This window comes from Lytechinus variegatus, chromosome 2 (genome assembly GCF_018143015.1).
Source record: "Lytechinus variegatus isolate NC3 chromosome 2, Lvar_3.0, whole genome shotgun sequence".
NCBI lineage: Eukaryota > Metazoa > Echinodermata > Echinoidea > Temnopleuroida > Toxopneustidae > Lytechinus > Lytechinus variegatus.
Genome location: NC_054741.1, coordinates 51,141,700 through 51,264,705, shown reverse-complemented (window position 1 = coordinate 51,264,705; position 123,006 = coordinate 51,141,700). Strand labels below are relative to the sequence as shown.

At 35.6% G+C, this 123,006-nt stretch overlaps 1 protein-coding gene and 1 long non-coding RNA gene across 3 annotated transcripts; one reads left to right on the top strand and one right to left on the bottom strand.

Moving 5' to 3' along the window:
• Positions 1-27,926: 27,926 nt before the first annotated feature.
• On the bottom strand, positions 27,927-47,711 carry LOC121408303 (thiamine-triphosphatase-like). Of its 2 annotated transcripts, XM_041599719.1 has the most exons (3): positions 46,879-47,710; positions 36,929-37,028; positions 28,494-28,578 (listed from the first exon to the last, which is right to left on the bottom strand). In XM_041599719.1, the coding sequence occupies exons 1-2, from the start codon at positions 47,459-47,461 to the stop codon at positions 36,949-36,951; spliced, it is 663 nt and encodes a 220-aa protein (XP_041455653.1). In that variant the 5' UTR covers positions 47,462-47,710; the 3' UTR covers positions 28,494-28,578; positions 36,929-36,948. The 2 variants fall into 2 exon arrangements, with proteins under 2 accessions (XP_041455652.1, XP_041455653.1); XM_041599718.1 differs by lacking the exon at positions 36,929-37,028 and having other exon boundaries at positions 27,927-28,578; positions 46,879-47,711.
• Positions 47,712-49,866: 2,155 nt separating this feature from the next.
• On the top strand, positions 49,867-119,125 carry LOC121408302. Its single transcript, XR_005969028.1, has 4 exons — positions 49,867-50,306; positions 71,073-71,289; positions 95,208-95,260; positions 118,900-119,125. It is a non-coding gene; the product is annotated as an uncharacterized LOC121408302 (long non-coding RNA).
• Positions 119,126-123,006: the final 3,881 nt, after the last annotated feature.

Sequence of the window (123,006 nt, the reverse complement as noted above, 5' to 3'; positions counted from 1 at the left end):
CAAGCATAAACTCTGAGAAAACGCCCTGAGCATTAGCTCAATTTAGGGGATGCTTAGGAGTAGAATATGCACATTTGTCATACTTAGTGATTCCAGCATACCATCGTCTTATGACCAAACAAGGCAAAAATAAGTCTGTAATGATGAAAGGAAAATAATAAGGAGGAAGCAAGAGTCAGAATTATTATTTAGTGGAGAGAAGAGTACACGGTTAAAAAAAATGATTTTACAGGGGAAACTGAGATTTTGCAGAAAGCAATAACAGAATCATTCTGTAAATTCTTAAAAGAGGAATTTGTCTACAATTCAACAGAACAGGGGGCTGTTTCAAAAAGCTGTATGTTAAGAGCGACTTTAAGAACGACTGGTGATCCTTTCTTATGTGCTAAACCATCGCTAATTAATATACCATTTACCACAACAAAGGATCACCAGTCGTTCTTAAAGTCGCTCTTAACTTATGAACAGCTTTATGAAACATCCACCAGGTCTGTTTTAAAAGGTGAAAAGGGTGTTTTACTCAAGTACATTTGTAAGCGTCCATACACCAAATACCAATTTCCTGTAAGATTACGCAATCTGGAAGGATGTCAGGTGTTCTCGAGACTCTGCTCCCGACTCTGCTGCAGGAACTTTTATTTTAAGGATAATTTAACAGTGTATGATTATAAGTGCTGGTGTGAAGGAAATGCATAGCAGGGTTGAAAAGATTAGAGAATTGTTTGAGATGAAGAAGATTAAAAGGAGGAAACAGAAAAGGAGGATTCGATGTGATGGGGAGAAGCAGAAAAGAGTTTTGTCCGGTACCAAGAGCACCGCAGACAAACCCCCTCCACACCCCACACGAAACTACATGAAGTCAAGAAATCATAAAAGTATTTTAATGATGATTTCATAATAAAATCGTGGCCTGTGCGAATTATTAAACTGTTACTGTAATATGTGACGAGATATTGTGTAAAGATATTGAGATTTTCAAAATCATGTTTTCCTTCCTTTTTATCGTAATTGTTACACTCCAAATAAAACAAAGTTTGTAAACTCGACAATATCTTTATCCCATCAACCTAGTTTTGGGTTATATTAATTGTCTTTGGGTTTCCTGTAGTCAACTTCCCCATCCTACCATTAAAAATCTTGTTCAAGTCTACCCATCTTTCTCTAGGAATCTTGGAAGAGTAATTGAACTTAAATCCGTAAATTGCCCCCAAACTGCGTCCACGTTCCCATTTCTTTATCCTATTAGTCGTCGTGACTAAAACTTAAGAAAAGAGACCACTTAGTCCAAGTCTCTCTGTTTCCATTAAGGCAGCAAGCCCCTGTCATGCAGCATCATACCAGCTACAACTATTATGGATTACCTCCTTAATCAAAGAGCATTTCCGAACGTATTACGATCTAGTCCTCAAGAACTTGAAGCAAAATCAGTTAAATAAATATTCTTATACATTCAGAATAATGTCCTCTGGAATCAGGTGGATGTTGCGATGCGCTGGCAATTACATCACGCACGTCAAAAAGATGAAATATCGGAGTCGGGTATACTGAGAAATATGCTATTTGAAATGGATTTAAACTGAACTCCAGTACGACGCAAGGGAGATTCATTTTGAGTATTAAGAAAAGTTATAGGGATTTTAATCAATGAAGGTAAACTAAATTCCTGGCTGGGCTCGACTTCTTCACGTTTATTTTCATTAAGTGAAATCGAAGCTAGGTATTCTTGCCTAATCACTCACAAATGAAATCAATTGAGCGAGAACTGCGCGGGGATGATATTGAATAAAACAATATGTGGTGCAGGGAAGATTTCAATTGGAGTTGATGTTTTATTTGCTCTGTTTTAATGAAGTGAGGGTTTGTTGAAAGGGTGGTGGGGAGGTAACTGACCGGGTCAGTTTTCCGATGAAGGAGACCTGTATTCAGGTAATGAAATTATAAATATAGAGATGGACTGAGAAATACCAATCAATTACAGAAAGAATCTATGAAGCAATTTGATGTTTCATTAAGGCCCTCACTAAAGAAAATATAATGCAAATTCTGAAATAAATTATCCAAGAAATTGAGTGTAGGCATATATTAATGTGTTAATGTGGCATAACATTAAAAAAAAACATGTGACACGACAATGGCTGTAAATCCAATCTGTTTATGATGACGATCCTTCTCCTGCAAATTGCAAATGCTGAAATTATTTGGAATTATATCATTTTGGTTAGAATTATCTTTAACTTAGTTCGTTGTTTTCTCTATGATTCATGCCCCCCCCCCAAAAAAAAAGTGACCAATGTATTATGTTTGTTATGTATTGAAAAATGTATTATGTGAATGATATAAATTCAGAAGAATACTTTATCCAAATCAAATCAAAATAACGTATTTTAAAAAAAAATCGAAAATCGAATATCTTTATCCATTATCCTTACAGCAGCATACTGTGAAATATTCGTTTGTTGAAGTTTATTTGGAATGCATCTTCTCAATAACGATACGTTTTTATACCCGACTATGAAGAACTTTGGGTGTACTGATTACATCGTGATCAATACTTTCATTCGCCTAACTTAACCTCTTAGAAGACGAATCAAAATACCAAGTATAACTCCATAGAATTAGAATACAGATGCGTTCAGCAATGTAATATCAACTCGTATAAACACTTCAATTCCATCTTCAAGGAATCTTTTTTCTCTCGTTCTATACCAAAGAATTTTTCTCTCGCTTTTAGAAATTGCTTTGTAATCACACATCCTTATAAATTTAGCATTCAAGTCTGCGTGTTACCACGGAATTCACTGACTTAATTAGCGACGCGCCAATGCCGACTCCTCTGCTTTCAAACTCGAACTGAAGAGATGGTAAAGATGGGTTATAGGGAGAGGTGGATGAAAAATGGTGCCCAACTATTTAGTGATTCCATCTACATCATTTTACAAGTGGATAATTTGCAAAAGAAGCGAATGACGAGATGACTGTTGAAGCGTAGACGGTGGAATTCTTTATCTCGTCTTCATGGTCAACAAACGAGATGAATTAAGAATCTAAAAGGTGTAAAAAGTGGCTCCTCTCATCTCGCTCTGCCCCCCCCCCCCCCCCCCCCCTCTACAAGATTAACCAATACCTCTATACAGACCCGTATATTTCCGTTACACGAGGTGGATAAAAAATATTTCAACTGTCAATTTTTATGATAAAATCAGTGACAGTCAAATTTATATCCATTAAAAGTACAACTTGACTACTTCGTTAGAACGATATCAATTGAGGTTTGAACCTTGTTTTAAAAATAAAAATCAATCAATCATTCTTTAGGTTTTTTTGATCATGTATCATCACTGATTTAAGTAGGTGCAAAATAATAATAATAAGCAGATTTTAAGTCTAAAGTGGAAATTCCTCAATTTGTGTTTCTTTATTCAATCAGCAGGTATATTTTAAAGGCAATCGGCTTTGGAAACCGGAAGTATAAGCCCTACTATATTTCATGTCATAATTTCTTTCATTTTTAACATTCATTCGCGTGCTACTACATTTTTTTTTATATTTCCATCACAATGTTCAGCCATATTATATTGTCCTAGAGACCTCAAGATATAGTATCAAAATACTTCCAAGTTATACTTTCAAGTGATCAATCGTTTTTCTCTCAGAAAGAATTATAAGGGTTCATTTTTGTCCAGCCTGAATATAAGAGACACACATTACCTGAAAACAAGAACATGGGTCGGAATGATGTGATGGGTACGATCCCTTTTCATTCAGATTTGCTTTGTTAATCTTCATTTTTATTATCGATTTTGCTTCAACAAATATTTTAACCGAATCTAAAGTGTATTTCCGACCAAATGCCTATTTTGTTGGGGTATTTTGTTCCTTTTCTCAGTGTTAAGATTGCGCAGAGTGTGTTTGATGTGAATATCGAAGACCCCGTGCGATTGGCTTTCGCGGTCGCTTTCTCAGTTTATCGATTATCGTATTTTTTTTTATCCGAGAAAGGGAGTTATCAACAAGTAGCTCCACCATATTTACTTCTAATTCTTAAGAAATTCATCCTTTGTCCAGCTTAATATAGTTAGATAATGGCATATGATGTTGACGTTCTCTTGGCGTTTGTAATTTAAATAGCCTATGTACAATTATCCAATTATTATTACAATTACTTTGTTTCAACTTGATAGACATCAGCCTCCGACTGTAATCGGCTTGCATTGGCAAGATTTATGTTTGATAATAGTAATCAAAGAATGCATATTTGTTCCATTTTTCTATCTCATTATATAAAAAATGACAGCTGTGGACTGGTAAGGTCGAAGTATGAAAAAAAGGAGAGAGTAGACATGGTAGAAATGAAATCTTCTTGGGGAAAGACCATTATCCATGTTGTCAGCTTCTTTTTCTTATTACAAAATGAATGACATTGATTTATTCTCAGTCATGCACGCTATAGTGTGGGTTTCTTCCTCGTCGCACTCATTACTCCAGTTTTCGCGCATAGTTAACAAGGTGATGACGTCATTGTAATATTGATATTTTCCCGCTTTTTTTGTCCCTTCGTGCCCATGTCGTGGTATACAGGCATCAAGGTATAATGAGTGTCTTTAGAATTCTAACAAGACACCATCTTAACCCGCGACGATGTGATAGTGGTCTTAACACTTCCCTTTTAGAGTGAGTGGTGATTAAGAATAGAAATGAGTAATTTTTTAACAGTCATTTCATTTCAGTGTATTATATGAGTATGCAATCATAGAGGTGGATTCATTACAGCGTCATATCATATCCACCCCCCCCCCCGGATTCTGGGAAAGACAATAAAAGACAAAAATTGCAAACAAATATATTCATTTTTCAACACATTCTACACTGTGATGAGTAGAGTCAATGTATTTTATTGAGAATTGACTGTGTTTCTAATATTGACAATATCATATATACGTTTTCGGCTTTTAGTACTTGAAAGGTTTATTTTGCAAACCTATTTTTCATTAATGTATATTTACAATACACATTTCTACCCCCCCCCCCCTCTTTGATGTGCAGTCGTGTTTGTTGAAAACATTTTACCTTTCGTTATTTCCATTAGTACAAAGATCTATATTTCACTGTATAGGCCTACACTAGAAAAAAAAATGGGCATTTCGTTATGAAATATTTATTGGGCAAAGTCAAGTTAAGTTAAATAGTTTAAATTTTGATCAATAATTTGTCGTAATTTTGACCATTTGTTGGTGTTTTGATCAACAATTTTGAAAATTTCAACAAACAAATCTATTGGTTACAATTTTTCCCCCAGCCATTCACGGTTAAAATTTCTGAACAAATTACTCTTTCATATTTAAGAAAACCGCAAATTACGTTTCATTTTTGGAAAGTTGCACGGTGTTCCTCATAACTTGTACGGTAGATATAGACCCTACATATATATACTTAGTACCAGTAATTACTATTTTGATATAGTTTCCACGTAAACGATTTCAATCATTTGGAACAGCAAATGACAAATGTTCACAAACTCCATTTACAATGGGCACTATTTGTTTGAAAGTTTGGGTTTTTACCATCAAGTTTATGACAAACTTATAGCCTCTACGGTATATGTTCTCTGGCGTAATAGTATGATTCCAACATTTAACATTGACTGCCAACCGTGCATGCATGTATATACAGCCATGTGAAAAAATATAAAATATTCACAATTTTATAGAAGGAAAAATAAGCTCTTTATTTATCTTTAATAATATTGATTTTACATTACTTGTAATACTGTGTCACAGGTGATCTGTGTCTAACATGCTGTGCTTTTAGTAGCTCACCTTGATTCTGCATTGTACTATTACATGGATATGATGTTTTGTGGAATTGAAAAAAAAATGAAACTGGAACTTGAATGCATGGGGAATATTTTTTTTAATAATTGGAGGGCAGATTTGAATTCTAAATATTTCAGGTTAAAAAAAATACTAAAGACATCGTAACGTGTGTGACATGAACGACTCTATCACTTGCATATCTATCAAGTAAATATAATAGTTTATTGAAAATAAGCAAAACTTTAAAATGCAGAAACTTTCTTGTACGTCTGATCTGATGTGTAGCATTCAAACTTCAACTACAGTTTGCGCCGAATATTGTTTTGCATTATCTCTTTTGCGCGTAAACATGGTAAAAAGCACATTACCATGTATTTCATTTTTTCATACATAAAATATATCAAAGCTTTGTGATTTCGATCATGTCTTTCATTACCTTGATCCTATTGAGTATTCCAAAGCTTGGTCGATGAATATACTACCCCGGGGGCTGTGGCTAAAGCAAGCATACTTGGGATCATACCGAATAATTAGTGTTTGCACGCATAATTTAGAGATGGGGCGCGGGATGGGAAGAGATAGTCGATAAAAATAAAGAAGAAAAGAGAAATATGAACGGGTAGGTCAAAGAACGGGAGAGGATGACTGAGAAAGAGAGAGAGGGTTAGAGAGAGAGAGCCGAGGGGGGGGGGGGGGAGGCAGACGAAAGAGGTGGTGGTGAGAGAAAAGGGTATATAGAGGGGAGTACATACGGATGGAATGAGGGGTTGCTGGGGAAGTTTAAGCAAGAAATATAAAACAAATCGACATGGTGAATGTAATTTGTTGAAATAATTTCTAAAACTCACATTTTCGATCTATAAAATGTTGATTATGATTTCACGAGTAAAACAAATATAAGGGGAATAGGAAGTTTGACTCAGAGACCTATAAATAAAATTGTGTGTATATATTTTGATTCACTTTTCCATGTGCATATTTAACGTATCAGATTGGAAGTTGGTCGCCCCCTTTCTCTCTCATATTTTCATCCACCAATTTTTCCTATGTAGGACATTATTTTATTTATATATATATATATTATTATTTATCATTTATTTTTTATCATCATAATCTTTTTTTTGGGGGGTATGTAGCACATCTCACATCCATACTGTACATACCTTATGCTATTTACAGAAGACCTTTTTCACTTCCAAACAAACCCAATAATACAAGTTATTTCTACGTTCTCTGTGTATCCCCCCCCCCCAATATGTTGTGGAGGGGCCGTGGCCGAGTGGTCTAAGACGCTTAGCTATATAAATGGAAAGTCCGGGTTCGGTACCCGGCCTTGCTCTTTTATCATGCTTTCAAATAAATGAAAATGTTATATGCATTATTGGTAACTAGGTGTGGACTTTAACATTAACAAGTTTTACAAACATTTAGGGGAAAATCGATGTGTTTGCCCGGCGACCATATTTTAATTTAATGGGGGGGGGGAGCGCTCGTCCCCTGCCCCCCCCCCGATCAACACCCCTGCTAACTAAATTAGTATTCATTTGGAGAGGATGTGCTTGCATTCGGTCTCAGTGTGAAATTGTCATTTATTAATTTGTCAACGTTGTTTATAAGGTCGTAGACACACTGAAAAAAAGAGAAAATACTGAATATGAAACTATTTTTTCGAAATTATTTGTATCATGGTGATTAACAGCGTGTGTGATTGTATTCACAAACTTAAAAAAAAAATCTTGACCAAAGTACCAGGGAGCGACCCGATCTTTAACATATTGGCAACATGTTTTTGTTCGTTTACAATATACATAATCAGAAAATTGTAATTGTATATCATGACTAATGATAGTGTAGGCCTCTCTACGTTTCCTCTCCAAAAAAAGGCAGCCATGTTTCTTACTGAAGTCCGGTGAAAAACAGGAAGGTTGGAGCTCGTGTTTGACGGCTCACCCTCGGGTGTTAAAATGTTGTATTAATTACCCATTTCTATGTCCGTTTTTTTCTTCTTTCAGGTTTATATCACGGAGACATATGGGATGAAGGTTAATGAATAACGAGTGGGCACACTTGACAAGAGACATCTCCTACGGATGCGGAGATGGTAAAGATAAAAATCAGAGACATTTTGTAAGGGGTCTAACGATGTATAGATCGAGATTAATATGGGGCTTTTAGTAATCACTAATATTCAGACATGGCGAATGTACATAAGTATTACTGGTAGTGGTACGTTATATTGTGTGTTTTATATGAGGTAATGAATATTGGACGCGTAGCACATTTTCAACGGGGGGCGGGCTCGATCCACGCGATGTCGGAATTGTCATAACGTTGCTTTTAGTAGAGAAAATATAGAGATGTATATTATTGACATAATATACATCTCTATGAGGGAATACAACTTTTTTAAAATGAATTCTACTAATTAATGATAATTATATTAATGATAATAGCTATATTATATAGTGCTTCATACTTTGGTTTCTAAGCGCTTTAATTCTAATTATTATTAACCTGGCCATAGGATCCAGCACTGTTCCACACATAAAGTGCACCATCTCCACTCCCGGGGAAGTATCTTGGTCAGGCAACCGTTTATCGCTGCACGCAAGCCAATCAATTACATTTACTTTTACAACCTATACCGGGTACCCAGGTTGAGAGTGACAAACGCGGATGCCTTTTCCTTGCCAAAGGACATATAGCAGCGGAAGAGATTCGAACCCTCGACCCTTAGTTTAAGAGTCAAGTAACTTAACCACTAGACCACGACACCCTCGCGATAACTATACTAAATTAAAGTTCTGATACAAATTGATTCCACCTGAAGTATAAAATGTTTTGAGAGTAATTTAATTAAAAGAAAAATGCAGACAATATACATGCGTGTGTGTGGGTTGGGGTCCTGAGATTTGTTTGTGTGTATATATATTTCCATATTGATATTCACTAATTGGCTTTGATGCGCCTTGGAAGAAAGTACATATATATCAAAATCATTCAGCTCTGAAACATTTGCCAACCATTTAACGGTTAATAATCTTGTGCAGATTACAAGATTAACCAACTTGCCAATCTCGTCATCGTCATCCCTCACTAATCGTTTCTGTCAAGTCTCTCGGTCGACAATCACAAAATATAGGAAAAAAGAGTGGATCTTGAATTGATTTGAGTTGAAGGTATCAAGCTACAGCCAACCACACAAACTGATGTGTCTAATTGCACCAGTGGATGAGTAATACAGAGTACAGACGAATTTAAAGCATGGTGTAGGCGGGAATACTCCCTTTAGAGAAGGCATCCCAGACAGGCCGATTTCAAAATAGTTATTGGATTCATGTTGGAGTTTCAATGTTTGTCACTCATCTAGTGGGTGTCAAAGAAAGACAGTTTGAAAGATGGTAGGGGAAAGTGGCATGTGCCAGACGGTTAAAAGGATTTGATGATATAATCAAAAAAGAAATTAATCGTGAGGACCTGGATTAGACAATTTGACCTTGAACCGTTTTGAGATGTAGTTTTCTTGATGAACATTGGACAAAAATGGTCGTAGAGGTCGTAATATATTGCTCTCCAGTGCACCACCAGCAGTTTGTTGCGTTCAAGTACAAACGAGACGTGGCCATGGATGAGGTATGACTTTGCCTTTGGTGGACTTCATTATAATAATTGAGCAGATATTGAACGAAATTTCATGTAGATGCTTTGTTTTAGTATAAAATACTGAGTCATAAATCCTATTTCGCTGTGTCTCTTCGTCTTGTGGGGAAGTTAGAATTCTGGCCAGCATGACTTTTTTTTAAAGAAAATATTAGTGTAAGTTACTGCTAATCAATATTAATTTATCTTTAATTTCATGTAACACACGCATTGTATATCATCATTTGTTTACTAACTAATGAAAGCTAAACCAAGATAAGAATATATACTTCGAACAGAATTGTAATCTTTTGAAGCTATTTTTTTTGTGTTAATGAGAATTTTTTTTTAGATAGAATAAACTAAATTTGTTATATAGGCCTATCAGATGTGACTTGAATAAAAAAACCAAACATGATATTTACAAAATTAATGAGTCATTTACACATCAATTATATTATCATTATTATTTTAATGTTGTAAGATTCGGCACTTTGTTCATTATTCCGTTTTTTTTTGTTGAGATCCCATGATGCAAGTATGAAGATACGCAGTTGTACAATATTGTCAGTGAGCGAGAATTCATAGACGAATGCTGCTGAGAGATAGAGAGGTTCCTTGCACTTTATCCTCATACCGTCTAAAATTAAGAGCGTGACCTTCAAAAATAGAGAGATAGATTATCTTAAAATGTGAAAAACTAATAAGCAGTTCGTTTCTGGGCCGAATTTCTTCCCCGGATTTGTGATTTCTTCGCGTATTTGGTTTATTGGAAATGGCTAGGCACGTTGTCGTGTTAGGAAGCTAGCCTGGAGAGAAATGGCAGGAAATTCGATGAAATTTTGAGTTGAAATCATGGGTAAGCTTTGACGGATGGTTAAGAACTATTTTCTTGATTTCTGGTGACGTTGTGAAAGGAGAAGAAGACTCTGTTTTGGGGTGAAACGAGCTAAGACTGTAATGAAATACGAGGGTTTGGTGACAACCCACGATCAACCTGCTCCATTAGTCTCTACAAGGACCCTATCCAGCGCGCGCGATTTTTATCAAGGGACGAATTATGATTGACAAGGCTTTCCTTCCCGTTTCCGATCTCTCATTGGTTAAATGTTTTTCTGTGGGCGGAGTTAAGGCATTATAAGGAGGGACCTCTCGCCAGTCGCAAGGGAATTGACGTTTATACTGCGATCAGAAGCTGAAATAATAAGCTCGTAAATGATGATTGCAAATGTTGATTGTCATAATTGTGGGCAACATCATTGGCATACTTTGCATGGATGATATTGAACGAGGCATGTTGATTTCTGTAGGGGTTCACTAAAGAAAGCGAGAGAAACATTTCACATATCGATAATCTAATTTCCACTTGTCAATAATTATGTCCCGATTGCATTTTGTATTATCTCTCTCTTCTCTCTACGCAGACTCTATAATCCGGAAAGTTGTTATTTATCGCAAAACTTGCAGTGGTCAAACAAGTTTGGCTGCAAACGTTGTTTATTTCAGAGTTAGCAATGGATGTCCCCATTTATCAACTAATATGAATGCTAATTTTAAACAACAAATCTCATTTGTTGATCGTGGGTGCGCGGGTATGTAAAAACATATTTACATGTTAATGCAACTGCTAATCGGATTCCCCTGTGGCAAGTTTATTGGAGTTTGCCATAATTAAATTTAAATACATTATCACGGTCTTTGTTTACAAAATAATTCTTGGTCTTTTCTTCCCCCACTCTCTTTCACATTTCGTCCTTTCTTAACCATAACCTCTTCTCTCAATCCCTCCTTCAAGATTATTCTACCTTTTCTCGTTTCTTCCTTCCACTTCTTTCCTCATCTCCCCCATAGCATTTCCCACTCCTTTAGCATGCTATGCTAGCCAGTGGAGTAAAGAGTAAAACAAATTAGAAAACAAATTGAGGGGCCCGGATAGGGCGTATCAGCAAGCCAAAAAATTGATCTTTAACAAACAAAAATGTAATTTTGTGATATATATTGACAGAAAATTAAATATGTCCCCCTATTTTTTTTCTCTTGGTCATAAAATTGTTGGCCCCAGCTCACATCTGAATGCAAGTGGCTAAATTTTGCATCTTGATATATGGGAGCAATAGGGGTGTTATTTTGTACCCTCAATGTAAAAACCGTGGTGTTAGAACTGACACCAGTTGGTGTTAATGGAGGACCACACCCGAGGCGTTAAAATTACACCCTAGAGATTGAACATAACACCAAAGAGCGTAAATGTCGCAACCAAAGGTGCTGTAATAACACCCATAGGTGTTGAACTAACACTGTCAATTAAACACCGGTGTAAAAAAACTGGTGTGGTCCTCTATGTATACACTGGTTAACACCACAGTTATTGCTGTGCTCATCCCCCAAATATCTTTCACAAGCAATTTCACAATTATTCCGACTCACAAAAAAGGACACAAGATAAATACTGTCTGCACTGCTACACAGTCAATGGTTTTAATGACAAATTAACCAAACAGATTTATTAACTGCCATTTAATCTTAACTATATAGACAAATTTTGTTTAACAATTTAGCTCTTTTCAGTTCAAGACTGAGTAAGGAGCTCCCTAGATTTGATTTATATGAAAATGTATATTCATTTTTCTTTTACTTCGAAACCATCACAGACTAATAAAAAACAACTAAGATTAGGTTCATATTTCTATTAATTTGTTAATGTCAAGATGTAATCAACATTTTGTAACTTTAAGCTAATTCTATTTTATTGAAATACAATATGCCAAATGTTGATTTAAAAAAATCATGAAGTCACATCAGCTGCAAAGAATATGAAGCAGAATTAAAGCTAAATCATATTGCTGAGTATATAAAATATGTAAATATATTTGATAATACACACTACAATCTACCGCATCTTATAAAACAACACATCTATTAAATCTGACAAAATTTGAGAATATATAAGATGTTAAAAAGTTCAAAGTTTGCATATAAGCTTATCAATGCTTGACTAATTAAGAGTGTCCCCGAAGGTAAAATGCAAATCACACACAGTAATCAGCGGCATATCTATTATAAATTACCAGAGCCCACTTTGAAAAAATTATCTGACAACCATCCCCTTGAATGGGGGGGGGGGGGGGCTTGATCACCACATATTTAACTCCAAAATAATAATTTGTAAACTTAAGTTAGTAAAAATTGAGTTTCTATTAAAGAATAAAGGCTACTAAGTTGATTAATGAGTTATACAAAAAGAGTATAAATATATACATAATTATACATAAATAATAGAAAATACAATTGCAGCTAGAACTGGAATGCTAGACCTAGATAACACACAGAACACATGGAGGGACACAAACATATGGATGGATGAATCTACCGTAATACAAGTACAAAATACGTATCAAAAAGACTAATCAAATGGTCTCTACTTTATAAATGGGAATACAAATTTAAAAGAAACCTAAATAATGTTATCAGAGTTGTATAATAGGCCTAGACGACAAGAAGATCTTCTGATTAGATGATGATATACATGATGTAGTGAAATGCATTTCAAATTTTGAATGTAAAAAATCAGTTGTATGATACCAGGGGCAGATCCAAGATTTTCCAAAAGAGACGCACATTTTCCCGCTGAAAATTTGAAAAGGAAAAAAAAAAAAAAGGTTTTCACCTAAAAATCGAAGGTCGTTTTGTCCCCAGAAAATTTGACAGGTGGGTAAAAAAAGCATATTTACACTGTATAATACTTCATGTTGGTAAGGTTCCATGACATTTGCTCCTACAATTGCTCCGCTCTTAAAGGGGAAGTTCACCCTGACAAAAAGTTTATCGTAAAAATAGCAGAAAAAATAATAAAAAATATTGCCGAAGGTTTGAGAAAAATTCATCAAATAATTATAAAGTTATTAGAATTTCAATGATTTGATTTGTGACGTCATATGCGAGCAGCATTCCTACATACATAGTGAATGGTTAAAAATCAATGATCTGTCATTTTCTCAGAAAACTGAAAATGGTTTTCACTGTATCTTTCGTATATCAATAGACAAATCATTTCACACCCGATCATGCATAGAAAACAAAATTAAGTCATCAGGAACCATACAAAATTTGAAATTCATGCATTTTATATTACATAACAAATGGGGCAGCTGCTCGTTTATGACGTCACAAATCCAAAACTTTGAACTCTAATAACTTTCTTACTCTTTAACAGATTTTCCTCAAACTTTCACCAACATTTTTTACTATTTTTTCTGCTATTTTTACAACAATTTTTTTTTCAAGGTGAACTTCCCCTTTAATCCCACATGTTAATCGAATGACCACATTCAACCCTGCGTATAACACTATACCCTACCCTACGCATAACCCCAACCTTGCATAAAACCCTACTGCAACTCTCAGCCAAATCCTACATCTTAGATGAAATGAAACCTGGAGCAAATGTCGCGTCACCATTTGAAATGCTGTGTAGAAAGAACTAAATCTATTAAAATTGGGCATGTTTCATATTGATAGATGCAAAATCTATTTATAACTTGTTTTTGTTTATTGATAAAGGGTAGCACTGTCTCTATGTTGAGTTCATAAGCATTTTCTACAATCGAGAAAGTAATAGTATTTACATTCTTGACCACTTCTTTATTTGAAACTTTAAATGTATGTAAAAATCTGTGATGTCACACATACAACCATTAAAAACAAACTATTTGTAACAAAAGGCATCTAAAAGGTGATGACACCCTCTATATGATCTTGGGTTACAGCCATGGTAATTGTTCATTGCTCCAATAATTTGTAAAATAATATAAAAACATACAAAATCAACTCCTTAAAATCTTATAACTATGCACATTGTTAAGGTGTAATGAAAACGATACATTGAAACATAGCACCCTTATAATCAGCCATGCATCAAAAAGTAAAAAGGCACATTTTTCAAAATAATCATCACCAACAAAAAATGGGGTGTCCCCCCAAAAAAAGATATGAATGGATGACCATCCTTTTTATCATTTTGACACAAGAGCAATAAGGGAATTATCATTAAAGTGATTGGGCATTGGTTTGACTTTTAAAAAATCTGAGCTAGAAGGTCACACTTGTCACCTGTGTCTGTGATGTTACAAAAATGAAGCCCTGAAAAAATTGTGTTCGAAAATAATTTTTTAGTGCTTCAAAAATTGAAATATAAAGTGACTGGAAACACCATCTTAATTTCATCCCATACACTTATGTGTACTATTTAGGTGTCTATAAGACGCCTATTTACAAAATCGGGGTTTGCCTTGTAGTTTTAGCTTTTCATTCTCAATAATGGTTGTTTTCAGGGTTTATTAGTTCTGATACATGCACTTGTACATATGTTTCATCTTGGTTTGAGAATTTTTTAAATCGGCTGCTCACAAAGTTAAACAATAACTTTAAGATACTGTTTGCTTTTATGCAAAGTGATCCTGATACAGATCACTCCTTATAACTCTTATAATCTTCAGTTATGCATACACTCTAAAATACAAAGAGTGAAATGGTGGGAAAAAGCAAGGGTGACAGCATTTTTAAATCCATTTAAACAATGCTGTCACTCCTCGATCAATTAAGGGATGATTTACCCCTTTCCATCCTTCCCTTATACACAAAGTTTAGTAGGACTAATCTCATTCTTTCAAGTAAAACATTCAAATAAACTGACATTCCCAGCACCAGAACAGAATGGAGAAACTACCAATTCAAAGCAATATTAATATAAGATCTTTGCGTAGGATATTGCAATATTTATCCGCCAGATGTAAAGACACATCTTATTCGTCTTGGGTTACACGTACCCTTAGCACGCTACACACTCGCCGTGTGGCACGCACTGCAAACTCAGACCATTTCAGGAGAGAAGATGAATAGAAGAAGCGATGAAGAAATGTCTAATTATTGATTGCAACCATGGCTGCCAATCAGATCGAACCATCTTCTGAAACTGGAAGATTCTCGGAAGTAATGGTTCGTATTGTGTAATCCGAGAGGAACTAGCTGTACCTGTTCCAATCTCAATTTCACATTCTCTTTCTATTTCATCATACAATCTACAATTGCCTGGGGCCTACCTGATTAAGAACTTCTTTCAATCTATTTTTTTCTCTTCATCTAATCATCAAATTTACAATCCACTTTCAGTTACACAAGAGACTCGATTTATATGATAAATTCCATCATTTGGATGATTATCCAAGACGCTGCATGTAGCTTTCAAGAAAACTATCAGTGATGAAATCCTCTAATAAAACTGGGAAATTGTAAAACACATTTGGCTCTCATGTTTTATAATTGGTTAAATAATCATTACCAAATTCATATTCATGACTTTTTACAACTGACTCCTTCTGATAATGATTGTTGTTTGCATAACTACCACTACAATCGTAGAAAAAAAATCAATGTAATATTTTATACATGCTATAATACCTTACTAATTGTATATTAATTATGTCTGATCTTATAGCAGGTATGTTAAAAGGTAGCCAAATATAAAAACTATAAAATCCATTCTTGGTGTACCATTTCATAAAAATGCTAATACTGTTAACAATTGAACAAGGTGAGTCTATAACTTAAGAATGTTAAACATCCTTCTATGTATAGTGATTTTCAAGAAGAAAATAAGAATCTTCATTTATCTACACTGTCAAAAAAGAACCAATGAAAAAGGCGAGAAATTACACAAGAATTACAATTAAAAAAAAGAACATTTTCCAGTGGAAATTTTCATTTATAAAAAAAAAGGTCTATGAGCATATCATTGATACATGGATACACCTGTAAAATCATGTGAGATTTATATTTCACGGAAAAATAACTACCGAGTTGGATCGACAATATAAGATTTTAAATCAAGGTCAAATCTTTGAATAGAAATAATAGCAACCCTGAGCTGCGCAATAAATCAAGGCATGAAAGCTAGTCACTCCAGTAAGCCTTAATTGCCTTTACAACATTGATTAGCAAGTACATAAAGCAACTTATATATCATGCATCAATATTGATCAAAATGTCACACTAAGGGGAATAGACAGGAACGCGCTTGCAAAATGGAATTTCAAGAAATGTAATGACCCTGAAGTTATACCCCTTTCATAAACCCAATTACTATGAATTAGGCGGCTAATAGCATAATTTGGTCGTAAAATTGGAGGAGGACAAGAGTTATCCGCATTACTCTGATGCTGCTATTATCCGCATAATAGCGGCATCGGGATAAGATTTTGAGTTTATGAACGCATTTCCAAATAATGCGGATAATTGCCATGGTGCGGTCACAAGGTCACCCTTTTCCAACACAACGGCATCGGAGGGGGCGTGTCCAGTTGTCATGGCGATTATCCGCCTTTTTCAGGACGGGCACTCGTAAAAATAATGCGGCTTATTTTTGGAGTTTATGAACGCAATTTTTATTGCATTATCCGCATTACTCTTAGGCGGCTAATTGGAGGATAGGTTTATGAAAAGGGTATTAGTTAGCCACTCTGAAGGGCATTTTCACACTGGCAAGATCAGGAAATTATATACCTGTAGGTTTAAAAGACTTGTTCAGGCCCTGAAATATCTGATTTAATCATTATTCATACCTGCACGAAACAAAAAAATGACAAGAGAGGTTCTATTTTATGAGCATGCTACATGATTTTGCACAACATGTAGCATATGAGTGAAAACACAAATCCATAAAATGAATTCAGTCCTGCAAGAGTTAATATCAATAGTTCACCCATTTTGTTATTGAGAGAGAAAATGCATGCTGATACCCCAAACATTTTACATTGCAGCATACTGGAAAACTGAGCTGGAAATGAATAAAGATTTCAATCGATTTATTTTTTTCAGAAACTATCTTCAAGAGTAAAACAATAATGAAATGATTTGTCATAATTATGACCATTTGCTTTACTGATTTTTTTCACAAGAATACATTAGAAAAGGGACAAATGGATGATTACTAATCATAATTTCTAATCTAAGATTGAAATTCAAAATGGGTTTTGTGATATAAAATACAACAGAAAAAATCTTAATCAGGTATCATGGGTATTAATAATTTTATAAAATATATCAATTTCTAAAAACATGCAAACACATCAGTATTCTTCTAAATCATAAAAAAGATAGGGAAGATAAATTATGAAGTTTGAAAGGAAGTGGCTGGGACTCAAATTATATAACAAAAAGTTGTTAAAAAAATTATATGGTTGCACATTTTAATCAAATAAATACTTCCAAGTTTCTTCTCTTCTCCAAATGATAGTGGTCCCACACATTCTTGTTAACAAGAACATTATAAACAACTAATCATTAACAAAATATTTAGTAACCACACCAATTCAAGCTTTTGAATAACCTATTTCAATGAAAATTATGATTTTGGAAGCAATTCATGAGGAGCTTTCACCCCCGTCATGGCTGCTCCTGGAAAAGTGATTTGAGGGTTCTCCGAGAATGACACTTAATCAACCGAGTTGCGCGGCTAACAAGGTAAAAAAGGGCAAATCTTCCAATTACATTGTTAACGAATTAATTATCGTGATGACAGTATCAGACACCCGCTTAGGTTTGTGGGATTGGGGGGCATTCATGGCATAATTAACTGTCGGTGCACTCGTAGCGATCAAAGCCGTCTCCCTTCGCATTAGGGAGTAACCCATGATTAATAATAATGTATTTTTATGTGCCGATGTGCACCTCTTTGAAGTTTATTCAAAAATTGACTAATTACTCCATAGTTAGTTTTTAATGAGAGATAGGACGAGAGTAAAGGAAAGCTCACTTAGATCCTTAGAAGAGAAGAGAAAATTAATCTTAATGAGATACTGCTTCCTACTAAGTGGGGTAAATTAGTTTGTGCTCTGCTAATGGTGGAATAGCAATCTTTCTTTATTATAAACAAAAAAATAAAAACTGCCTTGTCTTCAAGAAACCTTCTAAAAATACATGTACATTTAAAAGAGGAGGAAGGCATATTTGATGGATTCTTTTCAGAGTTTAATCAATAAAATCGACAAAATGCACTACAAATAAGGCAAGATAAAATAAAAAATGGACTGTATAGTTTTATACCACAATAAAGCATAAATATGAATTAATTTCAGACTTCCTATTCAAATCTAAACATTGAAGGCTATCACAGGAAGGATATATGTGCACTGCAAATCACCATCTATTCACATCATCACATCACGTGAGTGGGAAGTTCAAATTAACACACTACGACAAGTGATGCGCTCAAAATGCCAACACTTCGACCGTCCATGTTAATTAGCCCTGCCATTTTCTCTTTAAGATAGGATGCAAAAAGTGTGTCAACATATGAATATTCATGAGTCGAGTATTAATCTGATTACTGGTTTAGAAGAGCAGCACCATAAGGTCCCCCCTGGGGGAAACGCCGGAATTAGCATGGTAGAGCCAGGAAGGCCGCGCAACATATCGGGTTTCAAGTGGTTTTTCGGCTCTAAATGAGCTGGCAGAAAAAGTGCAAATATGCAGATGCGGGATGGTTACGTGTGTGTGATGCACACCATGGCTCCCCCCTCTCTTTCGACACATCTTCCGCTAATGAGTGCGATGTACTTTTGTGACCTCATTTACTCGTATGTCGGCTTTACGCGGCAGAAAAAAATGGGAGGGGGCTGACGAGGGCGCTAATGATTCTGCTCCACCCAATCATAACAGACTTTTTTTTTAAAGTGCTAAGGAGGCTGTAAATTAGTTCTAATTCATTGCTCAAGTGGAATGCACTATAAGAGGCATCTCAAGCGCAACGTAATGACGAAATGAAAATATTAAAAATATGCAATGAACATCTTATTCCATTAAAGACAACAGATTAGGTGAGGGGGTTAATTAGTATCGGACATGACAATAAATCAGAGCCGTTAAACGAGGGCATGATGATGTTAATCTGATCACTGTGGTAGGAAGGAGCTCTTTCGATGAGGGACTCTGATTAATTAGATCTATCATAGTGCAGTCACCTTAACCGCCGGCATTCATCATTTTCTTGTCATTTTTCATCTTGCAAGGAAGATACTTCAACAATGGACCTACTGGAAACCGTGTCCTTACTAATTTACAAAATCTCATACTGCTATGCGGAGCAGTCTTAATGTGGACTGGTAGTGCATAATCCATTTTTATAAATTTAAAAAACAAAAGAAACATCAAAATCTTATAATCTTGCAACAACAAAAACTTTGTGCAACATATTCTGCCTGTGTGATGAAACATGTTCAGTCCAGCGTTGATAATTCTATCATCTCTTTATGGAAAATGCCTATTTAGGCAGAAATGAATTGGCTTCACAATTTTCAATCCTTATATCTTACATTAAAAGTTTCCTTTGTAAATCAAAATGTCTTCAAATGCTCTGACATTTATACCATTGACCGCATAGGCGCATACATTAATTTTAAGAGAAATAATAACAATCACAGGCCATAGTTATATATAGCATTCAATAAAATATATTACCTTTTCTCAATTTGTTCTGAGCTTCCTAAAAGGTTATATTTGAAATCTGTGCCTATTAAAGACTGAGGCTATGATACTCAGGATAAAGAGTACCAATTCTGATATAGGACTTTTCATCAATGTATGCAGCATCTGCTATTATTATAAGTATTTATCCAACTCCCCATCCCCCCCAAAAGAGTAGAAAATCAAGTTTTTAAACATATATTCAAATGCAGATTATTATTTTTTGTTGTGATCTGATCACATAATCACATTAATGATATGGGGGAGTCCTGGTCTAGTGGTTCAGACTCTTGTCCTTTAATCTGAAGGAATTGGTTCGATTCCAAGCCATGGCAAGTTTTCCTTCAGCAAGAAGTTTATTCACACTGTGCTGCCCTCATCCCAGGTGAGGTAAATGGGTACCTGCAGGAAGTAATTCCTCAAAAAGCTGTGTGCACCAGAATCGGTAGACTAGCTTAACCGGGGTAATATAGGAGCACCTTGAGCATCTAGCAAGATGGATATGTGTGCTATACAAATCCTATATCATTATTTACTTATGATAAAATTAAGTGTATTTTGGAGGGTAAATACAGATACTCAAAGTGCATCCACAAAGTTAGTGTGAATACTTAGGGGTTCAGTGGTAAAGAATGAGAACTTCATTTAACAGGACCAGGATTCAAGCCTCATTTCTTTGTTGGACCTGACTAACATTGCTTGATCCAATTTGGAATCTGGAAACTATGGGATAATTTAAGGAATTTACAGAAAATTTTCAATGCTGTCAAGGCTTTTCCATGTTTAACCATAGAAGACTGAGCCAATATACACACACTGAAAGGGGAAGTTCATCCTGACAAAAAGTTTATTGTAAAAATAGCAGAAGAAAATATAACAAAATATATTGCCAAAGGTTTGAGAAAAATCCAAAGAATAAAAAGTTATTAGATTGTAATTATTTGATTTGTGACATCTAATGCAAGCAGCTTTCTTGCAGATCATTTGGTGAAAAATCAATGAAATGTCATTTTCTCAAAAAATCGAAAATGGTTTTTATTGTACCTTCAGTATATAAATACACAAATCATTTCACAATAAGTCATCACAAACCATTAAAAAAAGAAATTTATGCATTTTATATTGCATAACATATGGGGCAACTGCTCGTTTATGACATCACAAATCCACTACTTAAGATTCTAATAACTTTCATAATCTTTAAGGGATATTCCTCAAACCTTCACTAATATCTTTTATTATTTTTTTCTCCTATTTTTACAACAAAATTTTCTTCAGGGTGAACTTTCCCTTGAAGTCTATGGAAAATGTATGTTATAGCATAATCAATTGGTCAACAATAGGATAATCATTTAACAATCAATCTGATGTAAGCATGCAAGAAATGACATTGAATCAAAGACCACATCGGATCTAAAGAGGGTGGAAATAACCGATTAATCAACTTGAAATAAAGGAGGAGTAAGACTGCTGGAGGAACTCTGACAAACAATTTCCACTTAGTATCTTTCCCTTTAATTCCATTTGATTAGAAGTCTAACAAATGTTGAATAGTTTTCAATCTCTCTCTAACGCAAAAACACAAAGAGAGAAAGAGAAAAGCTCGGGCACGGCCCTTCACTAAGATAAACACTTCTCCCTTAAAGGGAAGTTCACCCTGACAAAAAGTTTATTGTAAAAATAGCAGAAAAAATAATAAAAAATATTGCCGAAGGTTTGAGAAAAATTCATCAAATAATTAAAAAGTTATTAGAATTTCAATTATTTGATTTGTGACGTCATATGCGAGCAGCATTCCTACATAGCGAATGGTAAAAAATCAATGAAATGTCATTTTCTCAGAAAATTGAAAATGGTTTTCACTGTAACTATTGTATATCAATAGACAAATCATTTCACACCCGATCATGAAAAGAAAACAAAATTAAGTCATCAGGAACCATACAAAATTTGAAATTCATACATTTTATATTACATAACACACGGGGCAGCTGCTCGTTTGTGACGTCACAAATCCAAAATTTTGAACTCTAATAACTTTCTTACTCTTTAACGAATTTTCCTCAAACCTTCACCAATATTTTTTACTATTTTTTCTGCTATTTTTACAACAAAGTTTTCTTCAGGGTGAACTTCCCCTTTAAGTAAAGTCACTATTTTCCTGACCCTCATACTCCCCAAAGTATACATTGCCCTGAACAATACAATGTAAGCTGTTATTGTTCTGTGAAGTGTCTAAATTCTCCCCTCTCTCTCTCCTTTCCTCCTTCCATTAAGACTGGGAAGTAGAATAGCTTTCATGGTAATTTGAGTCACAAAATTACTCCCTTTCTCTTTGGAATTTCTATTCAGAGCCAGGTACAAAGGGCAGGGTTTGGTGATTAAGTTATTCATTCTCAAAGAAATATATACAGTGCCGGCCGCGGGAAACGTCACGCCCGAGCACGCAAACAGCCTAGGGGGCTTTCGCGTCTAACCGAGGGTATTCAAGGGGAGCAGTCTAGGGCGTTTAGACGGGCCCGCGGTTTCCTGCGTGCTATATGATATTGGCCGTGCCCGCACTTACCCTCGGAAATCCTAGGTTACATACATTGCACTATGTTTACATGTACATGTACTTCGATTATCTTGTGGTAGACCATTATGTTTTTAAACTAGCGTGATCGGGATCTATTGTAGGTTGCATTTTTTATTTTAGATGTTATTTGTTTTCTCTTCTTTTATTCTTTAATTTCTGTGTCCCTTTTGATTCTTTTCCCTTATTATTTCTTTCCCTTCTTTCCTTCCCTGTTTCCTTTCCGTTTTTCTTCTGTCTTTGTTTCTTTCAAATAATGAAGGAATTATTTTTCTTTCGTTCTTCCCTTCTTTCTTTCTCTTTTTTCTTACTTTTCTCTTTTCTCTCAATATATTTTTTCTTTCACACATTCATTCATCTTCCCTTCCTTTATTTTAATTATTTCTTTCTTTATTCATTTCAAGTAATGACAGAAACCGTTATCTGTCCTTTATTCTTTCTTTCAACGTTTTAATCATACTTTTTCCTTTGAATTTTCTTTAATTTTTTCTTTCTTTCCTCTCAATTCATTTCTTGCTTCCTTCTTTCTTCCACTAGCCCTCCCTTCCCTTTCTTGATATATTTTGTTAACAAGTCTAACATTGTGTGGCCTTTTTTTTTGTTGATTTTTTGGCCTGGCTCGGTCGATCCTATGTAGTGCTTTGCCGATTGTCCCGTATTTAATTTTGTGAAATCTGGTCACCCCGGCTGGAACGTCGAAGCTATTATCGCAATGAATCTAAACTTTTCGACATATAGATACATGCATATACTCTCGGACGAAGGCCTTCCCCGAGTCTTGACATTTTTTCAGTGCTCATTTATCATTTCCTTTCGCTGGAATAGTCACAATGATCGTTGATTACGATACAACGTTACGACGTGTTTATGACATCGGTCATGCGCGAGGTCGACTCATGATATTTCACCGCCTCCTTTTCGTGCCACGATCTTTCTTTGATTTCTTTAAAGGGGGTTGTCGATTACGATCCGACGTTGGTGTGTTCTTTCGACATCACATCATGCACGGAAGGCAAGAGCCCCACTTATTGTCATTTTATCTCATTTCGGTATTGATATTTTATAAACCTTTATCATAATAAGCGGGGTATATAGGGGCCGGGGGGAGAGCAAAAAAACCCTCTCATATCGGGGAAAATTGTTCTTTCTCACATCATAAAAAGTAGACGCGCAAAAAGCGAACCCCAGCAAAACTGGTTGTGCTCATCGATTTTTTTTTATTTGGTTCTTTTGTTATTGTGCAGTCTGGGAGAGTCTTGCTCCCCGTCCACGCCGACCCCTCTCCTTTGATCACATCCGCTTCCCAATTTATGACAGGATGTTCTTAGAAATGGGGGGGGGGGTAGTATCTGATGCGTCAACAACAATGAATAAGGATATTCTTTTCAATTCGGTTCAAATCGGGTCTTTAAAACCCCCACCCTGTAAAAAGTATAAATTTACCCCAATGTTGCAGATTTAACAAGTTTGTCTTTTTGCTAAAACATCTGATTACATTATCTGCTCTCGATTGCGGTGTTAGTTACATCGGTAGATATTCGGATTGGGAAGATAATAATAATTAACATAATCAAAGTAAAGATTACTTGTCCAACGCATTTATTACGCGCAATTTTATAAAAAGTTATAGATGGGTTTAAAACGAATATTAATATCCTTGATACACTTATATGATGATCGTCGAAGTAAAGATTAACCTATCATTTTTACGAACTGCGGTTTTATATTGATAGATTAGTTGGATATCATTTAGGGTCTAGACATTGTTTCAATTATTTCATTTCAGTAAAACAATATTTTCCTTCGAATATAATTTATATATGAATTGGAAATGATAAAACGAAATCACAAAACCAAACCACAGCTTGGTACAATACATAATTCAGTGTTATATGGAAGATAAAAATAATAATACATGAGATTTGTAAATCGCACTTTCCATCTTGATTAGATGCTCAATGTGCTCCAGAGCAGAACAACAAAACTATTTGCATATATGTAACTATTAAAAACTTTCCTAACGCATTTAGCTTAAATGCTTAAACCCAAGCAAAAGTATGTTTTTGAAAGCTACTATGACGTGTTGTATGGAATGGGTACTTAACGAGTTAATTATCACTTGCCAACAAAGCAAGAATGGAGCTATACAAACCCTTCTTTTCTTTTATTAAGAATTTTAGCGGGTGCTCACGCAAACGCTAACTATCAAACCTAACTTCTTTTCGGGGAACAAAGGAGTTAGTCGAGCCAAGTTGAAGAATAAAAGCCCGTCCGGGTTCACCTCTATACAATATAGTCGAAAATCCCTTTAATCATCACGCTCGATATCCCCCGCTATATTTTCTCTTTCTCTCCCTTTCCCCTCCTTTTTACCCCCCCCCCATTTATTCACTCTTTTCCTTCTTGCTCCCCTTCATATTTTTCTCTTTTTCCCTCCTTCTGCTGTCCCTCTATATATTTTTTCCCTTTCCTTTATCCCTTCTGTTCCCTTTCCCCCCTTCCTTTTCTGTGCCCCCTTTCACTCCTTGATTTGTTTCTCCCCTTTATTTTCTATTGCTTTCCCTTCCCCTTCTTTTGTAATACCCCCTCCGTTATATTGCGAAACAACAGTTTCTTGTATTCTATAGAAATGTATAAGTAGCTTAATTTAACATAGCATTATATGTTGGGAAGAGAGAAAGAGTAGTTTTAGAGAGGGATTGAGAAAGAACTAAACGATAAATGAAAATAAATTTGATGATGAGAGGTGCATATGAAAATGATGTCCACAGATAAACATCGGGAAAAGATGAGAGCTAGTGGTTGAGATAGATAAAGGTAAATCAGGAAGGGGATAAAAAATGATGAAAATTAGAGAGGGGTTCCAGTATTTTGATAAGAATAGTCGTATCCTTTTCTTTCCTTTTCCTTGTTTCTTTTCTTAGTCCCTTTCCCTCTCTCTTTCTCGCCTTATTCCTTCTCTTTATCCTTCTTTCTTTTATTTGCCTTCCACCTTCCCTCTTTTCTTTCTATCTCACCTTCGCTTTTTTTCATCACCTCTGTTTTCTTTCTCTCTAGGTTCTTCTTCTTGTTTTAATTTCCCCCTTCCTTATCCCTTCTCCATTTTACCTTTTCCCTCTTTCTCTTCTTCACCCCCCCCCCCTCTATTCTCTTTCTCCCCTTTCCCCTTCTCTCAGTCCGGGCTCCCAGTTTTCTATTTCTTTTATCAGCCTCTTATTACCTTTTGCTTCCGATTTGAATGATAGTTTTCGAAAAGTTTTAGTGTTACAGTGCCGGCCGCGGGAAACGTCACAGTGCCCCGGGGATAGACGCAGGCGGTTCCCTAGGGCACTAATTTTCTAGGGGAGCGGACGCGGGCGTCTTCCCGCGTCCGCTCCCCTCAAATGCCCGCTACGGGCTACCGCGTCCGCCCTAGGGGGCACTGTGACGTTTCCCGCGGCCGGCACTGTAATTTGATTGGTATCTTTTAACATTGGGAATAAAAGGGTTAATACTAATGGAGTATAGCCTCCAAGGACAGGCTCTTGAATGGGATAGAGGATTACTAAACTGGGTTAGAGTGAGAAAGAGGTAATCTCTGGACGATCCTCCTTCAGATCTAGTTGCTAGGCATACACCCAGCACTCCAATACATCTAAAGCTTTCAAAGTATTAATATTCAATTAATTCAAATGTTTTCATAATAAACATCTTGTGATGGATAAAAATAAAGAAACACTGAGAAAGAAAGTTTTTGGATGAATCAAGTAATTACTAACACAGGGGAAGAACAATATCCCTATATATGATTTGGTAGTGATTTTTTTATCTGATTGCCAAGAAAGCATGAATGCTTGGAAGCAAGCAACCAGAGGACCGACAGCTTAAGGTCATTTCCTAGTTTACATGACACTAGCTGAATATGGAAGCCAATACAAAATGTTCTTGAAAAGTGTTAGACTGAACTACAAATGATGACTGTACCAATATTTATGTATAATAACTGATGCGTAAATTGAATTTAAGCTACCGGTATGTAATTCATATTTAGAGGAATGACTTGCAGTTCTTTCGACGTAATTCATTAATTTCATTTCTAAATTTGACTAACCACTTGTAAAAAGAATTAGCAATTAATTCCCCAAATTATTGTGTGAACCTCTTTTTTTCTAGATCCTAAAAGGGTATCCATTACTCACCATGCTAGACCAATCAAGAACTTTTCCTAAAATTCAAAAATATGACAGAAAGGTTATTTCAGGTTTCTTGTTTTCATACCAGGAAAGGTGACAAAATATCTAAATAATGTAGAAAAACAGGAAGTACTTTTCAAAATGAGAGGTAGACATTATACTGCCATTAGAATTATTACGATTTTGACATATCCCAGATATACAAAGCGACACAATAGTTGATACCAGTTGATCCTAGGCCGGCTAAAAGAGTTACAAGTGATTGGATCAATCGTAACTCTATGGAAATCCATCAGTGTCATAATTTCTTCTACAGGGAATTTCAGGAATGTCCTTTGTAAACTAAGGAGAACACACCAAATTGTCAAGAAGTCAATGAATTTACATCATATCTAGAAAAAGAGTTTGAACAAACATACATTTTATATGTTGACTTTGAGCTGGCTTTTCCATAGTTGCAATAGATCGGATCGATTGCAAGTCTATGAAAGACAGGCCAGAGGGTGCCATCTATTATTTGACTCCTAACAATCAGACTTTGGTGGTAGGATGAAAATCTTTACTGCTCCTCATCATGGAATCACTGAGGGATGACACTCTAGTACTCTAGCCTTGATACTTCAACCCAGTATAGGTATTAGGGTTTGGTTAGGAGTGTCTCAACTTCCTGGTTTGGTGGTGGGATGATGACCTAAGACCACTCCTTATAATCTAACCTTTATTATCATACCGGTACATCTAAGGGTGTGGTAACAGGGATGATCACTTTATACCACTACTAGGGTGTGGCGGTGGGATGAGTTTTTACTGCACCTTGATAATTCATACTGGTGGTATATTATAAGTAATGACATGGTAGGATGACAATGTTAAAGGAAAGTTCACCCTGAAGAAAAGTTTGATGTAAAAAATAGCCTAAAAACATAAATAGAAAATATTGGTGAAGGTTTGAGGAAAATCTGTTAAAGATTAAAAAAGTTATTAGAATCTTAAGTGTTGGATTTGTGATGTCATAAGCGAGCATCAGCCCCATATGTTATGTAATATAAAATGCATGAATTTCCTTTTTTTTAATGGTTCCTGATGGTTTATTTTTGTTTTCTATTCACGATCTGATGTGAAATGATTTGTCTATTGATATAACAAAGGTACAGTAAAAACCATTTTTTAATTTTCTGAGAAAAAGACATTTTGTTGATTTTTCACCATTCGCCATGTAGGAATGCTGCTCAACTATGACATTACAAATCAACTAATCAAAAATTCTAATAACTTTTAAATTCTTTGATGGAATTTCCGCAAACCTTCAGAAATATAATTATTTTTTTTCGGCCATTTTTACAACAAAGTTTTGTCAGGGTGAACTTCCCCTTTAATATGTTATAGTGGAACATGTATCAATTCAACCTTGTTCTGTTTTGTATTTCCTAATTCCTAGTATTAAATTATATTGACCTTGGAACATGTGTCGTACAGCAAAGTGGTGCGATACTATGCCCCTTAACCCTGACGAATATGAAATATGAAAGTGTTGGATAATCTGAATAAAAACAAGTTTACTTCTCTATAATCTTAAAAACGTGTAAAAAATGAACACCATCTCATTCCTCCATAGGAATTATCCAAATTCTACACAATCATTTAAATCATATATACACGTGGACACAGTAGGCTATGGTTTATTCCATGTTCCTCAATAGAGCAACTGGTGCTGATATGGGTATAGTCTTCATGCCAGTCTGTGTAGATCATCTGTAATCCTTCAAGATGCCAGCATCTATCAGTGTCTGGTAGTGTGTAGGATTGTTGGCTGACAGGTAAGCTTCCAATTTTCCTTGAACAGAGACTAGGTTGGAAAAACCTGCAGTAACATAAAGAATAGGAAATGGGGGAATAAATAAAAAAAACTTTGTGAGTTATCTTTTATCAAATAATTTTGTACCTTTTTTATTGCAAAATACTTAAACGGCAACATCATGAATATTTATTTAACAAATACATATCATTGGATGGAGTTTAGTTGGATTCTTAAAACATTGCACAGAATAAAATTGACCTGCATTATCCTTCAAAAGCTACTCTTGCGGTCACAGTTCACAAAATCAACCATTCTAATGAGAAACTAAAAATGCTTAAATTGTGTCAGATGTTTTACATAAAGCATGAGTCACAAGAATAGCGATTGGGGAGAAAGTCAACTTGTGATGGACATTCTAATTGCAATTTGAGGTTGAAATTTGACAAGGCCTCTCCTAAAGATGGTTGCATTAAACATAAGAATTCTCTCTGACTCATCAACTTCTATCTAATCAAGCACACAGCTACCTAAAAAGGTGAGAACACACAAATATGGAGACAAGATAGAAAAGATTAACATATATATGCTCTTCATCTGACATCACCTGTGCGATTTAAACCTCAAAGGTATTGGTGTAGGGGCTATATGGGGTAAGGTTTGTCATCGGCAAGGTTCGTCATTGTATGAAATAAAACAAGATGAAATTCCTTTTGATCGAGGCCGCTGAAAACCATTTTAGTTGAACCTTGGACAATCTTGGTGTTATTACTTGTACATTTATCAATGTGTCCCTGTTATCATATTTATTTTTATTGCTTACATTACAACCATTAAGTTATTGTTTTGTTATATCATTATTTCCTTGTATTATTGTATATACTCATATCTGATGTGAATGCAGAAATAGAATAACATAAAATTGTATCATGGTACTACATTATCAAATTCCCTACCATGAGTACAATCTTGATAACCCTTGCCTCCCTCAATCCTTGTATAGTGATAATTTCATATAAAAATATAAAAAATTCTTGGCCATTATACTCTAATACCCTTTTCATAAACCTATCCTCCAATTAGCCGCCTAAGAGTAATACAGATAATTCAATAAAAATTGTGTTCATAAAATCCGAAAATAAGCCGCATTATTTTTACGAGCGCCCGTCCTGAAAAAGGCGGATAATCGCCATGACAACTGGACATGCCCCCTCCAATGCGGTTGTGTTGGAAAAGGGTGACCTTGTGACCGCACCATGGCAATTATCCGCATTATTTGGAAATGCGTTCATAAACTCAAAATCTTATCCCAATGCTGCTATTATGCGGATAATAGCAGCATCAGAGTAATGCGGATAACTCTTGTCCTCCTCCAATTTTAAGACCAAATTATGCTGCTATTAGCCGCCTAATTCATAGTAATTGGGTTTATGAAAGGGGTATAAAATGCTTTTTACACCAGTTGGCAGAGATTTCCTGAACTCTGAATACAGGTTGGGCTAAATTGTAATCTAGCCCCACCTATGGTAGACCAACAATATTTTTTACATGGTTTTACTTTCCATAATCATACTATCTCTTCAATGGATGCTGTAAAATAAAGCACCTCAATTTCTCGATTATACACAGAAGCCTCTTCTATCAAATCTAGAAACGAAACTGAGTTTGTTATTTCAGTTGCATTCCCTACTAACCCCATCTCAAACTTAATTACACCCATAACACTTGATAATGGAGATAATTACAGGAGCAAACTGTACATTATCAGAAAACAACAAGAATTAGTTTTGATTTTAATGAGTACCGTATCCACAATTAAGAAAATGACTGCATGTTGTCTTAAAAATAGATCATAATGATCTTTATCTTTATTACCATATTTTTATCCCGAGTGCTACAACGAGATATGGAAACAATTGTTATGTTCTACAGATTAAACAAGACACACAATACTTGTAGAAAATTCACTCTAATGATGGCTACATATCAAGAGTACATGAAAACAATGATAATGTTGATAAAAATTTGATTATGAAAATGACATTGGCTCTGTCATTGAAATCTTTGTTTTGCATATCTTTTTTTTACATGAAATTAATGCTGCTTATCTATTCAAATATAAGTTTTTCTGCTGCTTGACTAGGCCTTTTAACTTTTGATCAATCTGTGCCATTCCATAGAAATATGATGCAGTAAATGATAATAACGAACATAAAGAAAAAACTAGCAAAATAATCAATCTGAAATGATTTATAGGCCTAATTGTTCAGTAACATGGTTTTTCTTAAATTCCTTTTTCCATGATGACAAGTAAATCATTCAAAACACTTTAATACAAATAAGTAACACAATGTACGCAATTATGAATAACTTATAATTACTACTCTTAATCAAAACTTCAACTAAAGAATTTAATCTATAGACAGATGTTTGCATAAGTTGTAAGAAATATGAACACAAAGAAAGAATTCAAACACGAAGAAGATAAACAAACACATTGAGGTAGAAAAGAATGTATAGGCCTACAGCAATGACAGTATTAAGAAGCAATGCTGAGACGTTTCAGCTGTAGTCTCTATGCACATGATAAGATGAAGAATCTTTCACAATCTTATTTTATATTTCCGCTGCATATTTTAAGCAATTTATGAGGTCCCACCTGAATATCATTCCAGTGATCATACCCCCTAGTCCTGTTGTCCATTTCCTTCACATTTCATCGGTCAGGATATTGACAAATATGGCATTTCATACTTCAAAGATCCAATTAAACAGGAGAAAATAGAAGGGATAATTATTAGTAATGCAGGAAAAAGGAAGCGTTTATATGAAATAAGCACTCCCACATCTGACTAACTAATCAATGACACCTAACCCTCCCTAGTTCTACTTTTGACTATCGGAGATCAAAAGGTCGCCCTCAAACAATAGCGCTATCTTAGTATTTCACTTCCGAGAAGAGCTATGTAAACAACATGGAAGGTGATTAAATCTTGCAGTTGATGAAGAAAAGGAAGGTGGCTTTAGGAATCGGAAATCTTCTAGTTTTTGCCGACTGATCATTTTACATCGTTAATTGAGCAATAACTAAACTAATGAACCTGTGCAGTAGTTGCACGCAGCACGTTAACTTTAATTTGTCTTACAAGGATTGATAAAAAAAATCATTTTAAAATCATTAATTCATTAATAACTACACTATAAATGAACTTTTAGTTGCACTTACCAATTAAAATTTAATTCATTTTATTGGGAAGATTTTTTAATAAAAAAAATAATGTACTAACAAAATATCACTTGTATAAACGAGATATAAAAAGGGAGAAAATTTAGTTGTCCAGTATATCAACAAGTGGAAAGTCTCTGGCAGCCCTGTCTGCATTACGTGATTCAGCAGCAGTGCCGACTTTGAAAACAAGTCAAACAACTATATGTATGAAATAATTATTCACAAAAAACACCATTCATATCATAACATAATACTTGAATTTGAATAATACTACAGTACATTCATTGACCCTGAAAGACATTTGACTTTGATCATGTGACCTAAGACTTGTGCAAGATGATCTGTGATACTTGATTACCCTTAGGTCCACATTTCATGAACTATATCCATAACTTTCAAAGTTATGATGGCAATTCAACAATTACCCTCAACCCGAGGGGGGGGGCACATGGCCAAATTTCATTGACCTTAAATGACCTTTGACCTTGGTCATGTGACAAGAAACTCGCAAGGGATGTTCAGTGATACCTGATTACTCTTAGGTCCAATACCCCTTTCATAAACCCAATTATGCGGCTAATAGCAGCATAATTTGGTCGTAAAATCGGAGGAGGACCAGAGTTATCCACATTATTTTGATGCTGCTATTATCCGCATAATAGCAGCATCGGGACCAGATTTTGACTTTATGAACGCATTTCCAAATAATGCGGATAATTGCCATGGTGCGGTCACAAGGTCACTCTTTTCCAACACCACCGCATCGGAGGGGGCGTGTCCAGTTGTCATGACGATTATCCGCCTTTTTCAGGACGGACGCTCGTAAAAATAGTGCAGATTATTTTCGGAGTTTGTCAACGCAATTTTTATTGAATTATCCGCATTACTCTTAGGCGGCTAATTGGAGGATGCGTTTATGAAAAGGGTACGAGTTTTATAAAGTAGATCCATGACCTTTCATAGAGGCCTTTCTCATTACGCTTTCTAAAACTAGTTTACTGGAAACTGATTCAGGAAACCAGTTTGGAAGATCGCTTTGCTAGTGTTCCCACTTGATCACACGAAAGTGGTTATCAAAATCACTTCACATAAAGCGATCTTGTTGCTATGGAAACGCTCTCAGTGGGGTGACACATTTCACGTGAAATTCAAAACTGCAGCGTAGGCATTCTACACCTGTCGTGTGGAGTAGTGCGCTCAAAATGTGCGAAAATCGCTTCCCAAAGGACTGTTGTGTCCTCACTTACGCTAGAACCAATTTAATGAAGCAAAGCGGTCTTGAAAACTACATCGCATGGTGGTTTTCTGAACCGGTTTGGAAAATCACTTCAAAAATCACTTTGACCGTTCTCGCTTCACGTTAAACTAATTTCCACTAAACTAGTTTCCAGTAAACTAGTGTTAGGAAGGTAGTGAGAATGGTGTAGTAGTTCAACAAGTATCCCCAACATGACCAAAGTTCATTGACCCTAAATGACCTTTGATCTTGGTCATGTCACCTGAAACTCATGCAGGATGTTCAGTAATACTTGATTACCCTTATGTCCAAGTTTCATGAACTAGGTTTATATACTCAAAAACTCAACCTTAGGTTAAGATTTCAATGCTGACGCTGCCACCGCCGTCTGAAAAGTGGCACCTTTAGTCTCGCTCTGCTATGCACACAAAATAGGTTTGGTATGATAAAACATGTAAAAGCTTTTGTTTCCTACTTTTTTACATAAATTGGGATGAAGAACTTGAGAGGATTTCACCATGAAAGCTAGAAAATTTCTTTGCATTTTGCAGGATATATTCCTCTGAATTAGAAATTAGTCATGGTGGAATAAAATGTCAGATAGCACCTTAACCAGACCCTCCTAATCAACACAAAATCAATATTTTCCATAAATCGGAAAAAAATTCTTGCCATGCACCAGAGATGATAATTACAGAGATTCTGATGCAAAGATTCATAATCATTAGAGCACAATCTCCATATCGAAATGCAAATTCATGTTACAGATTATTATTATTAATAATCGTAGGAATGACCATAACCAGCAACAACCCAGCTAGACTTGCATGTTGACACCAGATTTTTTTGTGTAAAAGACATCTTGGAATCCAATGGACAGTTTAGATATCATTTGATTAGATATGATTTTGGGATGAGGTCTCTGATTTTTTTATTGGGAAAGAACCAATTTACACACTTATCTCAACTGTTACTGAAAATGTTATATTCAAAAGCCCCCTCACATCTGAACGAATGTAGGCGGATGAAGGGTGACGAATGGGAAAATGAATGAAATGCATGCAAATTCAACGAAAATTTCTGTCAAATCATGCGATCAGTAACTACATGTATTGTCAAATTTTATCAACGAACGGTAAGCGAAGGATAAATATGACATGTAAAGGATATCGATTTTTCGGTTCACCTCTTTGAAAAAATTGCTGCCGAAGGCGAGCGAACGGTTGATATAACCCAATATAAGGAACAGTGAGCAATTGTTTGATATGGCATGCGATTAGAAACGAAGACGAGGGAATAGATCAGGCAATCTTGTTCGTTGTGTCATCGCGTTGCTTCCTTACGGGTTCTTTCGAGATGCGAATTCAAACAGATGAGCAACGATTTTTCAATTCGTTGGGAAATTTTAAACATGTTCAAAATTTCCACGAGAATTTGAATAATCGCAGCTGTTCGTTCAGAAGATGTACGAACCCAAACACGAAAGGTAAATATGTTTTACTATCGGTTACCATTGATAACGATTTATTTTAAAATGCCTTTTGCCAGCCATCGCAAGGCATATTTCACACAATTTGGTTAGGTGTGAGGGGGCCTTAAATTATATGGTAATCGCCATATCTTCCACATAAGCCTATAGTGTTTCTTACTGTGACTTCAACATTTCATTATATTAGAACATGGCAATATTTCACACTACATTGTATGTCTGTGCTTTAATGGATATGCCTTTCAAGGGCACATTCAAGTATTTAAGATTATGATTTTCTTCCATGTTAAATTATGAAAGAAATTCCTACACGGTTTTGTAAGTTCACTGAGAGAAATCGCCAGCATGACAAATACGAGTCCTTTGACTGCGAATCAAACTTGACAAGGACTAATATTGATTTTAGTCGATCATGTTGGTAGAATTCCTGTAATTTCTAGTATCACGAAAAGCATATAGGCTTATACATGTATGCCTGACAAAATGTAAAAATTGTGATTTTTTTTGTCAAAATGACAAAATAATTGTTTATATTTTGACGACTATCAGACAGATCATGTAAGCAAATAGGCCTCACCAGTAACCATTATTTTATTTTCTATTTCATTTATTTATTCAACATATTTATACAGGATAGAAGAGGAACAATCAAATCAGTAAAGCTGATTTCATTGATGTCCTGTTTACATATACTTACAAAAATACAGGCAATATCATTCTGAAGTGAAAATTAATGAATGTTTTGCCAAATGAGCTTTCGCGCTTCATGAGCTACTCCCATTGGATTACTATCTGTGTACAACTAACATAATGAAACTAATATTTTTGTTTGACATTGAGCACTGATGTATTTTTAATAGTCTTCATCTAAAAAAAACAGTGATTCCAAACTATTAGTTATTATTATATACATGTAAAGATATCACTATCATTATCAAAAATATCTACAGGAAGTATAAAAACTAAAATATCCCTTCTTTTATTCAACTAGTCTTTTCGGCTGAGCAAAGAGGTGGGTCAGGGGTGTGTTTCATGAAAGTTGTCAGCACTGACTAAAATGTCGGTGCTGAAAATTTCAGTGAAATCCTTGGGTTTGATTGGCTGTGAGGCACTTGCCTCTGACTGTTACTATGGTAACTGTCAGAGAAAGCCACCTGGTCTGAGTAAGGCTAACATAATTCAAGATGGGAAAAGGGACACAAAGCTTTAAGGATGATTCCTAGCAACTTCGAAAATGATTATGGACAGAGAGAGAGAGAGAGAGAGGTGGTTTCAGACAGCCTCGAAGTTCGTCAGTTCCAGGTATTTTCTGATCGAGAAATTTACCCCGATCAGAAAATACCAGGTAATATTGGCAATATGAAAGCAAATTATGCGTAATATCCCCAAAAGAAAATACCCACTAAATAGAAGGTACGTTAACTTTTAGCCCAGCGTGTAGTTGGGCGCGGGCGCCGTGGGTGGCTGCTGAGCTAGTGGTTTCGAATCTCGCAGCTTGCCTACTTATCAGACCATACTGCACATGCTCCTAGGAATTTATCCCGAAGGGTATGTTTCGGGGCGGTGTGAATACAGGAATAATTAATGGGTATTTTTTAGCCTAAAAAAAGTTCTTGTAATATAACGGGGATTCTTATGATCGAGGCGGTTTGAAACCACCTAGAGAGAGAGAATAAAACAAATTTGACTATACACTGCAAAAATGCCAGTGTTAATTCAACACCTGCCTGGTATCTATATCGGTCCACACCAGAAAGGTGTTGAAACAACACCGGTTTGGCGTTAGGCTAACACCAATTTGGCATTTAAAGAAAACCAAAACCCAAGAGAAGAAGCAATCTTATTGGAAAGAGTAGAATGAGAGGAATAATTTAAAACAAGTTTCATCACAATCGTTTTTGAAATAAGCAAGTTATGGATGTTTCAAAAGTATTGTTGTACTTTCTACGGGGATCCTAAAATTGGCAAACATGCTTCAAATGACTGATTTTGTGGACAACTCTCCATTTGTGTTGTACAAAATTTTTCAGATTTCCCCCCATTATCTTTCAAATTGCATCTTGCCTCCTTCTGGGCATGGGAAAATATAATTCACACCACATAAGGTCAGGAGGAAATGTGAAATATGTAAAATAAAGGGGAAAATCTGAAAATTTGTGTACAAAACAAATGGAGGGTTGTCAACAAACTCAGCCATTTTGAAGCATATTTGCCAATTTGAGGATACCAATAGAAATAATTAAAGTACAAGACTTTTTAAACGTCCATAACTTGCCTATTTCATAACCGATTTTGATGAAACTTTTTTTGGAACTTGTTTTCCTTTAAGCAACACCAATTAGTGTTTAACCAATATCGGTTTGTTAACTGGGGTTGTTTCAACGCTTCTATGGTGTGGACCGATATCGATAACGGGCTGGTGTTAAATCAACACCGGTCTTTTTGCAGTGTAGAAACTTACATGCGTAGTTTAGTAGAATGTTAGATGCAGTTTGAGATGTGTGCAAGGATAGATTCATCCAGATAATCAGCTACGGACAATGTACCAAAGTCTTCCATACCTGGACATTGAACAAAAAAAAGGGAAGAATAATCATGCATTCGTCGAGGTCTCGTGCAAGAGGTCCAGAATGAATTAATGAATGAACTTTCCATGCAGGGAAATATTGCACGGGGGCTCCTGGCAAATTTGCCCCTACAATACCCTACACAGCCAGAAAATAACTAATAATGAGCCCCTAGAAGTCAAATAGGGTCTAATGTAAACTGTAATACGATAGAGTAAAATTTGGCTGGCAAGCTTAAAAAATAGTTCAGGAATTTTGTTTTTCCCTCGTTCCTTGCCTACATGTATCATCTAGACAGAAGCTGCAGATGTATCTCAGCTACTATGTGGAGCATTGTGGCACAGTGGATTAGTCTCCGGACTTTGAAACAGAGGGTCATGGGTTCAAATCCCAGCAATGGCGTAGTTTCCTTCAGCAAGGCGTAGTTTCCTTCAGCAAGAGTAATCCACATTGTGCTGCACTCAACGCAGGTGAGGTGAATGGGTACCTAGCTGGCAGGAATTTATTTTTTGATCTAGGCCCGTTTCGGGTACACGTGTACACGCACGGTCAAGTCAGTACACGTGTACTAAATTCCATCACCGTGTACACGGTAGCATCTGCAAAAAGCTTGCATGGGACTACAAAGTCATTGAACAAGCTCACAGCCTCACATTAAATCTTAGTTCTCAGACACTGCACATGTTTTAATTACCAATATGTCAATATATTTCAATTAATCCAGAGTGAGTTCACTTCCAAAATCGCCAATTTAATCCACATTCATTCTGGAGACTCAAGTTTTTGTACCACGAAATGGGTCTGCTTCGGTCTCGAAAGCGTTGCTCAATCACACTCAGAGTCAATTTGAGAATCACCAATTGCGATAGCGATCATCGCTACAACTTACGTGTTATACGCTCGCACACATGTGCTACAAGCCTACAAACAAGCGCTCTTCAAATTGGCAACAAAATAATGAAAATCAATCGATAACTTCAGTTACACTTATTCTGCAGCGATCTGTGCATGCATGTACGGTACAGTATACAAAATGCGCATCCAACGAGCGTCGGCGCTAGTTAGGGCCCTGCACTGATTTTTCTTTTGCATTCTTTATTAATTTAATGCGCTGCTATGCCGAGTAAACTTTTAATTTGCACCAATTTTTGTGTGGATTGATACTTCAAACTTCTCAGGTAAGCTTTAAAACCGTGATCGACTTAGGCTATATAGACCCCTTTTTATGACATGTTGATGCGGGTCCGTGTCGACATGAAAACAGATCAACTCGCTCTCACAGTGTTTACAACGTGTACACGACCGAAAAACACGCCGTGTACACGTGCATCAAAAATGGACTTTCAAAACGGGCCTACTTCATACTGTGTGAAATGCCGAGCTCGTAAAAGCTGCTTGAGCTACATCCAGGGTAATAATATCCAAGTCTTTTGGAAACGCATAGACGATATTCATGTGTTATGCGCTATACAAGAACTGACTATTATTATCATTAATATTATGTTTAACATAAGCTATACATCTGCAGCAAGAGTACAACAAACAGAGACTGTAAATTAGTTACCGTCTTGTCCCTTCTGTCTTGATTTAGTCAATTTTCTTTTTAGACTTTGATTTAATGCAGATTTTTCATAAAAAACTACCACAGAATTAGGGTAGAGACTAGAGAGCTTAGTAAGACTAGAAATTTGACGTGTCTAAAGGACTCAATATTGTGCAGAAACCAATATGCATATATTATAATGAACAAATTTAGACCTTTGAACCAACTCGCATATATAAAGAGCCTTTGACTTGCCAATTCAAAATTCAAACTAAGCCTGTATTTTGGTGTCATCTACCTACAAACCAAATTTTTTTTAATTTTTAAATCCATTAAAATATTTTTCGAGTTATTGCGCGGAAACCATATGGAGGGACGGACGGAAGGACGGGCAAACGCTTAATGCCCCCTCCGGACTTCGTCTGCAGGGGCATAAAAACAAAGGCTTTATCATGACAGGAGGGAAACTTGGCAGTGGCTGATCCATCTAGACATTTAAAATCTTTTATAACAAAAGTAAGTGGAGCCAAACAATAGCTTGCAGATAAGAGCGAACCAGCCCCTCATCGATGCTATACAGTGCGTATTGAAAAAAACGGGACAGTTTTGAAAAGTCTAAAAAATTGTTTCAAATTATATCTATATTTTGTTGTAAATAGATGCTCTGAAATCTAATCTTTAAAATGTCATTTAAAAAAATGAATTTTGTTCATGCTTGAGTGAACAAGGGACGTTTTTGTCGGGGGTTTAAAAGAGGCTTGCGCCAAAATAGCAGAAATGAGAAATGTAATGATCTGACTTCTTGCTTATCATCAGACTTCCTCTTAACCTTTTCATTATCTTTGCCATGATTTTCGAATTATACTGTCAAACTTCATTTACACATTTCCCGGGGGGTAGGGCCACATTGACGAGTGGATACCATGCGCGACCAAAAGAACACGTAAAAAGGATGTCTTTTTCAAGATAAGGCATGTTATGTACGTAACACGATAAGGGTGTCAAAAACACAAAAATAATGAAAAAAGTGTTTCTATTTCGCTGGGAAAGTTACGTGTTTAGGGTCAAATTTGCGGGGATGATAAAACAAAATTAAAATGTTTTATAAAGGATGTCCTTTTTGCCCCAACACTACGTGTTTAGAGTCCGATTTGCGCGAGGTGTTGAAGGTGGGGTCGTACTAAACCAAATGAAAACCGGCGACCGAGGGACCCGTGACATAACAATAAAATATTCCCGTACTTGTTTAGGGGTTCATTTCAGGGAATATTTGCCAAGAGTATCATTTTGTTCCCAATACTTGTTAAGGGTAAGGTTTCACACGCCGATACTTGTTAAGGGGGGCATTTTCAGAATATGGGAAATTACGTTTAGGGTGCTTTTCGAGACCCCATGGTCGCGCATGGTATCCACTCGTCAATGGAAGTGGCCCTCCCGGGACACATTTATTAATTCATTTCCTTGAAATATTTTGTTTTTTCATTGAAACTTCTTTAACCTTTGAATTTTCCTTCATAAGTAAGAAAAGAATACTTTTTGTCAACCCAATTAAGCATGAAGATTTGCATTATTAGTTGGGAGAACTTGTAATTATTCAAATCGTATTCTATTATGTGAAACAAATTATTTCATGGTACCTTTAAAAATATGAATCCTTTTTTCAAGGGGTTATTGATTTCTTTATCAAGTTTAATTATGTGCTTGACAGGACAAACGAGAAAGTATTTTTGTCTTTCAATGGCAATGTTGTATTGGGTCAATTTGAAAGAAGCTAGATATGGCAGATCGGATAAAAAATATTTAAAAAGGAGTGAGCGAGCGAGCAAGCAAAAATTTCAATTATTTTATTAATATATCAAATTTTGTGATAGATTTTGAAATAATATTCAGAAAATAAATATTTCACTTTCTATCTTTCCTTTTATTTCCTTTCCAGTTTTTTTATTGGGGGGAACACCCCGAGCCCCCGCCCATGAGGCACCATAACCTTTGTAGCACACAATGAAAGGATTTGAAAAAAAATGCACACTCTCCCATACTTTGGTCGTTTTTTTTTTGTTTTTGCTTAAAAAAGAATATCTAAATCTAAAAAAAGAACATATTAAAAAGAAACAACAACAGACAAATTAAAGCAAATCAACAGATTTGAAAATGAATGTTGACCGCATAAATCGAAATTATGGCAAAGATAATGAAAAGGTTAAGAGGAAGTCTGCTGATTAGCAAAAAGTCAGATTATCATAGTTATCATTTTATGCCATTTTGGCGTAAGCCTCCTTTTTATCCCAGACAAAAACATTGGGTGATTTGATTTCAAGTACGGTGTTCGTGTTGAGAGCGTGAAAAGGCCGCTGAACCGAGCCCCAACACCGAGCTGAGTTCAGAGGAGCGATACCGATCGCGTTATCGATATCCTATGTCACGCCTCTGCGCTGCGCAGCTTATCATCTCAACTTTACGCGAGCAATTCTCAACGACGAAAGTGAAATCGGGAAGAAATTGCAGTAAAATCTTATCTTAAAGAATGCACAGGTTAAAATCACTGCAATAATCAGAAAGCATAAATATTATTTTTCATTAAAATGTGTAAAACTCTAATGATTTGCGCTCATCTTAACTGTAATAGATAATTTTACGGGGTGTTTCATCGTGTTCGCCTCCTGTTCGTGAACTACAGTTCATCAACACCAACACCGAACTTGAAATCACGATTTCCCCAATCCCTGGGGGTTGGTGTTGGTGAATAGGGAAATTGCACGTAGATCGTCAACACCAGCTGTAATGCTCGGTTCAGCAGATGACATTCAACACCAGAGCTCAACACAAACTGCAGGAAATACGTCATATTTTCCGAGGTCAATCCCAACACCAGCGTGATTTCAAGTACGAACTAAACTAATTTTTTTAATGGCATTTGAAAGATAGACTTCAGAGCCCCTATGAACATCAAAATATTGACATCATAATTTGAAACAAAATTTTTTATAGACTTCAAATCTGTCCCTTTTTTTAATACGCACTGTATAACATGCGCACATCAGCGTCCATGCTCACTGCCTGACGATGTCCTGCAGTAGGAGACGAAATGTTGCATTCCAACGTTCGATCCATTTTGAGACAAGCAATTGATTTCTTCAATTTCAAAGTAAATACTAGTATTCTTTCCATATCAGGGCCCCGTCTTACAAAGAGTTACGATATGACACTGATGGAAATCTATCAGTGTCATAATTTTTTTCTACAGAAAATTTGCACAACGTTCTTTGTAAACAAAGAGAAGCATTGTGAATTTTCAAGAAAACAATGACTGCATGAATATACATCATAGTTAAAAAAATATTTTGAAAGAAAATTCATAATAGACGTTGCTGGCCGTCCATAGTTATGATTGATCGGATCAATCGCAACTCTTTGTAAGACGGGGCCCAGACCTGTAACAGCAGAGACAATTCAGTTGATTTGATATATCAACTGATCAAGAAGAAAAAAATATGGGAGGATACTTGCGCCCCAAAGGGCTCCCTGGATCCGCATTATTCAGCTATATCTATTTTGAATCCCGGGGAGGCCACTTCCATTCACGAGTGGATACCATGCGCGACCAAGGGGTCTCGAAAAGCACCCTAAACACGTAATTTCCATATTCTGAAAATGAACCCCTTAACAAGTATTGGCGTGTGAAACCCCACCCTTAACAAGTATTGGAAACAAAAACGATACTCTTGGCAAATATTCCTTGAAATGAACCCCTAAACAAGTACAGGAATGTTTTATTGTTACGGTTCCGTTGGTCGTCGGCTTTACATTATTTGGTTTAGTACGACCCCACTTCTACACATCGCGCAAATCGGACTCTAAACACGTAGTGTTGGGGCAAAAAGGACATCCCTTATAAAAAATTTTAATTTTGTTTTATCATCCCCGCCAATCAGACCCTAAACACGTAATTTTCCTAGAGAAATAGATACCCTTTTTTTCATTATTTTTGTGTTTTTGGCATCCTTATCACGTTACGTACGTAACGTGCCCTATCTTGAAAAAGACATCCTTTTTAAGTGTTTTTTTGGTCGCGCATGGTATCCACTCGTCAATGTAAGTGGCCCCTAAGGGTTTTGAATTCAAAGATCTACAGAACAATTAGAATAAAAAGAAATTAGATAAAAAAACCCATCTTTTCAACCCTTTAAAGGTGCCATATTTTCAGAAAATTTTAATTGATAATTTCCCCAACATGAAAAAAAGCCCTCAACTTGTAGTGATCATAAGGCGGTGCTGCACCAGCCTAAATTTGCTCAATCTCAAGATTTTAGCCCGATTGGCCCTCTTTAAGATTAATCTTGAGATTCAAGAAACTGTCTCCACCATCGCGAGTAGAGTGATTCCTGCTCGAGCAAGGCATTATGGTCTGACGCCATGAATAAATAATCCTGAGTGCGTTTGCCCCTGCGAATTAGCGGGATAATTTGTAAATAGCGCGCTATCTTGCAAAAAAATCCCAAGTTGACTTGGGATAGCAATCGCGAGATTAATTCAGCGAACTAGCGCGATAGTTGCATCTCCTTTACAAATAAACTCGAGATTGTTCAGATCGGAGTAAATTTGCCGAATAAGGAATAGCGCACTATTTTGAAAACTCGGCTGGTGCAGACAGCCCAATAGAGATGTCATGTTCCAGTCTGCATGTGTTCATGCCAGATACGCCCTGGAATTTGTTTCTCCAAAAAAAAAAATATATCTGGTCAGCATGAAAAGGCTGTGTAAAAGAGTGAAGTTGTAGGGCAGAATACCTGGATTTAGACTTGAATTGGGTCAAACAGATTTAAAAAACGCATGGGTTACTCCCACTTTTGGTATATAAGACAAATTAGTTCCATGCCGTTTGAGGGAATTTGCATCATTATTAGTATAGAACTTGATAAAAATTTATTTCTATCTTAATGAAATATACATGTACGAGAAGGGAATTTCCCTTTGATGGAGATTTTCATTTACAATGAGTAAATAATCCCTGGGGAAAATCCCCTGGCAACAATTAGGTATCAAATACCACATTATGTTTTTTCTCCTAACTGTATTAGTAATTTACATGATATTCTTCTCCCTAAATCCAATAATAATGAGGAAATGTACAGCACATATTTTTCTCATTCTCTTCGTTTCAGAAATGAATAAAACCACAAACTTAAAAGCTGCTCCAGCAAATCAATTAACCTCAAACTTTGAAAGGTTACAATCCTTTCTTTTTTTCATAAAGACAATTCTTGCTATATCAATATGACTCGTCAAAAGTAAAGTTTGGCCCATGAATGATGAGCAGGTACCTTAAAAGAAAGCTTAGCAATTACCGTAACTGCATTTGCAAGATATATGATTGATGCAATACATTGTAAAATTTAGCCTTGTGCTTTAAAGGGCAGTCAGTAACTTTGTTCAGGATTCAACATAAAAATCATTGTTACTTTTGTAATCATATATTACGCAGCATCCCCTCAGCTTTCAAGCAGTTGCTTATATAAAGTATATACCCAGACATCAAGTTATATTGCTTCCAATGAAACACACAATAAAAATAGTTATATCCTTTCTATGAATATTCATGAGTAATTGATTGGTCAGTAAGTTGGCGCTCACATGATAATATAGGCCTTTTTTCTTCCAACGTATTTTCCTGCAAACTATTCCGAGCTCAAAACATGCAAATTCATGTAGGGAGAATGATTGATTTATCCTAGGACAACTTCTCTGATCCCCCATAGACACGTATGTAAATATTGGATAAAATAAATGTGTTGGCATATATGCAAATATAATTTTGAGTGAAAACACCCTACCTCAAAATGCAAATATATCAAAACTGTTTACATGCAAATGAACATAGATACCACAATGACATGGACTGGCAGTTTTGAGGTATGGCTCTACTTCCATTTTATTAATCCTGTTAATTGTGTTTCTCCATTGCTTGAGTGGTAAACTGTAATACACTGTACATGCAAACAAACAAATAAGTATTTGCACTATCAATGTTATGGAGGCCTACAAATAACCACTGCTATTGTTTATCAATCTGGATAACAAACACTCTTTATTATTAAGTTCTTTCCTTTAAAAAGCAATGCATCTAAACATAATATAATGCCATTTTATACCGATTTTATTTTTGTATATTTGTAAACCCCGACGAGTAAAGACAGCTTCATAACAGAAACCAGTTTTTCTTTTAGTCATCCTCAGGCACTAGTCGGTGGTAATTTATTCCTCTTGTACATATTCTTGTTGTCTTTTGCCTGGAAATAAAATAAATAAAAATAAAATATTTTCATCCAAATAGACAACGAAATTTCACTTCTTCAAAATTGTAGGCCTATTAACTTATGGGGGACATTCTGTTTTGTGAACAGAACAAAATTGAGATTGAAATAATTGTAATTTTATACAAATACAAATAGCGAGCAGGCATGAGTGTGATCGTGCGAGATATGTGAGAAAGATGCTCTATTCAACAAGGCATAGCAGAGTTGACTGTCTCTTTCTCTCACCGAATGCGAAATGTCACATCATTGCACGAATAAGAATATTCGCTATTTGTGTTGTACAGCATCTCGGAAGTTAACGAAATTACGAAAGGAAGATTAAGGAAAATGAGAACGATAATTGAGAGCAAAAAAAAATCCATCAAACACGCATCTGATCAGCAGCAGCAATCTGCAGTTCGCCCGTAAGCCCTATGCGCATTGCACTTGCATTTATTTACTTAGCGCAATGAATTGAATTGCATCGTGACATCAGACCACGCAACGGTACATTATGGACAGTACGTGTGCAACCAACGGTACGAATGTTGGACATTCAGCCTGCCATTTGCTTGGCGTACAACAAGCCAAGTATGGTAGGCATTATACAACACATATAGACATTCAGGAGAAATCGTAGGGAGATGATCATGAAACCAAAAGCTAGTTAATTATATATTCATGAATGCTACAAAATAATCCAATACTGATTATGAGGAAAATCAGCAGTTATCTCTTCAAAATGAGCAGGTGGGTGTGTCGTCAAGCTGTATTTATTAAGTTAGGTATGACTTAATCTGTTTCATAAGGAGTTATATACAGCTAGAGTAACTTTGCCATTATGGCATTATGCTACCATGGTAACAATGCTCAGTAGCCAATCAGAGTCAAGGTTTCCATAGAAGATACAATAATAACAGAATTAAAGTAGTTGTAATTTGTAAGTCCCTGGTGGCATGTTCATGGGCATTTAATCAAATTCTCTATCATTTTCATTTTTATCATCAAGCTGAAGGTAAACTCTGGTCTTTGGAGATTAAAATTAATTCAAGGTAACTTGTCAACAATACATCAATAATATTCAATAAAATAACACCTGGGAAATCTAAAAAATACCAGTACCAGTTGTGTGGTGTAAAGTTGTGCATAACTAATGAAAAGCCTTATGAGACACTAAACTGGACCAACAGAATTAACAGAAACAATAGACAGATCTCTCCAATAAAACACTCATTGGACTAATTTTTGACACTGAAAATGACCGTATTGGTCCCTTCAATGCTCAGGCTTCGAGCTAAGATATCAGATTTTGAGGATGAGACCGAGACATCAGGCTTTGCGGCAGAAGATGCGATTTCCGGCCTCAAGGCCAACAACACTGATAAATTAACCAAAATAGTAATTCAGGAAAATTCAAGATGGAATATATTAACTGAAATGTGTACAGATTATTAATATATTAATGAGAGTGATATATTATTTTGTTCAGTCTTCACTCCAGCCCAGGCCCCATGAAGAAGTGACCTAGTACAAGGCACTCATTCAATGAACAAGGTTATGGTACAAGGCTTGAATCATTCTAATATCAACAATGATGGATCCAAGCAGATCCTAGTAAGCTACTGTAAACAAACCTATATTTTGGTAATACCCTAATTTAGGCCAATGAAGCATATTTTTATATGCATATTAAGGAGACCCTAGTTATTCATGTAATCCTACAATGTTCCCAGAGACCAAGACCTTGTAATTTTGTTGTATGATAAAAGATACAAATGCTTGATTACACTTTACTAAAGTCTCCATGTGTGGAAAATGATGTAGATTTAAAGCATTACAATCAATTGTAAATATCGATTGTATTGTAAATTTAATATCTTTGTTCGTTACAGGAGCTCAAGGCTGAAGTCAGTCAAACTAGAGATATTTGTGCATTCACCCCAAAATGTATCGCAGCTTTATATAGATCTAAAAACAAAATAAATGACCGAAAAGCAGAGTTGCATACCTAAACTTTGTGCCACTCCTTCAATTTTAGCAACTGCATCACTTATGACATCAGCATCACTACTTTGAACCATCATCTCGATCTCTCCGACCTGAAAACCGAAGTCCGTCTCGTCAATGGTGATTGAAATCTCATCGTTCATGCGATAGTTTTTACGACTGGTTTTGAGATCTGCAAACGGTTCAAGACCAAACTTCGTGACCATTGTCTGAACATCTTTCGCTTCATACATTTGATCATTACCATTCGCAGCATCATCATCATTTGGAGAGTTATTGAACAAGATGGCGGCCAACTCTGTTACAATGTCATGTTCATTTGTCACTTCCTTGTATTGCGTGCATGATGCAGATTCATCCTGACGGTTTTTGGGAGGCATCTTTAGTTCCCACTGGTCATTTCTTCGTCGCAACCAGAAATCTTCCTTGGTTAGACTGTAATTTTCATTGTCAAAATAACTGTCAGTCAGTGTTACTACGCCACTGAATGTTCCACCGGCATTCACAATCTTCTCACCCGTGTCTCCACTCACTAGAAATTTTCTCTCGATCTCGATCATTTTAGGCTCTATTTTATCCCCCATTTCTTCTTTAGATATGTAGGATGTAGCTTCGTTATTTGTACTTAACTTTAGAGATGTCTTTTCACCACAATCGTACTAGAAGCTAGGGTTGTAACACACTCGAAATACGAAGGCATCGCATGCATTGCATGCTACCCTGGATAGTAATGTCGCAATGCACCATTGCACGTGCACAACGCCAATGCTGTTTACATTTTACAACTGTGTACTACGCGGGTTTACAGTACTACAAGGTGACATCAACATCCACATGCACGTCACTTCCTTTGACCCCGACGGCGACGCAGGTAGGTCGATTTCCGAGAAATCCGTCGGGCAGCCGACTCTAAATATTTTTAGGTAAGGGGGTAAGCCCCAAAGTTGGGGTGGGTTGGGACTACGATTTTTATTTTTCGTAGCTCTTATAATTCATATTTTGAATCAGTCTGTTTAATATGTAGGTTAAGGTAAATTAGGATTAGGCAAAAGGAATCGAGCTTTATTATGAAGAACATCAACCTCGTTTCATTCCATTTACCTCTATCAACTTTATATCACGGAAATCTGGTGGGACCAACCACACATGCGCATAATCACACACCATCCGAAGATCCACCCACGTGGGAACATAACGGTATGATTGCGTAATCACTTAGCTGCGAGACAGTTATTCGCGCTTGCGTCATGCGTGTGTCTGATCTGAGCCGTGGAAATAGATCCTCGAATATTCTGTTTTCTATTCAAAGCTCTCAATTCTCCAAGAGCTATGTCCAGGGAGTGACATTTCCTCTATCGAATTAGATCAGCAACCTTTGATAGCTACTTTCACATCTGTAGATCTCACGGGGGAGGGACGTACCTTGATTTCTCGTAGGATGTTGTACAAAAATTCAAATTCGAGGGGGGGGGGGGGTCCCCATCTTCGTCCATTATATTTTATTTTACCCGTGACTTATATAAATCTAATCAAATTGTAGGCCTACACACCAGGGGCCAAATTAGTAAACGTGTGTGTAAGTGTGTGTGTATGTGGGAGGGGGGGGGGGGGAGGCAGGCAGAACATACAAAAAATCACAACGGTAATTTTCTTGAGTTAATACACATGCATGTACTGAAAGAAAGTGTAGTGTGGGGATGAACCCCTTTAGCTCCAACCCGTTTTTCCAATCCCGTGTTTTTCCGCGTCCCCTGCATTTTAATTGAAATGGAACAGGAGCAAGTTGTTAGCGTTTTTCAGTTTTGTATATGATAATGGGTTAGCTTCACAGGCCTGGAAATATGACAGGGGCAAATACCGATCATATGCCAGTCGCGGAAAATTAAAATATATACCTTAATAAAGAAAAATCAGACAAACAAAAACATTGAAAATTTCATCAAAATCGGACAAGGAATAACTTGGCTACGGCATTTTGAATATTTGCATTTATGCCGGTGAAACATTCATGGGTATGTCTTCATGATTTATTCTATGAGCAAAACTGATGATGTCATATATCCCTACTTGTTCGTTTGTATCTTATTATATGAAATTAGGTTTAATCAAATGTTTCCAACCAAGAATAAAAACAAAATGGATTTGACAACTAATTTAGTGCATTAGCGCTCAATAAGATTATCAGATATTAATTTCTCCAATTTCTTTCATTATAAGGGAGACATTATCCTTCACATGTGTATGAAAAAATGAAACAATTACAATTTCAATTAATAACATAAAAAAGGGAAAGTGCGGCAGCCCACCTGATGAAAAGGCCCTATTCATAAAGACGTGCATTTAACTGTTTTCACAAAATATTGCTAAAATTTCAAATTCAATAACTTTTTAAATTTGTAATACGATTTTGATGATTTTTTTTTATTTTGCTATGTGAACTTTGCTCTATTTATTTAGATATAAATATTTTCAGCTCAGACTACCACTTTAAGCCTATTCGTTTCAAGTTGAAGCAAGAACATAATAGTAGACCTATTATAAACTATAAAAACAGGAACGAATGAGATCACAAGACAATTAGGCCCTACAAGACAAATTCGGATAAACGTGGATTATACATAAATATAAAATTACTTTATCCTTGTCCTTTAGAGAAATTATAGTTTCTTTTAATATTCCAACAAAAATGCCGGTGTAACAAACATTTATGTTCACCTTTGTGTTCAACTTTGACCAACTGCTGTTCGATTACAAAATTTGGAATGATTCTCCTACAAGAAATGTACATCTCAGATTGATAGAAGATGTCTTAAGATAAAAAAAAATGATGAAAAACAAATAAATGGGGTCTTCAAACATTTGGATATTACGCATGCTCATAATAGTCACCGATTAGACCCCTGCCATTTCATTTGAGAAAAAAATAATAATTAACAAAACAATGCTTCAACCGTACGTCTCTCTATTCCTCTCTCCCTCCTCTCCGATCCCTCGACTGATATTGAGTTTTTAATTCTCTTGCTCCTCCATCCAGATTCCGGAGTTTCACGTCAGAAGTTTTGTGAATGAGACATCTTCAGCACTGAAAACAACAATTCAAGCATTTAATTACTATGCTCCTGAGCTACCATTTCACGCAGAACTAACCGTTTAGTGGTGATATTGCTTTGTTGTCTGTTACAGAATTTACAACCCTTTTTTAACCCAAGAAAAAGCAAGAACCAACGGCGACCGCACGGCTTGACTGGGCGGGCAGGCATGGCCGCTCGAGCGACGCTCGCTTGAACAAAACCTTGCGTTGTGCAAAGTGTTGCTAATTATTTATCTCAAGCGATCCTGCCGTAATTATCACGATCTGCAAGTTCGGATTCGCCTTTCTTGAATTCCCTTATCGACCCATTTAGACTGATGGTCGTTGTGAGATCTACGGTAAGTATTGATGTAAAGTTATTACTGCACATGACTTATGATTTATCTTTAAATGCATGGCGTGTCAAGTGTTAGTGAACATAATTGTTGTTCGTGTAAATATTGGTTCCATACTTGGGTTGTTTTGAATCGAGTCGCTGTGGTTGTCACAGACGAGGGATGACCCGACATGACTTGTAAACGGCGGCGGGGTGTTCCCTGGCGCATGCATTGGGCTCCGCAAACCCCCGACTTCTGCTTCATGTCCCTGTTCATGTTATGTGCTTCAAGTCAACCCACAAACTGTTAATCCCAGATTTTTTCATCTTTATACACTATTATTGCTAGCGGTGATTTTCCACGGTGTTTAACAAATTTATATAGATTACCTAAGTTAAATATTTTATAATAAGAAGTGAGGAAGATGCAATACAAAATAATCATGATACTCAGTTCCTGTTTTAGATTTAATCATTTATCCATGGGATTCATCATGAAGAATATATTCCATTCTGCAGGGATTAAAAAAATATTGTTTTTTTTTATGCAATTTACATTTCTGCATCTCAAACTATGCAGTTTTTAATTAAATAGCAGACAAACAGTTAAGCTGTCATATCTGTAGGCACCTACATATCTTACTCTGCTGAAAAACTATCAAGTAGATCTATGGGGGTAATTTTCACATTTTTATTTCGCTTAATTGATATAATAATCGTAATGACAATATAGAGGTATTATTTTACTTATCAGTTCCAAGTGTTTTTTTTTATCTTAATAAAAAAAAAGCCAACTATATGTATGAAAAAGTACATGGGATGGTGTAGTCATGGTAATAATGATATGATGAATCTAGCAATATTCCATTGTAAGAATCTATATTCATAAGGAATGCAAGAAATTGCTTTCAAAGTGTTGAAATTATTAAAATTAATTATGGAATTAAGTATTGCAACTTGTTGCCTCATGAGAAATCCCATTTTGTTCAGGTCAGTCATATCAAATAGGCCTACAGAATTGCTCTTTGCTTACATTCCAGTACAGCTTTTGCTATATGCTTAGTTAATTTGTAAATCTGTAGTGTAAAAGGAGATATACCTCCTTCAATATTGACCATCCCATTTTTGTTGGTCTACTGAGCAGTACTAGTTTGCAAACAAAAGTAGAATTTTTGAAGTGTCTCTCTCAAAGTGACAATAAATGAAAGATGGTTTAAAGTTTTTGTCAGAGGATTTGGCATTTTACATGGGTGCCGCAACTCTTTGCTAACCCTGGGAAAACAGTAAAGTTCTTGTTGTTGCAATTAAAATTTATTTGAGTGCTTCATCATGTATTCCATGTCATGAACAGAATATATCTCAGAAAGAAATCATACCTTTATTTTAGCTTGATTAGGTTCATAAATCTCTCGACGTGATTATAGAAACATTAACTCGCAGATCTTATATCCACAGATTGCTTTTCTAACAGTTCTTGCATGTTAATTTTTTTCTGATTGCAGCCAATGTGAAGTTCTTTGTGTAGTTCTAATGTTGGACTTAAAGAGTGTCTGTTGGGTATATGGTGTAATTAATTTTATTTAATGTCAACGGAAATGGTATGTTTGAGAGCAATTGAGTTATTCTCTTGCTAAATGAACTAGAGTTTTTGATTGATATCACACCCCAAGTCTCAAATGGAAGAAGTGAAATGCACTGAACAGAATACTAATATTATATAGAATTATATCAGAGAGAGGGAGGTAGAAGGAAAATTGGAGGAAGAGCATGATAGAAAAATGGGAAGAGAGAGAGAGAGGGAAAGGTAAAAAAAAAAATTGGGGGGGGGGGTGGCTTGTAGATGTGCAAGAGCTAGTCTGCAGGCACAGACCCTGATTGAAACTTTGATCAACAAGTGGGTCTCAAGTCTCAAGTAAGGGTTTGCACAGCAGGCTATGCAAGAGTAGGGCTCAAATTAAGGCCATCGGAAGGTCATGGCAGTGGATCCCCTATTTACTGGCCTCAAGAGTCAATTCTCTTAGATTTTTTGTGCCCTTTTATTCTTCTGATGGAATATATAGAAATGTGCCCTTCTTGAAAAATAGGTCTTACCCATAGAATATCAAAATTTAGAGCCTATGTGTGAGCAAGAGTAATGGACATAAAGTGCAACATAGAAATCTTGAGAGAAAGGTTTGAAATATGAAAATGGCATTTATATCTGTGGCAATTGGCAAGATATCTACTTTTGCCGCTCTCCACCCAAGGTGTATGCCTAAAAGAGCGAAAGATACCATTAAGGAGAGGCGTTGTGGCTGACGAGATGCAAGAAATAGGGATTCACATGGCGATGGCACCTATGTTCTGTAGCAAAGCGTTCAATCGAACGTGCTATTTTGTCATACATTGCAAAAAATGCAAATGCTCTATAGGCATTATTGATACCAAATTGTTTGCACTAAAGAAGACAGGGTTGACCAGAGTGGAAGGAATAGGAAAAGAGGATGGCAGAGTTTGTGGGTGGAGAGCTAGAGATAGAGAGAAAGAAAAAATAAGAACTTTAGACTGACACAGAGAAGGGAAAAAAGAAGATTGGTCATCTAAGGGAAGTTTGAGAAGGAATAATTAATTTCAAGAACCAAATAAAGAGTAAAGCGACCCTGACATGATGAAGGATGTGCGGTGTATGAAATCATTAACGCTCTGTATATTTGCACTTTGAATCTGTTTGTAACCCTTGCTTCCAGATTATTATAAGGTGATAAATGACAAAGGTTATATGGCGATCATTCTAAAAACAAAGATGAGCGTTCTGGTCATGAATTCACCTTATTAATCATTACTAAGGGTACGGAAAGGGGGCTAGGACCAGGGGAGGCATGTCTGTAGGTGGGAAGGTTTAGGTACCAACAATAACAGATGCATGGACAGATATAAGATGCTTTCATACTGACCTTGTCACATAAGTACCTGTAGGTTTTGAGAACACGTTCAGGCTTAAAAATACCTGATTTAACCAGATGAAGTTCCTAAATAGTTATGAGACAACAATGAGACTCGTGCATTTCTTAACAAAGCATGCCTTTTGCATCAGGTAACATGAAGAGCTTGATATTAAACTAATTCTCCTTGACCTTGTAGATAAGTCTGGAAAACCCTACAAAAGCTTTCAGAATTTTGAAAAGTACTAACTAAATTGCATGTATTTTCTTTCTTTGGAATTTGAGATCAGTACAAGTATTTCTGTTTAAAAATGGCAAAATACCAACATAACCAGATGCTTGTTGCATGAGAGAAAAACTCTGGCAATTTTTGGCCAAAGTTTTGTAATGTGTCATTGGCATAATTTTGTATGCCTGAAATCTTCATTTATTTGCCAGAGTTTTTTTTATGGCAAAAGTTGTATGCTACAGGCCCCAGGTAGGCCTTTAATGGATGGGCATGAACGTTCCTTCTCCTGGGGGAGAGATAGTTCTGGTGTGTTGGAAGCTCCTTGGTCTTACCAATGCCAGACTATCTTTAAAGGGGAAGTTCACCCTGACAAAAAGTTTATTGCAAAAATAGCAGAAAAAATAATGAAAAATATTGCCGAAGGTTTGAGAAAAATTCATCAAATAATCAAAAAGTTATTAGAATTTCAATGATTTGATTTGTGACGTCATATGCGAGCAGCATTCCTACATAGTGAATGGTAAAAAATCAATGAAATGTCATTTTCTCAGAAAATTGAAAATGGTTTTCACTGTACCTTTTGTATATCAATAGACAAATCATTTCACACCCGATCATGAATAGAAAACAAAGTTAAGTCATCAGGAACCGAACCGTACAAAATTTGAAATTCATGCATTTTATATTACATAACAAATGGGGCAGCTGCTCGTTTATGTCACAAATCCGAAACTATGAACTCTAATAACTTTCTTACTCTGTAATGGATTTTCCTCAAACCTTCATCAATATTTTAAAACTATTTTTTCTGCTATTTTTACAACAAAGTTTTCTTCAGGGTGAACTTCCCCTTTAATGAGATTGAGAAAGGGTACATCTGTAGAGGTTTGGCTAGCCCAAATAGTTACACCATGGAGCCAACAGAGATAATAGCTCTATGGTTACACTGTGATTGACTTGCATCGGGTTGACTTAGGTCTGCTAAAATATGGATTTGGGTAGAAGAGGCATGAGGGATGAAAGTTTGAAAAATCATTTTTACTTTGGTTTCAGAGTAATTCTTACTTTGTTTATTCATTCTATTTTCATTCCTACCCAAGTCCAAAATCTTTTGTAACTCAGGTAGCAAAAGAAAAAAAAGATGGTTTTATCACCTTCATTTGTTTGTTTGTGTATTTTGGGGAGGGGTGAATATAACCCTGGGTGGCTGTTTATTTCCAATTTTCCGAATAAGTATTTTCTTTCTATCATTGACTTGTTCATAAAGTGGGATACATGTTGGCCCTATAAAGCAAATAATGACCCTTTGCTTTTAGGCAATATAAGATACTAACACTTCCCCTGTTATGGTCCACCTGCAATAAAACTATGAAAAATATATTGCAACATATATTGCCTCAGAAGCGAAAGTATGTCACAGACAACTTCAAATATCTTTCCACCCTCATTAAGTATTCTTTTTGTGTGCAAGGCATTTTGTGGTATTTCTCTTGAGAATATCAAGGGGTAATGCATGCCAGGGGCCAATAGTGATTGATCATAAAGTTGATTAGTGCAATTGATTGTAAAGTAATCATGAATAATTAATTTATCAGGCATAAAAAGAAGCGCTAAAATTAAGCGATGAGGTTTGTGTTACAGGGTCTAGATTAGGCCTGTAATCATCTTTGGATATCATTTTAATGAAAGTGAAATAACAGTATTGATCAGTAATGATACAGGTGTATTTTAGTTTGCTTGTAAGTTATAGTTTCATTCCGAGGGTAGCTTGTATATTTGCATTCTATATTATACTATCTCTATGTCAGTGATAATGAGATAAATTCAGCCTAGAGTTTGGACTGAATATCTGAGCTAACAAGTTCTTGAAATAGTATTTTTTTTAATTATGTGTGATGTGTATTTTTTTTACAACTGATCAAGTAATAAAGAAACTGATCAAAGTTACAGAGAAGATAACAGAAATTACCGAGAAGAACAGTGGTATGATAAATCCCGCTGCTCTGAAACTGTTTGTCTCATTTTGTCTAAGAATTTTTTCCATTTTATTCCTTAATGTAGTGGGACTATTCTAATGATGTGGCTATGTTGTGATCATTTTCCATTAGTTGTTAATCAATCAAATCTTGATTTAGCCAATCCAAGCAGACCAGGGCCTCTCGAGAATGCCATGAATCATGTGACTACTCATTGCTCTTTTATTGTTACCCTCGGCGACGAACGACAACGCGCAGGTATGATGACACAAGACCACATTTTGTCAAGATTAAAGACATTGTGCGATCAGGAATAAAAAATACTTTTTTCTCTATATTAGTGTAGGCCCTAAATCTTGTGCTTTAAACATAAAAAGTTATTGACCACCTTGTGTCAAGATGTCATGGTTTTAGTTGGACCTCAGAGCAATGTGCATGTAAGTTGTGGCTGCATTAATGGGGGGGGGGGGAGGTGGGCTTCCATATAAGGTCAATATCACTTTTTCAACAGATTATGCAATGAGACAAATCAGACAAGTGTGGGTTGCTATGTCAGTACATATGTGCATAGATATATTGTAAAAGTGCATATTTTGATAATTATTATATATAGCATTTAGAGTGCGCCTTCCATCTAGTTTTTTTATTCAGAGGTGCAGAGGGAATTATTACCCAGAAGGGGGTGTTATTTGAAATATAATGAGAATAGATATGTCTTAAGGTTGGCTTTGAATGACTCTATAGACTTGGCATTGCGTATTGTTGAAGAGAGTGCATTCCACAAAGTTGGAGCACTATGAGCAAAAGCTTTTTCACCAAATGAGCATTTGATTCAACCAGTTGTCAACAACCCGGTCCCTGAAGATCTTAGATTTCTAAAGGTACATATTCCTAGATAAGATCGTTAAAACAATGAGGAGCACAACCATATTTTGTTCTACTTGAAAGAACGCAGTGTCCCACAATGTGTGCGACACTGTTTTTTTCCCAGCAGAACTATTGCTTAAAATGTTATACTGAGGTTTTTTACCCGACTGATAAGAAAGCATGAATGCCTGTGAGAAGGAGCCAGGGGACCAACGGCTTAAGGTCCTCTCTGAGGGACCTGGTAATGAGGATAAATGCCTTACCAAAGGGCACTAGCGCACCACTTGGGAATGGAACCCAGGTCACCAGAATCTGAAACCCCCGCTCAACCGACTGAGCTAACTTTTTTTTTCTTCAATCTCTACTCTCAAATTAGTTTACATTTTCATTTACAGTGGGAGTTATAAGTTCATGTGTCATTGAATTTGAAAACAATTCATCAATGCATTAATATGGATAATAAGCCCACATATCTGGTAGCTCAGGTATATCATCCCCTCCTGTTATGATAAAAACAATCTTGAGTAAACTAGTGAAAAACATTCTAGACTAATGATTGGGGGCCCATTCTAGGAGTTCTAAATTAGGGAGTCGTAACCCATCCTGTACAAACAACACACCGCTGACATTATGCTGTGTACTAAACTGTACTACCACCATCATCTTATTAGAATGGTAACGAACCTGTCAGATTGTTTACATTACCTCTCTGGTTGACCTTTAACCTCTGCCATGTGCTTAGGAAGCATTCCAGTGGAGGTCATGGTTGCCAATTTGAATACCAGACAGACCAATCCTATTAACAACAAACCAATATATTGTCTCCTTCTTTCCAGGTTTAAATGCTGTGTTCTGCCCATTTAGAATCAATGGATCTGTGTGGTAAAAGAATCTCCCTTGAGTGAATGTGTACACTGTTCCCCTGAACAACTATTTCCATTATTTTTAACTTTGAAGTGGCACTAATTGATCAATCAATTAATCTGGGCATAATTATGTGGATTGTATGCACATACACAAATTAGACCAAATGGTTTATGGACTAAATGGCTGTTGGACCAACTGGTTATTAGACGAAATGGTGAGTGGTCATAAGACCAAATGGATAATAAATAAGGTAATAGATAATGTAAAGGTAATAAATAATGGTTGGATTTCGAAACAGTTTAAGATAGAAAAGGGTGTAAGGCAAGGGTGCCCTCTATCGGCTTTGTTATTTGTTTTGGTTGTTGAAGTAATGGCGTCACAGATAAGGTCAAACAAGAAAATCAGTGGTATTAAGATTCCATTCCACAAAGAACCATTTTCAAAAGAATTAAAGATCTCACAGTTAGCAGACGACACCGCTCTTTTTGTTAATTCCGTCCAGGCAGGAAATGTTGCAATTCAAGAGGTTATTAAGTTCGGGGAATATTCTGGCTTAAAACTTAATTTAGATAAAACCAAAGTTATGCCACTTAATATAAATTACAATGAAACAAATGGTATATGCAACTTGGAATGGTCTGATGAACCAATTAAATATCTTGGTGTTGTATTATGCAAGAACACAAATGACTTCAATGTTCTTAATTGGTCGGTAAAGATAGACAAATTAAACGTATTATAAATCTTTGGAAGATGAGAAATCTGACATACTATGGGAGAATAGTTATTATAAAAATGTTACTTGTATCACAGTTAATATACTTAAGCACATGCTATATCATGCCCCAAAATTATATCAAAGAACTTAATAAAATAATTCATTCATTTTTATGGAATTCTAAAAGAGAAAAAGTGAAAAGAGCTTACATTATTAATTCACCCCAATATGGTGGTTTGGGTATGATTGATATAGATTCCAGATTGAAATCACTCACACTTTCTTGGTTACCAAAAATTGTTAGAGGTGATGAACCACCATGGATATATATTTGTGAGTTTTGGTTACATAAATTAGGCGGTATACCTTTATCTATTCAATGTAACTGTTCTCCTATAGACATGATCAAATTATGCAAAAAATATTCATTACCTACATTTTATACAGACTTACTTACTTCATGGGCTGAACTTCACTATCTTAATATATTCGAAGTAACTCAATTTGAAAATGAAATCATATGGAATAATTCAAATATAAAACATGAAAACAAGTTACTGTATTTCAGAAAATGGTACGATAAGGGTATAGTTAAAGTATACCATTTAATTGAAAATGGTTCATGGAAAAACTCCGAAAGTATTACAGACTTACTGTCGATGAATTCTCTTTGTATCTTATTTCAATATGCTAAAATTAAAACTGCTTTTCCAAAATATTGGTTCGATAAGTTGAACACTGCTCAGCTTGAAAATCACGAAGATCAACCAACGCAAAACGACAAATTTATTCAAATTAAAACTGGTGACTCAATTGACATTACAATATCAAAAACAAAGCAATTCTACAAATATTTTGTAGATATAAAAAAGAATTTACACCCAACGGTGTTATATTTTTGGCAAGACAGTCTATCACTTGCAGAAGATTATGATTGGAGCAAATTGCTAAAATTTAAGTTTGGAAAATTATTTAATAACAGAGTTAAACAATATAATTTCAAATTGCTGCATCGGATTTTGCCGTACAAAGAGAATTTAGTTCGATGGAATATCACATCAGACATGACTTGTAACCATTGTAAACAAATTGAAACTTTAGATCATGCTTTGTTGTATTGTCCACATGTGAATTTATTTTGGCAAAAACTACGGTATTTTATTAAGATCCAGTTTAATGTGAATATTCAGATTAATGAGAAAACACTATTGATTGGCCACGATGTTGAAAATGAAAACATGGCTTTTCTTAATGTAATTTTGGTTTTCGCACAATATACGATTTATAGAGTTTATATGTTGGCTCAGTTCACTTCAAAAAAATTCAGTTATTTTTCTATGTTGTCAGATTTCAAGAGAGAATTAGTCATTAATTTAAGATTTCTTGAAAAGAGTAATAAGATAAAACTAACAGAAAAACAGTACAACGAAATCAAAAGCCTGTGAAATGTGAAACTAATTATATATATATTGTTTGTGTTTTGTTTATTGATTTCAATGTAAAAGAGTAACAATATAAAAAATAATATCAGAAAAAAACAGTATAATGAAATCAAAGGTGGTGAAATATGAAAGTAATTGTATTTATTGTATGTGTTTGATTATTGATTTTAATGTAATAAATACCTCTGATGAGGACAAAAAAAAAAGACCAAATGGATTATGGATGAACTGATATTAGACCAATAGTAGATGAGTTGGCAATTGGACGAATTGGCATTAGACGATACCATGGACTATTGGGAGGCCTATATTTCAATGTATTGGCCAACTGTTATCCATGTTATCCATAGACGCTGTGTTTGTATGGTATCCTTGAAAACAAAGCCAGGTGATAATCCTTGATTTATTACTCACCCCCTCTTTATAATCCTACATTGCTCCAGGAATTAAGTGGTGGAACAGGTTGCTTAGCCGCAAAAACTGCTACAATGGATGTGGCCAAAATAAGTAAAAGCTCAGAAAGGGGAAGATGTGAAGGGGCAAGGTTGAGGTTGTTTTACTGGTTTTGAGTTTTGAATGACAAGAATTTTGATTACATCATTCATAGGACATTGCTTTTTTATACCTAGGCCCCCATCTTACAAAGATTTATGATCGATCCAATCAATCTCAACTGTCTGGAAATCCATCCATGCCACTATTCTTTTTCTGCAAGAAATTTGCATAATCTCCTTAGTAAACAAAGAGAATCACACTGAACCTTTGAGAGAATGATGAATGTATGAATATACACCATATCTAAAAAATATTTTGAACAAATTTGCATTTTAGATGTTGACGTTGCTGGCCGTCCATAGTTGTGGTTGATCAGATCAATCGCAACTCTCTGTAAGATGGAGCCCTGATCTTTAATAAAGAAAATTTAAGATATGAACTTTCTTACATACTTTTATTAAATCAGGAGCAAACTTAATCCATGTTATTTTAAATTAATAATGTTGGTGTAAACCTCACATGTACCTTAGAGTGGTGCTAAAAGAAATTATGAAATTGAAAGAAAATAGCAATCTATTTTTGGTAAGCCGTAGAATCTCTAGATGAACATACAAATATTCTATAATTCCACGAAATAAAAGAGTGTCAGTACTCCTACTAAAATTATACATACACGTTTGTTTAGCTTTACTTATAATAGTTAAAGAAAACAAGTAATTTGACAAATAATTTTTGAACTTTTAGAAGAAAAATTATATGTTTTATGATAATTCTTTATTTTTTTATTCATTTGATATAAGTAATTAAGATCATATGTGAAAGGTTAGATAAATATATTCAAAAAATGAAAATATGAAAATTAATGACAAATGATTCTTGGTATGAGACTAGACCAGTATACTCAAGCTTGACAAACAAGGAGAGGTTGATGACCACACTGACAAAAAGTAGTTTCATTTTATCGTCATTATATTTCATTTTTCCCTAAGCGAGGCGTGAGGGCAGTGATTAGCTACAAATCACGGTCTACTGGACTTTGGTTGGATTGAGGGAGGGGCAACTTACGAGCTATAAAGCAACCCAGTGTCGCAGTTAGAACTCCAATCCAGTTTGGTGTGATTTGACCAATGTTGCATGAAATTAGCCTCAGTTCAATGTGTTCTCTTCATATTCCCCAGTTGATGATGCTATACCTCTTCAACTGATGCTGTAATCCTCATCTTTGCGATTTTAAGTGAAGGATCAAGCTTAGTCTGTAAACATAGACTGTTTTAAATTGACACTGAATATTTTGCACTGATAAGAAAAAAAAACCCAAACTGCTCTTAAGGAAATTCATTCACCAGCAATTGTTTTTTTCTTAAGATGAAAATAATGTATAAGTACTTTTAAAGTAAACAATATTAAAAAAAAATAATGATAATATGGCTTGCACCCTGTTTTCAGAAATGTTTCTGTTGGTCTTCCGTTGGCCCAGCTAATGAAATTTTGTATATTAATAATAGGCCTTATACATAAAATGAGAAATGAAAACAGAATGAATGACTAACAGATTATCACCACTCAAACATATATAGAATATAATAGAACAGTAAAGAATGAGAGATGGTTCCTACACCCATTAAAAAAAAGTCTGTCTGAAAAAACCCAACATGGTCTCCTCCTGAAATTACAGTGTACATAACCAATGCAAGCAAAATCAAAAGAAATAAAGAATAGTATTCAATGTCAGACAACTGTTGGAACAGCAAATTTGTATGCTTAATTTTGGGTGATATTAGTCATTTAACCCTGAAAATAATGTGTTTCATTTCAGTAGATATGATTGCAAAGTTTGGTAGAAGACCAAGCTTGCACGGGTAAGGTCTACTAGTCTTTCTTGAAACAATAATAAAAGGAAGTAAAAACTATCTTAGTTTCCTAAAACAGCACAATATAAAGATAGTGGACATTGCATCATACTTCTACCAAAGATAGTTCACAGTGTAACACCTTTCTACTTAGGGGAGTGTACTGTGCAACACACTTCTACCTAAGATAGTACATAGTGCAACACACTTCTACCTAAGATAGTACATAGTGCAACACACTTCTACCTGAGATAGTACACAATTCAAGACACTTCTCCCTAATCTAGTAAAACAATCTTTTTCATAAGGTTGTACACAGTACAACAATGCTACCTAAGAAAGTTCACAATGCAACACTCTTCTACATATGATAGTACTCAGTTCAACACAGCTACCTAAGAAAGTTCACAATGCAACACTCTTCTATCAATGATAGTACTCAGTGCAACACACTTCTACCTGGTATAGCACACATTATGACACACTTCTACCTAAGATAGTAGACAATGAACACACTTCTACTTAAGATAGTACACAGTGCAGCACACTTCTACCTGATATAGTGCACAATGCAACATTCTTCTATCTTATCTAGTACAACACACTTGTACCTCAGATAGTACACAGTGCAACACACCCCTACCTAGGATAGTTCACAGTGCATCACACTTCTACCTAAGATAGTTCATAGTGCAACACACTTCTACCAATGATAGTAAACAGTGTAACACACTCCTACCCAATGTAGTACACAGTTTAACACACTTCTTCTTAAGATAGTTCAAAGTGCATCACACTTCTATCTAAGATAGTATGTAGTGCAAAACACCTCTACTAAAGATAGTACATAGTGCAGTTATTTTTAGACTATGATTTTGCACATAATCCATGTTATTACAACATTCGTTATAATTTCATTGATCAAACATTTTTTACTTATAAGATCAGTGAAAATTATAACCCTACTTTTTATATTGATATATGCTAATATACCATGTTCATATGATTCTGTTTGACAAGCAGAAACCAACATAATTAGACATACTCCATATTCATACATATATATGGTATTAATGATTTTTAATAAAATTTGATATTACATGCCAGTAAGCAACGTGTTATATTTATACAGACTTTACAGAGATATTTCTAAATTTTTCATTAACAGTCTGATGAAATACAATGTGCATATGATTTACACTTCAGAGGATGAGTCTCTCAAACAAATCATTCAACTACACTTGAAGCCAGAAATTTACATACACTCAGGAGATTTAAAGAAAATTTGACACTTACTAAACATAAAATTTACTGCATCTTATAATTTTTTCTGCTATTATGACAAAATTGATATCAAACAAATGAGTATTGTCATGCCACTTCATTACATTGCTTTGTCATCAGGAGCTGAAAAATATTAAGGTGTCTTTAAAAAAAATTGTCATATATAACTATTAGACAAAATTGAAAATAAAAACTTGAAAAAAACATTTCATATTTGTGCTAGTTACTTCTCAACACAAACATTTCAGATTACACTTTTTTGTTCAGTGGTGACATATCATGATAAAAAAATGTATTGTAAATCATAGATCTGACATTCATTATTTCTATGAAACGATGTTTGAAAATATAACAAACAATGGAATTCATTTGGCACCAATATTACGTTTTTTTCTTCAAAGAAAATTCCAACTAAAATAAACTTAAAATCCCAATGGCATCCCAGCTATGTGCAAGAGCTTAATACGTTCTTTCATTTGATACCAAACTTGTCATGGTAGTATTCATATTTCTGAAGATGTAGTAAATTTTACAATGTTTGGCAAGCAAGCAGATTTCACTTAATTCCATGGTTGTGTGAAAACCTTGGGCCTCAAGTGTATGCCTATGCAGTCAAGTTTCAGTATAAACCAGTGATTCATCCTAGACCACAACACTTCTATTTACAGGTATTTGTCTCCCTCAACTGGCCAGTCTCTGACAGGTCATATCAATATCACAGAAATGGCCCTTTTCTAAGCCAAGAAGCCAATATCCAGAAAGAACTGAAATAGGTCATCAAAGCTACAAGGAATTTGACCTTGTTATATGACAGATTAATTTCCAGAATCAAGGCCACCATCAGAAAGGATCTTTTCCAGAAACTATAAGATGTATGATATTCTATGGTTTTAGCTAAAGTGGTTATAGACTATATGACAAATTAAATGAATAAGTGGAATAGAATGCAGAAATAAAAAAAATCAATGATTTTAGGAATACATCAGGAATACTAAAGACATAATTTTTTATTATTTTATGAAATAATCATTATGTTTCCATTTTGAAATTTTGAAATTATGAAATTTTAAACTGTCTCCGCTTTTGGCTTAGCTACTGGCCAAGACACTGGAAAATTTGAAGAATTCATGTCTTGGCTTACATTTGAACCTGTAAGCTAAGATTGAATTTGCTTCTTTTATTTATCTCACAACAGCCATTTTTTTCATTTTTTGTAATTTTGATGGTGTTTTAGTAAGTCCTTGTCTCCTTCGAGTGATGCAAGGTGTTTTGTGATGAAGTTGATTTTCTCATAGAGCTCGAAGAAAACACTCTCTTGAGATCGCTGATCATACATAGTCTACCGCTGTTTGGCTACTTGAAAACCAGGATGTTACTTCAATCTCTTTTGTTTTTCCTTCTTTTAAAGAAGTGCTTGTATATTCTGATCAGAGCAGTGCTGCTTGGGGTAGAATTGGGACAGCCCTGAAAGTGAAGTAGGCTTAGCAGTAGCTTAATACAGATTCCTCTAAATGGCTAAATGGGCTTCAAGAAATACAGCCGTTGTGATGGCGCGGTCTAGGGGGACCGCTTCACAAACAAGAAGTATTCTCTTAAGATAATGTCTGGAAGGGTGACAGGAATCTTAGAAAAACTTCTTGAGAAAAAGAAACGGTGAGGATTTGTCGATTAATTGGCTTGTACTTACAGTTGTTTCCTCTGAGATGGTAGGAAAGAATCTTCCTGGAGAGCAGTAAATTTCATGATTTTTTTTTATTATTCAAGATGTAAATAACTTTGAAAGAGTATCCAATTTTTTTTTTCCATCTCTAGTAGCTAACCCATCATATTATTTAGATTCTGTTGTGAGTACTGTCTTGTTCCTGAGTTCTGAATGTGCCAAATAAAATACTGCTACTAATTATAACTGATAGTTTTATGAAATGCAAACACATGATAGAAATTGAGCGAAGAATTAGGAGGGAGAGGGAGAGAGAGGAGGAAGAGGGGGTAATAGGTTTAGGGCAGAATGGTGTTTTTTTAAAAGCATTTGCCTTCGATAAACAAAAATTATTATATTCCACTCTTATATAGCACTTCATACATCAGGACAATGTCTCCAAGCACTTTATGTAGTTTTTATTACCGTGACCATCTGATTCTGACTTGCCTGCACACAATACATACACTTTCTTCACTCCCTGGGGAGTATTTCTGCAAGATTTTTCATACTCAATTGCTATGAATGCTATTATACATTGGCGTTTGCTATTGTGTACCCCGTTAACACCTGGGTAGAGAGTGGCGAATTGTGGATTGACACCTTGCCAAAGGACAACAGGCTGCAGTGGGATACAAACACATGAACTATAGACTAACACATAGAAATGTTTTTGGTTAGATAAGATAAGAATAGATTTTGGATATTGACCATTGGTGTTTGTGATGGCACACCTATCAGCAGCAGTATCAGCTCCTGGAAAAGTCCTACTCATTGGAAAAAGAAAAGGTTTAAAATGATTGATTTTCATGTCAGAGTGAGATATGGTCACCCTAGTCCGTGTGCTTTATTACAAAGATATGGGCAAGTTCTTGATTCTTTGTTTATTGATACCTTTCAAAATTCTTTGATTGGTGATGTTACCTTGCAAATAAGCTTCTTTCAGTGTGGTGTCAAAGCGGTTCTTACAAAGCCAAAGTCAAACCAAGAATTGTCTCTAAATTGGCCATGTAATATCATCTCGGCGCACTAATGGAAAAAATATGAGTGATATGAGGCCTGAGAGTCTGGAAGTTTATTGATGGTATTGCCGTGTCGATGACTTTGTTGTTTAACCATCTATACCAGCAAATGAATTCCATGACATTAGGGGAAGGGATATTATTTTCTTGTGCAGCATTGTTTAACAAGCAAAAAGAACTATTGCTTTGATTGTCTTCTGAGGTCAGGCTGGGGAGCAATGCGACAGAAATTGCCTTTTAGGAGGTATGCTGGAGATTAGGGGATCTTTCAAAAGATCAAGTTTAGAGAGAGGGAGAGAGCGCAAATAAGTCTGTGGAATGGCATTTCTAGTCAATTTAACTTGCTTGAAGATTGCTGCTCTAATAGCCTCTTGCAATATCAATTCTCTGGAACATTAACTAACATGCATTGTCGCATCCTGCAACCAATTGTAGAGTCTTTACCTTAATGGTGAACCCTGAGGATCCTTGGAGACCTTTCTTTCCTCCATGGTCATGTAAATTATAATGGTGAATATATGTGAAGAAGGGGGGCTATTTGCTGTCATTTAGATGTGGTTGATTCTACTCAACTTCTTGCTTTCTTTGTTTTGGAGAGTGATAACTTCCTAACTATTTGGCACAAAGCTCTTCAAATCATCCCATGTCGCTGACACATTCACTTGCGGTGTAATAGCCACGAATGCAATTTCAGCACCATTTCAGAAAATATCCATATCTCCAACGGTTGACGAGTAAATCACAGTCCCCTCTCTAATTTTCTCTTTTCTTTTCTTTTCTTCTCTTTTTTTTCTGGTCATATCAACTTTCACATCTATCAATCTTGTAGACTTTTGTCAAGCTGGTGTCAAAAACAAGATCTGTGATCTGGCTGAGATTAATTTACAGTGAACGTGACTGCCCCACCGCCAAACTTATTCTTCCACTCTTTTCCTCCCTCAAATCTTACATTTTTTCCGCGCTGCTGTAAAATCCTCAATCCTGTCGGATTCTATCAGAGTTCTTAAGGCCCAGCAGCCCTTCTCTGCATCAACACATTGCTTGATCCATGTCACATGCCATCAATTATACTGTCATTTCTTTCAAGAAAACATGTGTTACATATTCCGATAATGGATAATACCCAGAAAGTTATTTGATATCACCACCCGAGCCCTCTTCTACCTCAGGAATTTCAACCCACCAGTCATTTTTTGTTTGTTTTCATGCTTGTCAAGTTAATTAGCTTCATTGCGTACAATAGGATCAACAAAAAGTACAGCTATTTGAAAGTATATTTAAGATTGAAATTTTGAAATTGAATAGTAGAATGCATTATTCACAATGTCAATTAGACCATGCATTGTTTGCAGTTGATGTGTTGTCCAATCCTAAAGATATGTGTAAAATAAGATGAATGAATAAAGAGATAATGGAAGCTTTAAAAGAAGATATGACCAAATACCTGCCAAAGCTGAGCAGTGTGAATTAAAAAAAAAAGACTGATTAGCTAGATATAATGGGTTGTGTATATAAGCGCAATTCATGTCATATAAAGGGAAGCTTTCTTTCATCCGATATGCTTTTAGCATGGTGGTGTCTCTGTACAATCATCAATTTATGATCCATATTATCCATAATTTGTGACATGATTTTGCTTTGTCTCTGATGATAGAAACCATTAACAGTGAAGCAAACAGGAAGCGTTGTGAGAGGATAGAGCGAGGGAGCCCCCGTGTGCGCGAGGGTCGTCGTTATCTAATGCCCATTAATTCTAGCAAAAGGTGATTTAGCATCCAGTATGGTTATGATTGCTAATTTGCCGCTTCTGCTAAAAATTAACCCATACGATGCTCAGTCATATCTCCCTGTTCTGTTTATGGTGTTCCTGTATATTTTCTACTTGATTTTTTTTAAATTCATGTTTGATGTAGGTTTGCTGGTCCATGGATTGAGTTTTAATCTACTACTACTGCTAGCATTTAAAGCTAAATGAAAGTAGTTGCAGCAAAACATTGAGTTCATGAGAAAGTCTGTAAAACCAAGGTTAAGTATCACAATATCATTGTGGATCTAGATCTGGTACAGTTACATAAACTGAACTTTGTGAAATCATAAAATCTAAGCTGAAAAACGATCACACTGAAGATCGCCAACACAGATACGTGGGACAGTGTATATTATTATTGCTGGAATAAAGACCCGACGGAAGTGCCTGAATCTGTGATTATTTTGCTTATTTCTCAGCAATTAAACAATTTCTTCCAGAATCCTTTGGCACATAAGTTTTATTTATACAAACAGATACCTGGGTGGTCATTATATTGGATTCTGTAAAAAGTCATTTTGAGATCGTTACCACAACTGGCATTTATCTTTAAACAATCACTGCAAATGAAAACTTCTTTCTTTATTACAGTACATGTACAAGGAGGAAATCTGAGGTCAGAATTCACTTGATAGATATGTTATTTTTATGTTCTTCTAGATAGGCATGAAAATAATTATTCAATGAATTCACTTTGTATAATATATTTGTTTTCCTTTAGATAGGCATGAAATGAAAATACACATTTACAGATTTACAAGTGTCCTGACTTTCAGTTTATACTTAATAATAATGATAATAAACGGTTCTTGTATAGCGCAAAATGTCTCTATGCTCTTCCAAAGGACTTGGATATCATTAATTATCTACAATGTTTTAGTTTATCTTTTACAATGATATTTTGTGTGAATATCCTTGTATTTTATATTAATAATAATAATAATATTCCATATTTATTTAGCGCTTAACACATCGAAACAATGTCTCTAAGCGCTTTACAGATATATTATTACCCCGGTCATCGGATCCTTGCATGCCCGCATACAATGTATGCACCTTCTCCAATCCCGGGGGAGCATTCCAACAAGAGTTCAGACTCAATTGCTAGGCATACTACATATAGGCTTTCACATCCTACCGGGTACCCATTTAACACCTGGGTGGAGAGTGGCAAAGTGTGGATTAACGCCTTGCCAAAGGAATATAATAATTCAGATAGAATATAAACAGGAGAAATGAAAGGTATGGCGCATTTAGCGGTTTTCAGCCCAAGAATTCTAGCATGTTATGTTTAAGAACATTTCATAGCAAGAAAATATTCCAGTGTCATATCTTTCATTTCTTTCCTTTATCATATAAAGAAAAAATATTTCTTAAACTTTCTGATGTTAAGGTATGTATTATATTTTTATTTATACAGATATCCATTTCATCAAATCTAAATAATTGTAATAAAGAACCTTGCTTTCATTGAATTCTTCTAATTTTATAGGTACATGTATTATAATTTGTCTTTTTGTCTTTCTTTCTGTGGTTGTCTATATCTCTCTGTATTGCACTGTAGTTTTTTGGTTATTATTATTAAAGAGTGGAACAATTTACCTGTTGATATCAAAATAGTTAAACTCTTTTTATGTTCAAAAGATTATCCAAAACTTACTTTCTTGAAAGTTGATGTACTTGCATTTAAGTTGATGACCTACTCAGAATCTATGTTTAGTATGTACATATGTGGGTGTGTGTGGTTGTGTGTGTGTATATATGTGTGTTTGTAATAGTTTTCCATTCTATTTTTAGCATCTTAACCTTATACATTTTTTCTCTCCTTTGTATCTTGTAGATTTGTATATCCTATGTATTATGTTAATAATCATAAGTATTCCAGGGCCCTCATTACAAGCTTTGCTTTTTAAGGGGTCCTAAAACCGATTCGTATATATGCTATAGTCTAATTGATGTATGCTTATGTACTCATTTATGTTGTATGTACATCTATTTTGATTATGATGTGATGTTTTTGGTTTTGAATAAATAAACTTGAACTTGAACTCATGTTTCATAACTCATTTCACTCATCTATATATATTTCCTCACTCTGTTGTATTTTACTCAGCCTCTTTTTCTTTTTTAATTTCATCCAACTTATTCCATTCTCTCTGTTGGCTTCACATTCACCTCTCCTTCCACCCCGCTCTCTCTCTCGTCCCCCTCCTTATTCATCCTTGCCCCCTCTCTTCGCCTGTCTCCCCTCTCTTCATATTGTCTTTGCTTGCACTCTTCTTCAAGCTCTGCTAATGTCCATTAATGACTCAGGGATGACATGATAAAATATGTCATTACCATATTCGGCTTGTTTCCTTCATACCAATTTTGACCGCACTTCTTATATCAGGCATGATTCCTCTTAAGCAGATGAATGAGTGATCGCCTGCATTTGTTCCAACGTTTCTTTCCATAAGTGTAAATTGAAGAAATTAATGTTGAGTGCACAGAATACGCACGCTTTGACAACTTAGGGTCACTACTTAAAAATAAAACTGCTAATCTTGATCAGTTTTATTTTGAATCCCTGCTGTCTGATCATTTATAATTGATGCCGACTCATCGTTATCACATTTACAAATTAAGCTGGGAGCGTAAGGAATTCTAGATCTAAATCAACTTCCTATTGTCGTCTGCACTTTTTAGCTCGTATTCACACTTTGAGTACATGACCCTCATATTTCTTTTTTTTTCATCTTTTTCTTTAAAACTGATTGCAAACTTCTAGATGGATTGATTGGCTAATGAAGGTGCTACCAGTCAGGGCGTATTGTTATAAAAATTATTTGATATATTTGGAATTTGTTAAGAGAACGGGTTCAACAAAGGTCAGCTGTTTCTCCTTCAGTTGGAAACTATTTTGATGTAAACTTTGCATCTGTTATATATATAATAAATATATATATTTAATACATGATGATATGTATTTGATTGCTAGCATTTGTCTTACTAGTCAAAATGCTGGATGGAATGATGCATACATGTATAAACAGTTTTTATATACTGAAGAGACCGTCCTGTGTAAAGGAAACAGAAATAAATATATGAATAATAATAATAAAAGTGAGATTTCCCCCCCAAATATATTAAAAAAACATTCAAACCATTTGTTGTGGTAACTTGCATGATGAATTTGAACTGTATCCAGGTTGTTTACTGATAAATTTCTTTGTACTTTCTATTTTGGAGAAAGAACATCTGGAAATACAAAAACAAAATAATGCTTTATCTTCAAGTTAATATTTCATATAAGTGCATGCATGGCGATAAAAGCTCGATTAAGCTTCTTTCATGAAAGAAGATAAAACTGAAAATGGTTTTGCTCTCTAGGAAGTAAGCAGAGAACTAATTGTGCTGGTTACCATGACAACACAATGGAATTAAAACTATTGATTGATGGTGGATGGTATTCCATAACAATCGTACAAGTAATTACCAGGAGATTTTGACGAACCTAATACCCCCGCTTCACACTATTTCTCCGTACATATGACAATGCAGTGCATAGCATTAGCATTTATTTGCACTAATTGTATTTTACTTAATTTCATTTTCATAATTCCTTGCAGTGAGACGACACATTGGTTGTATCAAGGGTTAAGCAGAAAGCGTTCTTCCGATGCATGGACGCTGAGATCAATGACTACACTGAGCCGAGGATCCCTAGAGACCTGTCCATTTTATTTCTTTGATGGCGATTGGAGATGGAATAATTATCACCTACAGATCATATCAGACAGTAATTCATGCATGCGCACCTCAGCACACCTCAGCCCTGCTTTGTCGGTGAGTATGAATCGCAATGCGTTACACGGAGATTAAGATCACCAAATCAGCTCCTGTGAGGTACATCTCTCGTGCATTTTGTAAAGGAATGCTATGAAATGTTTGATATGAACGAGCATTTGTCATTCATGGTGGCTTATCGTTATATCTCGTGCTGACTGGTACGTTAAAACCTGCCTAATTGCTCATCTGTAATCTTGGTTAAATTTGAATTAATTATGGTCGTAAAATGGGGCAGATTCTGAGATAACTCGTGAAACGTAGAGAACTCAAGCTTGTAAAATGTAGCCATTGTGTGTAGAGACAATTAACAGGCTAATTTGAATTAATGAAGATATGCCTATACTGCCATCATCAAATCACTTGGTTGAAGCAGAAAGATTATGTTTGTTACCCTTTTATATATCGAAGAAGAATGATATATGATCAATGATACAAAAATGTAAATTAACCCATAGAAGGTGGTTTCAAACCGCCTCGATCATAAGAATCCCTGTTAAATTACAAGAACTTTTTTAGGCTAAAAAATACCAATTTATTATTCCTGCATTCACACCGCCCCGAAACATACCCTTCGGGATTAGTTCCTGAAGTTATGAGCATGTGCAGTATGGTCTGATAAGCAGGCAAAGCGTGAGATTCAAAATCACAAGCTCAGCAGCGCCACTCACGTCGCCCGCGCCCAACTACATGCTGGGCTAAAAGTTCCCGTAAATTGCTTTCACATTGCCAAAATACCTTCGACCTTGGAAAAATCCACGCAAAAGTTCTCATAATTTTGACAAGTATCTACTATTTAGTGGGTATTTTCTTTAGGGGAGATTACGTGTAATTTTCTTTCACATTGCCAAAATTGCCTGGTATTTTCTGATCGGGGTAAATTTCCTGATCAGAGAATACCTGGAACTGATGAACTTCGAGTCTATCTGAAACAACATAGAGATCCACTCTGTCTCTTGAAACCATTGCAGTTTATCTATATCCTGAATGCGAACAATTATGTATGGAATAAGATAAGAATAGAAATATTCACTGAACATATTGGGCGATTTCAAGTCCGGTGTTGGTGTTGAAATTTGGATTGCTTCCCCTAGCTCAAAAAGTTATTGACAGTTTGTAAAACTGATCCAGATCACATTATTGACATCTCAACGACCAGTGAGTGGCTTATTGCAGGTCTGCTTATTGGGACCATCTTCATTTTATGTTTGGTGTTTTAATTGTTTAAAAATTGACCTAACACCAACACCAAAAGGTCAACACTGAACTTGAAATCACCCATTGACACCATTTCTAATACCATTCTCAAAAAGGTACCTGGTGACATTCGTGAGTAAAAAGCCTTTTAATTTTATACACACTCTGAATTGGCAACACAATGAAATGAACTAATACCCTTTTTACACAGGATTTTCTTAGCCCCGGACTATCGCTAACCCCGTACTATCCTTAACCCTGTACTATTTTTTTCCTTTTCACACATGCCAAATTGTTATTGCTAACCCCGGATAAGGAATGCTTGCTTTTCACACACGAAACTCGCTAACCCCTGACTAGTGGTTTTTGTTGATCATTAGTAGTACAAGTACTTCACTTGTACACTTTTTACACATGCTAAAGTTTCCTTAACCCCATACTATAGGTGGGGCTAAATTGCCATTTAGCCCCACCTATAGTACAGGGTTAAGCTTAGCCCACTTTCGTTTTACACTAGCGATCTTAACCCTGTACTATCGCTCTTAGCACCGCAATTGCTGGGATAACCCTGCTTTTTTGCAGGGCCAAATAATCCCGTACTAAAGGTGGGGTTAGCCCACTTTGCAAAAATGCTGTGTAAAAAGAAAGTGGGCTAAGCTTAACCCCATACTATAGGTGGGGCTAAATGGCAATTTAGCCCCACCTATAGTACGGGGTTAAGGAAATTTTAGCCTGTGTAAAAAGGGTAAAAATCACCATTTGAAAAATATTTCCTGCATAAACATATGCTGCAAGCTTCCAGTGTGGGATTGCACTTTACAGTTATCTGTAATCAATTCAATATGATTTTTAACAATTGGCATACAAGTATTCTTTTGTTTCCTTAAAAAAACCTCTGCAGTTTTTAATTAAAACCTTAAACATTTATGGTATGCCAGTATTTTATTTTTTCTCCAAATTATAGAAATGAATGGAAACTTGGCAATTGTTATCAATTTGTGAAGCAAAACAGATTAATATTGACGTTCTGAAAGCTATGGGTTAACTGGGTTGCAAGGGATGGATCTAGCAGTTTAGTAATAGACGATTTAAAGATTTATTTCCTGTTAAACCACCCGGCAAGCTCTCCATGGACTGCATTTTACGATAATCTGTAACCAGTTCAATATCATTTTTAACAATATTGGTAATTTAGAATTTGGCATACAAGTATTTCTTGACTCAACTTTTATCTTTACTGAGGATTTCTGTTGGACGTTTGCTTTACTTTTACTAGCAAGTCTTTGTTTGCTTTGCCAATTCTACTTCGAAATAGTTATCAATCCCCCCTCCCCAATACTCAGTTTTGATATTATTTTTGGTTGGAAGTCGGGAGCTATTACTTGTGTGTGATATCTAATACCCTTTTTAGACAGGCTAAAATTTCCTTAACCCCGTACTATTGGTGGGGCTAAATGGCAATTTAGCCCCACCTATAGTATGGGGTTATTTGGCCCTGCAAAAAAGCAGGGTTATCCCACCAATTGCGGTGCTAAGAGCAATAGTACGGGGTTAAGCTCGCATGTGTAAAACGAAAGTGGGCTAAGCTTAACCCCATACTATAGGTGGGGCTAAATGGCAATTTAGCCCCACCTATAGTACGGGGTTAAGGAAATTTTAGCCTGTGTAAAAAGGGTAAAAATCACCATTTGAAAAATATTTCCTGCATAAACATATGCTGCAAGCTTCCAGTGTGGGATTGCACTTTACAGTTATCTGTAATCAATTCAATATGATTTTTAACAATTGGCATACAAGTATTCTTTTGTTTCCTTAAAAAAACCTCTGCAGTTTTTAATTAAAACCTTAAACATTTATGGTATGCCAGTATTTTATTTTTTCTCCAAATTATAGAAATGAATGGAAACTTGGCAATTGTTATCAATTTGTGAAGCAAAACAGATTAATATTGACGTTCTGAAAGCTATGGGTTAACTGGGTTGCAAGGGATGGATCTAGCAGTTTAGTAATAGACGATTTAAAGATTTATTTCCTGTTAAACCACCCGGCAAGCTCTCCATGGACTGCATTTTACGATAATCTGTAACCAGTTCAATATCATTTTTAACAATATTGGTAATTTAGAATTTGACATACAAGTATTTCTTGACTCAACTTTTATCTTTACTGAGGATTTCTGTTGGACCTTTGATGTACTTTTACTAGCAAGTCTTTGTTTGCTTTGCCAATTCTACCTCGAAATAGTTATCAATCCCCCCTCCCCAATACTCAGTTTTGATATTATTTTTGGTTGGAAGTCGGGAGCTATTACTTGTGTGTGATATCTAATACCCTTTTTAGACAGGCTAAAATTTCCTTAACCCCGTACTATTGGTGGGGCTAAATGGCAATTTAGCCCCACCTATAGTATGGGGTTATTTGGCCCTGCAAAAAAGCAGGGTTATCCCACCAATTGCGGTGCTAAGAGCAATAGTACGGGGTTAAGCTCGCATGTGTAAAACGAAAGTGGGCTAAGCTTAACCCCGTACTATTTGGCCCCACCTATAGTACGGGGTTAAGGAAATTGTAGCGTGTGTAAAAAGTGTACGAGTGAAGCACTTGTACTACGAATGATCGACAAAAACCACTAGTCCGGGGTTAGCGAGTTTCGTGTGTAAAAAGCAAGCATTTCTTATCCGGGGTTAGCAATAACAATTTGGCATGTGTGAAAAGGAAAAAAAATAGTACGGGGTTAAGGATAGTACGGGGTTAGCGATAGTCCGGGGTTAAGAAAATCCTGTGTAAAAAGGGCATAAGGTGCTTGTATTTGTATTTTGATTTATTTGATGGATGACAACTCTTAAAACAATATGTGACAAAACTGCAGGATATGTTTCCATAGTTTGATGATGGTTGTATTCATTTGTCGATTAAAAAAAAGTTCATTGAAGTCTGTCTTTAAAGAAATAACATCAGATGGATCACACAAATATTAGAATAGAAGTATTCATTAGTTTGTGCCATATATATATATATACACACTCTTTCTTTTTGATTAATAATCCTAATGATATGGAAGTCTAGCAAGATTATTGGTTGGTTGCGTATCATAGCCTTCGGGTTATGCTTTTATTCATTAATTCCATTTTGATTACAGTCCATCAATCAAGTTTCATCACGTTGAGGTGTGAGAATTATTACTCTGATGAAATAGAGAGAAAGAAAAGAGAAAGAGAGAGACAGAGAAAAAAAAAGAATGAGGGAATTAAAAGAGAAGGGAATGAGCAATCGTGAGTGTGATGGGGCATGAAATATTAAAAGATCGCATGAAAAACTGTTGATGGAAATTTGCATGAGAATTAGGAGCAGTGTTCCAGGCTCAGTGCTCGTGTTGCCACAATTTGAATAATACCAATTAACTGTGTGGTTTTATTTTCCAGGGCATGCTGTCTCTTGTTTATATCTGCTTCAATCTAGCTATCGAGCTTCTCTTTCCCCTCCCTTTTTTTTCTATCTTCTTCATCACCGACACAATTATATTCCTTTAAGCCAAGGTGAGACCTGCCTGTGCATTTATGCCAATTCAATGCAGACGTGTTAGGATGGCGTTAAAATGCAATTCATTTGGGAATGAAAATAGAAAAGAGGAAATAAGGGATAGCAATCATAGTGAGTACTGTGCAAATTATTAGAATAATTATGGAGGGGGAGAAGAAGGGTTGAATATGAAGGATGGAATATATAGATTTGAATGCATAGAATACAATTGTCTCAGCAGCATTGAAGGTTGTGTAATGCATTAGGAATTAACATTCAAATCAGTTTTAATCGCCACTGTGGAGGAAGCGGTCTGCTATTCTTTTGTGATGAAACCCGTGGAACGTGAGATAAAAGCAGGAAATTACATTTTTAATTCAATCTATATGAAACCTCAAAAAGTGAGCCTTGCACAGAGTTTTTGTGTTTTCATAGCATCTGTTAAGATAAGGCATTAGAAATTGAGGTAACATTCTGGTTTTGAATTCAATTATTTGTTTTCCAAGAGAATGGAAATTAACAGACTCAATTTGTGTAAGAGTTAAGAATTTTATTCTGGAAAAGATGTTTTTGGTTTTAAGCCTAGAATTGGTAGACCACTGTACCAGCTAATATCAATTACAGAATCAATGTAAAGAAGAAGATGATTGCGGAATTATTTCATGTGACAGTGTAAGTTTGTCATACAAAATTTTACTAATCAAGTTTTCTAATTCTGAGAAGCATGAAATTTGAAACTGAAATAGGATTATTACATTATTGCTAAATAAAACATTGCCGATAGGTTTCTGAGCAGAGAGTTTTAGCAGACAGTATAATCATTTGAGGAAAACTAATTAGGAATTTTTTCTTACTTCATACTGCAGAGGAGAGATTTCAGGAAACAAGACTTGTTTTTTGTTTTATTCATTTTATCATCGTAATAGAACCATCTTGAGCTAGGGAAGAATTCAGTGAATGCTTACCAGTAAAAGCTATAATTACTTTTATCCTCTGCAAACATCGTTGGATCCAAACTTGTTAGTAGAAATAATTCCATATCAAATTGTCTCGAGGGGTTTCTTCAATTGCCTGGTCCCAACTCTCTTTTCCCTCGCAAGAGAAGGAAAAAGAGCATGAAAGTACTTCTGCTTTATAATTAAGCTGGAATTTTTTACCAATTCTGTAATAATTAGCAATCAAAATCTCATTTTGGGTTGCGTGTTTTGGGGATGACTCTGAGACAATTGCTGCCCATATGATGAAGATTCGCCAATGATCTGGAGGAAATGGCGAGCGAAAGCGCCGTCTTTTTGTACACAATTGGTCTTAATCAATCGACGAGATTCGAATGGAAACGAAACGGAATCACCCCCTAAAGGCCAATCAAGACTCCGGGATAGTGGAGGAGTCTTCTTTGAACATCCCCTAGTCTTATGTCTTCAGAACCAACAACTTTCCTAACATTCAGAATATTAAGATTCTTTTAAAATTCATTTTGTACAAATACAGAATCGTTAAACCTTTGTTTCGTATGCACATCATTATCTTGAGCAACTTTGGGAAATAAGATTGGGGAACTGAGAATGACCATCATGAGCAGAGTTATTTAGTAACTATAGTTTCAATTACTGCTGGTTAATCAATTAATTAATCACCCGACCTTATATGACTTCTCATTTTAATATTGTGCGCTGTATGTAGTATTGGTCAGAGGCTTCAAGCATCTGTTAATGGTTTTAATGAAGAATGCATCTGAAATTGAGCTTTCCAGTAATACTAATAGACTTATACCATTTTGATGAATAAAAATCAATTACATGAAAGGCTTTGGGCCGTATTTTTATCATGAATAATATGTGGATATCTGTAGAGATAAAGGAAAAGTGACCCTAAGAAATAGAAAACAAGGGAATATTATAAGAAAAAAAGAATAATGAGTAGTTTGGTAATTATTTGTGATAAAATAAGGAAGATGACAGAGGAAAAGAAAGAGAAAGAGATGGGGAAGGAGTTGGATGAGAAAGAAGAGGAGAGAGGATACGTGGGTGGGGTCAAAATGGAATAAGGTTCAAAATGTAAAGAGTTACTTGGGGTCTTCTATCGTGCACTGCCTCAAGAGGTCGAAGTCACATTGAAGCGAGTCTTGTCTCCCAAGACTATGGTGGGAGAGATGGAATTAAAAGGTTGAACAATAGCATACAAAGAGAAAGCATTGAGTAAGACAAGCCGGGATGGGGAGGTTGGTTGACCGTTCCTACTATCGCCTGGAAGTAGGGCTTGCTAATGGGACGATAATCCACTGCACTTTTTTAGGGTTCATGTATTGCCGCTCTAATGAAATCGGCTTGGAAATGAATTAAATGATGCAAGAGAACCTGACGATCAATCAATTTGTATTTTATGCAGATTTATTTGGCCGTCTCTTTCTGCATCTCTCCTTACCATCCCTTCCATGCCCTTGAGAGTGAGTTAAATCAAAGGGTTGTACTAATCTCAGATGTAACCCTGGTATACCACTGATGTTCTTTTCTTTAATCAATTTACTCATGGCTTGATCGATGTGACAGAGGAATACCTACGATGTGCAGTCCTTGGTAAAATGGACTCCATCCCTCCCACCTTCAATAAAGGTATATCGTTTGTGATATCATTTTGGAAAGTGTATCACGATTCCATCTTAATAGTGATGCAGCGCAATCAGGAATTGGTTTAGTTTGAAAATAGTTTATGACTTATCTTCTGCATCTCACATTTGATATGTTTCATTAATCTTCTTGTGGTGTCTTTGATGATATGAGTGTAGGCCCAGGAATCCCTCGCCACCTTGCTGATTAGTGCAACTCTGGCTGAGTAAGTGTTTTTGAGCCGCTAATCACCTAAGCTCCGGCTCTATTTTGGTACCGTTTAATCAACAGTCTCACAAATCTCAAACAAAAGTCAAATTTGTTTCTCGGTGTTGACACAAATACAAAAGCAAAGGCAAAGTGAGGTTGTATGATGTTAATTCCTTAAAACAACAACAATATTGAAAATAGAAATACTAATATATAAATACTGATAACAATAACAATTACAAGTGGACAATGCTGTGAAGATTTATATTACTGATTTTAATTATGATTCTAATTTTAATTTCTTTTCAATATCCGATATCTTATTTTCAGTTCCAATTTCCATTTCAATCCCGATTTTAATGTCAAGAACACTAATTGTTTCGAATGCTATGTTCATGTATATTTGTATAATTGTCTATATGTGATTGTTTGATTTTCTGTAAATATGTTCATTTTCCATGCTATGTTATGTACATGTATGTTTAATACCATGTAAAAATGCAAATTTCCATTTATTTATTTGGACGATAAATACTACCTTATGAACCTTATGTATGGAAGTGTTTCCAGAGTTGGACTGACAAAACCGATTCCAGACTGATCGCTTCTTTTGACCATTCGACAATAGCTGACATTTTACATGAAAATGCCTTTTAAATTACATGGGTTCCTGTCATGCTCTGATCCCGTACTTGTGTATTCGTAAAGGCGACCACACACCTTACGATTGGTCTGCGACTCAATTTTGGAATAAAACGTAGTAGAATTTGATGCTAATATTGAGACTTGGAACATCTTACTGTGTAATGTTGAAATCATTGTACGAATACCTATATTCAAATCTGTGACTATGCTTTCATCCTTCTTAGAGTAAAAACAAATTGAAAAGCTAGTCGTAATGACGTCATAGCAGTCGTACGATTGGCTACGAATTGAAACCTATTTGGCCTTAACTAAAAAATAAAGGCTTACAATTTTACAAAATGTTTATATTATTATTCTTTCAATTAATTTTAACCTCAAATAAAATGATATGTTCCATCCTCATTTTTAGAAAATGATCAAAATGCAATTTGTTCCAAAATCGGATCGCGAACAGTCGTAAGGTTTGCGGTTGCCTTAAAACACACACAAGTTTATTTAGTGATCCATAATTTACTGCTTTGATTTTATTTTCAAAGTATATCCCATCATTTTAGGTTTTGCCATGCCAACATTGTGAACACATTCTAGCAGTCCTATTTTTCACATTACCCAAGACAATCAAATGTTGTTATTTTACATATATAATTTCATTGATTAATTTATCCATCTAAATGATACACAAGACAAAATTTAACTTTGATGGTTTGGAAACCCAAGAAAAAGTTAAAAAGTATTATCATCAGTGAATTGTATGGGTGCAAGTATTGTTTTAGAAGTTAAAGAGAAATGCCAGTAGTTGCAGTAAACACTGATTTCATGAGAAAGTCTGTAAAACCAGGCTTAATTGTCATAATATCATCGAGGATCTAGATCTGGTACAGTTACATAAACTGAACTTTGTGAAATCTTGAAATCTACGCTGAAAACTTTCACACTGAAGATCACTAACACAGATAGGCACACGTGGGACAGTGTATTATTATTGCTGGAATAAAGACCTGACGGAAGTGACCGAATCCGCGCTTATTTTGCTTATTTCTCAGCAATTACACAATTTCTCCCAGAATCCTTTGGCACATATTTTTTATTCATACAAACAGACACTTGGGTGGTCATTTTATTATATTCTGTAAAAAGTCATTTTGAGATCGTTACCAAAACTGGAATTTATCTTTAAACTGAGCTCGTTCTGCAGCATGAAATACAGGGGGAGGGGGGAGGGAGAGGTTTATTTCCAATTATTCTAATGCCAAGTTGTCTAATTACCAACTCATCTACTATCATTTGGTCTATCATCAATTCGTCCGCTGTCTACATGGTCCAATTGCCATTTCATCCACTCACCTTTTCGTCTAATAAACAGTTGGTCCAAAAGCCATTTCGTCCATAAACCATTTGGTCTAATTGGATAAGTGTTAATTGGGCAAAGTGAATGAAAATAAAATGGATATTAGACCAACTGGTAATAGACAAAATAGTAAAACATGAACTGGTGATAAGACGATTATTAGACCAAATGGTTATTGGACAAAATGGTTATTAGACGAAATGTTGATGGACGGAATGGCATTTAGAGTAAATGAAGGTAGACCATGCGATGAGTGGACGAATTGGCAGTAGACCAATCGGCAATTTACCAAGGGGGGGGGTGAAGATGAACAACACACAGGATTTAAAATTAGGTGATTGAAATATCAGTTTATTGAAAATAATATCTTCCTTTATTACTTCTTAACCCTGGATAGAGTTTAGTTATATTATTTGGAAGCTAGAAACTAATCATAGTGGTAATTGTGTTTGATATAAGGATTTGAAATTATGACAGGAAGGCACATCTCTCAAAATAGGTCTTGGGTGTTTTAAAACTTAAGATTCATTTTTTATACATTGTTAAGAGACTTTTTTCTATGTAACCAAGTTTTGGCAATTTCTTTTAAAGCTCATTTATAATAAATTAGATATGAAGACTGCCGAAGAGATTTTGAGTTCTGAAGCATTAACAAATTGATGAATCATTTTGAACAATTTCATACATGACCTTGAGAATACCTTCTAAGTACAGTGCACGGTGAATAAGGAATTATAAGATTGGATTATTTTTCATTTCATTTTCCTATTTCAGCAAATGTTTCGCAATGTGAATACGGCAGGCAGTGAGAGGAGAGGTCAGACAATGGTTGCAATGTTGGGTTAATTGAGGAAATGAAACAGTTAAATGGGGAAGAAGAAAATCAATGATATTGTGGCTATACCCGACATAGACCCGCAGCCCGGGGAGAATGGTACGATTGTGATGAAGTTTAATGAAGAGTAATTATTGTGAGAAGGTTTCGGAGAGCATGTTTTGGTGGTAATTAGCTGTCACTGTAGTGAAGGTGAAGTATGCACCTGTCGTACAGCCTTCTATCAAGAAGGGATTTTCAGGAAATTAATGAGACAGAAAAATGAACCGACATGTCATGGTGCGAGAAGAACAAAAACACAGTAGTCACCATCATCATCATCATCGCCAAGCTATAAACATACCATTGCATGCTCGGGAGTTGTGAACTGTTATTATCTGTTAGGTTATTATTATTTTTTTTAGTTGATTCTCTCATCATCTCAACAAGGTTTAATCATATCCTGAAGAAAGACGAGAGAATCACCTATGTGTCATGTACTCTTTTTTTTCTAGAGCCCCCCCCTCCATGTCATAATTTCACTCTACCATCCTATCATTTCATTATACTCATCTATTAACAAAACTCTCGTGGAAATCGGCACCTTCGCATGACCCATTTTTCTTTTGGTAGATCAGCAGAGAGGAAATTACAAAGTTGGCAAGTGTCACAGGTCATTGAGGTTAATATCAAATACTATATCCCTGTGTTTTGAGCAATATAACCAGTGAATATTGATGACAGTTTGCTGCATGCTTTCACTTCCTTGTGGATAGCTCGGTTTGAAATAATTCACAAGTATTTGAATAGCGATCTTTGAATAGTTTGTTTTATTTTGGTTAGAAGTTGAAAGAATTGATATTGGGTAAGGATTACTCTGATAGATGAATAAAGTAGATAAATCATTTTAACAGGAAGGTAGTCCTTTCAAGCTACTTTGAGGTGTGTGAGATGATGATGTGTTGATAGATAGCAAGGAAATGTATGGAAAATTTCTTCAATAAGTTAAGGAGATAAACAAAACAAATGATTTCCCCATAGACAGTTCATTAAACCAAGATAATGTGATTTTCCGATTATCTGAAGAGTATGCATTGTATTGTTTGTTCCAAATCAAATTGTATAGTTAATTAGAGTCCCAGATATGATTTAAAAGAAATTAAACATGGAGTTGACACTTTAATCAGAGTTTATTTATTTATCTTTCTTCTCCAAAGGAATATTTTCCATATTGTCCACTGTGCTTATTGTAGAAGGCATTATCAGATGCAACTCCAACGATCAAGTGCAATTTGACTTTCAACCAATCACATTAATGCATGTTGGACTTTTGCTTGATGTTGCAAGTTGAACAATATACTAGTTTCGAGTAGACATTTTTATTGGCAATTCTGCAAAAATGTTACCTGAGCTCAAAATCATGAAATCTGTAATAATTCCAATACTATATGTGCTACAGTGATATATTCAGTATTATACAACTCAGCAAACTCTATAATATGAGTGGTATTTGAACACATTTGAAATATATTTAGACATATTTTTCTTCAAAAACCCCATTTTCTTGCAAATTTATCTTATCTCTTGAAAAAAAGCACAGTCTTTGAGTCTCATTACTTTAAAATCAATAGCACTGCATAATTAATTTATATTAGTTTATAGATGAGAAAGGATAAAAGATTTTTTTATTAGTTTTACATTAATTATCTAATGCTAAGTATAAATATAATGACCTAAAAAAGGTGGTCCAAGGTTTAATGTCCATAATTTTAAAAATGTAATGTCCTTAAAGCAACATGTATGGTCATGTATAGGATATATTGAATCTGTTGTATCTAACTATCACCCATTACAGAAGAAAATTGGCTTCACTTCATGCTTAAACTCACAAAATCTTTGACAAATGCGTTGGTAGGTGAAAAGTCATGTCCAAAAGTGTAATGTCCGTAACGGCAAGCATTATGCGTGATAACTACCAAATGATAAATAGAAACTAATTCAAATTTGAACTGTTAATACTGCAGGGTGACCTGTGTGAGATAACCACAAGTAGGTTCAGAGTGATAGTGATGATTTCTGATAAAGTAAGCCCCCAAAGTTGCACAAAAAAATGTCTGAATGTAATGTCCGTAACCCTGGAACTGCCCTTATCAAGAAAATCATGAATCATCAAAGGAATTCATTTCAAATGATGATGATTATCTCCTGTGTGTTTACAAATGAGTTACTGAAGATTACCCAATTTATTTCGAGTTTTTATAATAGCATGATGTACTTTCTCGCTTTTGACAATGAAATACGATTTCTTACAGGTGAATGTTCTACGATGTGAAACATTGCTCAATTTTGTGATGGAGATGAAGATAATAACGATAAAGGCAACGTGTACATTGTAGAATAGTGATTATAAAATCTGTGTCAAAGTGTGAGGGAAAAATGCAAGTGAATCATGTTGATGATTAAGACCAAGGTCATGTAAGGTGAGGCCTGACCTAGTGAAAGAGTGCAAAACAGCTGTGACGAGTTGACAGGAAACTGTGGAGAAACCCTCGTTTAGAACCTCGTTGAGAAACAAGGCACCGGGCTATCCAGTAATGATACAGGATTAGACAGCAGTAGAGGATTGGAACTTGCAGATTTCCTGTCAACAACTAAAAAAGTGTACGATAACCAGCATTAATCCGTTCTCTCGTATTTAGTAGTTTTTTAAGTTTAGTCGGGAAATCTTGTCGTTTTTATGCTTGTATTCTCCCAAGATAACATTGTCTTTTTAGCATGTACCCGCTTAGAGAAGTGGCTGAAGTCATCTATATTTTTAAGCTGTATTTTGTATAATTTCATACGAGATACGAAGAGTCCTTGTGCTCTTCTTGCCAGGAGCTATGATGATAGACCTTTGGGTAGCCTAATTACTCCCATGCCTTCTCCGCGTTGAATACACCCCTCCCAGTGCACCCATTCCGAACTGGGACTAGAAGGGAGTGTAACGTGATAAGCACTTAAGTGCAGCTTTTTTATGCTACATTGCAAGGAGCGTTGGATGATTCACGCAGTAAATACTAATGGAGTTTGGGGTCAGCTCTCATGTCGGGGTCTGAAGAAAAAAAAAGAGCCGTGAATTTAGAACGTTGGAATCTTTGGTAATTAGGTTGAAGATTGTCGTAGGATCGTGACAAGAAGATATTGAGAGGAGTGAGAGAGGAAAGACTAGCAGCTCGCAGGCTTTGATTATTAGGTCATGGTGGTGGTAGTCCAGTCTACACGCTGATTAAAGGCTTGTAGTCGGGAAGACAAAATCTCTCTAATTCGCATGTTCCGAGAAAGCGGCAAATATCGGCATCCTTGGGAATAATTAGACGGCCATAACTATGCTCTGAAAAACTCATTAAATCAGAGTAAACAAGATATATGGTGTGCGTTATTGGACCAACAGGTTTTGTTATCATTAAGAAAGAGGAGAGGCTAAAAGAGAGGGGGAAAGATGATAGCTTAGCGAGGTTTTAATGTTTGCTGCTATCATGGTAAAGCACTCTCACGCTATGTCGGCCCTCCCCCTCGTCCCTGTTATGTATCGTGATGAGAGTAATGTAACTTAATGTGTATGACGAGACTACTGCCAGTAGAATGTAACTCAAGCAATCTAAATTGCCGAATTGATTAAGTTGTTTGTGGACGCGGGATTGCTTGCTTGCTTGCTAGATCGCTCACTTGCTTGGGAATCTCTTTACACTTTTCATTTTTGTTATTTTATTTCTACCCCTATTGTCTTAATATATTTAAAGAAATAAATATAATAAGGGAGATGAACCAGAAAAATTACTTGCAAAACAAAATTAATTGTTTATACCATAATTGTTGTGAAAAGGAACTATGATACAGGAAAATATACCCTTTTTCATCCCCCTCTCTCCCTATCTCTTCTCCTTAAAGGTAAATGCCTGTTTATTTTGGTAACGATATCAAAATGAGTTCGTACAGAATCCAATGAAATGACCACCAAAGTGTCTGTTTGTATAAATAAAGAATATGTGCCAAAGGATTCTGGAAGAAATTGTGTAATTGCTGAGAAATTAGCAAATAAGCACAGGACTTGGGTCAAGCGTCGGTCATGACATTCAAAGCAATAATAATACACTGTCCGACGTGCGCTTATCTGTGTTGGTGATCTTCAGTGTGAATATTTTTCAGCGTAGATTTCAAGATTTCAAAAAGTTCAGTTTATGTGACTGCACCAGATCTAGATCCTCGATGATATACTGACAATTAAGCCTGGTTTTACAGACTTTCTTATGAAATCAACTACTGGCATTTCTCTTTAAAGGGGAAGTTCACCCTGAAGAAAACTTTGTTGTAAAAAACTCAGAAAAAATAGTAAAAAATATTGGTGAAGGTTTGAGGAAAATCCGTTAAAGAGTAAGAAAATTATTAGAGTTCAAAGTTTGGGATTTGTGACGTCATAAACGAGCAGCTGCCCCATGTGTTATGTAATATAAAATGCATGAATTTCAAATTTTGTATGGTTCCTGATGACTTAATTTTGTTTTCCATTCATGATCGGGTGTGAAATGATTGGTCTATTGATATAAAAAAGGTACAGTGAAAACCATTTTCAATTTTCTGAGAAAATGACATTTCATTGGTTTTTTACCATTCGCTATGTAGGAATGCTGCTCGCATATGACGTCACAAATCAAATAATTGAAATTCTATTAACTTTTTAATTATTTGATGAATTTTTCTCAAACCTTCGGCAATATTTTTTATTAGTTTTTCTGCTATTTTTACAATAAACTTTTTTTCAGGGTGAACTTCCCCTTTAAGCATTCTTACTCCAGGCCCCAGCATTAGTGTGTAGAACAGTTAATACTTTTTTTGCATGGTTTCATCAATGGCTCTTTTTCATTTCTCTTCTCTACTGTAGTCTTTGTTCTTCAAATCTGATGATATTTTGACCAAATCGAAGCAGTACCTTTACATGTTTTTTGGCCAACATGCATATATTATTTGGTTATTTAATCATGTTGTAGTTAATTATCCACCTTCCACCTGACTTTGGATTATTTTTTTACCCTTAAAATCAGGTTGAAGGTGCATAGTTGACTCCGTTGTTCAGAGTTTATGCCTTTGGGGTGGTAGATACCCATACCAAGTTGATGCAGTGGGTATTTCTAATAAAGTACAGTATTATATCTTGAGGTTTTTTTTTTTTACATTTTGCTCATTAAACCTTCATATATAAATTTTATTTTTAGAGACAAGTTACTTCCATGGGGCTAACACAGATAAACTAAGATACCGTTCTCACTACTATTAGTGGGAACTAGTTTAACGCGTAGTGAGAACGGTTGAATTGCGCGCTACTCCACATGACAGGCGTAGAATGCCTACACTGCGGTTTCGATTTTCGCGCAAAATGTGTCACCTCACTGAGAGCGTTTCCATAGCAACAAGATCGCTTTACGTGAAATGATTTTTAAAACCACTTTCATGTGATCAAGTAGGAACGCTAGCAAAGCGATCTTCCAAACTGATTCCCTGAATCGGTTTCCAGTTAACTAGTTTTAGAAAGTATAATGAGAACGGCCTCTAATATGTCTACATGAAGGCTAGTTCATGTAGGCAAGGCATTGAAGTTGGGACAAGACCACCAAAAGATGACATCATTTTTTTTTCTCAATTGAATAAAATGGGTAATACAGAGTTGCACAAACAAGACCTATGATATTCTTCTCTTTAAATTTAATTTTTGTTTCCTTTTCCTCTCCATTTTTTTACCTTCTCTTCAATGAAAGATAGATCAGGGGTGGCCTCCCTTGCCTCCATCCCCCTCCCCCTCCCCCTGTAACACTGCCCCAATATGTAGGGACCATCATTTTTTAGCAAACAGGAAACATGTACAGCTTACAGCAAGCACAAGATATCAGCATGTACATGGAAGTAGATTGTTCTAAATGTCAGTTTGTTCTGAATGTAAGAGGTGCCGGTAGGTAAAAGAAAATAATTACCATGCAGCTTTCATCATAACCTTCAGATAAATTTATCTGGAATTTTTTTGTTGTACTTGTATTATGACAAAAGTTGAAGAAAAAGAATCTATAGGTGATACTAGCTTTAATGTCCTGACTGGTTGATTTCAAATTTTTACAAGCATGAAAACTAGAACTGTCTCATTTTTCCTCCTGACAGTAGTATATATGGAAGTAGGTTGTTCTAGATGCAAGAGGTGCCGGTAGGTAAAAGAGAATAATTACCATGCAGCTTTCATCATAACCTTCAGATAAATTCATCGGGAATTTTTTTGTTGTACTTGTACTATGACAAAAGTTGAAGAAAAAGAATCTATAGGTGAGACTAGCTTAAAGAGAAATACCAGTAGTTGCAGTAAACACTGATTTCATGAGAAAGTCTGTAAAACCAGGCTTAATCGTCAGTATATCATCGAGGATCTAGATCTGGTACAATTACATAAACTGAACTTTGTGAAATCTTGAAATCTACGCTGAGAAATGTTCACGCTGAAAATCACCAACACAGATAGGCACACGTGGGACAGTGTATTATTATTGCTGGAATAAAGACCCCGACGGAAGTGACCGAATCCGTGCTTATTTTGCTTATTTCTCAGCAATTACACGATTTCTTCCAGAATCCTTTGGCACATATTTTTTATTCATACAAACAAACACTTGGGTGGTCATTATATTAGATTCTGTAAAAAGTCATTTTGAGATCGTTACCAGAACTGGAATTTATCTTTTATATGAGAGTTAAAGGTCAAGTCCATTCCATCATCTAGTTGATTTAGCTAGAGTAAAAATCAAACAAACAATTAAACAACAAGCATGAAAATTGAAATTCAAATTTGATGTAAAAGTATTGTTTATTTTACAATATTCATATGCAGAAAATAATAATTAGAGAGGTGATGATCTCACACATCGCTATTTCTTTTGTACTTTACTACAGTGAAATGTAGAATTTTTTTCAGATTTGACTAAGAAAGACCTGGTCAACCAAAGCACAAAACAAGTTTAACTTTTCTATTTTGGCCCGAGCTGTTCAATATTGAGTAATTTAAAATCTCATGATGGATCAGCGATTTAGTGAAAGAGAATAAATTTTGTTCAAGACAAAACTTAAAATGTATTTAACAGCAGCAGTTTGGAGACTTCATGAAAGACTCACTCACTGCATTATGATAGTTATGAGAAAGTGTTGAGTCTTTGTGCTGGACAAGAGGACGATGCTGAAGTGAGAAGCCAACTAAGTGTTGAGTCTGTATATAAGACTAGAGGGTAAAGCTGAAGTGAGAAGCTAGGTTTCTTGAGTCTGTATTTGAGACTATTGGATGATGCTTAAGTTAAAAGCCATGTGTTGAGCCTGTAGATAAGACTAGCGAGTATTGCTGAAGTGACTTGCCAACTAAGTGTTGAGTCTGTATATAAGACTAGAGGGTAAAGCTGAAGTGAGAAGCCAGGTATCTTGAGTCTGTATTGGTCTGTATTTGAGACTATTGGATGATGCTGAAGTTAGAAGCCATGTGTTGAGCCTGTAGATAAGACTAGCGAGTGTTGAGGAAGTGACTTGCCATGTAAGTGTTGAGTCTGTATATAAGACTAAAGGGTAAAAGTGAAGTCAGAAGCCAGGTATCTTGAGTCTGTATTGGTCTGTATTTGAGACTATTGGATGATGCTGAAGTTAGAAGCCATGTGTTGAGCCTGTAGATAAGACTAGCGAGTGTTGCTGAAGTGACTTGCCAGGTAAGTTCGGAGTCTGTATATAAGACTAGAGGGTGAAGCTGAAGTGAGAAGCCAGGTATGTGTTGATGAGATGTAAACTGAAGATGGATGGTAAACTCATGGAGGATGCGGTCTTTCTAGTGATGTCCTCATTAAACAATCCTACCGATGCCTGACATCACAGACTGCAGGATTCCACGAGATGATCGGACATCTTCCCATCATTGCTCGTATGGTTTAGCCACGAGATAGCTTGACTGACAATCTATAGTGCTATAGGTACTCATTAATACTCCTACTACACTTTGCCACTAAATTCTTGAGAATTATGTTATCTGCCAAAGGACGTTGAAGTACCTTTCATCTCAACTCAACAGACTATATGATTAACAGGCTTTTTCTCTTATTTCAAACACCTGATTCAGACTACTTTCCGAAAATTGCCTTTTTAAAAAATTTTCTCACTGACAAATGGAGCCTGTCCTTTCAATTGTATAAATCAATCTAATTATATCCATTTGAGAGTGTAATTTGTGTAAAATGCACAGATCGTATAAGCAGATATTTTTGGTAATCTGAAACTTTTGTGTATTGTCAATTACCAAATGTTCACAGCATGAGATTAGGCCCTACTTGCAATAGTTTTGATGCAGTCATTTCATGGTGTGAATTCGGACCACACGCAAGAATTCATTTGATGTTTTGAAAACCCGGCCTAAATTTTCTAGATTACCATAACATCACCATGGATATAAAGTGAGCATATATATAGTAGTTTAACACCAAAACATTTTTTTTTTATATGTGATATCAGGGTCTAATCTGGTACTTTTGAAAATGAATCGCAGCAAACATTTAATTTCCATAATATATCACTGCTAAAAAATCATATTTTTTAATACTTTTTCTGGCCCATTGTAAAACAACATGACATTTATGAATGACCCAATTTAATAGTTAAAATACACATTTTTATAGTAAGCCATAAAATTTACAGTAAAATGTTGCAGATGAAATTGCCAGGAATTTACCTTTGAAAAAAAAATTATTCCCAGCATCTTGGTGCGTGACAGTCCACTGTAAACTTGGGCTGAAAAATATTTAGTTATTATGATTTTGACACTTTGGTTATGTATTTGTAGTCATATTGCTTCTTAGATTAGTTTAATTCCTTGGAATGTAAATTATGAACTAAAGAATTATCTATATATGATGCTGGTCACTTCAATTGCCCAAGCCTCACTGAGTGAGAGACTTGTTAAAACTGAAAAGAAAACAGGCCGTTTCTTCTGTGAATCATTAACTCCTAAAGGTTTTTTTTATCCTCTTCTCCTATTTCACTCCATTGTACACTTTTCTCCAGTTCCATTTTTCATTCTTTTATGTGCTTGTTTTTATAATTATTTTGCTTTTTATTTTCTCATTTTCTCCCTCCTCTCCCCCTCTTTCTCTGCTTGGACCCCATCTCACATTCCCCAGTTCCCCTCCCCTCTGCTCGTCTTCCACCTCCTGCTCAATAGGCCGTTTCAAACCGCCTCGATCACAAGAATCCCCGTTAAATTACGAGAACTTTTTTAGGCTAAAAAATACCCGTTAATTATTCCTGCATTCACACCGCCCCGAAACACATCCTTCGGGATAAGTTCCCGAAGTTACGAGCATGCGCAGTGTGGTCTGATAAGCAGGCAAGGCGGGAGATTCAAAATCACTTGCCCAGCAGCCACCCACGCCGCCGCGCCCAACGACACGCTGGGATAAAAGTTCCCGTAATTTGCTTTCACATCGCCTAAATACCTGTGACCTTGGAAAAATCCCCACAAAAGTTCTCGTAATTTCGCCAAGTACCTACTATTTAGCGGGTATTTTCTTTCGGGGAAATTACGCGTAGTTTGCTTTCACATTACCAAAATACCTGGTATTTTCTGATCGGGGTAAATTTCCCGATCAGAGAATACCTGGAACTGGCGAACTTCGAGGCGGTCTGAAACCACCTAATCTCTCCCTCTTACCATCCCTCTCATTCTCTCTCCTCTTCCACCTCCATCTCCTCATCCCTTTACAGTTTCCCCTTCCCTAATCTGCATCTTATATTGCATACATATACTTTCTCTCCTCCCTTCTCATCTTCTTATACCTCTTTCATTCCCTATTATACACCCTACCCTTTTCCATTTGTCCTCTTCTTTCTCATCTTCCACCTTCACCTTTTCTATGGTCCCAGCCGTCATATTCTAGTCCCGCACCTCCTCCCTCTTTTTTTCCTCTCCAGCTTCTCCACCTCCACCTCCTCAATCCCTCAATGTCTTCATCTTTCTCACTCATTTTCATCCCTTCCATCTCTCATCTTCTCCTCCCTCTCCCCTTCTCCTCCTCGAAGACTCCCCTGTCAGTCTTATACACCTGTAAAATAGAGACGTCTTGAAGAATGTCTTGAAGACCCATCTTGTATGATAGCAAGGATGCCGGTATCCTCATCTGTCACACCCTTTTGAACATCCCTCATCCTAGCGTCTCCTCCCGCCTCATTTACCCCGTCAAACCAAATTTGTCAGGCCACAGAAATCACAAGAAAATACAGGAAAGTCTCCAGATTTCAAGACTAAAGACACCATAAATATGAAGCGATCGTCTGGAGAATGGTTCTTTTGTCATCTTATCAAAGTTCAAGATAACATCTAGGAGCGTATTTGCACATTTTATTTACTGAAGCGATTTCTGATTGCCCTTCAACTCTGTGTACAAAAACAAAATGCTTACTGTGGTTTTTTAATATAATTAAGATACAATTCTACAAATGAAGAATAGGTAGATTTTTTAATGAAGTTCTGATTGTTTAATTCTTGTAAATATTCATTAAAAGAACAACGTCCGTCCAACTTGGTAAGTTAATCTGAAATATTATTCTCAACAATTTATAAGAAATTTTAATGATTTTGCTAAAAAAAAAACAACCACCAAAAACAAAATTAACATATACAATTTTGGAGAAATAAAAAGGAGAGAGTTTTCTTTAAGTCAGTAGTCTTGAATTCCTACGAAATGTAAAACAAATATAGGATTATTTAGTAAAGGTATTCAGGCAGGAAGACGGTGACTACATTGAGAACATGATGTTTGAATCCTGACTGCATGGGTGCAGTGTATATTTGCACAAAAGTGTGAGATGATTGAGATTATTATAATGACCTGCCAGAACCAAGTGTTTTTAGAGCAAATTTTCTCGTTTAAGAAGCGAACTGGCGCTGTGCGATCTCACACCTTGTTGACTAGCTGAATTCTAATGCAAGGTGACAGAGTGATAATTAATGGAAGAAACCCGGAGGGGCTCTTTTCAGGGGACAAATCGGCCATTTTGATTTCTCCGGTTTCTTGCTGCTTCTTGATTTTGATTTTGGAGGGAAAACGTGTACTTGTTGATGAATCTTGACTCAAGATCTGTGAGTATTCTTGAATGAAAGTCTCATCTGATATTATTTTTTTTTTTACTATGAAAAAAGTCATTTTGAGACGTGGTTTTTCTCCATAAGAAATCGTAGAAAGCAGAAATTGTTAGATTCCAGAGATTCTGCACTTTCTCCGCTTCCTTTGGAGCATGCCAGCAAGAGAAGCATACAGCTATGAAGATAGCATGTGAGAAGTTCAACAAAAACAAAAAAAGGGATGAGAATTTCCCTGTTCATCCAGTGACTAAATCTAATTATGTGCTTGAAAAAATAGTCATTTGACTGTTCAAAGATAAATGAAATCAATAGTTTACCTTGCGGTATATATTTATTAAAATGAATGCATCCATGTTTCTCCATGTTCCATCATTTTTTTTAGGAAACCTCATTTTTGAAAGCATATTGTTGGAAGGAAAAGAAATCGATTTTGCTGTATTTTTTTGAAGAATTGTGTGAAAGGTGTGTTTTAAGGTAAAGGTCATGTAGCAGTCATGGAGTATTCCTTCAAGCAGTCAACACTCCTCAGATCTCTACAAAATTAATTTAACTATATTTAGCCTGCTAGATAATTTGATCAAACTGGTCATCTATGAATCTGCAGATAGCGGATAATGACTAACTTTGCATTTCTCCCCCTGTCTTTTCTCACCAAATATTTATTTGTCTGTGGATGTATCTTTGATATTTGTTTATCTTAGATGTTTGAATGATTGTCTAGTATATTCTCTCCATAGATTTATTCTGATTAGCTGAAAATGTAGATATCTGCACCAGGCCCAGTGGCGTAACTACGGGGGGGGGGACATGCCCCCCCCCATCGGCTGGCAAAAAGAAACGGGGAAAAGGAGAAAAAGAGGGAGAAAGAAAGAGAAACTTAGCGGGAAAGAAGAAATTATTTTTCATTTTAATGTTATATTTCATTTATGTTATGCTATATCACATAAGAAACATTTTTTCATAACTTTATGAAACATGATTTGCACAGGGCCTTTGTCTTCATTGTTCCTGGTGCTCACATTCTTTTTGTTGGTTTAACGAGATATATAATCCTGTTATACTAAAATCTCCCATTTTCATGTCAATGTACACCAAATATATTTCATTGCACTTTGAGTTATTATTGTTTTATGTAGTGGCATATGCTTCTTTTTTTATGACTACTCAATGTGATTGCCCCATTTTAAAGGGAGCCAAAAGCCAAGAAGAGAAGCAATTTCATTGGAAATAGTAAAATGAGAGGAACAATTAAAAAAAACAGTTTCATCAAAATCGGTTAAGAAATAAGCAAGTTATGAATGTATAAAAAGTCTTGTACTTTTTTATGGGGATCCTGGCAAACGTGCTTCAAAATGGCTGATTTCTTGCTTACGTTCGCATTATTAGTGTATTGAAGAGATTTGTCTGCTCTTCATGAATTCCTAAAATCAGTCCTTAAAATGTGAATTTTCTGATCGGATTATCAAATATTTTCAGCTCGCACTTCATGCTCGCATCATTTTGGTTAGTGAAATACTAAAGTCGATTCCTATAAACAAGCCTTAGAATGCCCCTCTTCATGTCTGAATTTCTTAAATTTTTGATTAGATGATTACAATGACTACAAAAGGTGCTTCATGTGCTTAAATGTAATTCTAGCAAAATCAGCAAGCACTTGACTCTCGCATTAGATGACTATGGTGGGATATGTACATTCTTAATGGATTCCTTTAAAAATAGTCCTTAAAATATTTCTGTTTGGGGTCAATATATACAAAAATTTCAGCTCACACTTCGCGCTCAAATCATTTGGTTAGTGAAATACGTATGGTCTTCATGGATTCCTACAAACAGTCCTTAAAATTCCCCTCAGGTCTGAATTTCCTAATTTCAGCTTGCGCTCGCAATATTTTGATTGAGATGCGTATGTTAATCATGATTACAATGACTGCAAGTGCTTCATGTGTTTAGGTGTAATTCTAACCAAATCAGCCAGTGCGTGGCACTCGCATTAGATAACTGTGATAAGATATGTATACTTTTAATGGTTTCCTAAAATAAAATCCTTAAAATGTCCCTATTTGGGGTCAATTATACAAAAATTTCAGCTCGCGCTTCGCGCTCGCCTTGTTTGTTTTGCGAGACAGGTACATATCATGATTATAAAATTTGCTTATAATGTCTCTTTTGAGGTCGCACTCGCATTATTTAATCAGTGAGATAATATCCATTAAATGGCACTGTCCTTAAAATATCTCTATTAGGTCAGTAAGTGATTTGAAATTTTGCTGGTGCCCCCCCCCAATGCTGTGACCCACAGTATGCCACTGACCAGGCCCAATATTTATTCTTATTGCAACATTACCCATACTATTTTCAATACACTAATGAAATTCTGTTTGATGTCTTCTCTACTTTTTACAGATAAAACTATAGATCTAGACGCGATTTCTGATGGCAAATACCCGTGCATGTAGGTATGTTGCATGTTCATTTCATTTTCATTAATCATTCAGTTGTATCATTGTTGCTGTTTGATGAATGTTCAAAAAGATATTTAAACATATGTTTGCTTTATTTGTTAATCTTATCACTCTTTCACCATATACACTTAATGTGGAAATCATTTTATTGATTTTGAATTTCATTGTAACTAAAATACAATAATTTCCAAAGTCATGTGGTGCATGTACATGTTGAAGTATAAGTCTTATCTCTCTGTTTTGTTTTTGTTCAATTTCACTCTATTCACATATTATGTTTCAGCATATAGTCCCTCTTAAAGGTCAAGTCCACCTCAGAAAAATGTTGATTTGAATCAATAGAGAAAAATCAGACAAGCACAATGCTGAAAATTTTATCAAAATCAGATGTAAAATAAGAAAGTTATGACATTTCAAAGTTTCGCTTATTTTCAACAAAATAGTTATATGAACGAGCCAGTTACATCCAAATGAGATACTCGATGATGTCACTCACTCACTATTTCTTTTGTTCTTTATTGTTTGAATTATACAATATTTCAATTTTTACGAATTTGACGATTAGGACCTCCTTGCCTGAAGCACAAAATGTTAAAATAATGGAATTCCACGTGTTCAGGGAGGAATGAAACTTCATTTCACATGACAATGACGAGAAAATAAAAATATTTCATATTTCATATAATAAAATACAAAAGAAATAGTGAGTGAATGATGTCATCAACTCTCTCATTTGGATGTAACTGGCTCGTTCATATAACTATTTTGTTGAAAATAAGCGAAACTTTAAAATGCCATAACTTTCTTATTTTACATCCGATTTTGATGAAATTTTCAGTGTTATGCTTGTTGAATTTTTCTCTTTTTATTCAAATCAAGTTTTTGTTGGGGTGGACTTGTCCTTTAAGCTTTTGCATTCAGTGATTAAATCTATCTTTGCTGACAATGAAATGCTGAAGATAATGATGTTATAAAATATATCTTTCTTTGTCAATAAGAATGTTAAATAAACATTACATGGTCATTCAACGAACTATCGGGGTCACGTTGTATAAATGACCTGAGAAAAAGTTGGATGATTATTTACCAGATTTAAAAAAAAATTGTTAAAGTCATTGGCAGTATATTGTTAACCTGAGTTTTCAATTTTGATCAGAGTTTTTATTGTAAATAGTTTTTATGCAACAGGCCACTTATGGTACATTCTTATATTGTGTTAATGGGTCTAGTACCTTTACACAATTATTATAAAAAAAAATGTTTTTTTAAAGGAGAAGTCCACCCCAACAAAAAGTTTATTTGAATAAAAGGAGAAAAATCCAACGAGCATAACACTGAAAATTTCATAAAGATTGGTTTAAAATAAGAAAGTTATGACATTAAAGTTTTGCTTGATTTTACAAAACAATTATATGCACACCCTGGTCGGTGTGGAAATGAGAAAGCTGGTGACATCAACCACTCACTATTTCTTTTGTATTTTATTATATGAAATATGAAAAATTCTAATTTTCTCCTCATTGTCTTGTGAAATGAAATTTTTTCCTCCCTGAACATGCAGAATTACCATTATTTTAACAGTTTATAGTTCAGTCAAGTTGGTCCTTATTGAAAAATTGTATAATTGGAACAATAAAAAACAAAAGAAATAGTGAGTGAGGGACAACATCGACTATCTCATTTGTATATCGCTGAGTGGTGCGTATGGCTGTTTTATGAAACATAAGCGAAACTTTAAAATGTCATAACTTTCTTATTTTACATCCAATTTTGAAGAAATTTTCAGCGTTACGCTCGATTGATTTTTCTCTATCTATTCAACAGTATTCTGGGGTGGACTTGACCTTTTGTTGATGGTGTATTCTAGATATGCCCGCTGAAACAAAGTGTTAGTTTTTGTTGTCTAGAGCTCAGAAAAAGCAGGTTGGTGGTTGGGAGGGGTGCGTAATGGCAGGTGGTGGAGGGTGGGGTTAAGATCGGGGGGGGGAGGGGTTGATAATTTTATAGGCAGTGTAAGCATGCATGTTTCCAGTTCTTTAAATGTAGAATCGGACAGATCATGCCAATACCGAAAGGGCAGGCACCCTTAGATGGAACTAATTGCATTCTTTTGGTTTGCATGCCTCATAAACAGAGCTTTTGATTAGCAGAGGAGTCTATGACAGTAATAGAAAAGAGAGAGAGAGAGAGAGAGAGAGAGAGAGAAAGAGTGGATAGGGGTAGAGAGAAGGGGGAAAAAGAGAGGGGGAGGGAGATAATCTATAATCTCACATAATCTAATCAGATAGGTTGATTAGATAGGGGGTGGACTACAGAGATATTAAGAAGAATGAAGAATATAATGGATTATAATTTATGATTGAAGAACAAAATAGGAAATGATGGAAATTTTGATAAGCATGCTAATTTGAATGTCTTACAATTAAAGAAAAAAGTTATCGATTCAAAAGAAATATGTACATGAAGGTGAATGAAAGAGGATGGAAAGATATATTGACCCAAACAAAAATGACAATGAAAATATATAGATGGTAAGAAAGAGAGAGAGAGACAGAGAGAGGATTTACCATGACATCATCCAGCCCTCTAGCATAAGGATTGATAAAGATAGATAGAGAGAGAAAGATATTAATCATAAGACAGTCACTGATTAGGAAGTGAGAAAGATGTTCAGAGGAAGAGAAGAAAGTGTGTATAGAGAATGACCCGATGAGGACAACCGCTCTCTGAATACTTAATTCCTGTGCTAAACGGTTAGTATGGAGTCACACGTCCTCTGCCCAGAGAATGCGCATTTCCGAGTTGCTGGCACTAATTACGAAGGGAAATGAAGTATTTGGACAAGAATGGAACAGGGGGGGGGGGGGGGGGCTGGGAAGATTTCAAAAGAGGGGAAAGCATGATGCATCATCAATTAATCTTTGTGTCTGTTTATTTTTTCTTCTTCTTTTTTACATGTGCGCTAATGATTGAGATTAACTGCTTGGACGTAGGAATGTGCTTGATATGGTGGAGAGCGTGGACATAGAGGGTATCAAGAGGATGTATGGTGTTAATATTCATTGGGCAGCCGAGCATTCCAAGCAAAGTGCATGGCTAGGTGGGCGAGAGCTGTGGAAATGTTAATTAAAGCGCTGCTAGCTCGGGTTGGCTCGTGCCCTGTCGTGAGAGGTAGAAGCACGGTATGAAGCGATTGTTTTAGACTGGATTAACTGATTATTCAGTCAGGTGTGGGTTCTTTTTACTTGAGATCAAAATCTCATTTGCACTCTTTTTTTTTCTCTCTCTGTAAGATATTATATAACGAGAGTATGGGGATGCTTTCAGACGTGAATGTATCTTAAGAGATGTATGAAATCTTTACCTGTCACTCTGACGGAGCCGTGTAGCAGAAGATTTCTTCTCAAGTTCGTTAACGAAATTACCGTCGCTTGGCCTCAGTTGGGGGCATTAGTACGATGAGCCTCAAGAGAGGAGGAGTTGCAGAGAGAGAGAAATAAAAGACAGAAGGGAGATGAAGAAGAAAACAGAGTAAAATAAGAAAATGAAGAGAAATGAAAACACCAGAGTGGCTGCATACTGCAAATTGGTCATATACGTGATGCTATTGATTTTTCAGATTTACTGAAAGTTATTGATTTTGCAGTTAATTAGAGGAACGTGGAAATGAAATTCTGCCCCGGCCGGTCCTTTCAATGGCTTGGCGATTCTTGAGTGGGCTTTCTGTGTTCAATTAGAGCTCAATCTATGCCTCTCTTTTCCCCTTCTACCACTTGAATAAGATCACTTCCTGTCTCTCTTAGCTCATACAGCTCCCCGGTGTGAAATCAAGACTTTAGCTGTTTACACCCGCTAACATTCTACCCCCTTCGCATCTTGGATATGTCATAAAGGAAGATGAACTAAAAATTATGTGAGTGAGGGCGGTAAAAAGAGCGTGAGCGAGAGAGAGAGAGACAGAGACAGAGAGATACAATGATACAGCTTCACACAGATCATTTCTGAGAGATGAGGAGAGAAAGAGAGAAATTAAAGAAGATGGATCGTGTGCCAATTAGTCAGAAACATTTGCCAGTGATAAAAATATTTGAATTCTATGAAATATACGAAATATTTACCTTTAAGTAAATAATAACCAAAAGCACAAATATCCTTTTTTTTAATGAAGTAGTGGCCATGTAGTGTACATTGCATAACACGTTACAAATTGTGAAATATATGATTTATTTTAAAACCTTTCATACCCATACACACAGCAAAATCTAGTTATATTCTTAGAAATTCCATACCACAGATTTGGCTAAAGCATGATGTTCTATCAAATTCATGAAAAATGCTCTCTATTTTGTAATAATTACACCTTTTGTTGCTGTATGAGAATGAAAGATAAAGCAGCCACGAAGCGTTCATTTGCTAGAGGAGTTATTAGCAGACAATCAATATTATACTCTGGCCCTAAGATGAAATTCACCTGTCCCCCTTTCCTTAAATTTCTCTCTCTTCATTACTCCTCCTCTTCCCTTTACTAAGCTTATCTTTATGTCACTTTTATAAGGATCTGTTCCCTCCATCTTTATGTCTAACCATTTGTCAGCCTTTCTTTCCTTTCTCTTTCTGCTCCTTCTATCTATATGTTATTGTTTACAAGATAAAATTCTCTTTCTAACTTCCTAAAAACAATTCTTTCAACCCTAGCTTCCCAAATTTCTTTGTCATCAAGTGTTTATTCTAGCAAACTAACTTATCAGATAAATGTAAGAGCAATCCATGTTTGTTTTTCTAATTCTAATTATCTTTTTTTATTTCACAAAAGGCCTTATTCAGAAATTATTTTCATCTATGTGGTTAAAAATAATATGATATAACAATCAATGTAAAGGAAATAAGTTCCATTTGCTACAAATCTTGATAATATGTTTTTACATGAACAAAATTAATCATTTGATGAAATGATATAGTACATTATTTCAAAATAATTTATGCAAAGATGCGGTCTGTAATAAAATTGTATCCCTAACCTTCAAGTACATTTTTCTACAGTTTATTTGGTAGAAGATACCTTTTCAATATCAGTGATTTGCGTTGATTCCTTTCATATGTTAGATTTTTCTCTATTTGTTAAAATCAGTGCATTATCGAGTTGGACATGGCCTGTAATTATTGCTCTGCTTAGCATTTACAATTACTGCTCATTATTTCTGCATTTTACTTTTTTCTTTCTCATGCCATGCACTGTTAGTCTTTTTTTAAAATTTAAATTGCTGTTGGCCTTTCACTTTTTCATGGAAGTACTTTTTAAATGTCAAGTCCATCCAAATAGTAAGTTGACTTGAAAAGAAAAATCTTAAACAAGCATAAATTCCCCATTCAACAAAACCTGATGTAGGCCTACATTAATTAGAACAATAAATTTCAACATTTGAAATAAAACAATTAAACTGTCAATGATGTCATCAACACTCACTATGTTGTATTTGATCATATTTGTAGACTTTACTTCTGTTTTTGTATATCAGTTTTGTAGATTTTACATTCAGGAAACTCTTGATTAAATCACAATTGGTTTCAATGTTGGCAATTACACATGTTTACAGAGGACTCAAATCATGTCTCACATTATGACTTATTATAAAGAAAAAGTTTTATTTCATATTTCATGTAAAAAATACAAAAGAAGTAATGAGTGGTGTCACTGGTTTCCTCATCTATACCTGCCTGTAACAATGCACTTGTAAAAAAATATGAAAAACTTGTCAATGCTATAACTTTTTTTTTCTCTTAAAAAAAATAACTTGTAATTGAGGTGGACGTAGCCTTTGATTAAAGTTAGTAAATGTGTTGGCAAAACTATTTCCCAATTTTGGACCAAGCATCAAAGCTTAAAAAATGTAAAATTGAATTATGATTAAGATAAATCCAGATAAGCAGTGGATAGATAGGAGTCAAACTCTGGATTTATATTTAAATGCTTTAATTTGTAAACTTTATTCTTGAAAACTAAAATAATTTTGAATATAAATTGAGAGTCTGGCTGGTTACCATTTGCAGCAAATCTGCAATTTTTTTAAAAAGATTAATTGTGTTATGATTTTTTAAATTCATTACCTATATAAACTGTTGCAAAATATATCACCTTCTCTTTTGTATCGATGGTAGAACAGTATTTTTATCTTGTTTGTTTACTGTCCTTATGTTGCCTCCCCCTTGTGTTTCTTCTTTGCCGGGTTTCTAAGAAAGGGTGCTATCTAATGATGCTGTGTGATATAAATGGTAGAAAAGAACGAGAGATTTATCTCTCAGTGTCAAATCTCTTTCTCCTCTCCTCATTTGCATTTTTTGTGAGGACCTTTCATTTTGCCCTTCATCTTTCCTCAAACAAATTAGTGAAGCAACAGTAGTAGCTTTGCAAGGGGATTTGCATAACCATCAAGCCGCCAGGCGCAATGATGGCGTACTCTGCCTCTTGAGATTATAGCATCACAAGTAGCGAATAGAGGGGCCCCCCGCGCTTCCCCGGCTTCATGCACTCTGCGCGAAAAATGATCTGCATGCCCGCGCCTCCCGGATCATGTATCATCCATATTACATGGGGAAACCATTGTTTTATCATCAGTGTCGATATGGAAGAAATCCAACGTGGCGATCCCATCTCCCTTCCCCCCTTCACCTTGCTGGGGGATAAGAATTATATCATTTTGTTCACTCTCTATCTTTTTTTTCATGATACACTGAAATGATTTGAGAACGTTGGAATCAAAAGTAGAGTGTTTGTATTTCTAATAAAGTAAAGCCTTCATTAGAGAAAGAGAAGAGATGGAGGAGAAGGAGAAAAAAAATGGAGAAATTGTGCTCCAGAAAGTAATTCATTGATTTATTCATAATAATGCAATATTGGAGCGCCTGGATTCGCAGGGCTAATTCCTCAGGAGAGCGTAATACGAGATAGAGGTTCTTGTGTGATATTATGAGAGCACTGCTTCAGTTAATGTGATTAATCCCGCTCTCCCCCATGCTTTGCCTTGATGAAATGCTCGACACGTTCACACTTGGCATCATCACATCTCTCCTAGATGTTACCGCACAATTTTAATGAAGTTTTGTTGTTGGGGAAATATCATCTAAAGTAAAAGTTATATATCGCAAAATGGTGAATATATATCGTTTTATACAAACTTTTTATGATCGGTGTAATTAAGATTTTTGAAATTGTTTTTGTGAGAGAATGATAACATGATGAAACTATGGTAAAGACCTGGCTTTGATTCCCATCTTAAGCTCTGTGGATCTGTGAAACGATTCGGTTTATGTGTACTATCTTCATTATCAAATGATGATACTTTCATACTGTTCTGTTAGTCAGAGCCAGAATAGACCAAATGGAATAGGAGATGCGCCACAACACTGGTTCCATTCAAATGTCAGAATATCATTTATACTTTGAAATATGCAACAAAATTATAAATGTAATTTCTATGTTGATGAAATTATATCATGGTAATGGCCAGAGTGCGATTAATCTGTATTGTATGTTAGAATTAAATAAAACCCGTAGTGTGACCTCACAGAGATCGAAAGACAGAAGGAGAAAAGACATGTATTGAAATGAACATGAACGCAGTTTAGTCAAGTGTTCTCATCGTGCCATCCTTTTATACTTGAGAAACAAGCTTCTTTTCACACTCTATGCTACGTCCAGACGCTGAGTAAGCTTCACTCATCATATTGATTCTTACATCATCTCTAATGGAGCTACAGTTCAAGTTAAGATGGTGATTTATATAAAATTGCTTTTACAAGCTTCAAACAAAGCTTAGGGTCTACCTGAGTGAGATGTGATAGATTGTTTGATTCACTTGACCAGGCTTATTAAGGCTAGGCCAACTAAAACCTGCCAATTTTCCCTGAGATTCAACAAGACTTTGTTCCTCTTTTTTGTAATCATCTGTCTTCGAATTTGTTTCATATTTTTTGTTTCGATATTAAAAATGTGTCTAAATAAAAATTCTATGCCAAAGTTTTATGATCATCTTGACTCGATGGTTATTGAGGGATAGACTGGCATTGCAAGCACATTTTAAAAAATAATAGAAATTACAACAACAACAGAATGCTATTACCCTTTCCATTCTATGGTCAGGTAGGATTTGATGATGTGAAAATTCTATAATTTAGATGTAATTATTTCTTTTGAGAATAGAAAAGAAATAAGGTGTGAGCATAATAATACTGCATGCCAGTTACTGGTCATTAGATGATTAAACCTGGAAGAATCTTCAGGAAATTTCAGACAACCAATTTTGATTTCAAGAAGCCTATTATCTTTTCCTTCTTTCTGTCTAGCTATGTTATGCTTTTATACATTTTGTTAATACTTTTACTGTGCTAGCATTAGTTTATTGAACAAGAAAGGAGGGATGGAGTAAACATGCATGACGTCACTAGTAATTTTTTCAAAACTTACAAGAAACATATTTTGGTTGAGTTTGTACAAAACTACAAACCAACTTTCACATTGTGCTATCTCTTATTCCCCCAATGTCTCCTCATTATGGTAATTTTTCAAACCACAACAAACCCATCAAAGCTGAAAGTTAAGTCATTCCTCCCATCCGATGGTAATCTTTCATGGTGCATTTCATTGTAAGGTGATTTGTGGTAGGGAGAGGGTTAAGTACTGCCTATTTATGGATCAGCTCCCCCCTTGCGCTTATGACGCACAAGTCCTTGCATTAATTGAAGAGAATCAAAGACTTTTAATCTACAGAATGTGATTAACTAAAGAAGTCACCTAGAAATTAGTGAAATAGCAGCGCAGAGACGAGGATCTTGCTCTTGACTCGGTAATGACTTCCATTGCGCTTGAGACCGTTAATTAAGATTGAATCAGTGAGACCATCTTCAATTGGCAACAGTGGTAATGATTGACGAAGAGAGACCTACATTTTGACGAGAGACTTTGGGAAGAAAATCACAAGTTGGTTATTAAATAAGCAGGTGGTTGATAATTTGCATTGATTAGAGCCGGGTATAAACAACCCCAGATAGGAAGTGAGAAATGAGGTACAAGACATGGACCATCCATAACAAGATTCATGCAGTACCAGTTATTATTTCACGCTGGTAACGAAAGCCTTCTTCAGATTCCTCCGGACTCCCCCCCCCTCCACACATGATCGTCACGTCTGAATGAAATTATTTTACTTTGACAATGAATATGTTTTATTCAAGACGGAGGGAGAGAGGACACACTTCATTTTGAGTTCATTTAAAACACAATGCCTGGTTTAGCGGTTCTGAATATATCTCAAATTTTAGTTTTTTTTATTATTTTATTTCAAGACAACTATTTAGATATATAACACAAATTTATAGAAAATCTTTTGTATTAGGTTTTGGAGCTAATGATTTAAGCAGATTCTTACAGGGGTGCTGAAAAAAAGAAGAAAGAATGTGGAATGTGAGGTTGCCCTGAATAGATAAATTCATTTCAATTTGAAATCAATAATAGAAAGAATTGATATTTGATCCTGGCTTTATGGTATCCTCTTGCTATTGATCATGCCGGCTGTGTGATCAACTAACCAATTAACAACTTACTTCAGGTCAACAAACGAAGAGCAAATCGACCAGCGATCATTCTGAATGTGATGTAATACATTCTCTCTTCCAAATCAATACCTGGGTCAGCCCTCTTCTAATTGTCCCTGCCAAAATTGCACTTTTAAAGAGGTCTTTTGTTTCCCTGCCAGGGGGGCGAGTCTCTACCCCTCTCCTGGTCTATTGTTTTCCCCCATTCCTAGCTCCTGAACAAGTCAATGCTTTTGTCTCTACTGAAGAAGAGTCCAAATTACTTTTTAAGCTTGGTCCTCATACATAATGGATGGAGAGCCCCCAGACTGGATTAATCCCCCTTCTCTTATCTTCGACTCTTCACTCCTTTCTTATAGCTGACTCTTCTGTTTGAGGAAGAGTCGCTTTTTGTTTTTAGCAAGACATCACTCCCACGTAACGACTTAGTATAGCTTTAAGTGGTCTTAGCTGTGTAAAGCCTTCTTCCAGCTCACTTGATATACCTAGGATCAGTAAGTTTGTTATTTCTTTAACTAATGTCAGTTTTTCCCTATTGCTGCAGAAGTGACACAAGTCTTGTCAGGAAATCTATGGTATTAAACATATGAGATGGGATATCAATGAATTTTGATGCCGCATCTAAACTGTTCATAAGTGAAGTGTCCAGATATTTGAAATAGATTGATGAATCCGTCTTTCTCCATATTTACTTATTTTTCTTGTGGATTATTTGGAAGTATCAATGCATTTTAGTTGTCATAACTGGTCTTTAGAAACCTGGGCTGGGAAAGGGGAAGGATGCACGGATGTAACCCAAATAGTTTTCATTAGTTTAATGATGAGTAATCTGCCAAAGAAATAAATCAACATTCTAAAAGCAATTGTAAAGTTCTAATCACTGTGTTCATTGTTGACCATACTGAGAGAAAGTGAGACAGACTGGAGTGAATGAGAGAGAGAGCCTGTGTTTGTTGGTCTTGATGTACACTAGCAGCTTCCCCCGTGAGAAAGTTGTATGCTGGTCTGGCAATAATCATACCAGCATTTCAACAATCTCTTTCATAATTATGACTTCTGTTTTCTGCTCACCCCTTGCTTCTGAAACTATTCTGTTGCTAGGCAACCAGCAGGCATACCCACTGAGAGCTGGCATCTTCCAGGGTAAGGTCTGGTGTTGATGCTATCTTTTGGGTCTCTTCATAAAATCCTGAGAATGCCTGACATCAAATTGAATTATTTATGATGAGAAGTACACATCTGTATATTCTCCTTAGCCCGGGCCAATTACTCCCCAAAATAGCTGCTCCAAACAATTAACGGACCTTGTTTCTTGCACGGGCGTCGGTGGGTGGTAGCGGCGCCCCCCTGAGATCCGAATGTAACCGAGTTAGCGATTCTCTCGCACCCCTTGTTTGTGCAAAGTTAGTAGAAAAAAAAGGCCATTTGATGTTGGATTAGAGAAAAAAAATCATCCAAATTGCATTAACTACGGAAGATGAGGTATAAATGAAGATTTGATGAGATAGAGTTTGATCTTACACAGTGCCTGTGTCTCATTGGTTGATTTGAAGCAAAACAACCTGCTGCTTTTGGACTTTCATTGCTCACAATAAGAAGAGGGCAGATGAAAAAAAGAAAAAAATTGATGAGAAAAATTGGTAATCGGTTTGGTGTGATCTGTTCTTGGAGTGATTTGGGGGTGAGAAATGTGCCCCGGTCAGGTTACACTTTGCACTTTTTTTGCTTCTTCTTCTTCTCTTTCAGCCACAAATGGGAAAATGAGCGTCTTGATTGGGATGAAATCAATACCGATGAAGTTCGGAAATGAAACGAGGGGGGCTTCTTGGGGTTCTTTGGTATTAAAGAGGCATTAATGAAAAGTCCACCTTAGGTTAAAGGCATGCAATGAGCGTTGGTCGCGGTGGTGCTGTAACGGATCAAGCACATTCCATTACAAACAACGAGGGCCTTGTTAAGAGATGGGGGCCAGTTTCGCAAAGACATACCAAAGATGATTACGAACGCCGATTTGTAAGCAAGATGCTGATGAAATTAAGCTTGAGGAGCAACCATGCAAATCTTCTCTTCGGCAAACTTTATCCCGTTGTAGTTGTACTTGATGATAACCACTCTTCATATTTAAAAAAAAGTATTTCATCATTTTTATCACCCAGGGTCTTACAAGATGTAATTTTGTTTTTCAAGCACTATTATTGGTTTTGTAGTGATGAATGTTTTGATAGAGATGGAGTGATTTTGAGTCCTGCGATTGTTTTTGCTTGTAGCAGCCCTGAGCACTGCAAATGAGCAGCGGATCTGCTGAAGAATGGCCTATCTGTATTATATACCTTTGAGGAGAGATTCTTTAACTGGTACAGTGGCAAGAGGTTAATTAGCTTTGCTGTGGGAAGTTGGTCCGTGGGTAAGCCCGGATCGTGACAATTGTCTGATTCAAGAGTAGGCGACGGGATGGCTCCCATTCCTCTCCTTTTCCTCCTCTTTTCTTGGCATTTTCTGACTTTTCTCTTTCGGATCACACTTCTTCCTTCAAGGCCTTTTAATATCATCATCGTCAAAAGCAGGAGAGATAGCAATAGTGGTGTATTTGAACCCAGACAGGGTAATAATACGGTTTGCCCTCCAGTCTTGTTTGTGAAATAGTTTGCATGGGGTGTGTGAATGACAGATTTCTCCCCCACTTGGTACTGTCACTCGTATGCTAGCCCCCAGTAACTAATTAATATTGAATTTGGATATCGGGGCGGGCAGCGGCGGCGCTGTACTTTACTCTCAGTTCAACCCAGGTGCTTAACACTCACACCCTGCACTTTTGTCTTTGCTGGGGCTATGCTGTTACTGATGTGATTATCACGACATCTTATCAAATTGCCTCTGCCCAGACATGCCTATGAGTCGTCAGACCTCATTTTGCCAGCTCGCTGCCTGGCTGTGGCAGCCCGAGTGGTGGGTACACAATGTTTTTTAGCCGAATGAATCGCGCTCCCCCCTTTCGCGCGCGGGGGCAATCACAAATGCTACATTATGACGACTGTTATTTACTTAAGCGGCATAGCCCCAGTCTATTCAAATCTCCCATGCTTCCTGGCCGGTGGGGCCCAGGGACCTTTCACTATTCCTCTCGTCTTCTTGTCATGTTCAAATACACTTTGCTTGGCCTGCTGCTCAATTGTCTCATATCACTATGACGATACAGCGCACAGATCCCACTGCAGAATGAGATAATTAGGTCATCTCCACTAGATAAAGTCAGCGTTGAACTTTTAATTGAACTTTTTTTTTTGCTAAAACCGATGGTTGGCAGGGAGGTAAAGTGGAAAGCACCCAAGTACTCTGTTATCAAGCTCACAATCTTAGGTTACTCAATACTCGGTAAACTCCATTTATAGTGCATTGTTGACATTTCAAAAAATCCACGATCTGGAAGAAATATTGAATATATACTATATACAAGCCACGGGTATTCTTCTTCACGGTAACTAAGATCTTTTTCTTTCTTTGATTACATACACATACAAAACAGTCGAGACGTTTGCCACATCCACATCAGATTAATCAAGTGTTTTGGAGCCAGGCACGGCTGTAGAATGAAATCGGATATTCAGAGTAATTTATTAACCCTGAAATCAATTTAATGAGTTTTCCCCTTGGCTTTGGCATTGCCTTCATTATCACATACTGCACCATTTACTTAATTGCTTCGTTTGTGTGTGACGTTTTTCTTGTTTTACATAGATCTACCAAGTGTCCTTTCCTCTCTTCTCCCGTCCTCTCTACTTCTCTCCATCCTCTTTAAGTCGATATAGTCCCCTCCCAAGGAAATAGCATGGTTGCTGAATCGGCTCCTCAGTGCACTAATTACTGAGGCTGGTGCGAGGAACAAGAAAGATAGCTGGCCGTGGATACTACTCGCTCTCAACTGCGGGCGATCGTCCGACTTTACTCCTTGTTTGTGCAAGCTCTGCTCCAATGGATGAAGTCCTAAATGAGAGAAAATTTGGGAAACTATATTTGATTACTCCAGATAATGAAGATGATGAATAGTCCAAGCTATCTGAACAAATTTCATCGCCCGGGGGTCTCTGGTTCTTGCTGGCCAGTGCTCAAGAGTTTATTATCAGCTTGAAGATGTACTGCTGAGAAAATAAATGTCTTTCTTTGTGCTTTATACCACAACAAAGAACATAAAAAGAAGATCAAAGAAATACAAGCATTTATGACAAATGCTATTTATTTCCATTTAGTTAGGCACCCTTCGGGTGTCTTCACAATGTCATACGCTCCTATGATTAAGAGATTTATACATGTACCAATATTAATTAGTATTAGTCTTTTGGGGGTGTATTGGTTCATGAACCGATAACATAGATGCTCAAATATCTGAAATATATAATCATACCATGTGAAGTATGTTTGTGAGTATATTTATCCATCTTGCTTGTATTGTACATGAAATTAAAAATTCAAATGCAAAAGGAACAAGCACAGAACAGTATATTGATATTGTGATTTGAGCATTGTGCCTTAACCGACAACCCTTGAATATATAACAATGCAAACTATTAAAATAAACAGGAAGAATGATGAAAAACTATGGGAAACATGAAAAATATGTAAACCATGAAAAAAGGACATCAATTTGCACACAATTATTTAAAGGGATGGTCTGGGCTGAAAATATTAATATCTTAATACATGAGTAGATTTCACTGAGCAAAATGCTGAAAATTTCATGAAAATCAGATAACAAATAATAAAGTTATTGAAGTTTAAAGTTTAGCAATATTTTGTGAAAACAGTCGTCAAGAATATTCATTAGATGGGCTGATGATGTCACATCCCCACTTTCGTTTTCTTATGTTATTACATAAAATCATTATTTTTTAAATTATTTTTTACTTGTGTGAATAATATGTCTCCCTTGTAATGAAATAAGTTGCAGCAATAAATATTCAATGGTTTCAATCCAAATTTTCTTGTTCTTGGAGGAAAAAAAATTGAATAAACCTTATTTCATATAATAAAATACAAAAGAACAAGTGGGTATATGACATCATCAGCCCACCTAATGAATATTCATGACAACTGTTTTCACAAAATATTGCTAAACTTTAAAATTCAATAACTTTGTTATCCAATTTTGATAAAATTTTCAGCATTTTGCTCAGTGAATTCTACTCTATGTATTAAGCTATACATACTTTTAGCGCGGACCATCCCTTTAAAGCTGAAAACAAAAGTTGTGTCAAATTTGTCAAGTTATTTCATTAATTATTCATTGTTATTTTTAAAAATCAAATGATTGCTTATAGCATTGAAAAATCTATTCATGACAGTAGTTTATATGATGAGCCAACTTTCAGTTTAAAACCAAAACATCTGAAAATACTGACACCAGCTGTTATTGATTAAAGTTATGGTTGAATACGTGTTTAGAGTACAAACAGTGTATCATAGCAAATTAAAGAAGGAAGATTGATATACTCTGCACGTGAATTATTAGGAAAAAAAATGAGGAAATCATCTCAAAGGCGTTTCTGTCACCCCATTGATCCTGTGTTCTGATTTCTTAAGAACAATGATTTGACCCAGTAAAGATCAGAGAAAATGGATCATGGCAAGAAATCTCAGAAGCATCTCTCAGTTCAAGGCTTCATAGTAAAGTAGGTTATTCTTTGTTAAGTCCTGAGGAGGGAAGTTTTATACTTTCTTTAGTACTGTGCAGCCTGTGTTCTAATTGTTTGATGAAGAGATGACAAAACAGACACCTGATGTGTGATAGATGTTATCGAGTCTTCAAAATTAGTGAATTCGCTGTTATTATTTATTATTTGTTTTTGGCGTCACCTGTGCCTGGGAGGCGAAAAGCAAACTGAATCACTTTGACCGCAGGTCTCTCCTCCCCATATAACTGATTGGGGGGAATGCAGGTGGACCACTACACGGGGTTTCCCCCTACTCTTATACGAATAGTGCAGTGGGTTCTTAACGTGCAAAGGGGATGACTCTCCTCTACACGGGGCCTCCATTTAACGTCCTATCCGAGGGACGGGGTGTTTTCCATTGTAACATAGCCTGCAATCTATGAAACATGGGAGAGACGTTTACACACAACACACTGACTTCAGTCATCCGCCCGGGGTGGAACTGAACCCACGATCTTTGGTTGGACGGGCAGACGCGTTACCGACTGAGCCAACACTGCTGTAAATTGTTTCCTGTATCATGTATAATTGATACCTCGAGCATTCTTCATATAGTGCACGCATTTGCCCAATGAATTGAATTTATTATTGTCACTATCATTATCATCATTGATAAGATTATTGTTATTATTACCGGTATTATTATTATCATTATTATAAGACTGTTTTTCACTTTTCAAATATAATAATATATGACACTTTGAAATAATAATTATGATATAATGCAATTACAGTAATTATTACCCATCTCAGACATCTGAGCTGGCCATTTATGCAAAACCGTATTGCCCTAGATTTCTTGATATCGGGAATGGATAGGTTTATTTTTTTGTATTTTGCTTGGTCTCTATGCGCGTATTGACTTTGCATGCATAAACGATGCAAATTATACCTTTGTTTTTTACCTGGGGTTTAAACGCAAGTCAAAAAATAAATCGCTCGTCCCAAATGCGCGCTGTTGATTGGTAGAAAATCAAGTTACGCATGGTTTTTAGAGTTGCGATTGATTGCAACTCTTTCTGCAACGGGCCCCTGGTCTCACATTCCAGCATTTGAGGATGCGTAGAAAGAGATACGCTTCGTAATGATCCATGCAGCAACAATATACGTCATAACAAAGACAACACTGGATCGGGCGCTGGATATGCGTCCCTAGGGACGCGATATTATAATTAGGTCCTACAAGTACGTCATAATGGTAAATAGCAGAGCCTGACCCCTGATATAAACAAGACACAGTAGAACCATATTCTTGAAAGAAATATCTCAATTTTCATGATTTTTGCTCTAAATGTCTGATATTGATGATGATAAAAATATTGGCTGGCTCTTCTTTCGAGGAACATGAAATATATTGCCATTAAAAGAGCCATATTGCCCTCGTCTAAAGACTCGGGCCAGTTTGATTCTTTTGTGGGCAATATATTTGACGTTCACCTCAAGGCCAGTCAATATTATGTAATTGTACCTATAAACAAGGCATTTTAGGAGATAATACTTTCAATCCGAGACCAACGATGTAAACATTTGATATGTTGCCCACTAGGAATCGGGCGATTCCTTGCTGGAAAAATCAGCCATTTTCACAACATATTTCAACCTGCTGTCCAAGCGAACGGAGAACTTCAAATTGCTTTGTGGTTATATTAAAGTACTACTGGGTAGACATGCAAAAAACTGACAACCAACAAAGATATGTTGTCCATAGGTAAATCAGAGCTTAAAATGTTGCATGTCGTATGGGAAATTTCTGCGTCCTGTACGACACACAACATTTTCACCCATAATTTACCCACAATCATTTTTTTGTGTCATTAGTTTTTCACATGACTACCCAATATAGCTTTATCATTGACAGAAAAGAACATTTTATTGCCCAAACATTCTGCTAGGAAAATTTTGTCAAAAGAAATATTGATATCACTAAGTCATAAATGTGCATTAATGTTTTTATTTTATTGATGGAAAGCCTCATATTGCAAAAGTCTGCTGGTATAGATAAATATTTATGAAAGAATGCCTAAAAGAAATTTTTGAATTCTATCAAGTTTATCCATGAACAATGCAGATCTGAAGTGGATGAAAAATTCAATTTATAGCAATGGAAATGTCAGAAAACCTTTTTATAAAAGCAATTAGCAAGACCTTTGTTGGACAATAACCTTTTCCATATCTGGCCTAAAAAAGAATGCTCATATTAGCTTTTTAAAAGAGTAATGGATTACATTATACATAAGTAATGGAACATTATACATATATGAAGGCCCCATCCACAAACTTTTAAAGATGGAGAAGAAATTGGTTTAAAGCTATTATGTTAATGTGTTGCCAACTTGCTGAGTAGTATTTTTTTTATTAGATATATTTCACAAGTTTCATATATTCATGGAACTTAATATGACGTTTTGTAGTACTATATATGTATCTTATAAAAACATGATTTTTGTTTTCAATTCTCAGGAAGATTGCTATGAATGAAAAAGCTAAGTATATGAAGAAACTCTGAATTACAATCACAAATTAAAAGTAATGTCTTACCTCGGCCGAGCTTTCAACCTGAAAAGAGGTCATATTACTCATGCAACCACTCTAGACTGGGACATCTTACAAATCTAGAAATGAAAATGAATGCCTGACTGCCCTTTTTTGTAGTGCAAGTTAATGAATTTTGATTAACGAAAAAAATAACCAGCGCTAACAAGAGAAGGCAGACTGATATGAGTCCATGCCAGAATCAATATGGATTCATTAAAATCTGTTTATGATAGAACAATGTAACGAAGGGTCAGATTGCAGCGAAAAAGGGAAGAAGCAATAAAGTGGGGGAAAACAATCAAAGCATCTCTTACAAGCTTGGGAACATTCCGATAAGCAAACTTAACAAATCTGAGTGGGATCCATCTTGTTGTAATTATAAACGATATGCCCCAGAGTTTGGGCCTAATAACGGTGGCATGCCGATGCTATCTAGACCCAATAAAAGATGATGCATCAGCCAAGCTTTATGAACAGAAATGAAATTAGAAGGAGCAGTCAAAACTTGGACTCCAAGTTGGAGGATAATTGGGTAGCACGCAGGACTTTTCCTCTTTTTTCATTATAAGAGAAAACAATTTTGTGGCATCTCGTTGGGTAATGAAAGGAAACCTCTTTAAGTGTTCGGTCCCAAAGTGCAAGATGATGCAAGGAGAAGAGAGATGGATTTGGCGGTGCAAACCAAATAATGTACCTGAGATACATCTAGAGCTTAAGCCTACCCATAACTCATTTCAGTACAAGACTAAGGAAGGAGGAAGAACACATCGTCACGACGACGACCAGGAAAAAAAAACAATAACCTGATATATCTTAGCTCATAAAAAGTGCAGCTGAATATAACTCGCAATCAGAATTTAATTTTGAGATAGAAATTTCATTAGGAGCAAGATAGAAGCACCTGGTTGGATGGGGGGAGTTAATGAAATCAAAAAACGGTTTCCGATAACTCTCCTCTTTTCTACCATAATCTTTTCTCAGTCCAGGGTTTGACACAGTTTTGGCTTGATGAATGGCATAATTTGACAAATGAATTCTGAATGTTTAAGGGTGTATTTTTCTCTTTCTCCAACATTGACATGACCACTGGACCCCTGGATTGCACCCCATCTCTCTTTGGCATTTCAAACGTAATTGTTGTTTGATAAGATTTCTGCATCTCTATTCCTACCTCGTTGCCATGGCGTTGATGAGATTTCTGTAGGCTTGCTACTGGTTTGAAACCAAACTCTCTCTCTCTGTCCATTGCATATCCATTATTAATCACACAAAGATCGTGGAATCCTAAGTATTGTTCAATCATCCAATCCCATGTTTCTCGACCCGTCTTTATTCAAATGGCAGGAATATTGTGCGTCATCTATTAAGCTCGGCCATAAGAATTCAAGTTTAATGCACTCTGGGTCTGACATCACAGATGTGACACTCCAATTTAGGTAGTCACTTGACTGTTGCTCTGGCCCATACCTAAAGTAATATGTCCTTAACCATCCCGCGGACATTCCATTGCTAACAGCCATGCAATCAACGGCAACAATTTGCTTATCAAGCGAGGGATGCTTTACAAAGATTTGTTTTTAAAGAAGAGGGAATTTAGAACAATCTAATAGGCGGTGCCATTGAAATATGGGAGTCAACTTGGGTTTGAATGGATATCAATTACAAAGAAGCAATTTTAGTATCCATTTTGATAAGAGTAAGGAGGAAACAAATTGCTAGAGACTTTTTAATTGCATTTCACAGAAGATCACAAAGCATTGCTTTATGATGTATTTGCTTGATTACTTTTTATAATGTGAAAGCATTGCAGTATCTCACAGGAGAGAAAAGGGAAAAAGAGAAAGTATGCTTTTCTGCAATTGTAGTTCAGCAAATTATTGTCCGTTCAGTTTCCCTCTTGGGGTTTGTTACAAAACATCAAATTGGCAATGCCAAAGTTTCCAGAGTGGTGAGATTTGATGAGAACAACTGCAATCAACAAAAGTCATCTTTGGATATTATTGTTTTTTGGGCAGTTTAAGTGATTGTGCAAATGACCTGGCTTTGTGTTTGATGTTAACTTTGTGAGGGTAATAAAAAGCTCTTGTCTTGTGATACCGTGCTGCGATATCGAGCCATTAGCAATAGAAGAGTGATATTGGCCATTAAGGATTTGTTGGAAAGTGGTGATGTCTTATCTATAGTCATCAACAATTTTAGGCTTTATTTCAACTCTAATGACCCAACTTTCTGTGCATTTTATTTTCTTTCCGATAATTCATCCAGGCAGTCAGCAATTGTCAAATAAAGATTTTCATTGGAAGGTGAGGGCCCTTTTGCTATTAGATTTCCATTCCTTTTCTAAAATGTCATGAAATGATTTTGGTACTTTAGATTTCCTTTTTTTTGTATCTTTACAATTACCCCCAATATCTTTCTGGGTCATTTAGAACCATTAAGATGAACAAGATAACAAAGATTTTTTTATCAATCACTCTCATGCCGTAAACAATGCATTGAATTTCTGCGTTAGTTTATTAGATTCGACAATGGGATCTTATAGCTCCTCGACAGACCCGCTAAGTGCATTTTGTCACTTATTGATATGAAAAAAAAATGTTGAAGATCATTGGCCAATTATTGGTTAATATTCTTTTACAGAAACATTTTATATCACTACATAGCTCTTAAGAAACCTATATGAAGGGAATCTGTTAATGTAAGAAGCAAGGCACCTGAGTAAGAAATCAAACTAAATGGAAAGGATAGAGAGACAAAGAGTTGATACAAAGATATGAAAAAAAATCACAATAAAGAGACACTTTACTATGTACTGAATCACCAGTGATGCTGGGTGAGTTTCTTGAATTTGCGTGAAACATTTGCATGTTTTGATTAAAACTCGACTCTCCTGGTAAATATATTTGAATTGATTTTCCCCTGTCCATAGAGCCTGTAGCTGTAGCAGCAACTGTTTAGTTTCACTTCAGAGCCCAGCCAAGCATTTTTCTGTGATTGGCCATAAATTGGTCAAATTTGATTAGTTGTAGAAGCAGTGGAAAGCCTCACTGGTTGCTAATTAGGAACAATTTTTCTTGAAACACAAGGCACAGCGTTGGTGAAGAAGAATTGGATGGGATCTTGAGGGGTGGGGAGAGGATACCTCAAGTTCTAATTTCTTCTAAAACAAGTTAAGGTACTACAATAGTAACCACAAAGAAAATGAGAACAGTACAAAGGGTCCCAATTAAAACCAGGGAAAGAAGAAGAGTTTTATGAAGGAGAAGGGGCGATGAAGATGGTAAGAGAGAGAGGAGGAGATGCGGAGAGAGAGAGAAAATTAAAAGGAGGGGCGAGAGTGAGACATGGTATAGCAAAAGAAAGGTGATTTCTTTGTTTCAGAGGAGGGTTTTGTTACATAAATTGATTAAAGTAATTAATTTTCAAAAGAATTCAGGCATATTAAGAAATCATGGTGCATTGATGTGACATGAAGGATTATTTAGTATATTTTCTCAAAATGTAGGATACACACTCCTGAATGCACCTATCTATTCTAAACCACAATGATGTACAATCTTTATCCAAGGATGCATAGTATTGATCTTACTATTCATAATAAATACTTTGTTCTTAGAATATAATTGAATGGGTGCTGTAGCTTCTCCATGAAAGGTGAAATGGATTTGATATAAAAGAATTATCCAAAGTTTGAAGGCCTTGGTGGTAATTACCTCAGCCTTTTTTTTAATGAAATAAAGAAAGGGAGTGAGATACAGAGAAATCCACTACAGCGTGGTTGAAACAAGTAATTTCCAGTGTGGTTTTTAGCTTCAATTGTATTCTTGATTGCACATTGGTTTATTTCATTAAAAGCCGCGGCAGTGCATTTTATATTAATAGACTAGACGTTTTGTCCCTCACCACAGTAAGGATATATACCTTAGGCTACCTGCATGGAATAAGTTTTAATTGAGAATGCCCCCTCCCCACTACTCCTTGATATCATCCTTCTCTTGGCATACATGTACCCTGTGCTGTAAACAGTAAAGCATTGGTAGAGCATGATAAACGAATCTGGCCCCATTTTGTTTTTGTTCATTTCCTCATGAACTAACTACCGTAAAGTGCCCTTAACTCGGCGGTGATTCCTTCGCAATGGATATTGTAGGTTTAATGAGTGTGATGGCTCGGTGCGGGTCTAAATTGCCCGTCGCTAGGGAAGAATTGCTGCAAGTCTTAAGAACTATAAGGCCTCCACCATGGTACAGATCCCCTACAAAGCCTCTCATTGACTTAGCTGTCTGTATCTTCCACCTCCGGTGGTAAGTTGGTCCTAGTCCTGAAGAAAATGATGAAGGGAGGGATTGAGCTCTGATGAAGCAGACTCATCTATCTTGCTATTAATTGGTGCTTCATTTTAGACCTCGGCATAACGGAAGGATTAGGAATGTAAGGGCACTCCGGATTACTCTTGTTTATTTCTCAATCTCGAAGGCATGAACGTTACACATTAACAAGCTCAAAAGAAAGCTCATCCTCTCCTGTATGGGATGATTAAGACTGTTATTAAACGGGTGCTCTGCCGAGCTTAGATGCATCCTGGCTGCTTGAATTTGAAATATGTATTAGAATGACTATCCTGGCATCTTAATTGTTTGTTTGCTTGTATCTCACATGAACATGTCAATAAACCTCATTACATCATAATGAAAGTAAATTTGCCGTCTTTCTCTCCACAAAGTGCAGATGCAAAGTCAATCTAAACGATCTGCGGCATCATGCTCTCTCGTTCATTATAACCGTTTTTTGTCCTTTATCTTTTTAGCGCAAGTAGGTTTCCTAATAGCCGTTGCAATATTTCTGCATAACTTCCCTATCGTCATTCTTCACTTTTCAATTATTATGAATTGTCTTTGCCGATTTCACGGGTGCCATTTGTTTCATCGATACGGAAGGTCAGCTTTAAAAACGAAGTGCAATGTCATATTTTCCAATAGAAACCGTAAGCTTCCTAAGATATATGAGCCCCCAATTACAATTCCTTTTGGAATTAGTTTGGCAATAAATCTTATCTTTGTAATGGCGCCCTTAATTTGTGTTTACTCTTATCATAAATATCACAAAGTCTTGTATTTTTACTATCGAATCAGGAAACAGGGGCTTAGTTTATTGTATTTTATGAGGTATGTACTTAAGGACACATTTACATATTGTTAGTATTTTTTGTGTTGATATTGTTACATTTGAGAGTGATTTTGTCAATCCTCTTTTATTTTGTATTTCATTGTATTTTCATTTCTTGCATTTTTATTCAACAGATTTTTCATTGTCTTCAGTTTGCTACATACTAAAACAAGATTTTACATCTTTAAAACTTTGATTGAAAAATGCATTTTCTGCGACACATTCAGTGATATTAACGGCATCAATTTCATCTTATTGGTTAACTGGTTCTCTAATAATTAGTTCTGATTATGAATTATCATGTTTACACTGTAATGTTTAACAAAACTTATGAAATTATGAATATGTGACAAGACATTTAAAGTAGTTTTCAAAGAACAGGTGACGTTCAAACATAGTTTGCACAATGGTATGAAAGCGCTTCATAGACAAAACAGTTGATCACATGCCCATAATTACTATTATACCAAGTTTTATTACAGGACAAAACCTAACCTCATAATTCCTCTGCTAATTTAGATATTTTGCAATTAGCGAGTACAAGGGTCGAGATAAAAGCCATAAACAAGGGCTTATCATCACCACTTTATACAGCTCTGCATTAAACATTTTTAATTTCATATCTTCTTAAAAATCTAGATAATAAAACTGGAGTTGTGCAAATAACGTTGGAGGTTTATCAGATCCAATTAATGGCTGGGAGGTTAATGAAGTGCTGTATCATAAGAGAACAAGCATTGTTTGTATTCCTGTACGTTATTCATATCGGTTGATCGGATAGCTGTGGTACAACATTGATGTCCTCTACACCATTTTCTTTGGCAATAAGGTTAGTGTATCCAGTTTAACCAGTTTAATTTGAATATTTTTTCATTTCGTTTCATTTACTTCATTTTCAACAAAATATAAATGAAAAAGTACAATCATAACAAGTCAACATCATAAAAAATATATCAAGGTCATATTAAAGATCAATGTGAAAAAGACATAAGAAAGTTACATACAAAATAATCATGTGTAAAGGATTTGTGATTTATAATTTGTGAAAATGGAGGATCCCACTAAAAAGCAAAGCTTGTATATTGTGGGTTCCTCAAAATATCGCAAGCGAGAAATAAATTTCATATATTTTATATATATATATATATATATATATATATATATATATATATATATATAGATTATATACAAAATTGTTTTCTTATCAAATTATCTGTATCACCACTGGAGCTAATATTCTTCATTTCATTATGTAGACTAGCCTCATAATTGTGAACCATGGGATATAGGTTCAAATCCCAGTGTGAGACACCGTTCTCCCTACGTTCCTAAAACTAGTGAAACTAGTTTTTTAGTGGAAACTAGTTTAACGTGTAGTGAGAACGGTCAAAGTGGTCTTGGAAGCGATCTTCCAAACCGGCTTGGAAAACCACCTCGCGATGTAGTTTTCAAGATCGCTTTGCCTCGTTTAACTGGTTGTAGCGTAAGTGAGGACACAACCGTTCTTCGGGAAGTGATCTTTGCACATTTTGAGTGCGCTACTCCACACGACAGGAGTAGAATCCCTACGCTGCGGTTTCAAATTTTGTGTGAATCGTGTCAGCCCACTGAGAGCTAGCAAAGCAATCTTCAAAACTGGTTTCCTGAATCGGTTTCCAGTAAACTAGTTTTAGAAAGCGTAATGAGAACGGCCTCTGTATTCTTTGGTAAGGCATTGATCTGCATTTGCCCCTCTCCACCCAGGGCAGCATCATGCATTTCTTCAGATTTTAGAGCATCAGCAGTAATTCATCACTGTGATTTGACATTCAAATCATTCAAAACAAAGGAATAAATCCATAAATCATGCAAGAAAATGAATATGTATAGGCCCACATCTGATACCTGATATTCATGCTTGTGGAGGGAGGGGAGGGGGAGAAGTGTCATATATCTGAGGTACAATTTTTTTGTTTTGTTTGTAATTCTTGTAAAAGGTGCATGGCTGTAAAAATAAGTCTGATTTTTACTAAGGACTCTAATTTATACTTTTCAAATAGCATACATATAGTCAAAATGGATGATTAAGGCAACATTGTAAATGAACAGTAACCAATTTGCATTTTTAAACAGTACTTTCATTGTTTTCATTCACGTTGCCGATTTCATCTATTTTAAAAACATCTCGTAATTCTTGGGGCAGACCCCAGGTTATTGTCCTGTGTAATAAGAAACATATCACCACCAATGAAACTAGTTTAGATTTTTTTTCTTCTTCTTCATCATGAATCAGTTTTGAAAGTGATAATAGTTCAGGGATTCCATCTGAATGTGATCATGGACTTACTGATTCAGGTGAAAGAGAAAAGAAGGAGCCCAACCCAGGACGTCGACGTGATACCATCTCTGAAGACATGTCCTGGTGCCATTCTACTCAAAATTTAATACAGATGTGTGTTTTCTAGCCTAAAGCAAACCCAATGCTAGACTCACACTCTTATTATCCTTTCACTTCTTCCTCTTACCCTGGAATCAATAAATGAAAAAAAAAAGTATTCCACTCAATATACCGATAGTTTACTTAGCTAAATAAAAGTATGTTTCAACCAACTTACTACTTAGATATGCCCTTGTACATCATCCCTTGTACCATTGGCCTTTATAGAAGGTCCATACCCATTCCCTCAATCCTGGATAGAAATGATTTGATAAACTTCAAGGGTTTTTTTAGGGGTGTATTAATAAACAATAAAGTTTTATTTTAAGATTTTTTTGTTCCTACTGGGAAAAGGTCCCAAATTTGAATTTTGTTTAATTTGATTTTAAGATGGTTTTTAAGATTAGAATTGTTCCTGAAGTTTTTTTTTTTGACCAATTCAGTTTGTGATTCAAATTGTCCTAGTTAAACTGTTTTATGTTGGAGCATGGCAGATATGAAATACATGTTCACAATAATGTTTCTGATAATTTGTAAAAATAATTGGCAAAATAACTTTTCTGACAAATGACTCTTTATTATTTATGTTGAAAAAATTATATTTCATGAAAATGGAATAAAAATTGATAAATATAGATTTATATGAATCCTGTATCATTTCAATTTAGATTACCCTAATTACATTAAAACTTCACAATTTTGTTTTTATTTCATTGATGGAGATGTGTTCTGAACATTGGAGTGAAAATTGTAGAGATATAAACAGCCAGGGTGCTAGATGTAAATCAATAGAAATCAATTAACTAATTAATGATTTCCAAGTAGCCTGACCATAGCCTGACCTTGGATACCAGAGGAGGGGTTATAGGCCAGAAGAACAATATCATCTCTAGGTTTCCATTTGGTAAGATATTGGTTAGGTGTTCATTCTTTTATTGAAATAAGAAAATAAGCATATATTTGTGTAATAATATACAGCTTTGCTGGATTTGAGCTCTTCCATCACTTCATTTTATAAAGCAAAGAAAATTACTCAAACAGATTTTCCACTAAAGTTGGGGTTGGGTTTATGAATATTTAATGATGGGGGTGGGGGCTATTTAACCAATTGATAGGCTAATTCATTGTTCAAGTGCAGCAATGGCAAGTTTGTGATTGTGTTTAGAGTTTTAAGAAATTCTGTTATATAATTTGGAGCTTGACCAGAATTATACATTAAACTATAAACAATTTCTTCAGGGCGACAATTAGAATATTTATATCATTTCATGATAATAGTCAAACTCTTTTTTTCTTTAAAGATCTTTATGAATAAATGCTATTGGATAGTGCTTCATGGCCATCATGTTGTGATGCTCACGATGCATTTATTAGCCTGGTGATAGCCGAAATGCAAGCTCCTAAAGAAACTAGCACCACCATGCTAAAGTACATTAGTTTTGTTTTTATTTACACCAGTGGGATGTGAACCCCAGATTTTGTCAAACGTCCAGAAACTTATTAACTGACCAAGTTTTTTTTAAAGGGGAAGTTCACCCTGACAAAAAGTTTATTGTGAAAATAGCAGAAAAAATAATAAAAAGAAATGACGAAGGTTTGAGAAAAATTCATCAAATAATTAAAAAGTTATTAGAATTTCAATTATTTGATTTGTGACGTCATATGCGAGCAGCATTCCTACATAGCGAATGGTAAAAATATCAGTGAAATGTAATTTTCTCAGAAAATTGAAAATGGTTTTTACTGTACCTTTTGTATATCAATAGACAAATCATTTCACACCCGATCATGAATAGAAAACAAAATTAAGTCATCAGCAACCATATAAAATTTGAAATTCATGCATTTTATATTACATAACACATGGGGCAGCTGCTCGTTTATGACGTCACAAATCCAAAACTTTGAACTCTAATAACTTTCTTATTCTTTAACGGATTTTCCTCAAACCTTCACCAATATCTTTTACTATTTTTTCTGCTATTTTTACAACAAAGTTTTCTTCAGGGTGAACTTCCCCTTTAAAGAGAGGATTCAAATAAACACATAAAACCTTTTTTTGATAAAACTTATCAGAATGGAAATGAATATTGAACTTGAACTATTATTGATTTCAGTATATTTACAAATGATAAAGGTAGATGTCCTGAAGTTTGGTAGGGTTTTAAAGGTCTGTTCAACTGCTTGTTCATTCCACAAATTATTTAAAATAATTTGAAATATTCTGCAAAAAAATATGAAACATTTATGCTCCCTTTCAGTCATAAATATAAATAATTTGATTACATGAACTACATCACTTTGGCTCAATACTGCATGTGTTTTATTAA

Excerpts from the sequence above, each read along its gene's own strand:
- LOC121408303 (XM_041599718.1), bottom strand. The coding sequence starts at position 47,461 with ATGGGGGATAAAATAGAGCCTAAAATGATCGAGATCGAGAGAAAATTT. Across the intron at positions 28,579-46,878 it reads AGGAGTGGCACAAAGTTTAG|GTTTTTCCAACCTAGTCTCT; the intron begins GTATGCAACTCT and ends ATGTTACTGCAG.